We start from the raw sequence: 144,179 nt of genomic DNA, 5'->3' as shown, positions 1-144,179 counted from the left end.
AGTTTCATGCTCTGTATGTAAGTAAACACCAACTTTATTTGGGGCACGAGGAGAATATTGTGCAAACTGTTCATTGTTCTGAAACAACAGTCTGATACAGCAGCTATGTTTGTTACATACATCTGGAGCCACCACTTGAGAACTAATCTCAGTTTCATGCTCCGTATATAGGTAAACACAGACTTTATTTGGGGCACAGTAGAATATTATGCAAGAAGCTGTATCAGACTGTTGTTTCAGAACAATGAACAGTTCTGTTTGTTTAATACATCTGGAGCCACCACTTGAGATCTGATCTCAGTTTCATGCTCTGTATTTAAATAATCACCAACTTTATTTGGGGCACAATAGAATTTTGTGCCAACAGCTGCTGTATCAGACTGTTGTTTCAGAACAATGAACAGTGCTGTTTGTTACATACATCTGGAGCCACCACTTGAGAACTAATCTCAGTTTCATGCTCCGTATGTAGGTAAACACCGACTTTATTTGGGGCACAGTAGAATATTATGCAAGAAGCTGTATCAGACTGTTGTTTCAGAACAATGAACAGTTCTGTTTGTTTCATACATCTGGAGCCACCACTTGAGAACTGATCTCAGTTTCATGCTCTGTATTTAATTAATCACCAACTTTATTTGGGGTGAAGTAGAATTTTGTGCAAGAAACTGTATCAGACTGTTGTTTCAGAGCAATGAACAGTGCTGTTTGGTACATACATCCGGAGCCACCACTTGAGAACTGATCTCAGTTTCATGCTCTGTGTGTAAGTAAACACCGACTTTATTTGAGGTGCAGAAGAATTTTGTGCAAACAGCTGCTGTAGCAGACTGTTGTTTCAGAACAATGAACATTGCTGACATGATACAAATTTTGGAACATACTGGCACTCTGTCTCAACCACACATATTAAGTTATTTATTTATGCTAGTTGAGGCGATGTTCCATCAATGTGGCCAGGACACATTGTGTGCTCACACTATTAGGAATCTGGTCACCAGTGGCCCAGACATTGTCCAAATGTGGTCTGAGTGATCAAATTTAAAATCTGTGTCTGGGGTGTGTTCACATGTGTGCTTTAAGCCGGCCGGATCACTCAGGATGCATAATAATACCAGGTCTAAACAGAGCTGTACACTCACATGGGCTCGTTCCAGGCTGCTGTGCTGATGTCTCGATGGTCAGACGTTCCCTTTTCAGCACATAAAATCTTTTCATTCATCTCTGTGCTCACTCAAATGATCTCATTCGGGTCAAATTGAGCAACTGTGCACCGCACAGAGCTCTAAATTGCCTGAAAGTAAATGTACCAAGGATATTTAATTGCAGTAGAGTGACCTGGAACACGCCCTCCGACTCTAACCTTGAAAGCCATCTGGACTGTGTGTGTTTTTTTTGTTGTTTTTTTTCTAAAAATTGCCTGCTGCACCTTGACTCTGCACAACAGAGATGTGCAATGGAAATGCCAAAACAGTATTCATTATTTTTGATTATTCAAGTAATTTTTGTCATTCCGTTTAAGTATTAATATTCAACAGTATTTCACTTTGTGTATTTTGAAAATGTAATAATTAAATGACTAATGTCACTTTATATATTCTGGGCTCATTATTTATGGTTTTTATTTAATTAAAGACAAATTTTGGAAAAATATTTAAAAATGGTGGGTTTAAAAAATATATCAAAATAATTTTCAGTATTATTTTTATTATTATTATTTTTGTCTGTATTTCACCCACATTAGGAAAACTCCCACACATTTGGTTTTTGGTTCCTTTATGTCCAGACTAAAGTTTATCTTTTTGTTTTCCTAGACTCAGTGAAAACAGCATTCACTTTGTTCTTTTTTATTATTTTATTTTATTTTTTTTTTGCAATTTGTGATTTTTTTTGTTTTCGGTATTCTGATAATCTTGGTTTTATTCTGTTTATATTGTAAAACCTTCAATGCCTCCAGTACTTTCCATGTAATTCTCAGCACTCTGTATTATCTTCTTTCCATCTTCCATTTTGCCACCGCCCCCCCTCCCCTCTCCAAAACACCCCTCTCATTCATCTCCCTGAAATTCATTTCCTCTGTCTCGTTCACTTCAGTTTGTTCAGTCTGTTTCAAGTTTCCAATGCTGCACCCTCTGATTGGCTGATTCCCGCCGGGCGAGGAAGGTGACAATTGGCCGGTTTGGTCACAAAGCGCTTGTCGTGTCGCTTTTGCATTCGCTGACGTCTCATCGCTCCCTCCCCCCCGTCTTCCACGTTAACTAGCCTCGCGTACGCCATGCTATACCCGTAAAGGTGTTATGTGTAGTGCTCCTTGGTTCAGTAAATAATTAGCATCATGCTAACAACTCAATGCTCCTTTAAAGGCTGAAGCATGAAGCTGTTGCTGTTCTACAATTTTGTTCATGAAAAGACCAAAACCAACAATGTTTTCATTTTACTACTCGGCACCGTCTGACTGAAGATGCTAATCGTTTTAGCCAAGAAAGGACAAAAACATTGTTCATTGGCTCGACATTAACACTGAGTTTTTAGTAGAACATCTTGGATTATTTGCTTTAAAGTTTGATTATGTGATTAGAATTTTTAAATTTCGTTTACCATCAGTCTCAGCTGTACCTCAAGAGTACAAACTCTTGGCCAGACGTCTTTGCTAATCCAAGCTGTGATGATGGAAGTGCATATACCGTCTTGCTGGACCACATGTTTACATGGACGCTAGTAGTCCTCATGAACCAATTACCTCAATCCATAGACTGTAGAAAGAAAATGTACGACGTGTCTCCACTTCCTCCCATTGGCCAAACTGACCCTAGTATCCCGGGGTTACAGGCAGCTCCATCTTCCTCTAGAGTCACTGAGTGGAGGCGGAGCTTAGGACCTATTCTGCAGCCAACCACCAGGGGGAGCTCCACATGCATTGGCTTCACTTTTGAGAAGCTTGTCACAGCGTGCATGTTTTTATACAGTCTATGCCTCCATCAGAACAGAGTGATGGGTGGAGGAATAACCTGCCGTCTTACATGCTCGTAAAGCAGAATTAAAATCGTTGTTGGTTTTTGGTCTTTTCATGAGATTTGTTGACACTCAGTCTTATCATAATGGTCGCTCGATGCTCACATATCACCTTTTGGTTGGTTTGAACCGTAACTCTAACACTCACGTTGTGCTGTGCTTGTCCCTAACCTCCTTAACACCAAGCATCCATCCATCCATCCAGCCGCCGCCTCCTCCTCCTCCTCCTCCTCCTCCTTCTCCTTCTCATTGAACGATAACATGTGTCCACGTGTCTGTGGTCTGTCTGTGGTTCCCTCTGTTCCAGGAGGAGGCCTCCCCCTCTCCACGTCCCTCTCATGCGCCTCCTAGCCTCTTGCTGAGGAGATCAGCCTCCACAGTTAAAGCAGCTTTTTTATGTTTTAGCACACTGCCCCCCCTCCCCATCTCTTTCTCTTACTGTGTCCATAATAACGTCAGCCTTTCATTTGTTTTTGACAATCACCTGTAAAACTGCTTAATTTATGATATTTATAAGCTTGTAAATATATACATATATATAGAAATAAATCAGTTTGATCACATAAAGTATTTTGCGTCGTCGTTTGTTGCCCGTCAGCCGAGTCACGCCGCTAATTCCGAGGAAAGTGATCGATAATTAAATCATTCTAGTGGTTAAACTTCCTCCTTTAACAAACGGATTTCTTTTTTTTCTCTCTCTTTCTGACCTCACACACAGATCGTCACGGCTTTTGTTAACAATTACCGCGTGCTTCGTACCATCTGATGAGAAGCAGCCATTAATCCCACGATTGCACCACTTTAAAATCTCTAATTAAACGTAGCGACGCAACCAAGGAACAAGGAGCTTTATTATATGTGTGACTACAAATAAAAGATCTGAGGCTTCAGTCAACCTGAACAGAATTGAAGTGAATCTCCTGTCGGCTTCCTACTTCGTGGGTCTTCTCTGTCCTTCTCTCTGGGTTTAACCATCTCTGGAGTCAAGTTTTTATGCTTTTTTTTGTTTTATTTTTTACTCTTCAACATCATGTGAGTGTCTGTACCAAGATTTAAATTTTTTTATATTTTTTTTTGGCAAGTGGAATCACCTTTGGAAAGATTCTGTACATTGTTGACCACGTTGACCTCTGTGAGTACTCATGAAATGTGCTTGTGTTGTATTGTGCCGATGCAGAAAGGAGTAAAGCAAGCGGGGGTGTCAAACGTACGGCCCAGGGTCCAGTGTGGCCCGCGGCATGAATTTAGAGGACATTAACTGCAGTTTCTCAATAAAAAATAGCTGCTATTGCTAATTGGTCCTCTGTTTTAGTGAAAGTCGTGGACATAACTCAACACCGAGGCCCAGAATTAAACAGCAGATGGTAGCAGTGCGCCCAAATTTCAGCTTGTTCATAAAATGTTTAGTAAAAGGATAGTTCAGTAAGTGCAAACATTTTCATGATGTACTTCTTTGCACTAAAACAAAGGGCAAAATGTGAAGTTGTCTTTATTTATAGGTTATTATGCTGTTATGTTACTGGTCCCGTCCGCTTGAGATCAATTTGGGCCTGCATGTGTCCCCTGAGCTAAAATTAGTTTGACACCCCTGGAGTAAAGTTTAATTCTGTAATATCAAATAAATGTGGAATGCATCTAAAGTTGTTTTAAGAGCATGTGCGACTCCCAGAAGCAGAAACTCTGTTCTCTTTCTTTTGCTAGAAAATCTTTATTGTGTAAAATGTGTAGGTTGCGGTACTGTGCCGTAGCTTTCAGCTGAGATAGCGTGCATGCTTGTTAATATTTCTGCAGCACAGATGAGCATTAGTAAGTTAAACTTTTTTTTTCAAAATATGTTGTAGGTGAGGCGTCCAGCTTGCACTCGGAGGAGCTCGATAAAGCGCCTGAGGATGCAGAGATGGCCGTGGACGCCCTCCATGCTCCCAGCGTCGCCAGCCAAGATGGCGGCGTGCCCCCGGGTCAAAGCCAGGGCGGCGTTAAAGGTCGGTTCTCTCGCCTCCACTGGACGAAGTTCCACTCTCTGGTTTTTCTCAACGCCAGATTTAATGAGTTTTCAGTCTCGGTTATTGCTTGAAAACATAATATTCCCAGAGGGAGAATCTTCAAGTGGATGAACTGGAACTGGCGCTCAGATTGTTTGTGTTGGGAGGTTCTCGGCCGGTTTATGAGCGGGAGACGAGGGTGGGGACGGCGTATTATGGTCCAGCATTTGTTATTTTATCTGTGCAGCAGAGCTTTTCTGGACTGAACAGTCTGTCCCCGCTCGTTTCTGCACAGGAGCAAAGCAAACTCGGCCGTGTTGGCTCTTAAAACGTCTGCAGAGCCAGTGACCCCGGTCGCTTCCTGTAGTGGGAGCAGCAGAGCGGCTCCTCCCGTCTGCAAACAGAGCAGCTGTACTGTCTGATGATAGTGAGCTATCTGCAAGACTAATGAGACTCCCTGCAGCTTCAAGATGTCCTTGTGATAATTAGCAGATGTCAATGTACAGTTTATGTATAAAGCAGGTTTAAAAGCAGCCGAAATTGGCCAAATCATTGCTGCAAAGTCTTAAAAATAATAAGTAGACACGGTTAAAATGATTTTAAAGACTAGATTTGGTTGAGATTTTGGAAGCATTGGTAGGAGAGGATGGTGGATCTCCATAAGAGTTTATTATATTGGAGATGTAGACAGGATCCTTAAAAGCTTCTGTATATTCTGCCTGCTGGCCCCAGAGTAGTCTGGAAGGGATGATAAAAGCATGTTTGACCTTTTCTAAGTCTGCGGAGGAGAGCAATGATCTGGTTTTAATTTCCTGTTTCAGTCGGACAAAGCAAGACTTTATCGCGTTGGTCACCTGAGCATCAAAACGTTCTGGGAATGATTAGGGAATCCACATTAGAAGAAATCCAGACCGCAAAATAAAAGATGCATTTAGTCCATGCTCTGCTTTGTGTAGCTCCCAGAAAAAGTTCCCAAGAGCTCATCCTGTCTTCCATTTTGCCTTTCAGTCTACAGAGCACAGCTTCATAAGATGCCGTCTCCACCACTGCATCCAAACGCTCCCTCAGATTAGGAGATGCAGCCGTTTTCCACCGTCTTAAAATCACTCTGGAAGCTGTAATCAGGCCCACCATGATAACAGAAAATGCTCTTTTAGATGCATTTGGTAACGGAGACCTGTCCCCTAGAAGACGCATAACAGGAGTCAGGGGGACTGTTGAGCCAGAGCATTAATTCAGGGAGTCTTGAGGTTTTAATTTCATCGAACTCTGTTTTTTTGAGTCCTCTTTACAGACATACACCTGACTTTATCGTATAATATTCAACATGTAAAGTCATCAAGTCATTTTTATTGTTAATCTAATGAGGATTCTACTCTCTCTGCAGATCACTGCAACAACAAACACAACAATCGCTGGAAACGGAAGATCAGAGGCAGTGAGTACTTCAGGCATCAATGTTTGACTGAAACGTCCAGTTACTACCTTTGTTTGAGCTTTTTTTTGGATAGTTAGTGAACTAGCTTGCTGTACTTTCGAGCTTGTTGATGACTCATTTGAAGAATCTAAATACCTAGCAGGTGAGGTTGACTTTGTTTTAGATATCTGCAACATGTCCCACTTCTGTCCAGTATCTAGAATTTAATAGTTTAACCTGTGGTCAGCGCCGACAGGAAGTAAACTGTGTTGTTGTTCTAGTCTTTCAACACTAGAGGTCAGTGCAGCTCAACGCTCTCAGCTGTGATTAGGAGATGAAACTGTTCAGTCTGCTCTTCTTCTCTGTGTCACATTGACTATATCACCTGATAATAATAAGGAAATGAATGAATAGAAATGTTGGTGACGTGTAGACATCTTGGTCATCTTCTTCTACTCTGTCAATTTAGTGTTGTCTATAAAGTTGGGGAAAAACTCCTCCTTCTTCTTCTTCTTCTCATCATTCTTCTTCTCCTTATACTCCTCGTTCTTCTTCTTCTCCTCCTCCACTTACCTGTTCTTCTTTTTCCTCTTATAGTCCTTGATGTTGTTCCCCTTTCTTTTCCTCCTCCTGTTCTTTGAGCTTCTTCACCTCTTCTTCTTCTCCTTCCCCCTCACCCTTTCTTCCTCCTCTTTGTTGTTGTTCTCTTCTCCTCATCTTTCTTCTTCTCCCCCTCTTACTTGTTGTTATTCTACTTCTCACCTTTCTTCTTTTCCTCCCCGTATTCCTTGTTCTTATTCTTCACATCATCTTCTCCCGTTAGTCTTCCTTCCTCCTCTCATCTTTCTTCTTCTTCTTCTACTCCTCGTAATTCGTTTTCCTCACCTTATTCCTCATTCCTTCTTATTCTTTACCTCCTCTCCTCCTTGTCGTCCTTCAAGTTTTCTATCCCCCTTTTCTTTGTTTTTTATTTCCTCTACTCCTCCACCTCTTGCCCCCTTTTTCCCTCGTACTTGTTCTTCTTCTTTTCATCGTCGTTCTTCTGCTTCTACTCCTCTTATTCTTTACCTCTTAAAATTTTTACTGTATCTTATCTGATCATTTTTATTCAACGTCCATTTAGACCATTAAGTTGGATCAAGTTGTCCATGTAAATGTAGCCAGCTTCATGTTCTTTAGCAAAACAAATCTGAAACTCAAGTCATGTTTTAATCGTTTCATGTATTCATGCTCTTATAATGATCAGTTAAACAAACAAAGAAAACCGTGATCGATCGATAAGACCCATAACTTTGTAACTGAATGTCCTGTTTCCTGTCGTCTTCGTCCGCAGCCTTCCCTCTCATCTTCATCAAACACTTTCAGAGAAGCTTGCCGCTGGACAAAGAAGGACCAGAGACCGTCCCCGAGGCCGACTCTGACTTCGAGGAGATCACTTCCTCTGAAAAAACAACCGTAAGCGTGCACCTACGCCAGAGCCGTCCGGTTACTGGAGAATTGTCCAACCATGAAACCGGGTAGATATTTATTAATATGACTCGTTCGTTCCCATTTTGTCAGAACTCCGAGTGCAGCTCCAAGACATCAGCAGATACCTCGAATCCTCTAGAGGGAGACGAGAGCTTGGCTGAAGTGAAGACTGTCTGCAGCTCGTCCACCCCAAAGAAGCGCTTGGGGTTATCCATCACTCAGAAAGAGAAGCTTCTGAACTGGGACGTGGGGGTCAAACCAGAGGAACCTCCCATTAACGCAGTCACCAACAACACTCACAAAGACCAGGTGGAGAACTTATTTAAAACCTGGCTATGAAAGACTTCTCTCTTCTTTTATACAAAGTGCAATGCTCCAAAGATAGATGTGTGAGAGATGAAGGGAATTAATTCCACATTGTGTTGACCACATTTTTTTTCCCGTCCTCTGATGTTTTATCAGGTACAAGCAGAGGCAGATGAAGATAAGCCTCAGACAAACGGAGAGGCCTCCGAGAGCCAAACCTCCGCCTCAGCCTTCCAGGTCATAGCCAACGCCTTCAGGAGGACCTTCAGCGTGACCAATCACTCCAGCAGCTCCAACACTGCAGTCGTAATGTTCGTGTGATATGCCTTCCTTTCATTTAATGCTGGTGTAGGCAGTAGGAGGGTTGAACGAGTTCACAGACTACTGTGTCGACTTTAAAAGACTAATGTCTCTGATATTAAAAACCCAGTAGAAAGTGATGCTTTGCAACAATGACATACATACGCTGAGAACAGACTGAACATACTGTGAGCTGCAGATATGTATAGCCTGTATAAAAACAGGCATCACCTCAGCACCATGAATAGCATTTAATAGTACTCCACAGTGTGTATTTCTCTGAAGCCTTCTCTGCGTACTGCAGCTAAAGGTCTAATAACTTTGATAAACTGAATTGATGTGCATCCTCCTTCTCTCTGTTACCACAGTTGTTAGTTGCAGCAATACATTTGTTGGATTTCAGGACTGACATGTCCCGGTAGTATGGGCTTCATCTTTAGTGAAGTATTTCCACACACTTGATGAACCTCTGCTAGTTTGCTGCAACAACCCACTGGGCTCCTCACCTGTCTTCTAGGAGGCGTCCATGCTATTGCGATTGTCACGTGATCAGTGGCTAGTCGACATGATGTTTAAAGCGTCATGGTGATCTAACTAATCAACTAGTCTGTACAACCTCTTGTAGGGAGCATCATTTTCTGTAAAAACAATCAACTTAAATGTGAATGTATACTGTGATTTGCTTCACCAGGAGACCCAAACGAGACGGCCTCCGCAAACAGAGGCCCATGTCCGAGGGAGCGTTCAGCTTCAGCTCGCTCTTCAGCTCCACTAATCAGGAGTCAACCATAGAGGAGAAGGACGAGGAGGAGGAGAAGAAGAAGAAGAAGAAGAAGGCTGGCGTGCATTCGTCTCACTGGGCCTCGGTAGGGTCGGATCCGTGGGGCTCGGGGCGGGACCTGCCCTCCCTGCTACAGCAGGTGTCCCTGAAGGGCCGCAGAGACTCTGGAGGGGTGTTCTCCGACGACATGGGCTCACGACCTCGCCGAAGGCTCGACTTGTTCTCCTCCCTGAGGCTGAGGAAGAGGCAGCTGTCGGAGAGCGAGGGGAAGGACCAGGACCAGGAGGTTCAAAAGGAAATCAGGACCATCCTCTCCAACCTCAGAAACAAAGGTCAGTGTAGTGACTCCTAAACTTTTTGTCTTGTGGTTCTTTAAAGCTGCTTTATTTGGGGGCATTGGAAAAACTCATACGATGCCAAAGATTCTTGTATGTTTTTTTGGTCTGATGTCCAGTTGCCATCATGTGTTATATTATTTGTCTAACACAGAAACCTCAAATGTTGTTTTTGGTCTCCACCAGCTCCTAAATTCAAAAGTTACACATTACAGTATATTTTATGACTAACACAGTCCTCTAGTTCCTCTAGAAATGAAAGAAGGATTAGAAGAATTCACTTCCTTTGGAGCCTCCATACCAATGTCATCTCGTACATTACTTATACTTTTTGGAAGTTGAATAAGATTTTTATGAAACAGAATTTAGTCGTTCCTTCAAAGCCTTGAAGAAGTACATCTGTAAATTCTTCCAATAATTTATATTCTATGGACACGGCCAAAAAGTATGGATGCCAGTTTGTCTTAAACACGATACTGATGCAATGTTGCTTTCATATTGGCAAAGAAATACTTAATTGCACAGTTACTACAGAATGACTGTCGTAAGCATTGGGCTAATAACTCTGTGTTTGGTCTCCACCAGCTCTTAAGGGAAAACATTTGTCTCCATAGCTGCTAAATCAGAAGTTTTCCCCAGCTAGCTGCTAACTTTGTTTTCTATTACATGCTAATGTTGCTTGTTGACATCAATAGATTACTAGCTATGCTAATAAGTGTCGTAAGGACTGAACCAAAATCATTAACTTGTAGTCTTTAAAAGAAGGACGAGAGCGCGGAAAGTCTGCCTTCAAGCTCGTGACGGGCCACATTCGTGTATGGATTTTGAGTTCAGCTGAAGAGCAAAGTTTTCTTTTCAAATTGTTCCCTTTCAAAATGTTTTATCCAATATTTCACAATGAAAAGCAAAGAAATTCCTCCAATCTCTAGGTTAAGAACGACATTTAAGAAATGTGTTGTTTTGACTTTAAAACTGTCAAACAATCTCAAGAGTGAAGCTGTAAAATTTCTTCTGTAATGCTTTTTAATGTGCCATGGATCAAATCTGATAATTCTCAGACTCTTTAAATAGACTCTTAAAATGTTTCTGTTTCTTAAATTTTTTTTTTTAGCCTCCAGTCAACAGAATGTGGACTCTTCAAGTGACGATGAAAATGAAAACTCAGCATCCAATCAGAAGGTTTGTACAGAGCGTCTCTATGCACTGAGAACGTTGCTGTATTCAGTTTTTTTGCATGTTTACATAATCTGAAATGTTTCGTGTTTCCTGTCCCAGCTGTGTTCAGAGAAACTGAGGAAGAAGCAGGAAAAGACGGTGGCCCAGCAGGCCAAACGAGAGCAGCTCAAGAGGCTTCACAGAGCTCAGGTATTATTCTTTCCTTCTGGATTTTTGTAGAAATTGGACCAAAACAAAAGATGAAAACACCTAAAATCCATCTGACTGAAGTGCTTTCTGCTACCTTCATTTTACATTTTTAACATTTACCTGAGTGCAAAGGATAGCTGTTCCAACAGACTGAAAAGATCTCACATTAAAGGAATAGTTAAAAATATTTTGGGATGTATGGTAATCTTTTTAATTCATAAAACTTCATTAGAATCTCCCATTTCCTCCGGGAAGCAACTGCACACAACCAAGAAATTGTTCGACACAAAACCTTCTAATAAACCCCCCCCCCCCCTTTTTTTTTTTAACAATATGTTTTGGATTTGTATATGGATTACACACCTAAAATGTATTATGTGAAATGTAGTAATTGGCTTTAGAGGTGCTCTTCTTAGTTTCCTAGCCTCCCTGCTAATAGTAGCTCCTCCTAGCTTCGAACTCTCCCAGCAAATAGTAGTCTTTCTAGCTTCCTAGCCTCCCAGCTAATAGTAGCTCTTCCTAGCTTCCCAGCCTTCCAGCTAATAGTAGCTCTTCCTATCGTCCTAGCCTCCCATCCAATAGTGGCTCCTCCTAGCTTCCAACCCTCCCAGCTAATACTAGCTGCACCTAGCTTCCTAGCCTCCCAGCTAATAGTAGCTCTACCTAGCTTCCCAGTCTCCCAGCTAATAGCAGCACCGCCTAGCTTCCTAGCCTCCCAGCTAATAGCAGTTCTACCTGTTTCCACTTTTGAAAGACCAATACTTCTACCACCTACTGGTATGGAGAACGCTTGTACCAGCTGTACCTGTTGGCTGTAGTCCTTGAGGTGTATTCAAGTGCGACTATTAGGCCTAGAAACAGGCAACGTCACGGCCTTCACTGCTGGTAGCTCTTTGATGTCGGTTTAGTGTGTCTGTACCTTAGAGGTTTCAGTCCATTGAAACACCATTAGGTTTATACTTATTAAAGAAAGGGAGTTTGAAATAAAGCCTTCTGCAGTTGAGGTCAATAAGGGCTCTGGTCATTATTAAATGTATGAATATACTTCATGATTTATATTTCAGAGAATGTCCTACCTCTCCTTCAACTGCAGAAAGTTCCTCTTAATGATTATCTCCCATTACAGTGACGGTAAATGAAATTTCAAATTACATTTCAAAATCTTGACTCATGATTCATGCAACCGCCAAAGAAATGGAGCCTTTCAGTTACCCAGAATGCCAAGGACACTGTGTACGACTTTATTGTTTCATTTCACCACTACTGAACTCGGCTCCGTTGCGTCGAGGTGAAAGCAGACATTTCCGAGAACGACTTTTAATTAATCTCCTTTGATTACCTGTATCGTGTAATGATATAATGTTTGCTTTTTATTTTTTTTGCAGGTGATCCAGAGACAACTGGAGGAAGTTGGAGAGAAGCAGAGGGATTTGGAGGAGAGAGGAGTGGCGATAGAAAAGATCATAAGAGGAGAAGCAGGTATTGAACAGTGTGTCCACATGCTCGTCCCAGTGCTTTTCAGAGGCCCGTGAGCCGCAGCGCTTAAATGGCGAGAGGCTGAACCGTAACACCTTGATTCAACTCGGTGGAATTCCACAGTGAAAGCCTCATTCATTTTGTTTCCCTGCTTGTTCTGTTTAATTGCAGTGCCCATACTTCTCAGACCATTTAGAGGAAAGCTTTGCCTTGTAATCCCAGCATGGTTAAAAGCCTGCACACACAGTTAATGGCTGTACTCACAATAGACACCTATACTCCATTGGCGCTCCGTCTTTTTTTTTTTTTTTTTTTTGTTACAGTACGGTGCTTTGTTTGTCTTGGAATGAATAGTGAGGTGAATGGTGAGGTCTCGTCATGTTGAAAAGCAAAACCACATGACCCGTGTGTGTGATTGACGTTTGGTTCCACTGTTATTTACTCTTGAATTGGTTTTTGCATAATTGATATTTTTTTTTTCTTTCTTCTCCATCCTGTCCACCTCCATCCCCTTCAACCTTGCCACATGTATTCATCTCCACCTTCCTCTGTCGTTCCTACCTACCTTCCTTTGTTCCGTCTTCCTCCCAGATTCGGACGACAGCGACGAGGCCCAGCTCTACCAGTCCTGGTTTAAACTCGTTCTGGAGAAGAACCGATTGGCGCGATACGAGTCCGAACTCATGATCTTGTCAGTGACTGCATCTTAAAACGCACACATATTTAAAAAAAGCTACAAGGACAAATTGTTTTAATATTTCTGCAATTCCTATTTTTCTCCAGTAGAGGTCAAACTATTTTTTTCTTCCTCTGTTTCAGTGCCCAGGAGCTTGAACTGGAGGACACACAGAGTCGGCTGCAGCAAGATCTACGACGCAGAATGGCAGAGGAGGGTAAGGCCTTTAACACGCAACGACACGGTCCGACACAGTGGGCGTGCATTCATCACTTTCTTTTTTTTTTTTTTGGTTTTACGTCATTCTAGATACAGAGAAGAGTGCCTCCGAGTTGCAGGAGGAGCAGGAAATCCTGTCTGAGATCATGAGGACGGTTGAGAAGCGAGACATGCTGGTGTCTGTGCTGGAAGAGCAGAGGCTGAAGGAGAGGGCCGAGGACAAGGACCTGGAGAGCCTGGTGTTGTCCAAAGGCTACGAGTTTCACTGGGCCCACGCGGATGATAGCTGGGGGCAGACCAAGCTGGACTGAGTGCAGGATGGACAGAAAAAAGGAAGACTTTTTACCGTAGTTGTTTGGTTTGGCAAATCTAGAAAACATGGAAAGGATGGACATGTCTTTTAACCACCGAAGACGACAAGGCTTTATATAGACTCACTTTGAGCTCGTATGTTGAGCTTGGAGTTAGAGGAATGGAAATGGAGCCCGAGCTAATGACTTCCTCTACAAGGCTAATAACATCGCTGCCATAAAAGTCATTTAACCTCCACGCTCAGAGGTGTAATCTGTCACGGCCGCGGCTGAAACGGTCCTGCAACTGGATGTAAGATATACTTAACCACTTCTAATAATGTGACGTTTTTGCACATCTCATAAACGAAAGTGACTGCCTACTGATTTCTTTGACTTGTTGTGTCAGATTGGTTTGTAATAACACTGACTAACTTCACTGGATAGCACATGGAGGTTTTGCACAGCGTGAAATGTTTTAAATTTGTGTCATTTCATCCAGATATGTGCTTTGTGTAATGCACTGTTAGCCACTTTGTGTGCAGCTATGTATGTGTGTGACTGCTCGTTCGTATTTTGTGCTGTTTCATTTCGAGCTGGAACCCTTTTTCAAAATAAAATTCAGCTGTATGTACACCCAGACACTAAAAGAGTCCCCCGACAAGGGGCTGGGAATCTCAGGCTGCACATGTTGCACATGTTGCACATGTTGCACAGGAGGCCATGTCCCAATTAGTGAGGTATAACCACCTGCTGTAATGTATCATTTGTTTTGGGGATGTGGCCAGGTAAGTGGAAGTTTAAGTACCCTTTGGCAAACAACTGCCAGTTTTGATTGATCAGTTTTGATCATTTTAAACCCACTGTAAGGGGCTGTGAGTCACAATACCAGCCATATCTTCCTTCTGAGATGACGAATAATGTGTTTACATGGGTTTTAATCCCAGGACAAAGTCACTACACTATCATTTGTTCACTCCCTGAGCTTTATATGTTATGTTCGTGCATTGTGTGTGAATTAACAAACATTAAGTTATGTTTCCATGGTTAAAAAAAACAAACAAACTGTAACCTGTTTCTGTATGTTTTGGTTTTATGCTGCTTTGAGTGTTTAAAATGGAAAAGAATCTTAAATAAAAATGAATTTGAGTTTTTGCATAGACATTATATCGACCAAGTCTTCTTCTGTTGAGATTTTATGTTTTATGTGTAGCCTTTAGTTAGCCATCCAGAAAGCTTTACACTTCATAGATGTTTATCTTATTATAGCAGTCAGAGAGGATAATTCATTTGTTTGTAATAGTTATAATATGAGCTAAAATGCAGATAAAATTAAGTAAAATTCGAGAAGCTCATGTTGTGGTCTCCCAAACTGGTAAACATTTCACTAGCTATACAAAACGCTTTAGTCTTTTTTCAGTGTTATTCTTCAGTCAAAACTGATTTATTTTGTTTAATGTTTTAATGCATCATAAAATTCAGATAAAGCTTAGTCAAAATTTGAGAAACACGCATTTTGTTAAGAATTCAAGTAGTGAAGCATTTAGCTAGCTATCCAGAAAACTTCAGACTTTATACATGTTATATACAAATAGTTAGATGGATAATTCATTTTTAATATTTTATCAACGGTTATGATATGGGCCAGCATGCAGATAAACCATTTCAAAATGGCGTTAAACATTTAGCTTTAGCTATCCAGATGGCTTTAGTCTTTATAGATGTTAATCTTGTTATATAAGTCAGGATGGATATTTTATTTGCTTATTTTTATTAATAGTAATGACACTGTGCAAATAAAATTGAGCTAAAATCTGTAAAGTTAATTTATCAGTCCTCCATAGTGTAGTGTTTAGCTAGCTATCCAGAAAGTTCAAAGATTAGTCTTATTATCTTATTATATATTATTATTATTTATTTATTTATTAGTTTTTTTAATTAATAGTCATGATTTGGACCATTGTGCAGATAAAACTAAGCTAACTTGTCGTGTGTTAGTCATTTATGCTGGTAACCGTTAGTTTAAAATGGCGTCGCTGTAAAGTTTAAACGGTAACTAGCTACCTATAACCGTTATAAAACGCTTCACGCGCCCACTCGTGTCCTCCTGGTTCCCCTCATAGACTCCCGGTCCAGGGGGGGCTCTCTGTGCTTGAACCTCCCCACCACCCTGGAGCTCCCTGCTCTTCCCGCGGTCAGCCACCTCCTCCTCCCGCCTGCTGCCGCCGGACCTCCTCCACAGAGGAGGGGCCACTCACTCCTGCCAACCTCGGGAGAAAATGTCTGGAATTCCGTTTCCGCTTTAGGGAGTGGAATCGTTTTTTTTTTTTCCTTCTTTACCATTTTACTAAACTTTCTAAACCAAACTTTAATTTCCACGTCTAACTCGGACCATTTGTTGTTTTTGTGTCAACTGGATTAAAGTCTCCTCTCGACGATGGCCTCCTCGCCTCAGAAGTCTCCGTCCTCCCCGAAATCTCCGACGCCCAAATCTCCGTCGTCCCGAAAGAAAGATGACTCTTTCCTGGGGAAACTCGGTGGAACTTTGGCCAGACGGAAAAAGGCTAAAGAAGGTAAACGGCCAGCGCTAAAAACAAGCTAGGAGGTGTTCGGCTGCTTTTACTGCACTGTTTTCACAACATAAAACCGAATATAAACTTATTTTTTTACACTTTAACTGTCAGTTTAGGAAGTGTACAAACAGTCCACTTAGTTTTACTCTTGTCACACAACCAAATAACAGACATGTAAGACATTTTTCTGCTTTTAATTCAGCTTAGAGGATGCACCATAAACTCCAGCGGGTGTGTTTTCGTGGCCGCAGGCTGCGTCTGTCTCCATGTAAGGAATTGAATCCACTGCTACAGTAATAAGTGAGGAATGAGGCAGGAGTTAACACAGGCCCGCATCCCACTGCACCACCACCACAGCCTCCACCCTGCCTTCACCCACTGACAACAAACACAGGCTGGTTTAAAGTTTAAAGGTAGTGTCACAATTCAAAACTGCAAAACAGTGTTTGAAAGTCATTTAAGTCTAATAAAAAAAAAGTTTTGCAAGTCGGAAATACAGTTGCAACAGCTGGACCCCGTTCAGACCTTGTGTTAACATCTGTCCTGGTCAACTTTACATACAGGTGTGAACACACCTGCGTCGCGGGCGCATTTGAGTGATCTGATCTCAGACCTGGAGGTGGCCTGGGATGCATTTCGTCCTCATTGTTTTGCTTTGGTAGCGGGAACACACACTGTGCGTCCTAGGTTGCGTTAAAAGGCCACCTGCTCGACAGGTGTTTGCCCCATTCATTCAGCAAAAAAAACCACACAATTGTTATTATAAATGATCTCAACCAAAAGGGAAAAAAGGCCGAAGTCTGATGTTAATCAAAATTAAATTCTGGCTTTATCGTCCGTTCTGCCGTATATGCAGCACAGTGGTTAGCACTGGTGCCTAACAGCAAGGAGGTTCTTGGTTCGAATCTCCGTGTCTACGTGGCTTTTCTCGTGGGTTTACCATCATCAAAAAACATGGGTGCTAGGCCGGGTCAGGTTGGCCCACAGTGGCGGGGCGCTCGGTCGCAGCGGCTCAGGACTAAACCCTCCATCCTACCGTGCAATTTCGTTGTATGATGTATAGTGTATACGTTGTATAATGACAAGTAAAGCACTTTACCTTTACCTTAGAAGATTGAAACTGTCTTGCTCAAAAACCCACGGTGCAACAAGTTAAACGCTAAACTCGAAATATATAAACATCTTAGATGAAAGTCAGTAAATATAACAAAAAACTAAGGCGCATAACAGATTGAAGTGAGTCCAATGTTGCATAAAGTGGCCGGTGCAGCCCCCGAGTTTGACAGGTGCAAAAATAAGATATTAAAAGAACTCAATAAATAAATAACATACAATATAAATGTCACAGATGAAGTGTTAAAAGGTCTAAAGGCACATTTCCAGCATAAATCCTCCTTTGCAGTTCTAAAACTAAGTTCCAGTGGTAGCGGCAGCACGGCGCAACTCGCTTTGTTGACATATTTATTTGCTGCAGTTAGCCTGAGCCAAAACTAGCAAAATGTCCGCCCTTTGGGAACATCCCCACCGAAAAAAAACTGTCCAAACATCTTTGTTGAAGACCTGGATGATTTGATTGGCCGATCCTGCTTTCTTTACAGCGATTTACTGTCAAGCTCATGGACACTCTTCTTCACCTTGCCTCGTTATGCTTCGTAAAGCTTGCCATGTTGGACTTTAACGACCAGGAATATGCTGTAAATGAGAATACGCGCTCCTCTCTGAAAGCAGCGTTGCTCTGGAAATACAACGGGCTTCGGGTGACATTCACCGTCGAAGGCCGGGTTTTATCATGGAATCAGAAAGGTCTCTCTCGACTGGATGATTACTTAGCGTCAGTCAGGGTACTGTCGCACAGCTGAGCCCTGTTTTATGTCGCCTTTGTCCAAAGGACATGCATGCAATCACATTAAATGTTCTCGTCTCACACACACACACACACGTTGTACATGTATATACACAGGGCAGCGTGTAGGACGGGATGTCTGCGGTGTGTTCTGTGATTTGATGGAAAACGTGGGCTGGTCGCCCCTGTGCTGATCAGAGAATAAATTTAAGTACATGTGACGTTTATGGCAGTCGGTGCATGTGCCGGGGAGAGAGAGAGGGATAGAGAGAGAGAGAGGGTGGGGGGGGTGCCAGGAGTAATGACTGGATGGAAGGGAAGAAGGGGGTAGGAGGGGAGGTAAAGGATGGAGGAGGACGGGATGGAGATGTTATGAAAAGAGAGAAGGTCAGGAGGTTTTTAGAGCATTAGCCAGGGCTGTGCATTGGACACCAACTGTGTGCAAATAAACCTGGAGAGGAAATATAATATCCTGTATCCTCTTTGAGAATTTTAAAATTTATCTTGGAAAGTCAGGTGTTAGAGAGCTCAGCCTGTGGAGGAGGAGGAGGATGAGCTGCAGGGGACGTGGCTCGTCCTGCTAGCCCAGGAGACGATGCTTGAGACTGGGGCACGGAGACAGACAGACATGGGCTGTGGAGCGCTCTGCCCTCCAGGTAGGACATCAGCATGAAGTCTTTCCTCCTACGTAGCACTGAAGAAAGAGGCATGTGCCTTTTTATTGTTATTTAACCAAGAGGATGGTATCCTCATTTTATGACTGCTGGACCCGAAGGGGGAGGAGTGACGCGTGGTTAGGACACTCGGGACGCCTCAGTCTGCTTGTATTGACGGGAAGGGTTAGGGTTTTAATTATTTATTTATTTTTTAACTCGGGAAGTGATGTTGGGGGGGGGGGGGGGCTTGAAGATGCCAGCATGGAAGCACAGCTGGTGACTAAGTAAATTCCTCGCTCATCTCACATTCAAACGGCGCATGAATCTACTCGCCGTACTTCCTCCTGACGCCCAGCTGAGCCCACTACATACTTGCTCAACCTTAAATAGCACCAAGCGATGGTTACAGTGTCAGATTGTGCTAATTGGTATGGTGGTGTTGTACCGCAGATATGCCCCCTGTTAGAGTCTGTGAACTTCTCGCCACTTAGAGTCGCTGTAAAAATCATAATTTCCCTCTTTCGCTGCAGGAGCCTAAAACTACTTGCTTGGCCAAACCTGTAATCTCCCAAACTATAGTATAGTTTTCAAATGTTAGGAATAAATGGAAATGATAAGCGTCCACAGTCCCACACAGTGTCCAACGCTGCTATCTGAGTATGAAGTAGTTTATTTGCATAGCGAGGTGTGCGCCCATGATTTCCTGTAATTTGTAGACGTGTTGTCTCAGATGCAATGAAAGCCCAACGCCCAACAGATTGCAGTGATTTGTGGTTATTTGTGGAATATTTAACTCTTAATTTCACACCTTTCACACGTCTTTGCTTTAGTCTAGCTCCTCTCTGTCGTCATACTTTTTAAATCCAGTCAGCTTTCCAGGTGTGGCGATGTTGTCAAAGGTGCAGCTTCTGTCGCGTTTTGCATCTTCCTCACGCGTGGGCTAATATTGTTGCACGGTCTAACGAGATTTATCGAGCAAAATTAGTCTCGTGAGACACTTGAGACAAATAAAGATTGTTTTGAATCAGCTTTTTATCTTAAGCACAGCCCTACCTAAGAGCCCTAATAGAAATGTAAGTGTGCGCTGTGGTTTGGACTTGTTCTGAAACCGATCTGTGGAAATTTAACCCAAGGCCTATTGGCAATAAAAGAATAGCCCAATGTGATGGTGACCCGAGTCCAACCAGACTGAACAGACAGAAGGACAATTAGTGCAGATACAAAAATATCATTGACCTGAACAGACTGGAACAGTGAGAGAAGTCCAGCAGCAGTATGATGCACTAATCAGTCAATCTGATCAATTAACAAGCACTAGAGAACTAATATGCTAATGCTAATATAATTATTATTATATAATATAATTTAATTACTTAAAAAAACATTATTTAAAGGTTTATTTCCACCCCTTGTGCCAACAGTAAAAGCTATTACGAACATTCAGATATTGTAAAACAACCCCTGATTAGACTGAGTAGCTTTCTGAACCTTGTTGGTCACAACCGAGTGGACCAAAGAAAACACAAGGAAGGACTTTTTTTTTTTATTATTTATCTTACTGCTGCAGCCTCATAACACCTTCAGCTGGAGTTTGGATTAAATCTTCTAGTTATCAGCATGAACAGGAGGATTCATAACAGAGAACAGAAGCTGTATAAGTCTGTCTAAGTCTAAGTATAGATGTACAGAGTGGTCCCATAATAAACTTTTGTTCCTCCACCTTTGAGGATAATTTCTTCTTATTCTGATAAGTTTCTGCTTTATATATAAACACAATCCAGACAAATCAGAGTGTTATAGACAACAGTGTAGTTTCGGTGTCTGATAGTACAGATTATGCGAACCTGCCTCATGTACACCTGCAGCAAAAAGCCCCAACAACGACTTCTTATTACATTACTTCAGGTCAGCGAACTCTCAGAACACATTTAGTATATTATTCATCGCTATTTTTACTTCTTTCTTTTCTCAATTGTGTATTTTACATCTTTGCAATGCTGGCTTACTTTACTAAAGCCCTATTTGCACAGGATTGCATCATGTGCAAATTTTAAGTGAAATAGTTTTGAAACTGAAATATCTCCAAATGAATTGGAATCAGATATTTTCAAAAAATCAGAAGGAATACACAGCCCCTATTTATAAGGTTCTTCCTGAGACAACTTAATATGATTTAAAGGTCCAAAGTGTGTACATGTGTAGTGTGAGGTTGTTATTTAGTGGACTTCTACACGTACTAGTCTTTTCATTGATTTCTGTAGTGAAATAAGTGGGCCTCGTATTGAGCCTTGTGGGACACCCCGACGACGGGACTTGAGCGACAGGAGTTTGAAATCTTTTAGAAAGTTCCTCTGCAGACGTGTTAATAACGTTTTAAAGGTCCAAACTGTGTAAACGTGTACATTTGGGGTAGTTATTTAGTGGATCTCTAGTGCATGCTAGTGTTGTTATTGATTTCCGTCGTGAAATAAGTGGAGAGTAATGGCGCTTGCGTTATTGACCGTACACGCTGTTCTTCTTATTGATGTTTTTCGTGATACATTCATTTTGTGAAAATAGCCCCCAGAGTCATGCACAAAAAAGCCACTCACAAACAACAAGAGCACACAACAAGCACAATTATTGTGTTTTAGATTTGTGTAAGAGAACGCGGAGAGAGTTGTATCGTGCTTGAGCAGAGACATGGATGTTGTACGTGGTTGAGCGGAGTAAAGCAGGAGGTAATTTACAGAACGAAGAAAGGGCGAAGTATGTGTCACTCTGCAGGAATATTCTCATACACCTCCGTGTGATGTGATGTGTGCTCATGCAGACATACTGCTGGTGTTGATTAAGAGGATGCTGCTCCAGCGAAGGCAGAGAAATGCACAGGATGTTCACTCCATGCCCCCCGGCACACACATGTATCCTCGGATCAGCGGTGATCAAGCCTCCTCAGGTATCTCGACGTGCTGCGAAGAATGGCATGCTGGGCGTCTATGAAGCCCGCCGAGAAGCAGGAAGCGGCACCGCTCTGTGTTTGTCTGACGTCAAGTGGCTCTCAGCGGAGGGCTGCTAATGGTTGTTTGTGGAATCAAGGGAACGTTTAGGAAGCTGTCCAAACTAACCTCAAGTGACTATAACTCTAGCCTTTGTCTCTGATCTGCCCTGTGTGTAGAGGTTATGAAACGGATTGGCTTCAAACGGAGACATGTTGTCCAGCCTTTTTTTTTTTTACCGGTTACCTTTTGGTTAGTGGTTTGTGGTCAATAAACACGTGTTTTTGGCGGAGCTCTGGCGCTACAGACAATACAATCCTTGTTTCAGATGTTTGTCAACAAAACATGCACTTGTTCCAGCTTTTGAAACATAATCTCCGTCTTATTTTTGTTATATCACTAAGTATTTCTGCGTCTGTGGATCCGGACTGAACAAAACAAGCAATCTGAAGATATTAGGAATGTCCTGATTTTGTAGTTATTTATTTTAGGTCTGTCATAAACCAAAACTACGCCCCTGTAGCGTAAAATCATCTTCTTCCTCTTCTGTTTTAATGGCGGCGGGCTAACGTCAAAGCTGCCAAAAAGGATACAAAGAAGAAGAGGAACCAAATTCACGACTAAGTGCTGTTTGGAAGAACTTTATTCTGGAAGTCAGTCAGACAGAAATTTGTAAATTATACAACGGGGATGTTTGTCAAGATTGTAGTAGGAGATCGTCATTCAGTACTACCAAGTCGAATCAACACATACAAGAAAAACAATGAACAAGAAGAGAAAAGTTTCTTGGAGAAAAATATTCCGGAGAGGGTTAGGGAGTTTATGGCGTTAGATAACCAGAACATTTCTGGAGTTGAGAACATGTTTTCTGGAACCAAGGTACGAGTTCTGTCCATTAACTTTGACAGAAATATTTGTTGGATCCAGTCGCATCTAGGAGCATACAAGGAAGACAGGAAAAGACTTTAGGAATCTACAAGGGAGGAAAATTTAGTTTATTTAAGATCGGATTGGGACCCAGATTGGTCGGTATCCGATGTGGGGGGCAAATAACTTGATTAGGACAACCCTAGGAGATGTCACTTCCGGATGTGGAAAATTGTGATTGGTATTTTTGTGTCTTGTAGTGTCTGAGCTTCAGGAGGAGGGGATAAACGCCATCAACCTTCCTCTCAGCCCTTCACACTATGAGCTGGACCCTGAGGACACCATGCTAGGTAACTCATAAGTTCAGATGAGATATCCAAGATGCTTATGAACGTCCAGTTGTTTGTGAGGTTTGTAACGTTAATTTCTGCTCACCAATCAGAGGAGAACGAGGTGCGCACCATGGTGGACCCCAACTCCAAGAACGACCGCAAACTGCAGGAGCTCATGAAGGTTTGTACAGTACCAACAGGGCTTCCAAAGTTAAAATCTGGGTTTTAGGTTTTATGAGCGGTCAACAGCCCGACTTTTTAGATGGCAGCAGGATGCTGTGCAGAAAGGCATCAGCTGCAGGAGCAAGCACACAGGTGATGATTGGTCAGCAATCACTGGAGTCAAACTGTCTCAGGGACAACTTTTATCAGAGGTCTTCGATTGAAGCCATGATTTATGTCCCAGCAGGACAGTCGTCCCCAGCCTATACCCCAATCAAAAACAAGTTTGGCTTCAACATCCTTGAGTGACCCAGCTAAAGCTCAGATGCCAGCTCCAATTAAATGTGTGGAATTACTCGCTTGCCAGCTGTTCAGACATGCAACTGGACTTAACTATCAGTAGGATCAGTAGAAACACTGTCAACCCAGATGTTCCTTTACGACCTTTATTCAATCCGGAAATTGGATTACTCGCCATGTTTTTGTGAATATGGGATACACTTCATGACTAAAAAAAAGAATCTTGTAAATGAATACTGAATCTTGAGTTTCTTATTCTGCTCATGTAGGTGCTGATCGACTGGATAAATGACGTCCTGGTCGGGGAAAGGATCATTGTGAAGGATCTGGCTGAAGATCTGTATGATGGACAAGTTCTGCAGAAACTATTCGGTAAGCAATTTAACCTACATGCATAGGGTTGTCCTTCACCGTTAAGACAATAAACAATAAAGGAGTTTTCTTGGTTATGATCCCCCAGATCCCTTACTGAGGTGTCCCACAAGGCTCAGTATAAGGCACACTTTTATTTTACTTATTCATAAATATGTATTTTCCAACTATAATGAAACATTTATGCTGATGATACACAGCAAATTCGGCATACCCAAATCAACACCATCAGAGTTAATCTCAACACTTTTAAAGTGTCTATATGGGTCCACACCACAGAGTGTTAATTTGACTCTTTTTGAAGTGTTGGTATGTTAACACTCTCAAAGTGTCATTATTGACTCTTTTTAGAGTTAAAATTGAACACTTCTCAACACTAACCAGTGTTAGTTTCTCTCAACACTAGTGTATAGTGTTAGATATCAACTATCTCATAGCGTCAGTTGTTAACTACTACAGGTGTTCCACCTCCATATTTACACTGCATGGTGTAAATATTGTTTTCAGTTACATATTACGTGTAAAATTAACTATGATGAAATAAAGAGGCCATGTTAAGCTTAAAACATTTATTTTAAAATGCTTGTAACAACACATTAAATGCCACATCAAACTTTCCAGATACTTTGTTCCCAGACATCAGGGTGAAGGAGAGAATTAGTCCTGTAGCTCCTACAGCAGGTGTTGTACTGTCTCAGGGTCATAGTAGAGTTGCTGGTTAAAGAAACGCATACAAACACAAACAAACACACAAAAAAAGTTGAACTAAAAGAGAAATATAGTCAAATGACTAATACAGAGTTTTTGGACTTCATGTGAAACGCTTGCTCTTCGTTAGCGTCGACACAGACAGTGATGGGCCCGCTCACCTAACATGGTTTAGCTAGGGTCAAACTTAATGCTAACCAACAAGCATGTTAACACCACCGCAGTTATACGGTCTTTGTCTACTTAGTCAGCTGTAACAACTGAAATAGTCTACTTATGTTAACCTTGTAACTGAACATGAATTAGCATTTACTGACTGTAGCATACGTGTAAACTCGAATGTTAGCGTTAGCGTTAGCTTGTTCGGACACAGCGCTGTACGGGGCATGATGCCGCATGCGAGAGAGTCAATATTTACGTCAAACATAACATTATAGACAAAGTGAAGCACATTTACTCACCAAACAACGTTTTCTCATCAGTGATAATCAGTCGGTAGTTGTCGGGATGACTGTCCAGGTGCGGGTATAATAAATGGGCGGAGTTCATAAATTAACACCTTAGGTGTTATATCCAGGTTCAGAGCTCGTCGTAGAAATAAAGAGAGTTAAATGTGTTGCACTTACACTTACAGAGTTAAATCACAAACACTCCATTCTGACACTCTATTTTAACACCAACTATTTGTCCTCAGAGAGTTATATATAATACATTTAACTCTACAAAGAGTAGAATTAACTCTACACTTGCTAAAATTTCGCCAACACCAGAATTTTAACTCCGCAGCATTTGCTGTGTACTGTATTTTATGGCATCAGCCCCACTCTGGACTAGGTCTTCTCTCTTCTTCTTTTGACAATGCTGTTTAATTTTAAACGTGTTCTACACTACGAAAATACAAAATGACAACTGAGAAGAAGATGCCCTTAGGCTTTGCTGCCACGGGACCATTAGATGCTGTTTACCACAGTACTATTTGATAGCTTTCTGCAGCAGTAAATCACATTCACTACTATGAGTTATAAGAAAAGGTTCAGAACTAATAACCACAACAACGGATTACAGACAGATTGGCTTTGAAACTGAACTGCACAAGACTGGATCAGGATCACAGCATCAAGTTGGAGACACTCCTTTTTCTGGGAGACTTTAATGATTCACCAGCTAAAAAAAGATGTTTTGAAAGATCCTATACTGATTAATAAAACCCTTGGATTGAATTTTGTTTTAAGTGCACACTGTTTCCAGCATCCTGCTTGGTAGAAATCTCGCTGCTCGGTTTTGTACAACAAATCTCGCAACGAGATTAAATCCACAACATGACAGAAGCTCCAACCCTGAGAGCACCAACAAGCCTGACAGCTGATTTAAAAAGTATAACAACAGAAAAGAGATGGACAAAAACAAAAGCCGTATGTAATGAGATGTGTCAACTAGAGGAAACATATTGTGAAAATACCAAAAATCTCTAGAGCCAATGACAACATTAGTTGTAGCTTTTAGTAAAATAGTTGAAATAGCTGAAATCTCTCTAAATGAATTGATATCAAATCAAATTAATTAAATCTGTAGTGATATCCTGACCTCATTTCTAATAATAATGGCAGGCTATGTGATAGTTGATGTACTTTGTTCTCAGGTTTCTCTTGATCCCAGTGAGTTTTCTTGAATAAATATAAGTTAACTTAATACCTTGCATGCTAATTAAGTTTACTTATTTTAATTTATAGAAAATTCATCGTTTGTTTGTGTTCATTTGTGTTTTAGAAAAGCTGGAGGGTGAGAAACTGAACGTGGCAGAGGTGACCCAGTCGGAGATCGCCCAGAAACAGAAGCTGCAGACCGTTCTGGAGCGCATCAACGACTCCCTCAAGCTCTCCACCAGGAACATTCGCTGGAACGTCGACTGTAAGGAACACTTCATTTGTGTGATTCACTAACCCATTCTTTCTAATTGATTTATTTTTTTTTCTTCTACAATAATCCAGTCTCTCAGATTTGGTCCTGTCACCGCGTACTATGTGAAGATGATTAGCTTTGAGAATACTGTGAGGGGGTAATGCACTGTGCAGTGTGTGAAGTCCATGAAAGAGAACGCTGCTATCTCTATCCATTAGTTAAATTTAATGAAATTGAAATTTGGATCTCTTTAAGACGGTGAACCATCTGCCCCCGAGTCATTTGAAAGACTGTTGTGAAACACAATATGTTGTTGAGTAACATTTCTAAAGATAAGATGAGGCCTGACTAATCCCTGTGGGGAAAATGGATGTAATGTGACACGGAAAGGAAAAAACAGCATAAAAGCATGTGGAAAAAAAAGGTGAACAAAAGCGAGAAGGAAAGAACGTATTACTGAGGCTCAGGGCTTTTGTGTTGCACATGCAAATTATAGCATTTGTAGCAGCAGGTTGTAACAGATCCTTATTGAAGGTGGTCAAGAAGGTAGATATTTTTTCTAAACCAGAGAAACACTCAACCAGAGGCTTGAGCACTGATACCAGTCCTTGATGCTGAGCCACTATACATCACGATAAAGACCTCTCACTCCTACACGTCAACCAACTACAATCAGCTCTGATCAGAGCTCAGGGTTACATACTTTTTATTAAAAATGCACGCTGTTCTAGTGCCTGGCTAGTTTGACTGCACCTAAGTAGCGTTATTATGGTGAGGATGGTCTCTGAGTCAGGTCAAGGTCTAACATAGCTAAGGGAGGTAACTGTCACGGTACCAACTGTGAAATGGTTTGGGTGAGTGCCTCTCAAGAAAGCTGCAAGCTGCAACCGACTGGTTGTGAACAGGTACTGGTTCAGACAGCTACGTCCTGCTGACGATGTCTCATTCATGAATCGGCCCGTTGTGGCTTTAGTTGAGGAAATATTGTAATTGCGGAGAGTTGTGAAGCCACTGTTGGCACGCCTTGATGCCAAAGGTCCAAAAATATGCAGTTGTGTAACAACAAAAACAACTTTTAGCCAAAGTATGACTGCCACTCATTCAAACGACTTCAGACTCCACGCTGCTCTTACTTGTCAGGTGTATTACTGAGGAAATAAAGTAAAGCAAAGAATACACATGTACAGATCAACTTATCTTTATTAGTGAGACTGAATATACAGTAGGGAAAAGAGATGTTTTAGACTTTAAAATATAGACAAAATGAATTTACTTATATTTCATTTCATCAAGCGACATTAATCAATACGAGTCTGGTAAACCTCCATAGGGATGTCATTATGGCGCGTGGTTCATCCGGTAAAATACCTCTAGATGCAATTTGAATAGTCCTCCAACTAATCAGAGCCATTTTGTTGTAAACAAATTCAACTCCACGGAGCTCACGTGACATGTATGACTACTGACATAGTCATCCATCTACATCACCACACAAATTTGATTAATCATGACGATATGCTCAACTGGAGCGTAGTCAGTTCCATGACAGACTGACTTCCAAACTTGTGGACGATTGTCAGGCTTTCAGGATCACGGAAAGCTGTAACCAAGGCAAATTAGACAAGCCAATATTACCTCCTATATGCTAGTAGTGGTACACTGTATGCGTCAGTCCAGTAACTAACAGGAAATGGCAGTATATAAGACATTATTTATTTTGTCCATCTAAGAGCACCAACTAGATATTTTTTCAACAAATATTACAATAAATCTATTATCAGTAAATTATTCAAAATTATCCAACATTGCTTGAGTTGTACAATCATTCGCCCCAAATACAAAGATATTCAATTTAATGTCACATAAAACAGAAAACGGCAGCAATCTGGAGAATATTTATCACTTTCGGATGAAACAATAAACTATTAAATTAGTTCTTTATCCATTGTCCATTAACACAACTCTGCTTTTCCGGCGAAGGGAATTCAATAGCTGGTATTTTGAGAATTTTGGTAGTTGAAAATGGGAATAGTGTTCAGGCAGTATCTCCATCTAGACTTCTTCAGCAAAGAAAAGAAGGTTTATTCTATTCATTGAGCTAATGATGTTTTTTTTTCTATATAGAAAAAAAAAATCATTGAAATAACATGTCTCATAGAAGGTTTTAGCAGGATCTGTCCTCAGTATGTCATTCAAGAAGGAAGAAACCAGCTCTTAGCATGATCTTTATTGTTTCTTCCCTGCATGGAGAGGCTGTTTAAAGCATTTATCCTTGAATATACTCGTCTTGCCATTGGATTAATATGCTTCTTATTGAGCTGCAAGCTTTCAGATTGAGAACAACAGCGAATGTAGCTGTGCATGTCAATAGAGCTCTCCAGCTCTCCTTTGATGGCCCTCTTTTATCTGACACAGGGAGTAGCGATAATTACTGTCCAGCTCTCAGCACACTGCCTCTTACTAGGGTCATTAGCTCCACCGGTACTGCGCAAAAGTCTTAGGCACTCACAGTAAACTGAGATTGCTTTCAAAAGAATAATGTCATTAATAGGCTTATCAATTACAAGTGCAATAAAGAATTTAAAAAAAATAACGGCACCTGTTCTCCTTGGTGCGCTTGCACATAGTTTTAAGAGTACTTGGTGAATGGTTCCATGCATCTTGGAGAACTTTTCACAGTTCTTATGTTGATATATACTGCATGGGTGATTATCTTTCAGCTGGTAACGAGTTATTTAACCCCACCTGATGCAATGAGTAGCTTCTCATTTCTTCAACAACCATGTCTAAAGACACATCCTGTGGTCGTGGGAAAGATGTTAGTCTGTTTGAGAAGGGTCAAATCATTGGCATGCATCAAGCAGAGAAAACATCTAAGGAGATTGTAGAAACTACTAAAACTGGCTTAAGAACTGTCCAACGCATTATTAAAAACTGGAAGGATAGTGGAGAACCATCAGGGTAAGAAGAGAGGCAGATGAAGTGATGCACCCATCATGCCTAGTGTCTACTGTACAAGCCTGTGGGGGCAGTGCTATGATCTGGGGTTGCTGCAGTTGCTCAGGTCTAGGTTCAGCAACATTATGTGTCCAAAGAATGAGGTCAGCTGACTACCTGAATATACTGAATGACCAGGTTATTCCATCAATGGATCATATTCCAAGATGACAATGCCAGGATTCATGGGGCTCAGATTGTGAAAGAGTGGTTCAGGGAGCATGAGACATCATTTTCACACATGGATTGGCCACCACAGAGTCCAGACCTTAACCCCATTGAGAGTCTTTGGGATGTGCTGGAGAAGGCTTTGTGCAGTGGTCAGACTCTCCCATCATCAATACAAGATCTTGGTGAAAAATGAATGAAACACTGGATGGAAATAAATCTGGTGACATTGTAGAAGCTTATCGAAACAATGCCACAGTGAATTAAATTAATTTTTTGTTTTTTTGGCCAGGCAGTGTAGTTTGTCTCACTGTTTCATGTCTCTTTATAGAGACAGCAATCTTTGTTGGCACTTTTGCACTAAAGGGTTTAGCTATAATAGCAGCCAGGCGTTGATACAGCTTCGTTTAGCCCTGGACTTCACTATTGGTTCGTTCCCTTTTGTTTTGTTCAGATTTATTTTCAAGGCTAACGTTAAACGCTGTTGTTTGCACCTCTGATCAGTTTACCAGTTCACCCATCCATTGATCCATCTATCCGTCCATTTTCCTTCACTTATCCAAAGTTGGGACATGATGGCAATGGGTGTTCCATCCATCTCCACAGCAAGGCTTTCCAGTCCTCCAGACTGTAGAAAAGTGGACGCCATGACGGCTCCTCTTGAGTAAAACCAAATCAAGTAGAGCTCCCTCTGGTGGCTGGCTGCAGTATAGGTCATAAGCGCCACCTCCTCCATGTCAGTGGATGTGCCAAAGGCCTTTCTCCACCAGCTGTAGGAACCATGAAAAAGTTCTTGCTCTCTGAAATTGCCTCATGATGTTTAGATGTATCTGTTGCAGAGCTCTTCTTGTGGTTAAAGACGTCTTAAAGACTCTGGCTGCGTGTTCAGAGTCTTTGTCGCGATGCTTACAATTTAGTGTTGTTTGTTGGACAAGAATCTAAACATCCCTGGTGCCTACAACGTCTGCACAGTCGTATATATGAGCTAGAAGAGAGAGGAGAGAAATCAAGAGCAGGTTTTTAGTCAATGAGTGAGGTGTACAAATAGAGAAAAGCGTTAAGATAATTGATTTACTGAGAGCGGTGCGCGACAGAAAGGCCGTATCAAATGAGTTTTCTTTGCAGCCAAATAATCTGACATTCTTAAACGGGGGGGCCTCAGGTAGAAGCCGCCAGCGTCCTTGAAGCTCTATTGGTGCGAGGCGTCTTCAGAAATGCTAAAGAGCACAGCAGTGAATAACGTGGAATGTAATTGATTTTGCTGTCCTTTTAATCAGTTCACGTTTGTTTGTCTGCACTTTCATCCCCCACTCAGAGGCTGCTAAAAGAGAAAGGGAAGAGGACCTTGTTCTCACAGATCTGAGGTTTTATGACGGCTTTTAGCTTTTCTCTCTATGATTCGCCGTTGCCACGCGGTACAATCAAAGGTTTGCTTTAGACACTTAATTGATCCTGATTGTCCTGGGTGTCCAAAGGTAAATCCTATCCAGCATGTCTGACTGAACAGGCTCCTTATGGTCGACTCTACACTGAACACACACCATGCAACACAACTTTGAGTTTTTTCCTTCTTTCCTCTTTATTTTTCTTATTATTTTTTTTTTAATCTCACTTCAAGGCAACTTTTAGTGCCTTGTGTTTGTATTTACCATTGAGGGCTTATGACCTTGCCACAAAAAAAAAAACCTTAATTCTAAATTCCTTCAAAGATACAAATAATAATAAAAATAATAGAAAATATGTGGCTTGTTATTTGGCATCCTAGAGCCTAGTCTGAGGTATTCACGTCGAGTTAATTAAAAAAATACAAAGGAAACACATTAAAGGCAAATGATGACATGTGTAGTTTTATTTGGGTAAAAAAAAAAAAGACATTTTTGTCTGTAGACCTGAATGCAAATACCGTGCAAACATAATATACGTACAGAAGTTTGTCTAAATGAATTAATATCACAATACAACCACTTATATTTGTGCAGTAACTCATGTTTTTCTGTTATTATGCTGTGCTTGTCTTTCTCTCACATTAGCGGTTCATGCTAAGAGCATAGTCGCCATCCTACACCTGCTGGTGGCGCTGTCGCAGCACTTCAGAGCACCAATCAGATTGCCCGACCACGTTTCCATTCAAGTGGTGGTCGTCCAGGTGGGTGTAGCTTGCTTATTTATTTATTAATTAATTAATTTAAGTTGATGAAAGCTGTCACTGGATGCGTTTTGGTTTTGGGTTCTTTACACGTTCACCTGGCTTATTCTCAGAAACAACATGGAAGAAATTCCCTCAAATACAGCACAAGCATTTCACTTAAGCCCTATTTGCACGGGACTAGTTTTAGCTGAGGACTTCAGGTAGTTTGCAATAATTGCAAAGGTCGTCTCTGATCGTAATTCAGTGCAAACAGGCCATGTCTGTAATTGGTAAAGTAAAACAATCACACCACAAATAACCTACCCTGTTTCTCCTAACACAAAGGTCCTGTGATAAACCTAATCCAGTGTGAATCCACCGTATTTTTTTTTTTTGCCTATTTTCACTGAACAATTATGAAGGCTGTGTTATGAATCCCAAGTTTGGACAGATGTTTTGGTGCAGAGTCCAGATGTTACAAAGGATGATGAGCTGGATGACATGCGTGGCAGCATATTTAGATGTGTTGGATTTTATTTAGTGATGCATTAATGTGTTTAAATACTTATATGTAGTGAGGTGAGCCCTGCGATAGACTGGAGACCTGTCCAGGCTGTACTCCTCCTCTCACCTAATGACAGCTGGGATAGGCTCCAGTAATTACAGAGAATGAATGAGTGTCGTGGAGTGGAAGCAGGAAGTAGCAGAAACATAACTGAGCAAAACAGTTTATTTAATGTGGAACACAAAACACAGATGTAGGGGGGTGGAGTTGCTAAACAACCCGACGCCCACAGGTAAAACTGATCCCGTGCGAATTGGGCTTTAGACTCAAGGATTTCAACTTGGCTATAACTCCAAAACCAAATATCTAAAAGGGAGTACACACAGGCAGAAACTATCAAACCATAAAATATTGTTACGAGTCTCAACTTTGAGGCAACGACCACCGAGAGCAACATATCAGCTGATTGACATATGACGCAAGTTCCCAAAGGTTTATGGCAAGGAAACACCGTCCACGCTGACAGCAGGCCTGCAGCGTTGGCGGTAATTTCTTTTTGAAAGAGTGGCAAACGTCAAGAAGAGCAATGTTCTTATGTTCTGCTCGTTTCATTTGGAAACATCTGAAATGGGAAATGTATACAAAAGAGTTACCCAGGCAACCAGAGTCTGGAACATCCACTATCGACCAACTGTCGGCTACAAAGAGATAAGCCGAATCGCTTTATTAATTCCTTCAGTCCCCACCGGTTATTCAGTGTTTATATTAAATATGTGTGTGTATTCTAACTCTCATTACAGTTTCCACTCACTTCTTCTGGTGCAAATTCAACTTTGAATTTTCCCTCTGTACACGTGTGATTCATTGTTCTGCTAAAATACATACAAACCGGTTTCTCTTCTTCTTGTCTTTCAGAAAAAAGAGGGCATCCTTCATTCCAGACAGATTCAAGAGGAAATCACCGGCAACACGGAGTAAGTTACACCTCAGAACGGATGGGCTGCGTTTAGAGACGCGGCCGACGAGTATTAAAGGCCAGGGCCACGATGAAACCTGTGACAAACAGCAGCACCATTGTCCCATTGAAGCATGCTGTAACAGCCGAGCCGGGTTGGGACTGACGAGTATGCTGTGTATAGTTTCAATGAGTTTTGTCTGATTGTTGGTTGGTGGTCAGTGCCTCAACTAAGACTCTCTAGAGTTCAGTCATCCAGGTCATAGTATGTCCAAAAACAAAACAAAACAAAAAACAAGCTTTACACCACTGCATCCAACGCTTTGCATTGCACTTGTCTGGCTTGGATGCAGCTGCTCGGCCATGGAAACCCATTCCATGAAGCTCTCTACTGTTCTTGAGCTAATCTGAAGGCCACATGAAGTTTGGAGGTCTGTAGAGACTGACTCTGCAGAAACTAGGTCACCTCTGAGAACTATGAGCGTCAGCATCCACTGACCCCGCTCTGTCATTTTAAGTAGCTGAGTTGCTGTCGTTCCCAATCGCTTCCACTTTGTTATAATACCACTGACAGTTGACTGGAATATTTAGTAGAGAGGGAATTTCACGACAGGACTTGTTGCACAGGTGTCATCCTATCCACGCTGGAATTCACTGAGCTCCTGAGAGCGACCCATTCTTTCACAAATGTTTGTAGAAGCAGTCTGAATGACTAGGTGCTTGATTTTATACACCTGTGGTCATGGAAGAGATTGGAACACCTGAATTCAATTATTTTGATGAGTGAGTGAATCATTTTGGCGATATAGTGCATATACAGGGGTGGGTTAAAAACACAAACATCTGAAGCGGGTGTGTGGAAGCAATTTGGATTTAAAAAGCACTTTGGCAGAGAAGAGCTGGACAAAATACAGGACAAAGCTGATATGTGAGATGTGAGACAAGAGGTAAAATAATGTGGAAATACAACACATTTCCAAGTAAAATTGTTTTGAAGTTGAAAAATCTCTAAATTAATCAATATCGAACTGAATCCAATCAGGACCTTGTGGATCAGAATTGAATCCAGTCCTACAATAACACTTATATTAAACTCAATAATAGCTTTGGTAATTAATAACAGATAAAGGAAAAGCTCTCCTAACATTAGGTCCACACTTAATGACACCTTTGCAATGAACTATATGATCAAGTTTGAAAAGTTTTCTTCATGCATTGATTTCACGTTGTGTCGTAACAAGAAAATACTTAAACATGGACGTTCTCATATGTAAGAATTAATCGATAGATGAGTAATTTGTAGCTGTCCTAAAGAATAGATGACCATTGTTCTGATGTGATGGCACCCTTAGTTGAAGAATTAGACCATTTAAATCACACACACACACACACACACACACTTTTTTGTTTGTCTCCCTGTGAGGCTGTCCTGCAGCCTGACAGCAGCAACCAGGGAGATAACAGCCGGCCAACAGACGCGAGCGCACACATTCATTTTGTCACGGTAGATGGATAGACTGCTAATAACACACACACACTCACACGGTCACAGTGGAAACACGGTTATTACCACACCACCAGGACCGTTGCCCAGACCTGCCCGCGTTTGCCATCACAGATTACACCGTGAACATGTGTGAGTCTCTGTGTGTGTGTGTGTGTGTGTGTGTGTGTGTGTGCGCCTGCCATCTCCTGCTGGCCTGCCCGACGTGATATCTCTTCCTCGGGGACACTCGCGCCGCAGCGTTCCCTACTCTCCAAAACAAAAAAAACAAAACAAAAAAAAAAACACCTGACCCTCTCCAACGACAACATCCTCCAAAGTGCTAACATTGTCATAACAAACAAGAGGCCATCCATTCCCATAGAAAGAGGCTGCGTCTTCATTCATTGTATTAATACCCAGCAGCGCCGTTGTCCTGCTGAGATTACTGCATTGTGCTGCAGTATGTGCGCCGTCCCACCGACGATACCCGGGTTATTTCAATACTCGAGGTAGTGTCCATTGTTAATCAAATTATGAAACCCTCTCTGCGTTATTGTATTGTCATTTTCAGTGACATAATCCCTTCCGTTCTCGACATTCCTCTGCGATTAAACTGGACGCCTTTATTTCCTTGTTTATTATGAATATATAAGTGTGAAATTGTCAATAAGCAGAAGCTGCCTCTCATGGATTTTTTTCTCTCTTTCTGTCTTTTTTTCTCTCAGGGCTTTCTCTGGCAGACATGGTAGGTGTTCATAAAGAAGTAAAATATACATTTCCTTCATTTCCTTGCATGCATGTGCTGAACAGTTGCATGCTGGGGCAGCAGGACGCTAACAAACTGATCCTCAAGGCCAGTGATGTTGAGGAGGAGGAGGAGGATGTTAGCAGACATTTCAGACTGTATCACCACGTGCAATAATCTCCTTGTGCAATTATTAGTTTTCATGCATCTTATATATTTTTAGATTGTTATTTTATTCCATTTCCTTGAAGGATTAATAAAATATTCTGATTCTGATTCAGATTTTGTGCCTGTTCCTTTAATTTCTTCTGTTTCTTGTCCACAGAGCGCGATGCTTTTGACACACTGTTTGACCACGCTCCAGATAAGCTGAATGTCGTCAAGAAGGTACCAAAACACAGCCCATTATACCTTGAGTTACACCGATCACCCACAAGATTATGACCACTGACCATCTTGTGACATTTCAATGTTCTGCTGGGAAACTTCTGGACCTGGCATTCATTGGTGTGGATGTTACTTAGACATGTAGCACCCACCTAGACCAGACCAGGCACCCCCACCCCATAGCAATGACACTCCTTGATGGCAGCAGCCATCCCCAGCAGGATGCAGCCTGACACAGACACACACACAAAAACACTTTAGGAACAACTAAAAAAAAAAACCTGAAGAACAGCACAAGGTGTTGACCTGGCCTCCAAATTCACTAGATCCCAAACTGATCAAGTATCTGTGGGATGATCCACAGAGAGATTTTTAACTGTGCATTTATTTCTGCATTTATGAGGACTATATTTCTTCAACCTGATTAAAATCATTCTGATTAGATTCCAATTTAACTGTTTACATGGACGCTGAATACAGCTGGGATATCTGCTGTAAATACAACAGAAGAAGACGACTTTTTCCCCCAGCTTTATATCCATACCTGAGTTGCTAGAGTAGAAGAAGAAGACGTCTCCAACGTGGATTCTAGCTTGGTTCATCTTTTCAAACATGTTTACGTCACATGGAGCAGACATGCTCAGAGAGAATGGATTTATTCCAACCAGAGAGAAACCAGCTCATCAGATTATTAAAGGTTTACACCACCTCCTCTACATCTGATTGAAAACTCCTTCTTGTTGGTCCAGTCTGTTCTGACTGAAGTGGTTACATGAGGCATTTATATTATGACTGTTAGGGGAACACTTGTGTCCTTGTAAGCGTAGTCTTTTTCTGTTTCTAATCCACTATAAATCTTTCTCTCAACATCTGTTTGAGTAATGCGACGTGCTTGTGTGTGTTTGTAGACGTTTGTGTTGTTATTTCTAACATTTTCCTTCATGTTTTCTCAGACGTTGATCACATTCGTGAACAAACACCTGAACAAGCTCAACCTGGAGGTGTCTGAATTGGACACACAGGTAGGTCACCCACCGACACAAGTTCTACTATATACCGATGTTTAAATAAAGTGTAAAATAGTCTTTGACTGGTGATTTCTTAGTCTTTTTTTATACTTTTACTCAAACCAGTACACACATAATTTACCTCCCCTGGTGTCCGTACTCATAGACGGACACACTGATAGATGTGGTCACCATAAAACCTGTTTTTTCGCCGCTGACTCTGAATTGCGGCGTCATATTTTTGCTTTCAGTTTGCAGACGGTGTTTATCTGGTGCTGCTGATGGGGCTGTTGGAGGGATACTTTGTGCCACTCTACAACTTCTTTCTCACACCGGAGAATTTTGACCAGAAGGTAAAGTGTGATTGTTTTTCCACGTCCATCAGGGAGCTGGGCAGCACGAACAGCTCACCAATAAAAATGACCACGCTTCTACAAAAAGTACAGAAACGTGTCTTTTTTCCACAGATTCTTTTACCAAATATTTCAGAATAGGGTTTAATGTGAAGCTTCAGGTTGTCAATTAGTTTAGTTTATAGAAATCAGACAATGGCCATGACATTAAAGGGCTTCAATTAGATGTTTAAATTAGAGTTATTTACCGGTATGTGTAGGAATATACTCTCTCTGTGTTCAGTTATTAGTTTAGTTGATGAAAATGATTGATTAACTATTAGAATTAAAATTGCACTAAACCTTTACTAACTACCAATTAGTATCTGAAGGCTGCAGCCATCTTTGTTGTGTACAGTTACCACGGTTACAGTTCTCAACGCTTGCAGCCACTTCTTGATTAATATTCATTGGATTGTGGATTCATTTAATTTAATTTAATGAATATTTTCTTTCAAAAACATGATTAAAAACTGCAGCAGATCCAACAGCTGCAACCACATTATGTATAGAAATCATGTAGTTTTAGCTACAGTCAGTGATTACATAAGTTTTTGCTTTCACTGGTTATTTTTTATTAAACTTCAAATGAGAAAAGATGTCGGTGAAAGTTTTATATTTATCCTTTTGACATCCGTCGTTATTTGCGCTGAATTAAAGACGAAGCTACGGTGGCTTCTGATAAATGTTTTACCTTTAACAAAAAAAAAAAAACACGCTGTATTTCACATCAGCAGACATTGTTGTTGTTGTTGTTGTTGAGCCGCGTGGCCGTGACCCATCTTTTGGTCCCGACGTACAGTTTAAGGAACACTCCCGAATCAATACTCCATTTCTGAGGAGCCTCGCACACTCGGAGCCAAGCCTCTCCTCTCAATAGCTTGATAAATGCCATCCGTCCTCCCCCCGAAGCCCATTCAGTGCGGAGCCATCTCTCCTCTCCGTTGGCCTCTGTAGTACTACGGCATTCTGAACAGGCAATCTGCGGAGACACCACAGTAGCCTTTTTGTCTGGGTTTTGGCCAGCGGCCTCTGCCAAGCTGCGAGGCGAAAATGGGCATCGGTCCTCCGAATGTACACAACCGCTCACACACAGATACTCCTGGCTTGGAAGAGCAGGCACCGGCCCCACAGCATCTGTAATCTCCTATTGCACAGGGAAATGGCTCAAGGGGCTCGGCTCCGTGGCCGTGTGTGTGTTCGAGGGCCTCGGGGCCTATCGTCGATGCATTAGGGGCGGGCGAGGGGAAAGTAGGCATCGAGAAAGCGCTCCTGCTCCTGCTCCTGCTCAGTGGATCTCTACTTCAGGCTCTTCCTCTTTTTTTTTCTATTAGACGGGCTGAGGTCGCGCTTTTCACACAATGAGCCCTTGTTGGGCAAAGCTTTTAGTACTTCACAGCCGGGGCCGAGCACGCACACACGGATACAGCGGGCAGAGAATGGAAAAACATCTTTCAACTATGTCTTCTCTCTGATTGGTTTCCCCTCTTCTCGTACTGTCTTATTTTTATCGCTCGCACGTCAGAGTGGGCCCGAGAAGTCTGGTTGCATCTCTGCTCGTCTGAAAGCACTACAACCAGGAAGTGGAGTCGCCTTTAAACAGAAAACAATATTCATGTCCGTCATAGTTTCAGATTCAGAGAACTTTATTTATCCCGACAGGGCAATTCATTTGCAGCTTTTCCACATGCATTCCACAGACAGTCAATCAACCAATAAACAAACAATCAGTGCTCATTAAGATCAATAAAGTCAGTAGTAGAAATCCAATAAATAAATAAATCGCATGGATAAATAAATCAATAAATAGATAAAACCTTAAAAAGTTCATCTAAAATGAGTAGTTGTCAGATTTCATTCTACGCTCTACTCGTTCACTTGACAGAACCCGTCTTTCAGAGACAGTATCACCTTCTCTGTGTTAGGAGAGGTTGTTTTTTTTTTATCCGTTGATAAATGAGGCAGCCGAGTGTTTGTGCAGCTGCTGACAGCTCACGGGCCTCGCAGAGCTGTGTTTGCCGACACACGGAGCTGCGAATGAATCCACCCGGAGTGCATGTTCTCTTATCAGCGAGGAGCTGTGTGTGGTGTTGTGTGATTTGCACATGTGCAACGTATGTGACGGCCGGGACTGATTGTCTCTGGTGTTCCATTGTATCCATCAACATCCTCATCGCTCTCTCTCTCTCTCTCTCTCTGCAGGTTCACAATGTGTCGTTCTCCTTTGAACTGATGCAGGACGGAGGTCTGGAGAGACCAAAGCCCCGACCTGAGGGTAGGACCTCCATTTAACACTTCAATGCTTTTTAATCTTTACCTCTTTAAACAAACTGATTGCAACAAGTTAGTCAGATTCTTCTGTTTGTGGGGAAAGAAAGTGTTTTAAAGCTGCTGAACCATGTTTTTAAATAAGCAGACTTGCAGCTACTGAACGTTTTAGTGTCTTTCAGCTTAATCTTTTACTGTCACCAGCCTTCTTTCTATCGTCAACAAGTAGCTGTTTTCATTTAAAAAAGTTCCCACTGTTACTCTACCTGCTTGGCACCAAATAGAAACAGACAAAGTGACAAACACCTGAAACTTTTAGCTGCAAAAGAGTCGGATACGTGTCTCGGGAATTGGTGGGAACCAAAAAGGAACTACAGCATAGTGGCCTCCACCAGCTGACGGCCAGCTTCTTCCATCAGTTAAATATGGAACAATAGAAACCATGTGACTCAACGAATTGCGTAAATATAAACAACCTTTGTTTGACACTACAATGCCTCAGACTGTAGAGCTCGACTGATACTGATAATCATGCTGTATGAACATCAGTCCAGAGGGATCTGATCACAAGTAGCCAGCCCGAAGTACATTTGTTCATACCCAGTATGACAGCAGAAATACAATAAAATCCATTCCACAGTTTTGCTGTATGCAAATAAAGACAATAAAGACATCAGCTGTTGTTTCAGAACTATGAACAGTGCAGTTGGTTGTGTGTACGCCCAGAGATGATACACACTTTGGAACATTATGAGCCGTTACTCTTACAGAAAGAACAGACCTAAAGGTTATCATTTATTTATTTATCTCTGGCCTGAAGTTAGTTATGTTTGAGAACCACACAAATAAATACATAAAGTAAATATAGTTAGAGAGGAAAGCAAAACAGAGCTAAAAGAACAGTATAAAGTGAGTGGCCTCCTCCAGCTGAAGCATAATTTTGTATAGTTTTAGCTTGTTCCATCGGGGGGACTCATACTGGATGTTTGAGATCTTAACTTGATGCTCCAGGTGATTTCTGTGAGATGAGCATCTTAAAAATCAATCCTGGAAAATCCTGGCACAAAATGCTTGGCAGTGCTGTCTATCACCATCTGTCCTCTACAACAATCTGACAGCTTGCAGAAATTTGTGCATGAAAGGAACTCTTCTATTGTCACATGACAGTCCAGTAACAAGGGAAGTTAGGAAGAGCTACTATTAGCTGGGAGGCTAGGAAGCTAGGAAGAGCTACTGTTAGCCAGAAGGCTAGGAAGCTAGGAAGAGCTACTATTAGCTGGGAGGCTGGGAAGCTAGAAAGAGCTACTGTTAGCTAGGAGGCTAGGAAGCTAGGAAGAGCTACTATTAGCTGGGAGGCTAGGAAGCTAGAAAGAGCTACTGTTAGCTAGGAGGCTAGGAAGCTAGGAGGAGCTGCTATTAGCTGGGAGGCTAGGAAGAAGGAAGAGCTACTGTTAGCTAGGAGGCTAAGAAGCTAGGGAGAGCTACTGTTAGCTGGGAGGCTAGAAAGCTAAGAAGAGCTACTGTTAGCTAGGAGGCTAGGAAGCTAGGAAGAGCTACTATTAGCTGGGAGGCTAGGAAGCTAGAAAGAGCTACTGTTAGCTAGGAGGCTAGGAAGCTAGGAGGAGCTGCTATTAGCTGGGAGGCTAGGAAGAAGGAAGAGCTACTGTTAGCTGGGAGGCTAAGAAGCTAGGGAGAGCTACTATTAGCTGGGGGGCTAAGAAGATAGGAAGAGCTACTATTAGCTGGGAGGCTAGGAAGAGCTACTGTTAGCTGAGAGGATATGAAGCTAAGAAGAGCTACTGTTTTGCTAGGAGGCTAGGAAACTAGGAAGAGCTACTATTAGCTAGGAGGCTAAGAAGATAGGAAGAGCTACTATTAGCTGGGAGGCTAAGAAGATAGGAAGAGCTACCAATAGCTGGGAGGCTATGAAGCTAAGAAGACCTACTGTTAGCTGGGGGACTAGGAAGCTAGGGAGAGCTACTGTTAGCTGGGAGACTAGGAAGCTAGGGAGAGCTACTGTTAGCTGGGAGGCTAGGAAGCTAGGGAGAGCTACTGTTAGCTGGGAGACTAGCCTTTAAAGCCTCAGACGTGTGTGTTGAGCCTTGATCATTAAAAAGAAAGATTTGTTTAATGATTTAACAAACATTAAATGTAAACCTTACCTGTAACTCTCTTTTGTTCTGCAGACATCGTGAACTGTGACCTTAAATCGACACTGCGCGTCCTCTACAACCTCTTCTCCAGGTACAGGAACGTAGACTGAGCAACCAGAGGGAACACTTTATAACAAGGACCACCTACTAAAGCTTAACAATATATTTTTCCTTCTGTGTTTTTGAAGAAGAATATTTTTAACTGAATGCATGCATCACATTTTGCCTGCTGGTAAATCACACACACACATCTGTATTTTATTTTGTATTACTGCAAACTTTTTTTTTTTTTATTGTAAACTGGGCATAAAGTTAATTATTAACTAAAATAACAGCGAATATTATTGTTGTTATTGATAAGATGCTTTTTACTCTAACTAGATCTCATGAGAGGAAGACTTTTGAACAACCCTTGTATCTTTCTAACTCAGAAGAAAAACTGTATTTATTGTAGATTTTTGATACACTTGCTCCTACTTTATTTTTCCCAGCTGTTTTAGTTTTCATACTTCTCTTGTTTTTCTTTCGTAAGTGCCTTAATTTAAACTTTTGAACACTGTCGTCTCCCGGTATTTGACACCGGGGCCCAGTTCGGACCCGGTATGAACGCGAGTCCTGAGTGATCCGATCACAAGTGGCCAGATTTAAGTGCCATTTGTTCACACCTGGAGGTAAAATGCGTCTCCACTTTTCCCGTAAATAAAGACAAAAAATATGGGGCGCCGTAGAATATTGTGGAAGCAGCGGTTCTATGAAACCAATAGATCGCCATGTACTGTTGTTTCAGAACCATGAACAGTGCGGTTTCTTGTTTGTACGTTATTCATCATTTGTACATTTATTCATCTCCATCCTGACATTAGTTACTTTAGAGATATTTTCCAATTTAAATCGATCTTGATTTGACAGATCTGGACATCAATTTATAACATTTTATTTATTTATTTGTTTTTTTTGTTTTAAACCTTTAAACTTCCGGATGTTCACATTAGAAATCTTGCAAGACTGGTTTCGCCTGACAAGTCCACGTAAGAGGAGGAGGTCCGTAACACGACAGGGGCTACAAATCTGAAAGACGATTGTATTTTAAAATATATTGAGGCACAAATCACAAATCTCTGGAACCAAACAGAAGATTAGTTTTAAGTAAAATCGTTTCAAAAAGGAAATAAATGAATTGATCTACTACTGGTCAGGCCCTATTAGATACCTGCACATACAAAGAAAATGCTTAACATGAACGCATCAGTAATTAACCAACCAATTTCACAAAGGGTTTATATGTAGCCTTCTCATATTTAATAATTTCATTCGGCTTTGTACATTGGTTGGGTAGTCCGATCTGTCGATGTGGCCAGGACTTGACTGTGTTCCCACCACTGAAGGAATGTGGTCACAGGTGGACCTCCTCCAAATGTGGTCCCTGGTGATCGAATCTCAAAAGCGTCTTGAGTGTGTTTACGTCCGTACTTAAACGTGTGATCAGATCACTCAGGACTTCTTAGCTCCGGGTCTGAACGGGGCCTGGGATGCACGTGTCGTCTTAACGCTACAGATTTCTTTTCCACGCGCAAAGGAACACTTAAACTTTTGACCAAAGCTCTGTTGCACTCACACTAGTAAACATATAGAGGTTTTACTCAAATGTAATTTTATTAAACACGTTAGATTTCACATCTTTCTGCAATTAAAAAAATATTGAATAAATTAAACGTATGTCGTGTTCTGCTTTCAAGGCAATGCCAACGCGTTCACTTCAATACATCTGTTTATGTTTTTAATGCATCAAATTCAATAAATAGTTCAGGCTTTGAATGCGGCCGCAGCATTTTTTTATTTATATACATACATATTTTTTTGTTACCCCCCCCCCCCCCCGCGCGAACGGCAGCAGAGAGGAATGCTTTCCCAACAAAACTAAAATTGGGGTCAGATTGGTCCCAATTTCGTGCACCCAGAAAGACAAGTGACCCTCCACAACAATTTTCCTTTCACTAAACGGAGATAGACCGTTAGGAAAGCTGCGTAAAAAGCTTTTTCTAAATTGGAGCCGACCCCAGCGTAGACTGAAATAGATAGGACGGTAACTGAATGGATGAAAAGGTTAGGTTTCTTTTTTTTCCCCCCCTCACACATTCCACAATAGCCTTTAAAAAGAAAGAAAGAGCGTGTTGATGCGTTGCTGATAATGCTGTTGTATTGCCATGTTTTCTGTTGTTGATAACTCAAAGGGAATCTCTGGGATTCACATGTTTTCACATTTAAGTGTGAGCAATCCACTAGCTATGATTTAATCTTTAATTTACCAATAAATAGTTGGGGTGTACAGCCGGATTTAATGAAGTGTCAATTCACATTTAAAATCTCCACATTTTGGCATTTGACGACAGAGAAGGAGGGGGGAGAAAAAAACACCACTGGCTCGTGTATAGTAATTGTTTGGCATCTATACGCCTCCGCCTCCGGCTCAGCGTAGCATTTGCTTCAAGTAACAGTATCCGGTGATGGCGTCCCTCTCAGATGCTCTCATGTCAGTTGCAACAGATCCTGAGGGATCTGAAAGCATGTTATGATCATTTCCTCTCCGCTCCCTCGTCCAGGGAGCAATTCAGCTGCTCTTGTTATTACCCAGTTACATTATTGTTATTGCATTATTGTTACATGGTGGGGTAGGGGTGGGGGGCTGGGGGGCTGGGGGGGGTTACATGGGGACAACATTCCTTTGATTGAAGAGACTGAGATTGAAGAAATGGACGAGTGCTGCTGCTTTGATGGGAATAAAAAGTTTCATCTGTCGTCGCGCAGTTTGATCAAGAGACCTCATCGGTGACTCATCGCAGAATGGACATGGGCCTTCTGAGGGTGTCCTGTGGTGTCTGGCAACAGGATGTTGTTAGTGGGGGGGGGGCTCTGTGGATCATCCCACAGATACTAGATCAGTTTGGGATCTAGTGAATTCGGAGGCCAGGTCAACACCTTGTGCTGTTCTTCATGTTTTGTTGAGTTGTTCCGAAAGCGATTTTGTTGCTGCCATCAAGGAGTGTCATTGCTATGGGGTGGGGGTGCCTGGCCTGGTCTAGGTGGGTGCTACATGTCTAAGTAACATCCACACCAATGAATGCCAGGTCCAGAAGTTTCCCAGCAGAACATTGGTTTGTCACAAGATGGTCAATGTTACTCACTTCTCCTGTCGGTGGTCATAATGTTGTGGCGGTGTAAGTTGATGGAGACCAAACCAGAGCTAAAATAGAAAAACAAGACTCAAATTAACGCCAACATTGCTCTTGGTCTCGTTGTCTGTTGGTCTCATCCCTTTATGACATAAGAAATTAAGGTTTTATCGTATCAACATTTAACAAGATGTTCAGAGAAGTCCCTGCGACTCATCTGTAACCACTAACATGATCTATTGGATTAGCCCACCTCCTGTAATGTAATAATTAAACCTGGATTAGGCCACAATAAAAATAACTACCTCATGTGAATCTGGATCAGCTGGCGTCGCTAACATTCGGCCTTCGGCACCAACTCCAGCCAAGTCTGCGGTTGATCCCCAGCAGCTGCCCTGACCTCTGACCTCTTCATGAACAAGGATAAGGAAGAGAAAAGACGTTTTTTTTTTGTCTTCCTATGGCGGGGATCAATAAAGTATCACATTATTATATTACGTGGCATTAGACGAAAGGCTCGGCCCGTGCAGCCCAATAACGTTTTGCTGGCACTCCACTCAGGTAATGTTACGAACGAAGCAGAGCGGGATTGCTTTATCAGTCATAAGTGTATCGATGTTGCGTGTTCAAGCGCTGACTTGTCTTCCTTCCCGGTTATTTCTCGGAGGCCCTTCGTCGTCTTCCCCTCCGGACAAACGTCTCGGCTGCAGCCGCTTGACAATATCACGTTGCCGCTTTGAGAAGAGACAGAGGCAGAAGCAGAGACGCGAGGAGGAAGTATTATCCGATGAGACCCCTGCAGTATATTCTATTATGTGTTCGTGTGCGTATGTCCTCGCGCTACTACCAACGTGAAGTACTCTCACTGAGACATAGAGAGAGCTCTTGGATATTATGATAAAGGGCCAGCACATACAAAAGCCTTTTATTATAAATAAAAAAAATTATGAAATGTAAGTGGGTCACTCTAAATGATCTATATTGAAACACAGAGTAGCTGTGAAAGGGCAGCTTTACACACGGTGAGTATGCTCAGGTTTTATCCAGGTTTTCATGTTGAGGATCTGACATTTAAAAGGCCTGGCTGTTCATCAGCATGTGTCACATTTCTGCATTATTCTGAACAGCATTCACGCTGTGTGGTTATTTCAGAGCAGGTTCCAACATCTCTTTCCTGTTGGACTCCATTTGCCAGCATGCTAGTTCTGACTAGCATCACCTCTGCAGGCAGGGATCAACAAGTCTACAGTCAAGCTAGCAGCTCAGTTTGGCTGCACTCATGTTACATTCACATAATAGCTGAGCTATGATATAAGTTGTTTTCATGCTAATATCCAAGTTTTAGATATTCCTGAGAAAAGTTAACATGTCTGAAAGCTCTGACGTAGCTGACATGAAGCTAAAATTAACCTTAAAGTTCATGCAAGTGTTAGCATTTTCCATATGGGTTATTAAAAGTAATGAAAACTGTTAACATACTAAGTTAGCATGATGTTCTTTGACAAAATGTTTGTATCTTAAGTTGTCCAATGATATAAATACTTGCAAGCCATTTGTAATTTTCCCATTGTAACTCTCTACTGTATCTCACATTAGACGCAGTGCTAATGAAAGCGTGTAGCATTACTTAATGTAGCATGTATGTTGCTCGTGAAAGGAAATATCTCTTTGTCAGTCAAAAGGGGAAACCAGGAAAGCTACTATTAGCTGGGAGGCTAGGAAGCTAGGACAAGCTACTACTAGCTGAGAAGCTAGGAGGCTAGGACGAGTTGCTATTAGACTGTGAGGCTAGGAAGCTAAAAGGAGTTACTGGGAGTTAGCTGGGATCCTGGGAAGCTAGATAGAGCTTCTATTAGCTGGGAGGCTAGGAAGCCTGGGTGAGCTACTATTAGCTAGAAGGCTAGGAAGCTAGAAAGAGCTACTATTAGCTGTGAGGCTGGGAAGCTAAAAGGAGTTACTATTAGCTGGGACTCTAGGAAGCCTGAAAGAGCTACTATTAGCTGAGGCTAGGAAGCTAGGAAACGTTACCATTAGCTGGGAGGCTCGGAAGTGAGGGAATGCTACTGCTAGCTGAGAAGCTAGGAAACTTGAAAGCTCTACTATTAGCTAGGAAGCTAGGAGGCGCTTCAAACCGCTGTACAGAGCTGGCCTCGCTTAAATCATGAGAGAAATCCGACTAATGCCAGGACACAACGCAAAAACTAGGATCAGAGACTCTTATCAACTGCTCGACAAGCTAACCTCACGATGATGCTAAAAGGGAAATACAGGGTTTCCAAAGAGTCACAAGGATTTATCCTCAAAGGGACCAGGAGCGTCTGTACAAAACTTCAGTGTATTTCAGCAAACAGTGAGACATAATGCAGGCAGAGAGCTGCAGTGATACCAAAGCCAACAACCCAGATAAGGTGTTTACATGCCACAGTGCCCAGGTTTTATATCACCTGGGTATCGGTAGGTGCCTCCAGCCAGGATCAGGCCTTATCTGAGTTCCATAAACAATGATGTGACATTTACATGCGCAAATACACGACATTATAACTGGGATAAGAGTGCCGTTTAATCTCCCCACCATCTGGTTCAGTGGCTCGGCCAAGGTTGGAGATCAAACCGACAACGCTGCGATCAGGGGACGACCTGTCGCCTGTAGATACTGTGTTTATACACGAGTTCCACCTCGTCCACATTTTATTAGACATAGGTTGGCATTAATCCTGTCGTTGAACCTTGAGGAGTAAATCAGAAAGACAGGACTATACACTGATCAGCCACAACATTAAAACCACCGACAGGAAGAAGTAAATATCATTAACCATCTTGTGACAGTTCAGTGTTCTGCTAGGAAACTTCTGGACCTGGCATTCATTGGTGTGGATGTTACTTAGACATGTAGCACCCACCTAGACCAGACCAGGCACCCCCACCCCATAGCAATGACACTCCTTGATGGCAGCAGCCATCCCCAGCAGGATGCAGCCTGACACAGACACACACACAAAAACACTTTAGGAACAACTAAAAAAAAAAAACATGAAGAACAGCACAAGGTGTTGACCTGGCCTCCAAATTCACTAGATCCCAAACTGATCAAGTATCTGTGGGATGATCCACAGAGGCCCCTCCCCTCAAAGGCCCCCCACTAACAACATCCTGTTACCAGACACCACAGGACACCCTCAGAAGGCCCATGTCCATTCTCTGATGAGTCACCACAAGGGAGGCCTGCACAATATTAGGTCATAATGTTATGGCTGATCGGTGTATACAGCTAATAGCCAGTCTGTGTTCATGTGCTATGACTAACCTTAGATCTTGTTAATGATGTGTTTTTTTCGTCCCTGCAAAGTCTCATCTATAGTCGAACCCTTTGCACAGTTTGGTCCCTGTTTCAAATATTGTCCCCGTCCACTTATCAAAGACATAAGGACACAAATGCTAAAAGTGATTAGCTCAGCACGTCTTACTCCAGAGGAAAAGTAAAGGCTTCTGTGACCTCTACGCCATCCATCCATCCATCCATCCATCCATCCATCCATCCTCCGTCCGTTTCTCAGCGGCCTCACCAACGATGATTGTGGTACTTTAGCCCCCCTTTTAAACCTCCGTCCTCTAGCTGCTATCTGTCATGTCTACATGGACCTCTCTGTCCGTGTGCCCAATAAATGTCAAAAATTCAAAAGGGAGCCTGGTCCGCTCCATCTTCGTATAAAAAGCGTGCGTTTAAAAGCACAAAAGGAGACGAGGCTCGGTGTACCCGAAGCCCCGTGTTCCGCTGGCACACACTCTATCTGCCCTCTATTTTTAGCTGCAGAACACATTGTTAAGGGTTCATTGTTAACGTATTGTGTTCAAGTAACAGAAAGTGGAGCGAGCGAGCGAGCGGCGTGCCAGGCGGGCTCCCACAAGGCAGAGTCACCTTGGCCCCCTTCACAGAGTAGCTGTGATTAAAACTGAACCCTGCTGAGAAAACAGAACCAATCAGCTCATGTGATTACGGAGTTAGCACCGAGGCCGCGGAGCAGCATTCATCTACTGAATATGCACACATTTTATAATCTAATATTCACAAATACAAAGGGATTACAGCAATAACTAGTTATTATCCGTGAAGCTGTCCGTATTCTGACCACTACTAGAGCTATGGAGCGACGCTTGTACATGGTGGAGTCTGTTTTATTTGTTTGTCTGGGTTTGTTGGCGCTCAGGGGTACAAGCAAGGCATTTTGGTGAGTAATAGTGCGTTCACACTAAAGTACGGTTACTGCCTCTGCAGGACGTAGACGGCAAAAGCCATGCACGTAGCCTGCGTTGGTTCGAGCCATTTATACTTGTGCACTCGCTCTGCAACAACGCCAAACAGCAGTTGGGTTCATTTTTGTTTCTACTTCCTGCTTCACTTTCAACAATGGCTGGTTCTAACTACCTCCTCAGTTAACCTTTCCTCGATGTGTTCCACCTTTATTGAGCCAAAACAATCAAATTGAGAATTGCGGAGATGGAGAAACAGCCGGAAATACTAAAGCGGAAATACGCTACTACCAAGTGGACCAATCACAGCTCTTGCAGTCTGCAGTTAACATAACATAACATAACATAATTTATAGCTTATTATGCTATTATGCTGCTACTATTAGCTATGAGGCTAGGAAGCTAAAAGGAGTTACTATATGCTGGGAGCCAAGGAAGCTAGGAAGAGCTACTAGTAGCTAGGAAGCTAGGAGGAGCTTCAAACCGTTGTACAGAGCTGGCCTCTTGTGAATCATGAGAGAAATCTGACTAATAACAGGACACAACGCAAAAACTAGGATCAGAGACACTTATCAACTGCTCGACAAGCTAACCTCACGATGATGCTAAAATACAGGGTTTCCAAAGAGTCACAAGGATTTATCCTCAAAGGGACCAGGAGCGTCTGTACAAAACTTCAATCCAGACGACGGTTGATTAAATATAATCCAAACCATAATTTATAGCTTATTATGCTATTATGTTAAAAGGAGTTAGGCGCCCCTGGTCCACAGGAAGCTCATATATGAAAATGAAGACTGCCAGATTGCAAATGCAAATAAAAACTGAAAGTGAAAACCCCACGTGAAGCTAAAAACCTTTCACTGAGTTTCCAGAGAATAAAACTAAGCTGTGAGCTGCAGCCTTGTAGGACTGCACTGTCCATGTACTGTATATCTGATGCAGCTTATACCTGGTATGCAAAGCAAAGAGAGCTCAAGGAGGCAATCAGCAGTAACAGTTTGTCATTTCAAACGTCTTCATCGTATCGTTACTGCTGGTCTGATTAGGCTGATTCTCCTTGAAATGATGTGTAGCTGTAGCAGCTCAGCAGGGATAATGTTTGGCAAATGTTTTACCGATATAAACCACCAACCAAAGGCCAAAGCTGGTATAACCGGAGTTATAATACTATTAGGATTGAAACTGATCAGTTAAAATGGATAAATTGTGATCTATAACGAGGGAGCAGAGCTTATTGTGAAGCATTGAACGTCGTCATATTGCAGACTTGGTAAAGACGCTTAAAAGACGAAAACAGTTCAGCCGGCGCCTCGAAGCATCAGGCAGTTTCAAGGCTATCGCTGATGGAATAACTAATTTAAAAAGCGATAAATAGACAAGCAACAAAAAAAAAAAGAATAAAATGGCTCAAATGAACTGCCTTTCAGACATTCACGGGATTGTTTTGCTTCCTGGAAGTACATTCAAAGACTGATAGTATTCCATAGAGAAATAAACATCATATGAAGCCTTGGAGGCCCAGCGCTGTGCATGCATTCACCCTGGTCTTTGTGTGAGGACTTTTGCTTAAACAGAACGTACGCGACACGCGAACATATGCGCACATTACACTGAAGGTTAAAACCTACACAGCCATAGAGCTCAAGGCTGCAGAATGCGTCACTGCAAAGCCGCTGAATTCTGCTGTTCTTCGCGATTTTTTATTTTTTTTTCATCCTCATCTTGTGAATAGAATAAATTCCATCAGGTGAATGTTTGATTAATTCTCTTAAGTGTTCCTTTACATGCTTTAATTTCTCTGTGGATTAGCCATTCAGAGCGGCGCGCTGCAGCAACATCAGGGCAAAGGTTCAGCTCATCGTTGATTCCTTTTTTTCTTCTTTTGAATCTACTTACTCGTGTTAATGACACTTCATGTTCTCTCCATGAACAGCCACAAACAGCAGAGGAGGCGCTGCGGTGGTCTCCGGCTTCTTTCAAACAGCTTAATTTAGATCAGGGTGGACGGAGAACGAAAACGTCCAACAAACCGGGAAAGTATACATCTGCAAATTACAAGGAGAGAGGGTTTATCAGCCTCCCCTAAAGGGTTATTATGGGTCTTAAGGGTCACATTATGACCACCTTCCTAATATTGTGTAGGTCTCCCTTGTGCCCCCAGAACAGTCCTGACTCATCAGAGAATGGACATGGGCCTTCTGAGGGTGTCCTGTGGTGTCTGGCAACACAATGTTGTTAGTGGGGGGGCCTTTGAGGGGAGGGGCCTCTGTGGATCATCCCACAGATACTTGATCAGTTTGGGATCTAGTGAATTTGGAGGCCAGGTCAACACCTTGGGCTGTTCTTCATCCAGCAGAACATTGAATTGTCACAAGATGGTCCGGGTTGTTTACGTCTCCTGTCAGTGGTCTTAATGTTGTGGTTGATTGGTGTGTAAATCTCCAGTCATCTCTTACAGGCTCCTGTTCTCTTAAGAAAGCTGAAATGCGCCTCCGACTATAGAGCCGGTCTGTAAAAACACAGGCGTTAACTGTGCCGTCTGATTTTTATTTGAGACTGGACCGTGACCGTCACCTCTTTTCTGTTTGGAGTGTTTCCTGGATAGACAAAGCAGATCTTGTTGGTTTTCCTTTTTAAAACCCGAGCCGCACATCTTGAATGCTTTTTACATTGTAGGAACGTAGAAAGGTGAGGACTCCAGCAGCACTTGTAGTTTCTGCCTTTCATCAGCGTCATCCACACTCTTGTTACAAGTGGAGTCTCCAGCTTCTCTTTTCATTTTCCTCCTTCATGCAGCTTAGCAGGTACCATAGCAGGTGAAGTCGCGCCAGAAATACAGTTTTCTCAACATTGTAGAAATGTTCATGGCGTGTGTAGACTGTCCTTCTTACTGCTGTGTTTTATGACTGCTCCTATAGCCTCTGGCTGGAAGAGTAAGCGGACTCTCCCCTGTTCTTAAACTTCTTTTCATGCCTTTACTAGACAGTAGCAGTGAATAGAGACGAGGGGTGATGGGGTCAGAGAGAGGTAACGACGTTAATATAAAAGCTGCTCCAATCAAAGTTTTTATATTAATAATTAGCTGAAAAACAATCAAGGCTAAAAAATGATGGCAAAGTTGAAATTCCCCAAATAAACTGCAGTTCTTCAAATGTCCACTAGAGGCTGGCTCCAAAACAGCCGTCCATGTTAAAATGTCCAACTTTACAGCAGAAATAAACACGTTTAATGTCTGGTTCATTAAACAATTTTGATATCTTCAGCTAATTTCTTCATTCGTGACGATTGTGTGGGGGTGAATTCTCATATAACTCACCTGTTAAAACTATATCAAGGTTTGAATTTAGCTAGCTGTCGGCCTTAGCATCCAAAAAAAAAATCCACCATTTTTGAGGAGGAGCCAGGAGATAGGCGGAGTCAGGCCCTGGCAAGATGGCGACGGTCAGGGACACCACGCTGAGCTTCAAAACCTATTTTCAGGAAACATATGTGAGGCTTCACGGACGGATTGTCCATCTTATATAAAGTCAGTGATAACAGTGTGTCACCAAGTTCATGATGATGACCCCACTGATCTTTGTGGACCATTTTAGAACCTTTCAGCTCATTGTTTTGGCATTTTTCAGTCTGTTTTGGTTCAGATTTACTAAAAAAAGATTTAAAGAACCACTTTACACTACTTTTTTCAGCATCTGTTTGGCTAGCTTCACTCACGCTCTACTTCTTTAACCGTTATTTTATTAAAAATTTGTCAGGATTTAGGCGGAGTCAGGGACTGGCAAGATGGCGACGGTCAGGGACACCACAACTGAGCTTCAAAACCACCCTTTAGGAAACATATAGGGGGATTCATGAAGGGTTTGTCCATTTCTATACAAAATCAGTGGTAACAGTGTGTCGCAAAGTTCATGATAATGACCCCACGGATCTTTGTGGACCATTTTAGCATCTTTCAGCTCATTGTTTTGGCATTTTCAGTCCATTTTGGTTCAGTTTTACTAAAAAAGGTTTTAATAAACCCATTGTACGCTACTTTTTTTTAGCATTAGCGTCGCTAGCTGTCAACCTCAGCTTCACTCACTCTCCGTCTCTTTAACCATTTTTTTAAGTTAGTGAGGAGATAAGTGGAGTCAGGCCAAGATGGTGACGGCCAGAGACACCACAACTGAGCTTCATGTTCCTACAGGTTCCCTTAATACTTGCTCATTCATCCTGTTTTGTGGTGGTTTTTAAGACTGGTTCACATTTATTTTCTCTTTTGTGTTAATTCACCCTGAACGGCTGCAACTTTTAGAAAATGTTTTGGACACGTCGGCCTGTGTCAAGAAATTTCTCTGATTGAGTCGGCGGTGTGGTTCGCTGACCAGTTTAACAGGACGATGTTGGGACTGAACGCACGATTGTCATCCCAAAACCGAACTCCCATGAATCTGGTCTCCACGCCCTCTTTATTTACTGTCCATAGATCACGAGGTGGGGGTGGAGGAGCGGGCGGGGGGAGGGAGTCCTCTTCCTGACATTTTGCGTCCGTCATCGGCGACACGCTGCGCTCGATCTTTATTTTCTCCCTGTCATTTGGAGCTCAGTGGAGACCAAAATATGAAATTATAGACAGATTGAGATGGATGTGCAGATTAGAAGGTCCCAGTTGAAGCTGCGCCGCCTAAAGTGCAACACAGAAAGATTATTTTTGGCGCCTCAAAGAGCTTTTAGGGAGTGACAGTGAGATCTCTTTGGATTTCTCTGCTTCTGCTGCTCTGACTAGATCTGAGGGACAAATTCAGTCTTATTATGTTCATATTTAAATCTTAGCAGACCAAATGTGACTTGATCTATTTCTTTTTATTTTATTTTGTCAAAGAGCAAATACAATCTGACCATGTTTCAATGGATGAGAGACAACAGGTAAGAATAGGGAATGATTATTTTCTTGTACATAGGTCCTTGTTATTAGTCCTTGCCAGTTAATACCAGTGGGTAGACGCTCCATCTACAGTGTTCCAGGTTTATATTTTTATCTATTTCTAAACCGTAAATGTAGAGGAGAGACACACGGTTTTAATAAAACATGAGTAAGCCAGGTGAGGTCAGATTTGGGGTCAGGCCGTTGACCTAAAGGTCGTCGAGGTTGAATGTTTTTATTGGCCGCTTCTCAGTTTGCTTTGCTCCGAGTCTGGGAACGAAACGCGCCGAGCCTCCGCTGTAACACCCTCCTCTCGGCACACATGTGAGTCAGCTGTGTGCCGGTATGTTTGCACGAGTCTGGGAGAATTTTTTTTGTTTTTTTTTTTCCCTGTGCGCACACACACAAACACGGCCACGCTGCCGTGAGGAATGCTAGTCAGCCGGCCGGCCTGGCTCGGCTCGGCTCGCGGTGTCAGGTTGCACTAGGTGTTCCGGGCTGTGACCCTGGCATATCTGTGTTTGTTTTATGTCACAGCCCCTCCCTCCGGGGAGATGACAGTCCGGCCGGCAGAGCCTGAGGGGATGAAACCTGAGACAGGCAGAGCTTAGTAGTAAACAACAACTCCTTTATGAGGCCGAGGCGGCTGCCTGCTGCATTCAGAGATCAGAGAGAGAGACAAAGATTTTTTTTTTCTTTTTTTAAAGTTAGAGCAGCGGGTGCTAAAAGTGGGGTCCCCGGCGGCCCTGCAGGGCCTTCAGGGAAATGTGAAGGCCCTAAAGTGTAAATGTAGCGCAGACATCCATCGCCTCTGTCAGTTTAGACGTCAGGCCTGTGCCGGCCTGTCTGCTCAGTGGTTCGTTCCAGCTGTCGTGTTTCCGTGAATGAAAGGTGTTCATAAATCTGTCAGTCAACAGAAACACGACGTTTCTGAGGCACGAACGTCAGCTCGGTGGAAAAGGTCGAGCGTCACGGAAGAAAGCTCATAAAAGTTCACTCACGCTGCTTAAAAAACATCGATGTTAAAAATGCTAGGCGTCTCCTGACACAACCAACGACGGAAAGGAAAATAGTAAAAACATACTAAATATCCTTCTTCTACAGTTTGCAAATTTGTCTTTGTCTCGTAAAACTTCTTTTATCTTCTTTTGCATAGAGAGATTACAAAAGAAATCACATATTAGTTATTAAAGTGATATTAGGCTCCACAACAAGACGCACATTTACGTTCTTCTGTATTTGACCCTGAACCGTTTGCTACGTCAGATCTGATTTGGAAAAATGCTTTTATATCTTAAGCGAGCGTAAAACTGAAGAGGATTTATTCAGACAGTTTTCCATTTGGGTATTTTTACAGAGATACGACTAGGAGTTGATATTATACAATGAAAAATGTGACCACTCTTATAAAACAATTGCTGTTTTGTCTTGTTTTGGATTTATTTTCTTTGAATGATTTATTATCTCTCTCCTGAACTTTTAGTTCAATCCCTAAACACTTTATAGAGAGAAAACACCTGTAGCTAAATATTATTATTATTATATAGAAAGTATTTATGTGCAATGGAATAAAAGGACCAATATGCTTCAGTTGAACAGCATTTTGTAGGAGATAACGTCCGTAAAGAATAGGCAGATGGGTCCCTCCATATGAGCTGGGTTCTGCTCAAGGTTTCTTCCTGTTAAAAGGGAGTTTTTCCTTGCCACCGTTGCCTTCAGGCTTGCTCTGGGGGTTTCAGGCCGGGTTTTTGTAAAGCGTCTTGAGACGATTTGTATTGTTATTGACGCTATATAAATAAAATTGAATTGAATTGAATTGAATAAAAAAAAAAACTCAAACATGTTATTTACACTGAAGCATTATTTAAAATTGAACTGCAGACACTGTCGCTGCAATAAAGCGACGCAAACACAATAAGGAGCGATGATAAACACTTAATTTGGACCTGTGAAGGGCCATGGGAGGGCTGGAGCATATCGAGAGGTGGGGTCCACCCTGGACAGGTGTCCAGTCTATCACAGGGCTAACACAGAGAGACACTCACACCTACGGCCAATTTAGAATCACCAGTGAACCTAACCAGCATGTCTTTGGACGGTGGGAGGAAGCTGGAGTACCTGGACAGGCATCAGTGCTAACCACCACGCCACTGTGCCGCCCCTTAATCTGGACACGTTGGCTTTAATTAGCCGCCGCGAGCTAAAACCGAGCAGTCGTTGCTCGTATTAATTTAACTTTTGGTTTGTAAAATAAAAAAGTGGCATCGTTTTGCTGGAGTTTTGTTTTTGAGGTGGTGTCTTTTAAAAGGGACTTGCACCAGCTGTCATCAAGACTATTTTGTTTAAAGCTTTTTTTTTTTTTTTTGAACCAAGGACTTTTATCCAAAAGGTCAGCCTCAAATATGCTGAGTAGCGTTTATAGTTGCTTCTTTTTTTAATTTGTTGTTTTGTTTTTGGGCGTAGAAACTTTAATTCGCTCCTGTTGACTACTCATTAATATGTCTCAGGACTATTGATCTCAGATATGTCACCATTATCCTCCATATGCTGAGACCCAACAGTATTTTTTATATGAATTTAAGTTTTTATTTGACTGTTTAGTCATAAAACGTCAGGTAGTTTTGGGGGTTTTCATGAATATTTGGGCCCAAACTTTAAAACTTTTTTTAAATGAACTCACACAGCTGTTGTCAGGACTGTTTTTTTTTTTTTTTTTTTTTTTTTACTACACCTTATCTGATTCGTTGTCAGCCAAACACAGCAGACCGTGTTTTATCTCGACCCTCCTCCACTGAATAGAGTTTGGGCGCTCCACTCTTTTCTTTTGTTGTTGAACGCAGCCCATACTGTCCGGCCCCTTCCCCCTCTCCCTCCCTCCCTCCCTCTCTTTCTCTTTTTTTTTCTCTCCACCCTTCCTCCCATCTCTCACTCACTCACTCAGTTTCATCCATCGAGGGTGACGCCAGTCCCTCTCACCCCGCCCCGTTCAACTCAGTCCACCGCGTTCATTTCATTCCTGCTCCCATTCCGCGCATATTTCGCATCCTTGGAGAGACGCTGCGCATTTTACGCACTCAGCGCGCCCGATTCCCGTCATCAAACCAAAACCGAGAGCGGACCCAGGAGTTGGCGGAGGGCTTCCCGGTGCCGTGGCGACCCGGATCCGCGGAAAAGTGTGGGAATTAATCCATGAAGAGGCGTATGAATCGAGGTAAGTTCCCTAGGAGGAGTCCCCCCCTCCACCACCTCCACCAGCACCACCACCAGCGCCACCGCTCAGCCTGTAGCCTGCGCGTCTGAAAGCCCCCGGACGCTTCGCTTGTTTCTGAAAGAAAAAAAGCCCGAAGTGATCTCTGGAGCTGAAATTTACCCCGGTCCCGGCGACATCGCGTCTTAATCTGCACGAATACTGGCATCATAGATGTGAAACAAGTCTAACAAGCTTATTAATCCCTCCCCGTGTTCAGCTTCAGAGGGAAGGATGTCGCTTTCACCACAGTTTTATTCCTTTCTCCCGACACCAGAACCCAAAAAATCTGTCACTTCTTTCCAGAGAACACAAAATATACGCGTTGCACGACCGTCCAGTGGAGTTGGGGAGGGTCACGCGTTGACCCGTGTCTCAGGCGAAAACGATAAAAATACAAAATAAAGAGAAACGCGCTCGCTGCGGCGCCGGGAGGCAGCTTAACAAAGCTGGGAGTGAATGGGGGGACTTGTTGCATCGGCGGGGTTTTTTTCTCCCACAACAGCCAGGCTCCAGTCAGAGGAGCAGGCCACGGGGCTGAGGACGTGCACAGAGCCGGTGTTTACCCCCGGGAAAGAGCGCATTATGTGGCCCGGTGAGAACCAGAACACGCAGCAGACCCGCGGGTGGGTCCGTGAACGCAGCTTCACACACTCAAAGGGTTAAAACTCATTTGATTTATTTATTTATTTTAATTTCAATTCATCATCCTAATTGGAGCTTTTCCAACACATGTTTCACTGAATGTCTTATATCACATTTAGTTTTTAAAATAAATAAATAAATAAAATCTTTTCCCCTGGAGCCTTTTAAACCTTCCTCCCCTATCAGCGGCTTCACACCAGCTCAGAGTTGGCACTTCCTTTTTAAATATTGATTAAAGGCCTGCTCTTGTCCCCTTTTATAGCTTAGAGATGTGTGGCAACGCAGGGCCCCCCCGAACCACAATGTAATTATTGGAGGAAAATTACAGGCTGTAGGATGAAAACATAGTGGATGCATTAATTCTGTAACAGGGATCCGTCTGTCAAATGCTGGGAGGGGTGTGTGTTGGATGAAAGGAGCTGGATTCAGGCAATAACAGTTTGGTCCTCCTCTCCGTTAAGAGTTGGTGGCTGCTGAGTGAGATTTTCACAGATATAAATACTTCAGGACTTCGTAATCCGTGTTCTTGTGGTGGAACGTGCCGAATGCCTCGTTTTGTTCGTCTAAAATCATTTTCAGATTGTGTGTGCATCTGTTTATGGGTTCCAGCGTTACTGGAGTTATTGTGGAAACAGATGAGCGTGTTTGAATTTCAGGAAAAGTAGAGCTGACCTCCTGGATGTTTAGTTTCTGGCACTTGTGGCGGCGATATCTGTGAAAATTTGTTTTTTATTTTATAAAAATGCAATTTGCTGAGAGAAAAAAAAAATCAGACTTCCTGTTCATCCTGGTTGTTTGTTCTTTATTTAAAGAGTCTTAAAACAGTCGGTCTGGAGGGAGTAAGGGGAGGAAGGAGAGGCATATGTGTGTCATTGTCTTCGCTGTGTCTAGGCCTGCGAGTGTACAAAGCTTTGTCAGTCACTCTGGGCAAACAGGCTCCACTTTCCTCTCCCCTTCTCCCCCCTCCCACCCCCCTTCACTCACTCACTCACCCGTGCCTCTCCCTCTCCAGTCCGTTGACATCTGTTTTGAGTGCTCCGTGCACCTGTAGAGACCAGGGAAGTGTGTGTTGGAGAGGGGGGGAGAGAGAAGGGAGGGAGGGAGGGAGGTGCAGAATGCAAATCCAGGCGTTTGTTCTGGGCCTAAGCAACGCAGACTGACTGACTAACGACCATTTGGTGTGTGTGTGTGTGCACATTTGTGTGTGTGTTTGCCTCTTGCCGTCCAGGCCGGGGCCTATTGTTGCTGTTGCAGCAGCAGCGGCAGCAGCAACAGCAACAGGCGTCGGTGGATGAGGACGCACCATATGGCCTCTGTGTGCTTTAGTCACAACCGCTGTGTGTGTGCATATGTTCATGTGTGTGTCCGTCTGCTCCACCGACCAATGCTGCTGCAATATGGTTGGAGTTGGAGCGCCGGGCCGCACGCTTGCCGTCCTCCTCGCCTTATTTCCAGATGGGAGGGCAAAAAATAAAATAAAATAATCCAGCACGCAGATTTTTAGGAGCTTTAATCTCCAGCCACTTTGTTCATTTTCAGCCAACAACATGTGTGTGTTTTAATCTGGAGGACGTCCGGATGAATCAACAGGTGATACCGTGGAATAAAGTGGTGTCGGTTATATTTTCACTTTTCTCTAATTCCCATTTTTTAAGAAAATGATTTTCACCTAAAGCAATTTCAGGAATAAATTCAGCCAAGGGGATTAAAAACTGTAAAAGAAGAAGGAGGAGGAGGAGGGTGGGAGGTGGGAGGTGGGGGTCCGAGTATGTAATGAAATTTAGGGAGCCGGTTTATTAGAGCAACAATGCCGAGAGTGTGTTGGGGAGGTGGGGGCGAAAGGGTGGAGAAAGGGCGGGTGGGTTTTGCAAGGGATGGTGGTGGTGGTGGTGGGGGCAGGCTTTGTTTAGGAGATGGGGGGGAACAATAGGCGTCCTCCTGGGTGGGGTGGGGTGTGGTGGGACCGTGGGTGTTGCAGGGGAGCAGGCGAGGAGGGAAGGGGGGGTGGAGGTGGTTTCTGGCTGCAGGAGGCCGCTGGAGCCTGTGCTGGCTTGTCTTGACTGGCCGGGCTCCACATCCATCTCCTCTCTTTCTCTTTCCACCGTGTTTCACATTCAAACGTAATCTTCAGTAATATTAATATCTGAGATAAGAAACCACGACCGCACACGTGATCCTGCAACATGTTGTGAGACGCTGAGTGGTTTGTGTGATGCTGCGTTCACTGCAACGTCACTCCATCATCATCGTCTTACTGTACACGGTGTATTTAGTGGAATTTACTTGACTTATTTTCATCTTTCTGCTTTTCTTTATGCAGTAGTCATGTACACATGTATCTACAGAGGCTGCTACAGAGCTAGCGTCACTTTTAACCTTCAGCAGTCGACTTTGCTTTGCTGTTCTCTGTGAAGAAAATCTTTTTTAAAAAGGCTGTTTTATTCTTTTGGGGTTTTTTTTTTGGTTACAAAGCCTTTACTACAGTTGTCAGTTGATGACGCCATTGAGCTGGAGTGAATGTTGGATTGGATATTGACTGTATATATACATTTATGTATGTAAAACATGAGAACAGGTGTAACTGGTTGGTTGACGTGTCACTGTATCAGTGGAAAAATATTATATGTCGCTTCATATTGTCACTGGCTTCCTTTTAGAATGTGTCGTAGCTTGTCGCTCCTTCGCAGCTAATGTGAATGTATCACAAAGCCTTTTTCTGTGGTGTTATGCCGTCGGTGAGAGTCTGCGGTCCTTGTTCTGGTGTTGCTTGTCCTTCACCTCTGGCTTTAGTCGGACCTTTGGTTGGTGGTGGAATTTGTCGGCCACAGAGATCTCTCAGATTGGCTGTTCAGCTTATAGAATCGGAGAGAAACAGGAAGTGATGAAAGCAGACAGGAGGCTCTTCTTGTTTTGCATCTTTATCGTCTAGAAGGAATAAAGTGTAGAACAACTGATCAGCACGATTCAGGAGAGGCCTCTGTCTGGCTTAAAAGCCTAACAGTAGCTCCTCCTAGCATCCTAGCCTCCCAGCTAATAGTAGATCCTCCTAGCTTCCGAGCCTCTCAGCTACTACCAGCTCTTTTAATGGCTAATGGTAAATCTCCCTAGCTTCCCAGCAAATAGTAGCTCTTCCTGGCTTCCTAGCCTCCCGGCTAATAGTAGCTCTTCCTAGCTTCCTAGCCTCCCAGCTAATAGTAGCTCTTCCTAGCTTCCTAGCCTCCCAGCTAATAGTACCGCTTCCTAGCTTCCTAGCCTCCCAGCTAATAGTAGCTCGTCCTAGCTTCCTAGCCTCCCAGATAATAGCTCTTCCTGTTTCCTGTTTTGAATGTTGAGTACCACTGCATACTCATTACATATGTACCAGCTGGATGCCGGCTCTATTCTTTGAGGTGCATCCAGAGTTTTGGTCCATGAGTTGACGTCACAGCCGGCCTTCGTTGCCGGTAGTCGTTTGGTGTCCTTCTGTCTTTTCGCTGCAGAGATTTTGTTCAATAAAAGCAAAGCATAGAGGAAGCAATGAGTCGTTTAGCTCACACGTGGCTGCATGAAGTGTCACAAAGCCACGCTAATCTACACAGAACATAAAGGACATGACAGGTGGACTTTTATTAAAAACTCTCATGAGTTTATTTGATTTATTTGTAAAACACGTATACAGAAACATGTTGCCAGTGACGGACGCAGTGTGATATGTCTTAAAATAGATATTACTGCCACAGCTGCAGTTGTTATAAACGAGGAGGGAATCTGCAGGTAGCGAATCCCAGAGGGACGTCTGATTCTGCACATTCCTTCTCATATGTTTAAGCTGATAATGACATAATGTGGAAGTCTAGTTATGAAAGTATTTAAAAATGGGTCATGCTAAATGGTGTAAGGTTGGAGAGTTTAATAGAACTGATAATAATTTATGCTCTGCACACTTTTTATTTCATCACATTCCTCTGTCAGGTGACTTAAAGTGAAGCGCTTTGTAATTTTTAACTTTATTTGACTTCCAAATATCTGCGGCCAATGTTGGTAAAAGTGCATATTTTATTTTAAAATGTAAAAACAGAAAGAAGTGAGAAGCATGTTTTGTTTTGTTAAGTCTTCTACTAACAGAAGGACATGGACTATGAACACTACAGTTAAAATGAGGTTTACTTTTCTATTTGACCCCAGACTTATACTTTTATAAAATCAGAAGTAAGCGAGGCATACATTCTTTTATTTGGTCTTTTTACTGAAAGAAAGGAGTTTAAAACATAGTTTCATCCCAGGCGGGTCATGCTAAGCTTAGATCACTGCAGTTAAAATGAAGTCGTAATCTGAATCCAGGAAATAAAAAAAAGAGAAAGACGGCAAGAAATCACTGTGGGATAAATAATAAATAATAATCTCTTTATAAACTGCTTTTTAAACCTTAAAAAAAAAGATTTTACTTATTTTTTTGCAATACTTAAAACAAATCTCTGCGTTTGTGCACATGTTTTCTTGTATTAGGTGTTCTTAAAATATTTCACATCCTTTTTTCAGTTATTCCAAATCAGTGCCGGTAAATATACAAACAGAAATAAACAAGGTTCTTTTATTTGGTCCTCTACTAATAGAAGTAGTTAAAAACACGATATTAGAGACAGTAAAGATCGTCACATCCTTGTCTGCTGTCAGTTTTTTTCAGTGTTAATTAGTCGTTTTAGCCATTTTCCGGTAAAAATAAGAGATTTCAGTATTTAAATGTCGGGAGAATTGATCTGAGTCTTTCAGGGTTTTTAGCAGCAGGCTGTTAAATGGATGAGAGCGACTAACCCTCCACGGGAAGCCTGAATCAACCCCTCGTGTTTCCTGACCTCAGCAGGAAGCAGGAAGTCTACATTACAACTACTTCTTGTGTACTTTCCCGGCTGGAGGAATTGACATGATAAACACGCTGCAGAGAGGAGAACACCTCTCTCTCTCTCTCTTTTCTCTTTCTGGGAAAACCTTTCCCTGTTGTCGTGTTCAGTTTTCGTCTTTTGTCTGTGCCGATTACTTTCTGCTGTTTGTTCTGGAGTGATTGGAGCGTGATAAATTATTAAAAAGCAGATTAATCATTGCTTAATTGAAAGCGAGGCGTCTTCTCGTCTTAGAGCTTTGACATTTTATGGTGATTCAGACGACTTTCTGTCATTAACGGCAGCAGGAAGTTTTACAAAGAATCCAAATCGTCCATTAGAGTCGGCGCGGCTGTTCTGAGATGTTCTCCTCTTGCATATTAAACTTTGAATACTTCACAATTAACCAAATGTAGCTTTGCTCGGTTTGATGTGCTCATTTCTTGGCCTGCTGCAGCCTTGGGTGACCCTCGGCTCCTGGATGATTCACTTGACGCTAGACTTTGATCTTTAGTGGAGGTTTCATGACTTATACTTGAATCTTTCGTCTCTTCTCTGGTAATAATAACATGGACTACTATTTAGCAAAAGTTACTTTTAAGCTTAGTTGTACACTTAGCCTTGCTTTGTGGTTGCTTTTAATGGACCTGAGGACTGATTTTATCTGCAACCTTTCCTTACATTGTTCACCATTTTTTTTTTTTTTTTGAAGGAGTCTTGGGATTTTCTCTTTTCCGAATGTGTTTTAGTTTTTTTTTTTCAAAGCCTTAAGTCCGCGTCAAACGTTGCACCCTCACTACAATGGACAAAAGTTATAAAACGGACAAGAGTGGCCAGCTGCCTCCCTCTGCAAGATGCTCAACCACTCGTCATTTAAAAATTAACTCCTTAAACGTGTAACTGGCTGACGTGTCATCGTGTCTTTGGGCCGTTGAAAAGGGTTGAAGTCGACTCAACTCTGATATGTAGATCGTCACATAGCAACAAGTGTTGGGCAACAGTTTGTTGCTTCATACCATTGAAAATGAGTTAAGCTTGTTACCCACTCCGCGAGAAGTGAGAAATTTGTTCTCGTTTTTGAGGAGAGTGAGAACAAGACCAAAGTTCGTTCTGGTCAGGTCATTTATGTGTCATGAAGAACTCAAGCGCCGAACTCCAGGGACGTCCTCATAGGCCCCTCCCACTGCAGCATATGTCACACACGCTATGCATTGTGGGAGATGCGGGAAACGGATGACGAGAGACACTTTTCTTATTATTTTCAGCCAGTCCTTTTGATGGCCGTGTCCGTCGGATCATGGCGCTCTTTCAGCGTTAACAGTAGCATCTGGGAGCTAACAGAGTGGCCTCTAGCATTACTGCTTTTCCGCATTAACCACGCCCACTTCCAGTTTCTGACCAATCACAGAATAGTTGTAGGACACCACACGAGACAAAAGTTCTGCCCGGTTGACGTGTCGAGAACAAGCTGCCCGAGGAGTGAAGTAGTGAAGTAACAGCCTATTCCTCTCTACTACAGACAACATTGCTCTTGGAAAGCTGCAAAATTCCTGTTTGCAGCTTTCTCTATCTTTACAACTCTTCATGTAAAGGCATGGCTAAGAGTTTAGCAAGCTAACGACTGGGGAACTTAATGTTTGCAAAGGAAACTCTATCATTGATTTCCTGGATTGATTCAGTTCTGATTCTCAACGTCCCGATTTGATTTTATCATCACTTCATTTGGAGATATTCTGGTTTTGAAAAATTTTTTGTGAAAATCATTGTTCGTAACTAATGATGTCGTTGGGTCCGGAGATTTGCAGGATCTGGTTTCACATCTTTCACGTGTTTCACTTGGGGTTTTGTGCATCTTCCGGTGCTGACGACGCTCTCAGAGTTTGAGCTTCTATGAATTGGCATCGGATCTTTCTTTAAATACTATCTGTCCGTCGACCTACACCTGTTACCAAAACGTCAGCAAACGCGTCACAACTCGAGCATTGTTCATAGATGCTTATGACTTTTTTATGGTGTTATCACTAAGTTTGAAGTTGAGAGATAACAAGTTAGGTACAAAAAAAAATGTTGAGGCTCAGGGAGGTCACCTTGACTCTTTGGTCATCAGATGATTTTATGAGTTTATGTCCGATCTTTCAAAAAAATGATTGATTTGATTCGGATATTTCTTCTTTTTTAAACCCAGCACTAAGTTTGATAAAGCTAGGCAAGGCTGCAAGGACGAGGAACTGTCAGATGAAACAGTGATAATCAGTTTTGCCACCAAAATCTAGAATGTGCTTGTTAGAATCTGAAATTAAAGAAAAGCACGTAGCACCGTTTTTATATCTGTAACTGCTCCTCTGTGGTTTTATCTGCTCGCTCTCAGTGTTTGATCTGCTCCGTTCTCATCCGTGAAGCTCAGTTAGAGGCTGAAAGCAGAAGAACAAAAAAAAACAAAACTGCAAGACTCTTCTTAAAAAGCAGCTTCACGCCGGTGGTGTTTACGGCGTTAACACAGCCGCCGCCGCCGCCGTCATCGCCGCGCTCTCTGCCTTCTAACCTGCATCTGTCTAAATAAAGCTCAGCTGAAAGTTTTAATGGACCGCAGAAGGAGAGGGGGAAAGAAAGTTCAGGGGGCTAATTCATTTTGTTTTCAGGAGTGGAGATGAGAGTGAAAGAGAGAGGTAGAGGATGTTATTGTAGCACTGAGGTGGATGCATGGATGGATGGATGGATGGAGGTCACTGTACTCCTTTCACATTCATGCAGCCGTGCAGTGTTCCTCTGCAAGGTGTGGGATAAGACTCGACACACACAAACACACACACACACACACACACACACACACACACACACACACACACACACACACACACACACACACACAAACACATGATTCCTCTCTCTGGGCACAATGCTCCTGTATTCACACTTATTAAATGGTGTTGGTATTGCTGTAACCTCCCCAGGCCTCTCCTTCCACCGGTGCAGGATATTTTCTTGTGTGCGAGTGTGTGACATGTGACATGGGACATCGCCCAAACCACCCCCCACCCAAACCCTCACCCCTCCCCACCCTCTCAGGAAGAGACTGGATAATAACTCGGGACTGACTCAGCACAAACTGGCGCAAGAGGACTAACGGCGAGCGGCGGGGAGATGAGCTGCTAAGCTAAACCTTTTTACCATCACATTTTCCAGGAGGAAATAAGCACTTCACTGTATCAGTGTGCAATCTGCGACCAATTACTGTGTGTGTGCATAAATGGTAATGCTTCTGTTGAGAAGCGATGGTGAAATAATGAGGAGCGCATGCTGTGAATCACAGCCTCTTCACCACTCATAAAGCAAGTCTCTCTCTCTCTCTCACTTTCTGTCTTTCTCAAGTGTGTATTAGCGCCCGAGGAAGAATAAAAGAAGCTTTTGCTGGTTTCTTTTCACAGACGCTGCTGTTTTTTATTCGGCCCGATGAATATCTGTCTTTGTTTTTTGTTTTTTTTGGAAAACATGAAATCAGGTCAGAACTAATCAAACCAACTCCAGACTTTGATAAGGTGATATTTTTTTCTTTCTTTCTTCCCCCAGTATTGTGCAAACTGAACTAATCAGTAACTGAACTAATGCATTAATTGAAATCGTGACCACCTGAACTATAAAATGTGAATATGGAGACAAAGATCATGAGGGATGGAGCAGAATGGAACGGGTGGGACACGACGCTCAGAAACAAAAACTCATCTCCAGCTTCAGAACCCGAGAAACACGGTTCAGTGTTTACGCCATCATAAATACAAGCTCTGATTGCAGCTTTTCCTCAATATTATCTTACCATCCACCTCCACCTTTACCCAAAGCTCGTGACTGAGCTTTATTCATAGTGGGTTCGGGTTGGAGCCTATCCTAGCCGGAGGAAGCCGGAGTACCCAGAGAGAACCCCCGCAGACACAGGGAGAACATGCAAACTCCACACAGAAAGGCCCCAGTCGGCCGATGGGTTAGAACCCAAAACCTCACCACTGCGCCACTGTGCCATTTAACTTTTTAATATTTAAAGTGAATTCCCACAAAGTTTGCTACGACTAGAGCCGGGCATCGCTTCTGATTTCCTGATTTGCTTCAGTCTAAACTATAAAATGTGAATGAAGAGACAAAGATCATGAGGAACGGAGCAGAGAACCGGCCTGCATGGGAACGCTCAGTATTTGCGGCATAATAAACACGAGCGGCGCGATGCTCTTTGCCGGCTAATATTCCGTGCACGGTATCTGATGGCAGCTTTTCCCCGAAACACTTTATCTGAAGTCCTGCATCCCACATTGAGCTTCACGCTCCGTCGAGATTAAAGCTGCACTCAGCCACAGCTGGTGGAAATTGTTTCTGAGAAAGCGTTTCTTCTTCTTCTTCTTCTTCTTCTCCTCCTTCTCCTGCTTGTTGACCTCTATTTACATTTGGCCCTGCGCTTCACAGCAGCAGCACTGTCTCGTGAGTGGATACCACTACACTGAGGCGTGAGTGCGTTGAGGATGCAAGGACACGTGTCCTCGTGAGACCTCATTGTGTGGAGCTCTTCCTTTCTTGAAGACTCTTGATGTGTGTGGAGCGCAGCGAATCTTCCCAAAACACGGCCTGTGTCTGTCCCACAAAGTTGAAACGAATGGTAAAATCCTCCTCTATAGACGCGTACAGTCGTCTGTTGATGCGAGGGCGTTTGCAGTACATGTGTTTAGCAGACCGCATCGAAAGGGAGAGTCACAAGTACCCAGTTTGAGATGCTTCGTGTTGGCTGCAGTCTGGATGTGACCTCTGAATGCACTTCTGGATTACACGTCTCAGAGAACCATTTTTTTGTGTTTAAAACCCTTGGAAGAAAGTAATTTCTCCTGGTGCACTGTATGGTTTTGTACACAAAAGCCAAAGCTGCTGTGGTCCTGGTTTTTATGGTGTCAGAGGCTTTTTAGCTGATTGTTGTGTTGCCGACGCAGAGAGATCTCTGTGGTTGGTTGTTCAGCTTAGAGAACCAGTGACTGGAGGAGAGGACAGGTTTTAGCTAATCCTAGCCTCCCAGCTAATAGTAGCTCTTCCTGTTTCCCCCTTTAAATGATGAATACAGACTACTGCCACCTGCTGGTATGAAGAATTATTTCCTCAAACACTGGCGCCAACGGTACGTGCCAACTGGTTGTTGTCTGTAGTCTTTGCAGCGTGTTTAAATGCAACAGCAACGTCACGATTGCCTTAATTGCAGCTAGTTTGCTAGCAGTGCTGTTTGTACAGAGTCTGACCACTATTAGAGATATTCTGCAAATGAGTGTTCAGGTTAGGGATGTCTTGATCAGTATCGGGGGATCAGTATCGGAGGCCGATCTGTGCATTTCTAAAATTATTGGATCACAACGGCTAGGGCTTCAGCCAAGCCTGATCTGTTTGTTTTTAGGTCTGCAGTTAACCAAAACCACGTCCCTGTAGAGTCAAAAGTTCTTGATTCGGTCCTTGCAAAAGAAAGCACAAAACGAAATCCATGGAGTCCACTCTGTGAAAAGGCTGCACCCAAACAACAACAAACACTGACCGTTTAAAAGAAGAGAAAAGTTTCCTGGAGACAGCGTCAAGGAGGAAAATCTTCCAGAGAGGGTTAGGGAGTTTATGGCAGCGTTGGATGACCAGAACATTTCTGGAGTAGAGAACACAATCGACTCTAGGAGAAGACAAGGAAGACACAGGGGAGGAAAATTAAATTTAAGATTGAATTGGCCAATACTGAATATTAATCATAGACTGTATATAAATATGAACAACGCATCTCCACTTCCTTGCATTGGTCAAACTGATGCTATTTTCCCCGGTACATGGGCAGTGCCAACTTTTGACTTTGGAGCCAGAGTCTGATCGGTACGGTCCGAGGGTGGAGCCACGCGGAGCCGCGATATCGATGCCCCGCCCACACTTCCTCCAGACTCACTCGCGTTTTCTTTTAATTAATACTACGCTCTGCTCTACCTCCACCAGTTACAAGGAAATGTTGGATTATAGACTTTATTTTTCCCTGTGTCTATCTATGTGCACGTTATTGTCCCACGAGACTGCTTTATGGAGCGGTTGGCATGGCAACTGGTGGTCGCCACTATGTCACATCCTGTTTCTGTAGCGTCAAATATAAAACGAAACGTATGAACATGCATCAACATTGTATTAACTACCTAAAATGACAGAAACCATCCTTGGAAAGAAAAACATATTTGACATGTATTTTAGTGTTTTAGTTTGGCCCAAGTCCCGCCCACTAACATGGAGGAGGCGGAGCTTATGACCTATACTGCAGCCAGACACCAGGGGGAGCTCTACTTGCTTTGGCTTCACTTTAGAGGAGCTGTTCTGCCGTCCATCTTTATACAGTCTATGGTATTAAAGAATATCGGATCTGGGGGCAAACAAACTTGATCAGGACATAGTTCATGTTACAATAAACAAAAATATCCTTCGAGGCTGATATTTACATAGATATTTAGGATTTAAAATCGTTCCCATTGCTTGATTGCGAATTTTGAGCACAGTATCAGATCATATGTTGAATGTTTGACACAAAACTGATGCAAAAATGGCGACACATATAATCAGCGTTAAATTCAGCATTAAAACGATCATATAAATTCTAACAAATCATTATAAATAGCTTTTAATATGGCAGACATGAATCCTCCGCTTCATCCAACACTGTTCCAACCTCTCCTGTTGAAAAGTTTAAATCACTGCAGCCGCCGCACACGTTAGTGTATTAAAAGAGAAACGAGACCTCTGCGTTTAATATTTATTAGACTTTAAAGGCTTCAGTGTGGAGCTGGAGCTCAGGGCCCGGCTGTACGTCAACCCTGGCTGTAATCATATACTTTAATACATTCTGGACTCTTTGAATAACATGAGGTGTTCTTGAACGATCCAACCTTGTAAACGTTGCCTGCCGTGGAGGCCGCTAAGATAAATGACGAGCCTGCTCCGCTGCATTTACGCACTAATAAATATAATATAAAGAATCCTGTACGTGGTCCTCGATGAAAGATAGAAAGCAAGAATAATTCTCTTTGGGCAGCGACATTAAAAACATGGCAAGACGCTGTAAAGTGGAACAATGTTTGCTTTGAGGATTAGGAGAAAATCCTGTTGTGTAAAAAAATCCTGTGTGTGTGTGTTTGAGTGTGTGTGTAGATGTGTGTTGGAAGCAGTTGAAACAGATGCCGTCGAGTGATCCAGTAGAAGAATGAAAGGAACTGACAGGCCAGCGATAGCACAGCAACTCCAACGGCAACACATGACAAACGACACATACACCCGTTTGGAAGGAGGGGGTGGTGGTGGAGGTTGGGGAGGTGGAGGGGTGGGGGGGTATGCGTGCTCGCCAACACATACATGTAGCTGGCTCCTGGTGGAAGCCAGGCAGAGCTGAAGGACAGAAGTGAAAAGAGGAGGGACGGGGGGGCGACGCAGAGGGAGGACATGAGGGTCCAAGGCAGCTGCAGGATTGTGGCTGGATGCCCCGTGTGTGTGTTCTCCCGAGGGCTGGCACTGACACCATGAAGCCGGCTGTCCTGGCTGGAGTGGCCTCGGCCCGCCTGGTGACAGAGGGACACACAGAGGAGGGGTACCCGGGGCGCAGAGGAGTCGCCCGGTAGTCAGAGTTGATTGTTGTGTGACTAATGTCTCTCTCCAGCGTCCATCTGCTGCCGGGCCCCTCTAACGCTCTCCTCTCTGAGCCTCTTCTCTCCTACTCTTGACTTACCAAATATTAAATTGACCGAGTTCTGGTTATAAAAATAGTTTGTGACGCTCAGAAAACATTATTTACAATTTTACATCTGCTTGTTTTTTGGAGACGTTGTGTGATGAAGGATAGAGCTGCACTGACAGTTTGGGAATGCATTTGTCGTAGTTTTTAAGAAGCTTTACAGCAAGTTTTTTTTACTGTTTTGGTTGTTATAATCTTTTGGCTGCAGCAGCAACACAGATGTTGTAGCTAGCAGGAGGAATTAGCATTTAATTGCTAAAATCCGATATTTTATCTCATGAGTCGCAGCTAAAAGTAGAGATGCCCAGATCTGCATCTGGGCTGATTCCGATGATTTTAAACCTTTTCGTCTTCAGCCAAGCCTGATCTATTGTAGTTTTTTTTGTTTAAGATCGGCCATAAACCAAAACAACGTCCCTGTAGCGTCAAAACGTCTTCTTCTTCTTCCCTTTTAATGCCGTTTGGCTCGCGTCAAAGCTAACAAAAATGGAACCAATATTACATGACTAAACATATCTGCTGTGTGGAAGAATGAAGTCAAGTCAGACAGAAATTTGTAAATTATACACTGTAGACTTTTGGCTACAAGATGGTAGTAGGAGTAGGCGGTAGAAGATCAACGTTCAGTGAAACCAACTTGATTCAAGACCAACTAACATTGCACGCTGAGTTTGAAAGAAGAGAAAAGTTTCCCGGAGACAGCGAAAGTATGAAAGTAAAAAATATTCCAGAGAACACAGGTTTTCTCCATCTGTTCTAATTTCTGGAGCTTCCAAACAAATGAGGTGTTTTATAACTGCTGGAAGTTTCCTAAAATGGCTTTTTTACGCGTATAAAAAGGCATTAATAAGTAAATCTTAAGAGCTTGTTTCTGTCGCCCCCTAATGGCCCGAAGCAGCTAATGCAGACTCAAAAACTTCTCAGTTTTGACAAATTGACAACCACTTTTCACCTCTTTTACTCTACGACCTAAAGACTTAATTTATTAAGAAGTTGTGGTTAGCTTTGTTGTTCCAACTGGACGTTTACATCCTTAAATGCATTAACCTCTGTTAATTCTTCATCCTTTGTGTCTATATGTTTTACAGCAGCTTTAATAGTCGACTCTAAGCAGCTCGCTTCTCTGACGGCCGCTTTGTTTTAAACAAAATCAACTCCAGTGTGCTCAGGTCTGCATAAAGCCATTGATTGGACTGGCTAATCATTGCAGGAGTATAATCAGTTCCCAACGTAGCGGTTCCAAACCAACTTTCCCCACAAAAGATTTGTAAGCGGGGAAGTAGCTCTGACTTCCAGGCTATCTCTATTATAAAAACCTGTTAAATGTAGTGCCATGTAAAATTTCCACCTGCTAAACACTGCTTTGAACCTTTGAACCTGGAAACGGTCGGTGCAACTTGTTCCAGTTTATGTAAATGTGATCTCGCCTCTCTGCTTCTTCGACTCTGCACAACAAAGCAATTTATTACAACATTTGCATGTTTTATATGTTTACAGGTACGAGTTGTGTTTATTTTCTACTGCATGTTTATGGAATATATTGCCAGAACAGAGGGCCAGTCTTCCTGTGAGGTTACTGATAATTTTACTTTCCTGTGAAGGACACGTATTGATGTTTTCACGGCGCATACATAGAGATTAGAGGTGTTAAGAGTTTTGGATACAATAGAGATGTATAAAATGTAGCTGCGGGAATTTAAAAGCTATGAAATCTCCACATAGTTCATCCATTTATTTTAAAGGTCCACTGTGTAAAAAAAGTAGTGACATCTAGTGGTGAAGTTGCAGACTACACCTTCTCTCTCGTGGCCGTGTTTGGTTTGTCTCTTCTGCGCTTCCTCTGTAGATATGGAGGGCGCATGCTAAGCTAACAGAAACGCAATGATTCGTAGGTACGTGTGAATTTAGACAAAAATATAAATGTCGTTTTTCTTTCTTGCAAACGGGTCCTTTTTAAACATGTCAAAAGTTTTGTGACTGTTTCAGATTCAGAAATCTTCAGATGAACAAAGTCCTAACATTTTATTCTCCCTTTTTTTGTGTGTGTATGAGAAGATCCTTAAAAGAGGACTTGAGTGCAGGAATGCTTTTATTCTGAAACTGATTATTATCTAAATGTCGTTTCTTGGTGAAGGTCTTGAAAGAAAAAAAGAGACCCTCGACTACTTAGACATCAACAGGCTCTTTTCTACATTTCAACTGGTGTTTTTTTAAACGGTCCAAAACAGTGAGAGGACAAAAAAAAAAATGTGTTTACTGCTTTAACTTTTAATTTAAGTGAAGCATTGTGTATCAGGTACAGTTACAGATTTTATTTCCATCTTTTCAAATAGAATTACAGTACGGCAAGTGGCAGCTCCAACCGGTCCACTTCAGGAGTGCCTCAGGTCTCTGTCATTGGCCCACTATTATTCTCTATTTATGCACAAAGTCAAATTTTTAAAAAGCACCATATGAATTTCCTTTTCTGTGACTACGATGGCTCTGTTTCTCATCTTAACCATGTCATATCTGTTCAATCTTGCTTCCCGTTGCCATATTTCAATTATAAACATATACTGTATGTAGTTATGTCCGCCAAACAACGTCCCCCATGCTTTTAGTACATCTGGCTTGGATTACTGTGGCCCTGCTTGTATTCTTGTCTTAGTCTAAACACATCCAGCCTTTTAACTGGTCTGGGATGCCGCAGCTATCCATTAAAAGAATCCACACATCTTAGCAAGGCTCAGTTTAAATGATCAGAATCAGCAAAGCTCCATTAACCTGGACAGGGAAGTATCTTTGTAACAGTTGATTGTGGAAGTTGTAAAATTATACAACTTCAGGTGGAATGAGATGGAACTCGATGGCCACAGGAAGGAAACAACTTTTGTGACGTTGAGTGGAGTCATTCGTAGTGTCTGTTTTTTTTTCTTCCGGTGAGCCAGAACACACGATGGAGACAAGGTTTGACAACACCTTTGATACATCAGCTTGCTATGAGAACCCAATGGGAAGAGGTTACAGTCCCTCTGTGGGACTGCGTGCAGGTCTTTCAGCTCCACGCCCAAACCAAACTTTTGGTCTTTTGTTGTTGCCCACCCTCAGGGTTTTGCCCCAGCAGATCAATGGCACGCTACACGGAACCCAGCTTCTGTTACGTTTTTGATCACAAGGGTTTGAGCTAAAAACCTGAACATCACCTGTAAAGTTGTGAATTAAGGATGCCCCGATCAAGTATTTTTGTCCTTTGCCTCCGTCACTGATCTTTGCTCTATTGCGTATCGGCCGATCCGAGTCCTGAGCCGATCTTAACTGAGCTAAAGTTTCTCCCCCATAGCTTCCTAAAGTCTTTCCTTGTCTTCTCCTAGAGTCGACTGGATTCAGTCCAATAAATCTTTCTGTAAAAGTTAATGTAGTGTGGAGAGGGTAGCTGGTACCTTGTGTTCTCTACTCCAGAAATGTTCTGGTCATCCAACGCTGCCATAACCCTCTCCTTGACGCTGTCTCCAGGAAACTCTTCTTTTAAATGCAGCGTTCAGTGTTTGTTGTTTCTTGCCTGAGTGGACTCCATGGATTCTGTTTAGTTATTTATTTTTTAGTAGGTGTTGAATCAAGTTGGTAGTACTGAATGACAGTCTCCTACTACCATCTCACCAAACATCCACATTGCACAATTTACAGATGTCTGTCTGACTTGACTTCATCGTCCAGAGTAAAGTTCTTCCAAACAGCAGACATGATTTTAGTGGTTCTTCTTCTTCTTCTTCTCTTAGATTTTTCGCAGCTTTGATGCTAGCCAACCACCACTAAAACAGAAGAAGAAGAAGAAGTTAGGACGCAACAAATAACTACGGAAGCCTGATCTGATCATTAAAAAAATTACACTGATTGGGACATCCCAACATTTACTGTGATTTTCTTTTTATCTCCATTTTGGTCTCCACCATTATGTTGATTGACTGACTGATTGGTGCTCTCTGGTGCGGCTCTAAACAGGATTAATGCGTTTGAGTCTACACAAACTCACTCAAACTCAAAAAACAAAGAAAAAAGATCTTGTTCCCGGTGTTCCAACCATGCAGCAAACATACTGGACGCATTAATCCTCGCCGGGGAAAAAAAAAAGGCAGGCTGGAGGAAAGAGGGCAAGAAAGCACGGGTGGGAAGTTGGAGAGGAAACGGAAATGAGTGTGAAGAGAGAACCAGAGGACCAACTCTAGTAAAACCCAGCAGATCCCATTCATTACACACGCCTGCGAGTCTGAGCCAACGGATGTTTTTCTTTGCAGGCTCGCAGTGTGTTTTCCCTCAGGTGTAAAAGAAAAAAGAAAAAAGAAAAAACGAAGCCCTGAGCCGAGCTCGAGTGCACCGCCGGGGTTAAAACGTGTCCAAAACGCTGCCTGCCGCTTTAACGTGCTTCAGTTGCATGTGTGTGTGGGTACTGTCAAGTGTAATTGTGTTAAAATTAGCCAGGCCGACACACACACATACACGCACTCACTCTGACATATACTTCACACTGCAGGCTAGTTCAGGCTGTGGCCAGGGACAGTGCATGGGAAGTGTGAACAGTAGAAGACCAGACAAAATGACATGTGTTCGCCCAAGGGGCTGGCACTGTAATTGTGTGTGTGTGTGTTGATGCATGTGTGTGCATATGTCGGTGTGTGTGTGTGTGTACTGCGCCAACCCTGCTGTTTACCGTGGGGGATTTTTAGAAGAATTGTAGGCAGCTGGCAAGCCCCTTCGCTTTTGGATTTTCTTCTTTCTCCCCCCCTTTCCTTCCTAAATCTGCTCGTCTCCGTGTGTAGTAGTAGTCCGAACGTCTGTCCCTCATTCACTTGCTCCTCTTCTGTGTGTGTGGATTTGATGTAGCACAACGGTTTTTAACAAAATAGGCAATTTCCCTCATGAAAAGAAGCAATAATTTTCCTCTCGCAGCTGGGCTACGGGCTTAAGACTTGTTGATCGGAACTTAAAGTGTTCTAAAAAAAATATATTTTCTTGGTGAAAATACAGACTCAATATCGGGCGTGAATCAGTGAATAGGCCGCAGAGAGAGAAGAATGCCCCCCCATCACCACCATCCCCCCCCTCTATTTTTTCCATTATATTTGCCCCATTTTCCTGAAATGAAATTCTGGATTACGCCTGAAAAATGCAGGCTGAAAATCAAAATTTTTTTAAAAGTGATATTCAAATGATGTCCTGGACGGCAGCGAGCAGCAGGGTGGTCACTCAGTTCACCCATTACTCAGGGTTTTTGGATTTAATCACCTTTAAAACACTTTATTTTACCCAACAGACGTTTATCTGTTTACGCAACTTAAACTTACAAATCAAAACTAAAACTGCCGTTTACCTCCATCAAAAAAAATTAAAACTTTCCCCCCTAAAAACCCATCCGCCTTGTGTGTGTGAATTGATTGGAAATACGCTTTGTTCCCCACCTTTTTAGAGTTAATTCAGTGAAAAAGACACTACAAACCTATAGAAGTGTTGCACTGTCACTGTTTACCAATAGCTGAGTTGTACGCCAGAGAATATGGCCGACTATATGAAAATAAAAACACAATCTTTTGTATTTTCCTGCTTAAAATGTTGCTTCTCTTAAATATAAATGTCTGGTAAACGTTCGAAGCCTTTGTCGTTTCCCGCTTGTCATCGTGTATGGCTTGGAAAAGCCTTCTCACATATTAGATAAATCTACAACTGAAGTGCAAGACCTTTGCGCAGTAGTCAATTATTTAATAAAGGCCCATCTAGACATAAAGTTCAACAACCTCCATCTTTTACTTCCTTATTTCCACATCACTAAATACAACTCTTCTCTTTTTGTGTTGTCTCTTTCACTTTAGGGTTCCTGCTGTCTGACGTTGGATCGTGGACCATCTCGCTGAGTTGACACCAGCCACTTCCACCGTTCATCCTTCGCAGCCACCACTGTTTAAGCAGCAGCAGCTAGCATTAGCCTACTAGTTGTCTGCAGCTGCCCGTCCCTACTGGGAGTAAATTATTAACCTCATTCATTTAAGTCTACCATTAGTTTTTTTATTTATCACCTCCTTGGGATCAAACCATTAGCATTAGCGCTAGTTAGCTGCAGGTATGGACCGCAGTAGCTGGAGCGGGAGCGAGAGTGCAGGGGAGGACATGGACAGACTGAGTGATTCGGGAGGGGACAAGACCATGGATGGGGACCCCGAGGGGGTATGGAGCCCCGACATAGAGCAGAGCTTCCAGGAGGCCCTGGCCATATATCCGCCCTGTGGAAGGAGGAAGATCATTCTGTCGGATGAAGGAAAGATGTACGGTGAGTGGACCTAGAGAACAGATGCAAATGATTATGTCTGCAGAGGGAAGAAGGAGTATTTTCACGTTTCTCTTGGTGCTAACTTTTCATATAGAAGGACAAAGTCGCTGCATAGCGGAGGTCACACGTTTTTATATAACCACGCACGCTATTTAATGAGTGTGAATAAGTTTTGATTGTTCATCAAAAACGATTCACACAACAGATCACGCCGTGATCTAGAGTCACCCCCGAAGAACAGCGACATAAACACAGCCGGCGACCGGCCCGATCTGTCGAAACGGTCGCCGCGGTGTCAGACGGCGAGAATAACGGCGCGTGTTGTCTCACGGTGCATCAAGTGTCGCAGGAAAGAAAAATAAGCTGTAAAAAGGGAGGAAATAGAAGCTGGCTATAGGTGCATTGTGAGTGTGTGAGCGTGACACTAAGAGGGAGACTATATGTATTTGTGAGTGTGTGTGTGTGTGTGTGTGTGTGTGTGAACTAATAGAGTGATGAACAGATGGTCCTCTGGCTGCCACCAGCTGCGCCTCCCTCCCTCTCTCTTTCACGCTGTCTCCCCCCCCCCCCACCACCTTTCTTTCTGTGTGCTGAGTCCACTCTGGTGATTTCTTTATGATACTCCGTGAGTTTTAAACATCTGTCATGATCAGATATTTATTGATAAAACCTCAGGATATTGATGCATTTCAGAATGAGGACAGCGACAGATTGCAGACGTCTTTGTTTGGTGTGTTTGCTTGAGGTTGGGCGCTGTTCGTGGGTGGCTTTAAATTCCCTGCCCACTAATTTTTAGAAAAATGATCTGGAGGCTCTCCACTGGGAACTGATTATGCCCTTTATGTGGTGATGTTAGTCATACACATTATCTGAGTTGCGTGCAGAGCTTTTTATTCCCCTCTGTATCAGTTGAAACGCCTCATAATGAAATCTAGACGGAGTGATACCAGACTCATATTCTGATAAGAGTTCGTAAGTGTATCCTAATGGGTGTTTGCAGAAAAGCCATCTTCTTAAAGCAGCACTAACAAATAAGTTACATATATTACCAATGGGAAATACACCAATCAGCCACAACATTAAAACCACTGAAAGGAGAAGTGAATAACATATTGTGACAGTTCAGTGTTCCGCTGGGAAACTTTAGGACCTGGCATTTTATTGGTGTGGATGTTACTTAGACATGTAGCACCCACCTAGACCAGACCAGACACCCCCACCCCATAGCAATGACACTCCTTGATGGCAGCAGCCATCCCCAGCAGGATGCAGCCTGACACAGACACAACAACTAAAAAAACAAAACATGAAGAACAGCACAAGGTGTTGACCTGGCCTCCAAATTCACTAGATCCCAAACTGATCAAGTATCTGTGGGATGATCCACAGAGGACCCTCCCCTCAAAGGCCGCCCCACTAGACACCACAGGACACCCTCAGAAGGCCCATGTCCATTCTCTGATGAGTCACCAAAAGGGAGACCTGCACAATATTAGGAAGGTGGTCATAATGTTATGCCTGATTGTTGTATAACCCTTTCAAATATGTTGTGTCTTCGCCTTCGCTGCTCTCTCTTTGAACCTGGAAGCTGTTCTTTCCAGCATCAAACGGTGTAGCTGGACACAGGAACAAAGCTTAAATCAAAGAAATAAGAAAGAAAACAATCAATGAATGCAGCTTTAATGATCTTTCCTGATGCACGGTGGCACTGTCGTGTTTAAGATATATTAGTATTTGTCGTGGTATTAAAATTTCTTACTGTAATCCAGGAATAACGCCCCCCCCCCCCCAGATCGTCGCCTAATCCTCCCGTTCGAGCTCCTTTCGTGTCATCGACCGGCCGCCCGGATCAATCGGCCTCATTCTGTTCTCTGCCTCGGCGGCATGCTCGGCACCGTTTGTTTACCTCGTTGACTCCGTGTGCGGGTTGTTGACACGTTTACCGCGGTGACCTGATCGAGTTAAGACAGTGTCTGTTTGTCAGGGGCAGAGCAGGAAAGGCGTAAAATGGCAAGAAGGGATGAGCGGCGTTTGGCCCAGACACCGGTCTGTGTGTTTGTGTTAATCGTTGCCTAGAGCATCTGTGCAAACCATCCACTGAAACACTATCTAGTCTGTCTCACAGACTTCAATAGTTGTAGTTTTAATCCAGATACGATGCTGTTTCGTTTGAATCTTGGAGGCCTTGTCGATTTCTTCTTAAAATTACTTTTCCATGCTTGCACAAAGCAACGTAGCGTATGCAGCTCATTTTCTTTGCTATTCAGATCCAGCCTATCAGTATCATTAAGAGCAGTTTTGTGGTTTTCTTGAACATTACATTAAGAGAAAATTAGAAAGAAGAAGTAGGGACGTAACATATGTGAGGCTAGCAGGGAAATGGACTGAAATAAAAAAGATAAAAGAAAAGGGTACTAACGGCGCTGGGATGAACCTGGAGTGTAGAAAAATCATAATGCATATAATAGGGGACGAGAATGAAAAGGTGAATAATGGCGCTATTACCTTTGGCAAAAGGTACAGCAGAGGTACGGTGTAATAGCCACGCGGCTTTGTCCCCTACAGACACATCATATAGATCTATTGGACACGTCAGAAAATTGGTATCGAGCCGCCTCCGCCTCCGAAGCTGTGGATCAGCAGCATGTTTAAAACGGACATGTTGCGGGAGGCTGCAGCGTTCTGATGTAATTGTCTCTAACCGGAGGTGTTGGATCACCTCCTTCATCGAGACTGAACGGACCTGTTTGTTTCCAGTCCGACCACGTTTACAAAATCAAGACTAATGACTCGACTCAAAGTGTGACTCATTTTGAAAGAATGCCCTTTTCGTGTTCACCTGCCTCGCTGTTGTCTGAGCTCCCGTCATAAGACCAGGAAACATAATGATCCTGTGCTAAACGAGTGCAGCACATTAGTGGGGTTTCTTGTCTGGTCTCTTCACACTCAACGGCTACTTGTGTTCCCTCTTTCTGTTAAGATGAAATGCAGCTACCAAAAATAAAGAGACCTGGATGCTAACTGTCCTTAGGAGTTGTGGTGTAGTGGTTAGAGAAGCAGTGTGGCTGCTACTACCTACTGGTGGGATAAATACAGTGTAAGTTATTGAATTATTATGGACTGATAACTACTTTAGCAAGCTAATGACCGGTTGATTTTATGCAGGAAATGCAAAGTTTTAAAACCGTATATGTTATTAGACCGACACACTTGCTGAAGCCTTTATCCAAAAAGCGTTTAAAAAAGACAACTGGAGTTTTTGAGAAGTTCTAGGGGACTGGTGGGAAGTCTGAGGTTTAAATAGGAGACTCTGTGGGTAACCCATCAGAAACTTGCTTGTTAGTGTTAAAAAAACAGAAACTGGTGCAGCTAATTTCCATTAACGGTTAGATACCTGTCGTTGAGGGGGGACTGTTTGTCCCTGTCCTCTTTCTCTGTGAATGGTCTGACGACCTTTAGTCAGTCAGAGTCTCCAGTCTCAAGGTGTGAACGGAGATGAATCTTCCAAAGTTAAAACTGTATTGTAAATTGATGGCAGATTAAATCTCAGTCCACCTCCTCTGTTAAGAGAAGGTTTTTCCAGTCTGACATAGATGTCTTCCTTTGCTCCTCTTTCAAACCATCGGTCTTCTCTGGATAAGATTTGGACATTGTTGTCTTCAAAGAATTGTCCTTTGTCTGTACAATCCTCACTGCACTGACTCTACTCTTCCTCTCTTACTCTGTTTCTGCCTGGGTGTTTTGTCGGTAGGGTGGACCAGTTCTTGCCTAAGAGGACAGGGACAAACAGTCCCCCCTCAACGTTCTAACCGTTAATGGAAATTAGCTGCATCAGTTTCTGGTTGTTTACACTAACGAGCAAGTTTCTGATGGGTTACCCACAGAGTTTCCTATTTAAACCTCAATGTTCCCACCAGTCCTTTAGAACTAAAGAAGCTACTTGGATGAAACATCTTCTCAAAAAAACTCCACAAGTCCAGTTGCCTTTTTTAAACACTTATTGGACTTACCATGACCTGGATGACATTCACAGACGTATTGCTGAAGCCTTGGCCACTTCATATTTATTTTTCCTCCTCCGTGCATCTTGGAACGAGGCGAAGTTGTGGCAGAAAAAAAAAAACATTATAAAACATTATAAAACTTCATAGACTACCCTGAAAACCCCAGCGAACACCTTATGGCCTCAAGCACGAGGTTGTGACTACTACATGAGGGCGTCATTCACGTGAACTTCTCACGTTAACATGGTAACACAATGAGCTAGCAAGAGTCTGTGAAAACTAGTTTTTTTTTTAAAGAGTACTGCCCAAAATGTTGTGTTAAACGTGACCTAGAATCAGTTCTTTTGAAATTCCAGGAAAAGTTAAGTATTCTCCTAAACCGACATTAGTTTGAACCTTAACATTCACTTTCCTTTATGCTCTGTTTTGGTCTGTGCAACCTTTTTAATAAATGCTTTAGCTCTTACGCCATTCAGGAAGAAACAAGGTCGTCAAGAACAGTGAGGATGAAAAAGATGAAAATGCAAAGAAAAGGAGAAAATTCTCTCTGTGTCTGTTTGATCTGCTGATAGGAAATAAATACAGAAATAAATAAAGTCAGGAATTAAAGTGTTCTGTGCAGTAAATTTGGAAAATGTTTTGTTAGTGAAACATTATTTCTTTCAAATGTGCTCTGCTGGTGTATATCTCTGCAGGCAGTCCACGCAGAGCCTGCGCCATTGTGCGTTTGTGTGTCGCCGTCGTTATGTAGTCACGCTGCAAAAATCCTGTGTTGAGTTTCTGTGGAACTGAACTAGAGCAACAGTTGCTTTCACTGAAATCACTGCAACGGAAAAGAGGGAAGACGCCTGAGTAGATGGCGTGTAGGAGGAAGAAGGAAGGAGAATTTTCTTGCGTGCGTGCCTGTCCAAACACTGAGATACATGGATGAGGAAATGTGTTTCAGAGCTTTCTGGGGAGGTGGAGGTCAGGCTGCGGCGTAGACCTGCTGCAGAAGCAAAAATCTAGTTATAGTAAAATAAAACAAGGAGATAAATCATAGTAAAGAACTTATTTTAGAGTTGGAGACAGCTCAACAGTGGAAAACGCTTTAAAATAACCAGAAAAAATTCAGATAAATCAAAATATTAACATAATACGTGCATGTTGTCTTAACAAAAAGGGGCTTCATGCACATGGCCGTTGTCCAGCAGGTGCAGCAAGGTGTCGTTCTCTGCAGGTGACATAACCTGGTGGCGAACGATTAACAGAGGTCAGTTACTCTTTAAAGGAACCAGGCGACGTGTTTGCAGTAAATGACAGATTAACTTCCAACGGGGAGCGGCGACAAAAGGAAGAGATGTCGTAACGAGCTCAGATTCCTCCCAGAGGCGCTGGCGAGTCCAGGCTCCCGGCCAGAGTTTGGGCCCTGCGGTCTCCTGAGGTCTCCCGAGGTCTTCCCAGGCCGCTCAACAATACTCGCCACTCAACTGCGGCCTTGTTAGCGAGCGCGGTCGGAGAGGCTTTGACCTTACTCTGAAAGGGTTTTCGAACTGTTCCATAAAGCGGCCGAAGCTCTTAATCACTCTGCTAACTGAGCACGGGGAGCGACGGTAAACCACTGCAGCGATGGAAGAGGCATGTCAGGATTGATTACTCCCAAATATTTTCCACGTTCTCTCAGTGACAAGTGGCAAATTTGCTGAATTGCTCTACAGTTTATATTGATTGCTACCTTGAACGAAGTATTGCCCACCCTCCCCTCCCCCATATTGATCTTACACCTACTGTAAGCCTAGCCACAATTTGATTTTAGCATAGCATCACCTGTCTGGCGTTTCCTGCTACTCAGATCTTCAAACTCACGCAACCAACAAGTAATTTCTCTTTGTTTTGTGTCGCCTCCGTTCGCACACGGAGCGCCTCCGGCCTAGAGATGAGGAGAAGCGGAGGAGGAGGAGGGCTGGAGGATGGTGGTGGAGGGGGGGGTTTGCTTCTGTTCGTCACGGTTAATGACCATCTGACTTTGGCCTTGAAGTCTTTCACTGGGCAAGTAGAGAGGGAGGAAGCGGGAGGGAGCAGAAGGGAAGCCCATTCACCACAAGAGGGACGGAGGAGGAGGAGGGAGGACGGAGGGGGGAAAGGGGAACAGAGGATGGATGGAAGGATGGATGGATGGACGAAGGGGAGGGAAGTGTGTGTGTGTGTGTGTGCTGGAGAGTTTTTTTTATAGAAAGAGGGAGGGCGAGAGCGAGGGATGTGTGCCGCAGGGTTAGTGAAGGATGATAATTCACCGTTAAGCCTCCTAGAAAGACCAGCTGGCCCCTCTGGAGTCAGATGTCAGCCTCCGCAGCCAGGACTCACTCTGGGTTTTTTTTTTTGTGTGTGTGTGTTTGTGTGTGTGTGTGTGTGTGTTGGCACCCGTGCACGTACATACATCTACGTGTGTGCGTTTGCATGTGCACGTTCGTCAGTTACAGCTTTTGACTGCTCGAAGGAAAACACCTGCATGGAGAGCTGTAGATTTTATCAGTCTAAGCTGCCTATCGCTGTGAGAGTGGGACTGGACACACACACATAGAGACACACACACACACACACACACACACACACACCATCTGCTAGTTAGTTAGGGCTATTGTTGCGAGCCATTTGGGTGGTGTGTAGAGGTTTGGCTTTGTGCTGATCTTGACCATCAGTTGGCCAGCTGGCCCGACTTTGCTTTTCCACTTGGTTGCAGCAGAGAACAGGCGAGGAGAGAAGCCAAACCAAACCGAACTGAGCCGAATCTGCTTGTTAGCAAATAAAATAACAAGTCCGATTACATAATTTAACGGAAAAAAAAATGCAATTTTCCGTTTTTAAATTTTTAAATGGCCCTGTAATGTTGTGAACGTGTCGAACTAACGCGCGCTCTCTCCTCTCTGACGGCGTTTCTGCGTTTAAAGTTGTGGGTTTTTCTGCTTCTTTTCTCTCTCACTAATCTATACTGGCCAGGTCATGCTGAGTCTGCTGTGCTCCCCTTTGAATGGGTTGAATTATTTAGCATTGTAAGTGTGTGTGTGCACGTGCACGCCTGCACACACACACACACACACACATATGAGCATGGGTACAGCTGGCCTGCTGGTTCCTTTAATCAGGGGACGGCCGGTCCGCATGAATGCCTGCATTGTTGGGTCATGTGTATTCAGGACCGTGGCGTGTGTGTGATTTTCTGTGTGTGTGTGTGTGTGTGTGTGTGCAGGGCTCAACAGGGGTATTGGTGATTACAGCGTTTCTATGTGAAACTGCACGTCACAGGGTCGCTGGGTCAACAGCTCTAAATCAGCCTCTACGTGGTTTGTCGTGGTCATGTGATTTCTGCTTGTGATTGTCTTTTGAGACAGAAAGATGTGTGTGTAGATATATATATATATATATACGTTTGTGTGTGTGTGTGTTATGGAGGAAAATAAAAGGGCATGGCTAATGCTTCATCTGCATGTTCTCTGTCTTTTCCCTCCAGGTCGTAATGAGCTGATAGCCAGATACATCAAGCTCCGAACAGGGAAGACGCGGACAAGGAAACAGGTAATGATGCTTCAAAGCCCAGTCACACTGTCTACAGTATGTATCACAGCATGTTATGCAGAGGCAATGATGGAAATGTCTGACCTGTTAGGAGGAAGGAACAATATCTGATGGTATATTAAACAGTTACTTCTTGCTTCTTAGCTAGATTCATGCTTCTGTGTTCAATCTACGCCGTGGCCTGGCATGCAACGTTTGCACCTACGTTGCTGTTCCAAGACCAGGAACGTTTATCTCTCTGGTCAGTTTGTTTGGTTCTGGTGTGAACACAGCAACTGCATTCGGTCCGGTTTACCTGATGCATCTTTAGAAGAGTAGAGGGGCCCTGCAGTGCTCCTTCTCATCATTCATACCACACTTAAAGCCTAAATGCTTGTTCAGACCATAGACTGTAGAACTGTATTATTCCAAGGATACGGGCGGCGCCATCTTGTTAGTTTGGAGCCAGTACTGTCTGAGAGTGGAGCCACGTTATCAATGACCCGCCCACACTTCCTCTAGACTCACTGGCGTTTAATTAACGCTGCGCTCTGCGTTACCGCCACCAGCTGCAAAGAAATGTTAGATTATACACTGGGCTTGTTGTTTTACTTTTGCCTTCTCTCATGGTTCTACGGGACAGCTTCTCAGAGCGGTTGTCGATGGCAGCTGTCAGTCATCATGATGTCACAACTTGTTTCTATACTGTAAAATATAGCTATGCCTAACTTTCTAGCCTCCCAGGTAATAGTAGCTCCTCCTAGCTTCCTAGGCTCCTAGCTAATAGTAGCTACTCCTAGCTTCCTAGCCTCCTAGCTAATAGTAGCTACTCTTAGTTTCCTAGCCTCCCAGCTAATAGTAACTCCTCTTAGGTCACTAGCCTTCCAGATAATAGTAGCTCTTCCTATCTCCCTAGGCTCCCAGCTAATAGTAGTTATTCTTAGTTTCCTAGCCTCCCAGCTAATAGTAGCTCCTCCGAGCATCCTAGGCTCCTAGCTAATAGTAGGTACTCCTAGCTTCCTAGGCTTCTAAGTAATAGTAGCTCTTCCTAGCTTCCTAGCCTCCCAGCTAATGGCAGCTACTCCTAGCTTCCTAGACTCCTAGCTAATAGTAGCTCTTCCTAGCCTCCCAGCTAATAGTAGCTCCTCCTAGCTCCCTAGCCTCCCAGCTAATAGTAGCTGCTCCTAGCTTCCTAGCCTCCCAGCTAATAGTAGCTCTTCAAGTTTCCCCTTTTTGAATGTCGAATACAGACTACAGCCACCCGTTGGCATGAAGAGTTATTTCTTTTCGCGTAGGTGCAGAACAAACATGCTAGTTGACTGTCGGCTGTAGTCTTTGCGTTGTGTTCAAGTGCAACCTTTTGGCCCAGACGCAGGAAGTGTCAGAGTCGGCCTTCGTTGCCAGTAATTCTTTGATGGTGGTTAAGTGTGTCAGGACTACTAAGTTAGTATTCAGGGATGTTGGACCACTAGTAGAGCTAGGGTGACATGTTTTTATGCTTAAAACTACAAGATCTCTTCTCTTGTTATCGTAACCCTCAAATGTCAGTTTTTTGGGAGATATCTTTGCCTTTTTTTTGCTGCAAATCTTTTAAAGAAGGACATGTGGGTTGCTCAGATAAATTCCACACTGAGAACATTGTATTTTTAACGTGACAACAATGTTTTTTTGTGCAACTAGACAGGTTTGAGGTAAAAAAAAAAATAAAAAAATGGAGCTTTTATTCTTATTAAATCCGTAAGTTGAGCAACCACAGGTAGAAACACTAAGTGACTGTTTAGATTTTCTGACGGTACATGAGGGGACGGTAAAGTGTGTGTTCCCAGGTGTGTTTTTGCTCTCTGAATAGATGTGTATAGATGGGTCTATTCGCTGTTGTCAGGGGAGCAGTGTGTGTGTGTGTGTGTGTGTGTGTGTGCGCAACCAGTGTGGCAACAGTCCTTTCATAACCATGGCAACGCACTGTTTGGCCCTTCCTCCTCGTCTCTTTTCCAACCCCCCTTTTCATTTTGCCGTCTCCTCTCCTCTCCAGGTATCCAGTCACATCCAGGTCTTGGCAAGAAGGAAATCCAGGGAGTTTCAGTCCAAACTAAAGGTAAGGAATCCATAATGTGTGACACTCATGGTCCCTGTGCAAAAAACAAAACAAATAAAAAAAAAAAAACCTCTGGTGCACAGGAAGTGGATGTGATTCCAGTTTGTTTGGAATAAACAGCTGATTAGAGAGGATTAGCTGGACTGAAAGAGCGCCACCTGCAGAAACATATCCCAATATCACAAATTAGCCACGTATGACACTTCTGTCCTCAGACCTTTGACGTGTGTGCAGATTCTCAGATATCCAGGTCGTGGTAAATCTAAAATCGCATCTAAACCAAACTCGGACTTTCTTGATGGATAAATGTCCTCAGGTTAAATCTAAAAGCATGCGTAGTTACCTCTGTTTCAGGTTTGTTGTGAGTCAGACCTTTGACCCGGTCGGTATGTTCAGCTACAGGACACGGAGCTGTCCTGGATCTCACAGGGATCGTTTCGGCTACACGTGATGAAACGGGAACAATCTAAATTCAGTGTTTGTCCTTGGGCTCGTTAACATTTCTCTGAGGCTGGGAAGGATGCCTGTCACAGTGACTCCTGTATCCTAGGTGTCTAATTAGGCCTGTTTAGGTTTTCACTCCCCTCCCCTCCCCTCCCGTCTCTCCCTCCTCCTCCTCTTCCTGTCATTCTCTCATATCCATCCATACATTCATTCATTTGTTCCCTCCTCTCTCCTTCTTACCCTGTCTCTCCGCCCCCTCCTTCTTTCAGTCTATTAATCTCTTACCCTCCTCGTCCTCCCTCTCCTCTCCCTCTCCTCTCTCTCTCTCTCTCTTCCTCCCTCGCTGTTGGCTGTAATTAACTTCATGTAAAGCAACAAAGGGGCGCTTGTTTTCTGCGCCTAGCGGCCCTGAATGGCAACAAAGTGAGGATTGAATTGATGTTTGCCGTCATAAAGTGAGTGACGGACGGTTCATTAAAGCCGCTAGCGAAGGTTATTTGAGTCAATATGGGTCCAAACACGTCGGGACTCGTTGGATGTTATTTCTCGTACAGTTTATGTGCATAAAATAGTAAAGATTTACTCTTTTACTACACATACCATAGGCAATTTAAACTCAGAAAGGTAGCTTAAGAAAGGCACAAGGTTATATCATTAATTTACTTTTACGTTTGACCCTCCAGGTATTAAAAAGGGGGAAAAGAAGCAAATCATCGCATTTGAGAAGCTTTTTTTTTCTATTAGCTGTAGCATGTGACAGTACTGTAAGGAAATTCCACAAGAATACTTCAATAACTGGTCAAACAGACAAAGTGTAGATAGGCCAGGTGTCCTTCCTGTGCGTCAAAGAGCTAAATTGCTTCCTATAAAACTATTTAATTACACCGGCTGCGTCTACTCTGGAGACTCTTCTGATCAGAGATTCCAACTTAGCCGTTTACATGGACATGCGTCAGATCTGCTGCAAATATGACAGAAGAAGAAGAAGAAGAAGAAGAAGAAGGTTTTCCCTACAACGTTATCGCCAACACTGAATGCATTTAACAGTAGAAGAAGATGACCAAGATATCTCAGTTTCTTTTTTTTTATTTCAACATGGTATGACATGAAGGCGTTCACACTTCACTGAAACCGGAGTGAAACCAGATCAAACAGATCGTTTCCCCCGTGCATGATTAAAACAACGTTATTAAAATTCACCGTGCTTTTCAATGGACTGAAAACAGTACGATTATAATCCTTCAGATCCTTCTGTTCATCTGACTTCTCTATTTATTGGTCTTATTTTTCAAATTAAAAGCACGGATAAATCACAGAACGGCTTTTATTGTGAAGAACTCACACGGTCGACACTGGCATGTTTCTTCAAGACGAGATTCAACTGATAATAAAACTAACTGACAAGGTGTATGCATTAATGTATCTGCCAGAAATAGAACAGAAGAAGAAGAGTTTTCCCCAAACTTTATCTCCAAAGCTGAATTAGAAGATTAGAAGACGACCAAGATGTCTCCACATCTCCATCTTCTCTGTCCACATGGATTCCATCTTGGTTCATCTTTGTTTTTCTACCTCCATGTTTCTGTCCCTCCTGGAAACCCCTCACCTGATGTTTACCACACGTGGAGCAGATCAAGAGTTTACAACTTTGAAGAATATAAATGTAAATCTGTGACCTGGTTTCTGAAAATCTCCACTTAACAATCTACAATCCCTCCTTTCACTTGAACACGATATCAGAGTTTAATCCAGAACACATGGGCCGGTTGTTTTGAAGAAGGGATGTTATCAAACCCATATGGTTCCTGGTATTTACCATGAAAATCCAGCACGATTGCCATCTCAGTACCTCCTATAATGTTATTACCTCCCCCAGGAGGAGAGGATTCTCTCTGTGCCAATTAGCTTGAGTGAAGCTGCCAATTAGTGATCCTCCAGCTATTGCAGTTCCTCTAATTCCATTTCATTGGTCTGTTTTCTGCTCCCGGTTTCTCGTTGCCCTCAGTTCAGATTCCATAAACGAGCCGGTGAGTTTAAACTTACTGTAAATCTGAGATGTGATGTTCACCGTGTCGTCTGAAGCTCATTTAAGCTCTGCTGCACACTTTGTGCTGACGTCACATCGGCAAACAGCACCCAAACAGACAGAAATACACTGCCTGGCCAAAAAAAAAAAAAGGTCACACACTTTAATATGTCGTTGGACCGCCTTTGATGGGTGCATCACTTCATCTGCCTCTCTTCTTACCCTGATGCCCCCATCACTCTGGAACACGATAATTCTGGACTCATCAGACCACATGACCTTCTTCCATTGCTCCAGAGTCCAATCTTTATGCTCCCTAGCAGATTGAAGCCTTTTTTTCCAGTTAGCCTCACTGATGAGTGGTTTTCTTAAGGCTACACAGCTGTTCAGTCCCAATCCCTTGAGTTCCCTTCACATTGTACGTGTGGAAATGTTCTTACTTTCACTATTAAACATAGCCCTGAGTTCTACTGTTGTTTTTCTTCCATTTGATTTCACCAAACGTTTAAGTGATCACCGATCACAATCAATCAGGATTTTTTTCTTCCTGGAAGACGATGGTTCCCCACTATCCTTCCAGTTTTTAATAATGCGTTGGACAGTTCTTAACCCAGTTTTAGTAGTTTCTACAATCTCCTTAGATGTTTTCTCTGCTTGATGCATGCCAATGATTTGACCCTTCTCAAACAGACTAACATCTTTTCCACGACCACAGGATGTGTCTTTAGACATGGTTGTTGAAGAAATGAGAAGCTACTCATTGCATCAGTTGGGGTTAAATAACTTGTTGTCAGCTGAAAGATAATCACCCATGCAGTAGTTATCCAATAGGAGGCTCCTACCTATTTGCTTAGTTAAATCGTGGTGTTTTCCGAATTTTGTTTTGTTGAATTCTCTGCAAAGTCACTGTGGGACAGTTTAAGGAAAAACAAGGGATTAAGACATGAACACACACAGGCCCCCACTGATAAGAGCTGGATTTATGATGATGACAGGAACAGTAAAGGAAGGTCACACTCTTTAATCCATAACCAGCCACAAGATTAGCTACTTTCCGCTCATTTCTTCTCTTGGTTTATGAAGAGTTAAACACTGAAAGCGATGGAGCTCCAACACTCATGTAGAGTCCAACACGGAGAAAAACAAAACTTATTTGGATATCATCGTTTGACCAATCGGAGCCATGCTGTTGTAAACAAGTTCAACTCTAGACCAGATTTCTGCTACGAAAAGACTGTGGGCCTTGGGAAGTTGGTCTGGGTTGTAGGATGCTGACAGTGTTCAACATGGGGAGCTGAGATTGTCGAGATCTTTGTCAAACACCTTTAAACTACAGTTAATAGTTCAGTCAGGATGGCTGGAGTCAAAGAAACGTATGTGCAGCATTTGCGGTAAATTTCTTTTGGGAGCGGTATGGCTTGGCATGGAACATCATAGAAGGAGGAGCTGGGGTCGAAGGTTGGGTTGTGAAGCTTATGCAGACTTTAAATTAGGCAACCTGAAGAAGGTTTGCTAGAGGAGCTTATGGATGATTTATTTTTATTTTTATTTTTATTGATGTTTTGTCTTATGTTTTATGATTTTTTTTTAAATACATGTCTTTTTATTTCTTCTGTACAGCACTTTGCTTCTTTTTAAAGTACTTTATAAATAAAATAAATTGGATTGGATGAATTATCAGCTGGTGTAGATGGACTTTTAGAGCTAAAACATGCTTTCTTTCCACAGGGCTATGTTAGATGATGACAGTTTGAGTTTCTCCCTCTCAGGCTTTAATTTCAGTAGGATTTCAGATTCCATCGCTGATTCTTGTTTTTTTAACTTCTTATTAATGACGGCGTTAATGTGTGTGTTGACGTGCAGGACCAGAATGCCAAGGACAAAGCTCTGCAGAGCATCTCCTCCATGTCCTCGGCTCAGATCGTCTCGGCCACGGCCATACACAGCAAACTACTGCCTGGAATAGTACGCGCCAGCTTCCCCGGCAACGCACAGGTATCACATTTATTCAAATAAACACGGGAAAGCAGGGCATGAATAATAATAAAGCAATTTGTATTTTGTATTTTTTTTGCATGTGCACAGTTTGAAGTGCTGCTGCACAAAAGAACACACACATGCTGCATTCATGCTCGGCAGCTTCAGCGTATTAACTCGTGTGTTTACTTCCAGTTGTGGCAGGGGATGATTCCTGGAGGACAGTCCAGCTCCACCACAGAAGAGTGAGTCCCCTCCTTCCTTCTTACCTTTCACTTCGACATGTCACTGCTCTGACGGCGGCCTTTAACGGTTAATGCGCGGTCGATAGTGTAGTTTGCATCAGTCTGTTAGTTACCAGTTGCTTTATGGACTTCTGTAGAGGAAGGATTTAACTCCTCTGCTCTTTTGCAATCTTATTCTGAACTGCAAACGATTCAGCAGACAGCTCGCATGACCATGAGCTAAAAGGACGTCCAGTTAAAGGACAGTTCCGCTTTAAGAAGTATACATTAATACCAAAAACTGCAGTTCCACTAATGTCCACTAGATGCTGGCTTCAGAAGTGAGTCAGTCCTTAGACCTCTAGGTTAAAATGTACAACTATACGGCAGAAATAAAGTGGTAGAAAAACAGTTGTACGGGGAGAATTTTTATTTAACTCACCTGTTTCAATTATTTAAAGGCTTAAAGATAATTAAAGGCGTGGCCGCTTTGAGTGACAGGTTGCTATGAAGGGTTTATCCATACAACATAGAATAGAACAACCTGGAATTCTTCAGGAGAAATAAACAACATTGAGAATCTTGTGACAGTTCAGTGTTCTGCTGGGAAACTTCTGGACCTGGCATTCATTGGTGTGGATGTTACTTAGACATGTAGCACCCACCTAGACCAGACCAGGCACCCCCACCCCATAGCAATGACACTCCTTGATGGCAGCAGCCATCCCCAGCAGGATGCAGCCTGACACAGACACACACACAAAAACACTTTAGGAACAACTAAAAAAAAAAACATGAAAAACAGCACAAGGTGTTGACCTGGCCTCCAAATTCACTAGATCCCAAACTGATCAAGTATCTGTGGGATGATCCACAGAGGCCCCTCCCCTCAAAGGCCCCCCCACTAACAACATTGTGTTACCAGACACCACAGGACTAGCCTGGATACCAGACTCTCTGACTTCGCAGAGAGTCTGGCCTAGCTCCATTGGCAAACGTTTATTTCCTGGTGGGAGGGCACAGTTTGAGGTTTAAAATCATCGGAGTTCCTTTAACCAATCACTAACGTTTGGTAATGACGTATGTTATGCGCCGGAGCCTTCAGGCTCTGCTGCCTCGTACTTCCGCTTTCAAGAATGCAACAAGTAAACAAATCGCTACTCTACCATCCCCCATTGCAATTAAGGACGCGAAATTGGAATAAAAGTGCTGTAATGCCAGGAAGCATATCCACAACGGAGCGAATGGCTTCGAGTATATCCGTCTCCGTTCGTGTAAACATTTCAAACTCGGCGCGCAACTGAAACGTAATCGCTCTCAGACCCGCCCTCTGTTCGCTGATTGGTTCGCCAACCAGTTGGCCGGAGTAAACGTTAGCGGATCAAGCTATTCCAGACGGAGTGCTGTAGGGAATGCAAATGAGCGGAGGTACGTAGGCAGGCGGAGCCAGGCTACCACAGGACACCCTCAGAAGGCCCATGTCCATTCTCTGATGAGAGGGAGACCTAGACTGCAGCCAACATTATTGATTAATCTCCTGATAATCTTTTCAAACTACTGATTCATTACTGTCTACGTAAAATCCCCAATCAATAGAAATAGAGCACAGAGGGTCAGTTAAAGGTTGCAGGTTTGCTTAAATTCACTTAAATATATGAATGCATGAAAGAAACCGTCAGTAACTCATCCATTGAACGTCAACGTGTCCCGTCAGGCTGGATCTGCACGTTTCTGATCAGCTCAGTTCATAACTCAGAGACCATTAACGTGAAGAACAGGATAGATGTCTGGATATCTGTCAGCCTCTTCGCTTCGCCGCCGGCTGCTGTTACGCGCTGATAATGGCAGTAAATGGGGCCGGCGCAGCTTTTTACTGAACTCAGAGCCGCTCTTGACCTCCGCGCTCCGCCGCCGCTGTTCGCACAAGACACCGAGCAGGATTCCTTTCTGTCTAATGCAGGCACAATGACGCCGGCCCCGCCGTGCCTCCTTGTCTCTCAGCCTCTGAATGCTCTCCTGTCTGTCTGTGTCTCTGTTTCTCTCAGCATCAAGCCGTTCTCGCAGCAAGCCTACTCCGTGCAGACAGCGGGGACGACCACGATCTCAGGTGAGAAGGGACCACGGTTCAATTATCTCCTTTCTGCAGCGCGGGCCCGGTGGTCCTACCTCTCCACGGGGTGGTTTTTGACTCTGTCTGGGCGCCCCGGTCTCCTTTTGTCTCGTGAAGAGGTCACAGAGAAGGAGTCGGTGTCAACCTGACTTTTCCTCTGTTGTGTGGCTCGGATTACTTTTTACGTTTTGTGCTGGAAAGCCTGTAACGGCTGCAGCGTTAAATAGTGTGAAATCTATTAAGGTGAAGAATAGAAATGCTGAATATTCATACGTTTCCAGTCAGAGACTAATATATGAATGTGCAGAAGTTCAGAATTACTTGTTGGTTGGTGCAGGAAACCTCCAGAGTCGTCCTCTTTTTTTTTAACATGCACAGATCAGAGTCAGCGCTGAGACTGAAGCTTCTTCTCTTTGGCCAATTTGTTCTATTTATGCAAACACAACCAAAACAATACGAATTCAAACAGCGACTCGTACGTGCAGCGCTGTCAGTTTCATCTAAAGTCCTGCACCACATCTCAAGAAAACATCTCAGGAGCAAAATCCAACCTGAACCTTTTGAATTCTGGCACCAAACCAGTGCTGCTGCCCGCTCGGTCTCATTCATTCTAATCTGATTTGCTTTATACACTCATTTGCCACTTCATTAGGTACACTAGTGAAAACAAATGCATTCTAATTTAACAGTCCTGCACTAAATCATAGCTTCGTGAAGGTTCTGGTATTCAGCATTTGTTTAAAGCTGTTGGTTCAACTGTGCTTTCAGTGTGGATTTGTAGAACTGTTCTTATTATTTTGACATGTTAACAGAAACTCCATCCTCCAAAATGATCATCCAGTTGAATTTCCACCTATCTGACACATAAAGGAGGATTCAGAGCAGGGCTCCTTTATTAGAATGCTTTCGTTTTCACTTGTGTACCTAATGAACTGGCCGGCTAGTTTATAAATTCAACAACTCCACAAATCACAGCCTCCAAAAATTTAAAACCACAGTTGCATCATCAGCTCTCTCAGTTATTTTAAACCAATGCTGAACCTTTATTTAGATAGATTTAGATTTAGTGCAGGGCTGTTCACTAATGTACCTAATGAACCGGCCAGGGAGTGTATAGACATATTTTCCAGAACCTCTTGAATATGCTTCCGATTCCAGTGAGAAAGTCGTCTTCTCCATATATATATATATGTACTATAACGTCACCCGAATTAGCTTCCTCTGTCTTCATCCATATTGTGATAATAGTTTTTTTTCTTGATGATCCTAAATATTTGTCTCTGGAGTTTGCCAGCCATCATTTTCCCAAAGCATTAATACCTCAATCATGAATTCATCTTCAGCTCTTGCAGTCCCGCCGATAAATGGTGATAGAGGGACGTCCTTTGTTACTCTGTGCATTAGTCTCTGATTGGAAACACACCACGACGTTAATGGCTAACTCAAACGACCACTGAAAACAAATATGCAGTGTGTTCATACTTCCACTAAATCGTGGGCGTCAAACATACGGCCCGTGGGCCAAAAAACATCCGCTAGAGCAGGGGTGTCAAACTCATTTTAGCTGAGGGGCCACATACAGCTCAATTGAGTGTTTCACAAGAACAAGTCTCTCATACTGCTAGCACGAGGAGCTAACTAGCAACAGTCCGCAGTGTGGTCACGGTTTAGCATCAATTAAGTAAAACTACCAACGGAAAAGGCTCCAGTTGAGCGTCCAGTCTCTCCAGCAAACAAATACACTAAGTGGCGAAGGCGAGCACGTTACTAAATCACGCTAGCTTAAATAAATATAGCTCATTTAACTAAGGTTTAGCGCTCCGTCTCTTTCCTCTCGGTCCCACCCATCTGGTTACCTGATAGGTTAACCTGAACACCACTAATTTGCTAATCAAACAGATTGACACCTGTCCATACCATTAAGAAAATGGTGCACATAGGACATTCCATATACTTAATGCACCGTCCCAAATTACAGTAATCTTCTGTGTAATTTCCGCATTTTGCGGTTTGCGAATTCACGCCGCGGGCCGGATTAGATCCTCTGGCCGTATGTTTGACACCCCTGCTAGTGGCGAGAGGGACCAATCTGGGCCCGTGGGACGAATTTGCAAAGTAGCTGCTGTTCCTAATTTGTCCACTAGGGGTTGCAATGTTTTAGTAAGAGTTGCAGAACCAGCACTAAACAGCAGATGGCAGCAATGAGCTAAAATTACGCTTATTTTTTAAATTCTAAATTTCAGTTTGTGCATAAAATGTTTTGTAAAAAGGATAGCTCATTAAATATAAACGTCTTGATAATGCACTTCTTCTTTTTTGCAATAAAACAAAGAGAAACCCCCCCTTTCAGATCAAACTGGGTCTGTGTGTGGCCCCTGAACTGAAATGAGTTCGACACCCCTGATCTAAATCGAGCTATTCTGCTAAATAAAGTCAGAAGTCAAGTGTTGGGAGGAGTAGAACATTTTACCCTCGCGGCTCATGGTCAGGTCAACCTCCCCGTGTCATTAACCGTAATATGAGTCAACAAAAGCTGCTCTCCAGGAATTTAAGAACTCAAGTTGTCGCTCGACCCGACCCCGCGCCGTTCCTCGATTCATTTTTAACAACCCCGCCGAGGTCCCTGCAGGTTTTGCACATTTCACTCAAAGTGGATGATGACAGCCTCTAGTTACAATAGCAGGTAGCTAAATTGCCACAGAGCTGAGAGGCTTTTGTAAATGGAGCGTGCACGAGTTTGGAGTCAGCACCCGTGGGATTTCCCCCGCATCATTGTCACATCTACTCGTGTTAACTGCCTTTCAGTGCTTCACAGAAATGTTTGTGCACGGTGTCAGCGGTGACGGGAGGTTAAACAGGAGTTGTGTGTGTTTGTGTGTGTGTGTGTGTCGTCTTGCAGCCTACGAGCCTCCCGCTGCAGCCCAGACGCACAGAGAGCCGGCGTGGCACGGCCGCTCCATCGGCACCACCAAACTACGACTGGTGGAGTTCTCCTCCTTCCTGGAGACGCAGAGGGACCAGGAGGCAGTGAGTATACACGCCGACTCGAGTCGACAATAAGCGCTCCCCATTGTCCCATAAACAGAGATGACAGATAACCTCACAGCAGAGAACAGCGCCGCCGCCGCCGCCTCTTTGTGTGTCTCCGAGTATGAATAACCTTTGTAAAGCTCTATCTCTCTGAGCGCCGTGCCCATCCGTCATCCTGACACGCCGCAGACTCATTGTCGTTTTTCTACCTTGGGCTCGCAGGCAGCTGGCATTCGTCTTTCTGCTTGGACAGTAAAAAAAAAACTGACTATGAAATGACGTTTCCTGCAGAATTAACATTACTGTAAATAAAGAAATCCTTAAAGGTAGAAATATTCCAATGCAATTGACGTTTGGATTAACTGGCGTATAAAGAAAATGGAAAAAGGAGAATATTACAGTTATTTTCCATAAATTTTAGTTATTGCATTTACACCATTTTTTTTGAATAATCAGCTGGAGATTAAACTTTCACCAAATGAGAAAAACTTCCTGGTTATAGATAAGGACACTGATTTTAGAGTCACATTAAATAAATCTTAAGCTACAAACAAAATTCCACTTTCACGATGAATCATTCAAATCAAACCTGAGTCTGATTCACTCTCACAGTCTCTGTTTCCATGGACGACGTTCTTCAGCCTGATTCTCATCCGAGATTTGGCGTAAAACAGAGAAGAAGAGAAATCATTTTTGGATCAGATAGTAGTAGAAGAAGATGAACCAAGACGTCTCCAATGTTGCTGTCCACATGGATTCAGAATCAGAATCCTTTATTAATCCTTCAAGGAAGTTGTTTTGTTGCTGTTGCAAGGTGTCAGAGTCAAATACAAATATAAGTATTCACCATTTGACGGAGGTAAAATGGTTAACAAATAAGTTAGAAAAGAGTCTGAAGTGTTAATAGTGGCCAACGCTCAGTGGGAGGAGTTATAAAGTCTGATAACCACAGGCAGGAACGAGCGCCTGTGGAGTTCTTCTGTTCTTCTTCTGTGGTGCTGTCAGTTCAGCTTCACCCCTGCAACAACATCACTGGTCTTGAGGATCAGTTTGTCATGTATTTTTTTCTACATGGAGGTAGTTTCTGTCCCTCCTGGAAACTCCTCACCTGATGTTTACCCCACGTGGAGCAGACATGCTGAGAGAAAATGGATTTATTCCAATAAAGAGAGAGAAACAAGATTCAAGATTCAAGATTTCTTTATTGTCAATTTTTCAATACGTTCACAACATACAGAAAAATCGAAACCAGCAGCATCAAGAGTTTACATGGTTGATAAAGGTTAACACCACCACATCTACATCTGTTCTGATTAATACTGGAATACTAGTGTCCACGTAAATTGCTCAGAACATATTTTATGTCCTAACTGAGTGGTTAGAGTTCATACTGCACGTAACCTCGGTTCAACTCTTTTCCAGCAGGACCTTTGCTTCTTTCTTTACCCATGTTTTAGTTTTCTCATTCATTCATTCATCTTCTGTAACTGCTTGTCCTCTGGAGGGTTGCGGGCGGGCTGGAGCCTATCCCAGCTGTCACTGGGTGGGGTCCACCCTGGACAGGTCTCCAGTCTACCACAGGGCTAACACAGAGAGACACTCACACCTACGGCCAATTTAGAATCACCAGTGAACCTAACCAGCATGTCTTTGGACGGTGGGAGGAAGCTGGAGTACCTGGAGAGAACCCACTGTGCCTCCCCTATTTTAGTTTTTGCATGATTAACTCCTTTTTCATGCACATTGCTTCTTTTAATATGTTCTCTCACATAAGATCCACGTTTCAACTCTAATCCAAATCATTTCATCATTTTTTTTTTCTCCCTGAAGTTAAATCTGCTGTTTTTCCATCAGTCAGATCTGATTCCACTTCTTCTCTCCTCTCAGTACAACAAGCACCTGTTTGTGCACATCAGCCAGAGCAACCCGAGCTACAGCGACCCGATGCTGGAGTGCGTGGACATCCGGCAAATCTACGACAAATTCCCAGAGAAGAAGGGCGGCCTGAAGGAGCTGTTCGGCATGGGCCCCCAAAACGCTTTCTACCTGATCAAGTTCTGGGTCAGTAAACACACCACCAGCACCCCGTTGGTTGTTTTTTTTTCTGTCTTTTTGTTTCCTGGTCATCCGTGAGCTCGGTTATGTTGTATTTTTCCACGCGCGCTGTCTTTGTCCACACCTACAGGTGAGTGTGTGTGTTGTGTCTTTCCACCTGGGACGTGGAGGGTGGTGGGCTGATGAAAGCACCGTTGCTTTGTTTGAACACCTGCTCACCTCCTGACTCACAGGTTGCTCTGTTTCCACCTGTTTGTCTCAATATACTGGTCCTCCACGGAATCGCTCGATACCACAGGAAAAAAAAAAAAATCTCACTAATGATTTAATGATTAACTTATTTACGACGGATGTTAAAGTCTCTAGTTTCATTTTTGAAGCCTCGCCTCCCTAATTAAAGGAGCCACATAAATCATACGTTACATTAATGATGGCAGATTTACCATTTGAAATTTGCATTAACTTTTTTAAGCGACTGATGTCTGAAGTAAACAGAAGGAGAATTCTCATTTTAACGTTTTGTCACTTCTGCAAAAGCAAACTGATGAAATAAATGGAAGCTGAGAACAGCTGTTGGTTATTTAAACACCTCAGTAAGTCTTATGAATTGAGCAGAGAGATGGGAGCTGCTCCTCTTTCCTTACTAACAGGACTGATTTCGTACTGTAAGTCAGGGGTGGAAAACATATGGTCCGTGGGCCAAAACAGGCCCTCCAGAAGGTCCAATCTGGCCCCTGGGAGAAATTTGCCAAGTGCAAAAATACATCAGAAGACAGATCTGTTAATAAAAGTAGCTGCTATTCCTGGTTTGTCGCACTGTTTTAGTGAGAGTTGCGAAAGTAACTAATGTACTGAAAGTTGCACATATTTTTTTTAAATTTCAGGTTGTTCCTAAAATGTTTTGTAAAAGGATAGTTCATTAACGGGATCTGATTTCAAACCAACGAGACAGCAGCGTTAGTATTATATATGTTTGTGGTTTGTGGTCAGAGTTTGGGAGTTGTCGTCATCCTGTCCGTAACTAAGAATCTAGAGCAGATGCTAACGGCTAGCATGGGAGCGCAGCTTGTCAGTGCATTTACAAGTTGTACGCAGTTTGTTTCTGAACATATGGACATATAAAACTAAACCAGGTAGATTTACCATTAATGTTATGCTCTAAGCAACCTTTAACAGATGAATCATGCAGATAAATCTCACATTATAAATGAAGTTAAATCAACACCATGCATGCTAATTAATGGCATATATTAACTACCTGAAATGACAGAAACCATCCTTGAAAAACTATTTATTTAATGTGTATTTTAGTGTTTTAGTTTGGCCCAAGTCCCACCCACTAACATGGAGGGGGTGGAGCTTATGACCTATACTTAGCCAGCCACCAGGGGGAGCTCTACTTGCTTTGGCTTCACTTGTCATGAGATGTCATGGCGTCCACTTTTTATACAGACTAAATGCAGTGCCTTAAAAAAACTATTTATGTTAGCAGATCATTTTTTTTTTTTACCGTTACAGTGAAATCATAACCAACATTATTGATGTGACAGAGAATTTTTCCTAAATAATAAATCCGAACTTCCGTGCATCACTGGGTAAAAGCTTCTTCATTCACAGATGAATCAGTTAATCAAAATAAATAATAATTAACAGCAGCCCTCTTGCTTTAACATGGACAAATCCATTCGCTGTGCCTAGTTACCGTTGCTATGCTGTGATTGGTTCCCTCCTCGTGGGCGGGGTTTATCAAAAAACAAACGGCCTGATGTGCTGGCGGCGATGTCGGGGCCCGACAGCAGAAATGATGCAGGAGAGGCCAGAAGCCTGCGGGCGGCTGAAGAGGGCTCAGCGTACGGTAAACGCAGAAGAAGGGACGAGGTTGGACCGCTGCATGAAAACAAACAGAGCCGTGCACAGAGCCTCCCCTCTGAATTTAATTACAAAGCTCTCAGATGCACCACAGCGGAGCATGTTTCTGATAATCTGCTGCACGGTTTGATGTGTGTGTGTGTGTGTGTGTGTGTGTGTGTGATTTAGCATGTGTTGTTTGTGTGTCAGTGCTCCTTAGAGAACTCATTACAAATAGTACAAACCCTTCCTCCTTTGTCCTGGCCTGTAATCCAGGTGCAGCGTGTTCTCACGGCTCTGATTAAAGATCTCAACTTTGATGACACAAAGTCACACAAAGAATTTATTTTTAAGAACATTTGGCTTAAATAAAACAGACATTTTAAAGGTGTACCTAGTGTACAGTAGATATGGACATGCAAATATTACGATTTATTTATTTGTGCAGCTTTAGAGACGTACCTTTCTGTCTGGAGACTTCTGCATTTAGGAGGCTGAATGAAAAATTACTTTTATTTAGTTTTTTTTTTAACAAGCAGCTGCCAGCCGGTCTACAGTACCTGCTGCTCATTACAAACTCCAGCTGTGACGTACCAGCTGTGCAGTTGGTTTTAAATTGTCAGGAGACGCCACATATGTACAGATATATAATAGTTGGGAGGAAACATGTAGGAAACCTGGACGGAAAATAAAAACTAGAGTGTTTCCAGAATCATATACATCAGATATTATATGCATCTTATTAGAAATAACTAAAAACAGACAGTTTGCATATCGCTTTGGGTTGGAAACACAAATCTCACAACAAAATATTTGAAAAAAATTAGATTAAAATCTGCACACCTTCAGTCTAAACAGTGCAGCCTGACAGACCTGCAACTATTTTAGATTATTTCGTTGCTTTATTTGATTTAAAATGAGCAAACATTCCTGCTTTCTTCCCTCGTCTGAATCTTTAGAAGCTCCTGACGTGTTGCTTTTAGTGTAATAATGAGGATGCATTCAGGCAGTCGGAGCCCCCTGTGGTGCAGTGACTGAGTGACCAGCAGAGGGCACTGTTGGTCAACCTCAGCCTCCTCCTCACGTCCTCATTGACTCCGTTTGCTTTTGCTCCTTCTCCAGGCGGACCTGAATTACAACGTGCAGGACGACCCGGCGGCCTTCTACGGCGTCAGCAGCCAGTACGAGAGCTCGGAGAACATGACCATCACCTGCTCCACCAAGGTCTGCTCCTTCGGCAAGCAGGTGGTCGAGAAGGTGGAGGTGAGCACGGATGCACGAGTGACTAAAGCAAAGCAGAGGAAGGAAGTTTTTACAGTTTGCTGGCGTCATTCAGAGCTTTAGCTGTGGGAATAAATTCATGCAATAATTTGTAACTACAAGATAAAAGTCTACAGATTTGCATAATGTTTATTTTTTCACAGGCTGAAAATAAATCTTCAAATATTATTTTACATTTGAGTGATCCAAAAACCGTCTGAATACAACATGTGACTGGATAAGACTTCAGGAAATAGTGGGACTCCTGTATCGCTCCGTTGGTTGAGTGGGCGCATCATGAACTGAGGCTACAGTCTTCAGTTTTCAGATCACTCGTAGAGACTCAAAATATAAAACCATTATACAAAACCTTCAGAGCTTATTTTAAGTCTTGGAAATTTTTTTTTTTTTAATTTTTTTTTTATAATATTTCAAGCTCTGAACACACAGATTTCAACTTTCATACCAGTCTTCACGGTGTTGATTCCCGGCATGATATTTATCTCATATTTAACTAGATATTAAATTAAATTATTGATGTTGAATATAACATAAATGATTTAAGGTCAGTATTAAGGGTTCACTTCACACAGCAGGTCACGCAAGTATGTAACAGGATGCAGGAGCTAATAAACTAAACCACTGCAGGACAGGAAAGAGACGGGACGTCTGAGGTGACGACATGGACCGACCGAGGCAGCAGGATGTTAACATCGTCTCCTTTCTCTCTCCTGCAGACGGAGTACGCGAGGTTCGAGAATGGGCGCTTCGTCTACAGAATCAGTCGCTCTCCGATGTGTGAATACATGATCAACTTCATCCACAAACTCAAACACCTGCCTGAGAAATACATGATGAACAGTGTGCTGGAGAACTTCACTATTCTGCTGGTGAGGACGTCGCTCGCTTCTGTACACAGTCTAGTTCAGTGTATGGCTATTTAATTACACACCAATCAGGCATATCATTATGACCACCTTTCTAATATTGTGTAGGTCTCCCTTGTGGTGACTCATCAGAGAATGGACATGGGCCTTTGTAGTGTAGTAAAAGGCATCACAAGCTGCAGTGTAGTGCGTATTTTTGAATAGCTGACTAAAACCTGCAACATCAATAATTTACCTGGTCTAAGCTGATGCATCACAACAGTTTCGTTCAAATCCAAACGTGGGATTTCTTTTCAAACAACATCTCAACAGCGAAGATATGCACGCTCTCTGGCATCAAAACAACGAGACAGCAGAGTCAGTATTTGGACTTTTTGACCATTTTTATTTCTGAGATTTGTCTGATCGTTGGTTGGTGTTCAGAGTTTGGGAGTCGTCGTTCCTGTGTCTCCAACAAAGAACCTGGAGCAGATGCTAATGGCTAGCATATAGACCTATAAAACTAAACCAGGTAGCTCTACCGTTAACGTTGCGCTCTAAATGGGTGGAAGCAACCTTTAGCAGATCAACAATAGAGCTCTATTTTACACTATTATTGAAGTTAAATGAAGACTGTTCATTCTAATTAAAGGAACGTATTAGCCACGTAAAATGACAGAAACAGTCCTTGAAAAAAAATATATTTGACATATGTACTTTTAGTGTTTTACTTTGGCCCATCCACTAACATGGAGGAGGTGGGGCTTATATGACCTATACTGCAGCCAACCACCAGGGGGAGCTCCACTTGCTTTGGCTTCACTTTTTAAAGGGGCTGTCGTGGCTTCCACTTTTTATACAGTCTAAATGCAACACTATGCATGCAACACTTGTGCTAATTAGGTTTACAATTGAGTAAAACAGAACTTTTGTGTTGAATAGGATGATAAGGTAAAAGTTTGAAAGGCTTTTTTTTCTAGATTGATCTTCCCTTTCCTGCAGCCATAAGCTATCAGCACTTCATGCTTTTGGATAGTATACAGTATAAATCTCAGTTCAGGAATCGTTTTATTGAAGAGTGTTTAATTTTGACCCGCTTGTCTCCGTCTTGTCTCCGTCTTGTCCAGGTGGTGAGCAAGAGAGACACTCAGGAGACGTTGCTGTGCATGGCGTGCGTGTTCGAGGTTTCCAACAACGAGCACGGAGCGCAGCACCACATCTACCGCCTCATCAAGGAATAACACAAACACACTTATTTAGTCCAACAACAACAACAACAACAACAACAACAACACGTATATGGCCTTCGCTTGGTGATTAATGGCGACGCTGGAGGTAAAAACAAAAAAAGAAGCAGTTAGTGAAGACAGAAGGTGGCTGCATTTTCACTGCTACTCATAGAAGACAAATAATAATAATAATTATTATTATTATTATTATGGGGGGATTTTTTTAATTAACACCAGATATGGCACAGTACGAGTCCTCCTCAACGGGGGCGTTTTCAACACACAAAAAATAACGTGACGGACTAGAGCTCGTTAGCTGTGTAAAAAGCTCAGTGGCAGTGCAGCCATAGAAACACACCAGAATCCACCTGGGTGGTTTTCCCAAGAACATCTCGACTCCGATATCACCAGGAGATTTCATGCCTCCTTGCTAATTGGTTTCTCTCCCAACTCAAATTTGTATTTTTTTATTTATATATTTTTTTTTCCCTTTGCTGTTCTGATTACGGAAAGTGTTTTCTGTCCGTGAGCTTTTTGCTAAAAGTCAACACGGGCAGAAAAAGATTTCCCCTTCCCCTCTAAAGAAGTGACTAAAGTGAGCGTTACCTGCCAAGATGCTGACAGACACCAAAGGTCAGACCCTGTGTTTCATCAATAACCCGAGAAATAACACCGCTGCATTATCATAGAGCAGAATATACGAGGTGGATGTGTACAGAAGAGACGCTGCGAAAAACTGTGTCTTGCACAAAACAAGAGGTTTGTCCCAAAGAAAAGAAATCAAATTTTTACCTTTTTGTATGTTTTCTCTATTAAAAACTAAAATAATAAGAATCTAATCTTTGGGAAATTGTTTATTGATAGTAGCATATAGACTATATTTTAATTCCACGATCTAAAAAAAAAAAAAAAAAAAGTATGTTAATAACAAACTATAAGTGAAATTTAACAGTTCAGGTACCTTTTTTTTTTTTTTTTTATCGTGCAACAGGTGACTCTTCATCTAGATTTAAAATAAATAAGTGAAGACGAGGGAAATTATAATCCTTAAGATTTTAGTTTTATCTGGAAGCTGCTGCTACGTTTACATGGACGCTAATAATAATAATCAGAATACAAATATGTGAGAATAAGAATAAAAATAATAGGCGATCAATGTTTGAAAAGATGAACCAAGCTGGAATCAATGTGGACAGCAACGTTGGAGACGTCTTGGTCGTCTTCTTCTACTCTTAATTTGGTGTTGGAGATAAAATTGGGGACAAATTCTTCTTCGTCTGTTCTATTTCTGGTAGATTCCCTGTAAGCACGTATATCTTGTCAGATTATTTCATTTAGCGTCCATGTAAACAGTTAATCAGAATGAATTCAATCAGGTTAAAGAGTTTTTCCAGAATAAGAGCCGCTCTGAGTTTTAATCAGTGCTTTTAATTTGAAACAGCAGCAGGAAATTTAAAACTAAGGATTATAATTTTTCTGTTTTCTATCTATTTAAAAGCACTGTGAATAAAAAAAAAAAAAAAAAAAAAAAAAAAAAAACGAGAAAAAAACAGTCAGTTTGATCTGGTTTCACTCCGGTTTTCGGCCCAGTGTGAACGCCTCCACGTCACGCCGCTCCGAAGCATTCACAGCTCAGCCCGCCTGGGCCGCTTTAACTCTAGATGACAGAAGATCACCTCCGATCAGTCCCGAGGCTGGTTTCCTTTCCGCTTATGTAACATTACGTCAGAATTAAAATCGTTTTTACGAGATCAAAAACCAAAAACCGTGGATGGAGTGTAACTGTAGCAGGTGTCGTCTGGTGGTTCGTCTGTGTCATGCTCAGCAGCATGAAGTGCCTTTGGCTGGAGACAGCAGTAGACGTTTCTATTCTGTTTCACAGTAGTCCTGATTATTTGGTGTTGTAAGTCGGTGTGTGTATAAAGAAAAGGCATCTTTGTGTGTAATAAACAAAAAAACAAACCACTTCATGTTGGTCTCCGGTTTCCAGCGGAGCCACCTGGTCCAGAATCCACATCCTAAAGGTTGTTCCTTCTTGTAATTTGTGGACAGATGGAACTATATATATATATATACACACATATATTTTATTTCTAACAAGATGTCAGGTTTTGTTCACTTGGTGTCTAATGGCAGCGTCTGCGTGAAGACAGCGTCCTCGTTCACGACCGTTTACTCTTCACCAACCTAGAAGATCAGTTCTAGATTTTTAAAACGACTCACTTCATTACCGATCATTAAAGGAAGTCACAGAGAAAAGGAGGACGACCTCATCGTTGATTCAGTTTATGACGAAGAGAAGATTGATACCACTCTCGTATCTACAGCCAGCAGCCGGTTAGCTTAGCTTAGCATTAGGGCTGTAAATGTCTACAGCTAATGATTTGTTAAAACTGTACGAAGACAGAGTGTACACACAGTTTCCGTTCATCTTTTTTTATTTGTACATGTAACAAACCGCAGCAAAATTACGTTTCTGACTGGACTTGTTGAGTTTTCATAAAGACGTTTCAGTGCTTGTCCAAGTGGCTCCTTCAGCCATCCGTCTCCTTTGAGTTCTAAAGAAGTAAAGTAAAAAGAAAACACCACTTCGTAACATACAGCCCAATTTGATCTAAACGGGTCCGGACAACTAACATAACAGCATAATAATCTATAAAAACTTTAACTTGTTTTCTTTTAGTATTAGTGCAAAGAAGAACATTATGAAAATGTTTACATTTAACAAAACAAGCTGAATTTTCTTTAGAAAAATAAGTGCAATGTCAGCTCATTGCTGCCACCTGCTGCTCGGTTCGTGTTACGTCTGCAGCGTCTACTAAAACGATGCCGCCCCCATGTGGACAAATTAATAACATCAGTTGATCTTAGAAATATTGCCGTTAAAGTAATTTAAGCGCTTTGCAAATTCACCCCAGGGGCCAGACTGGACCCTTTGCCGGGGGCCGGTCTAGAGTTTCTGATCATTGATGGTTCATTAGCCACTAATTAATCAGTCTTAACAAATTCCTCCAGTTGTAGATTGAGCACATGAGTTCGTCTTGTGAGTTTCAGGCGGGCATCAGCCACAGATGTTCTCAATAAGAACCCAAACTCCACCACCAGACATTTAGAACTTCAGTGAAACGTCTTCAAGGAAACTCAACTAGTCCGGCTGCTTTTGTTTTAGCTTTGTTTTTGGAGGATTCTCTTCGCAGACGTTCACAAAGAGGCCGAGGACAGCAGCAGATAGAAATATCAGATTTGTGTTTGAGCGACTGGAAGCTGCAGAATCAGTGCCGTCTAAACGCACAGCCGTTTTGTGCATTTTGTTTGCAGATTGCTCTAAAAAGAAATGTGCCTGATTGAGAAGCAGCTTCATTTTTACCGCATCGTAAGAGTGGTATCAAGTTTCTCTCGATATTCATCTAGTGACAGACAACTCATGTGGAATTATTCCTTAAAAACTGGATTTAAAATGCAGCTAAAGATGATCTATCTCTGAGCTTTTCCCAGAAATAACTTGTACTGAGTCGTCTGGATAGCTGACAGGCTGCTAACTCGGCGTCTGTTCAGGCATTTCTGGAAATGATTTAAAACTCAGAAAGTTAATAAACTACATGCACAAAAAAAAAGAAGTTGATCAGAAAAGCGTGACTCACAGGTTGTTTTTCCAGAAAGAGAAAGAAACGTCATCATCTTTTAGTCAAAACTGTTCTGACTCATGTTTTAAAAAAAAAAAGACCTTTGTTGTTTCTCAGGTCCAAGCAAATCCCTTCATCGTGCTGGTGAATCATCCAAAACCAACCCTTTAAAAGTCTCCCGCTTTGGACTTTCCCAGAGCTCGGCAGTAATTTGTCGTTTGTAGACGTCGACGTGTGACACGCAGGCGTTAAACTCAGCCACCAGAGCCTCTGTCTGGACATCACCCGCCACCTGATTACCAAAGACAGTCATCACGTGACACAAAACACTGAGCAAGAGTTCACAAGCTACAACAAGCTTCTGCCAAAAATAAGAAAACGACACCCACAGACGCTCGAGGAAGAATAGTAACAGATATATTAAAATAAATAAATCAAATATGGACGCCTCTTATGATGTTGGTGTGAGGGCCGCTCTAAACTGTGACTTATTAAAAATGCCCTGAACGTCTGTTAACCATTCCCTGGAGCTCTTTTGTGGAGCTTCTCTGTTTTTAAAGCAAACTTTTTAAAAAGCAGCCTCTGAGGAGTTGGCTTCAGAGTTGGCTGACTTTTCTCAGATCACCGTCGTCCGTGTTCGTCAGTGTCGTCTTGTGTGTGTGCAACGTTTGGGTATTTATCTTCTATTCCGGACCACATGTGGCACAGAAACCCCCCTGTCTGTAATCAAAACCCAAAATGGCCTTGAAATCTTTTCTCTCGCTCCGGTGCGGCACGAACGTGTTCACCGAGGTCTCTTTTTTTTTTTGTTTTGGTTCTTTTTTTATAAGGTGCTTTGTATAAAAGTGACAATAACGTTTATTACAGATGTTGTGTATATCTTTGATATTCTAATGTTTATCCTATTTTGCGAATAAGAGAATACATTTAGGAAAAAAAATAAAAAAAATCCGAAAGCTAGTAAATGTGTGTATTGGTACTGCACAGGGTCTGATCTTTGCTTTGTAACTTTAATTATTTTTTTCTTTCCCCCCTCATGGCTAAAAGTATGTTAGATATTTTCTAGCTTTGTAGAGACTTTGTACGCATATGCTATTCAGTTTAAATAAATGGTCAGTTCTAAACTGTGCTCCTGGGTTCTGTCTTTACTCGTTGGTCTCTCTTACACAGTGATGCATCCTGGAGTCAAGGTAGGAGCCTCCTATTGGATAATTACTGCATGGGTGATTATCTTTCAGCTGGAAACAAGTTATTTAACCCCAACTGATGCAATGAGTAGCTTCTCATTTCTTAAACAACCATGTCTAAAGACACATCCTGTGGTCGTGGGAAAGATGTTTGTCTGTTTGAGAAGGGTCAAATCATTGGCATGCATCAAGCAGAGAAAACATCTAAGAAGATTGTAGAAACTACTAAAACTGGGTTAAGAACTGTCCAACGCATTATTAAAAACTGGAAGGATGGTGGAGAACCATCGTCTTCCAGGAAGTGGTCGGAAAACAACAGTAGAACTCAGGGCTATGTTTAATAGTGAAAGTAAGAGCATTTCCACACGTACAATGTGAAGGGAACTCAAGTGATTGGGCCTGAACAGCTGTGTAGCCTTAAGAAAACCACTAATCAGTGAGGCTAACTGGAAAAAAAAGGCTTCAGTCTGTTAGGGAGCATAAAGATTGGACTCTGGAGCAATGGAAGAAGGTCATGTGGTCTGATGAGTCCAGATTTACCCTGTTCCAGAGTGATGGGGGCATCAGGGTAAGAAGAGAGGCAGATGAAGTGATGCACCCATCATGCCTAGTGTCTACTGTACAAGGCTGTGGGGGCAGTGCTATGATCTGGGGTTGCTGCAGTTGCTCAGGTCTAGTTTCAGCAACATTATGTGTCCAAAGAATGAGGTCAGCTGACTACCTGAATATACTGAATGACCAGGTTATTCCATCAATGGATCATATTCCAAGATGACAATGCCAGGATTCATGGGGCTCAGATTGTGAAAGAGTGGTTCAGGGAGCATGAGACATCATTTTCACACATGGATTGGCCACCACAGAGTCCAGACCTTAACCCCATTGAGAATCTTTGGGATGTGCTGGAGAAGGCTTTGTGCAGTGGTCAGACTCTCCCATCATCAATACAAGATCTTGGTGAAAAACGAATGCAACACTGGATGGAAATAAATCTGGCGACATTGGAGAAGATTATTGAAACAATGATACAGAGAATGTGTGCTGTAGGGATGATGCTGGGATGCAGTGTCGTTTCTCTCACTTAGTTCAAACAAGTGTGTGAGAAGATGCCTGTAGTTTAACTGATAAACACCAGAGGGAGCCATACTCAAAGAATTTCATCCAAAGCTCAACCACAACTAAGAACATTCTTTCCCACCATTATAAATCAAATAATATAACTTTATTTTCTTGCATTTATTTGCTTTAACAGCTCCATTAGTTTGTATTAATTTGATATTAAGGTAGTTGCATTTTTGCAGCACATACACATGACAATCAGTGTTGTTGTTTTTAACCAAATAGATAACTGGACATTATCTCAGCTCACCTGTAAGAATTTCATCTTCCATCTTCCATCTCTGAAGGCCACTAATGAGTCCGCAGGTCAAACAGACACAGTGACCTAACGGGAAATTAGTTCAAAGATAAGACTCGCATCCCAGACGTAGCTCCGGCAATCCTCTTAATCCAAATCTACCGTTGGCAACGCACGCCAAGAGTGTGCATGTGAGTGACACACACTCTGCCCGTCATCTAAGTGTGTGTTCACGTTCCCAGATGGTTTTCTAAGCAGTTATTTTACCAACAAAGCTGGCCTGATGCATTACTCCGAGCAGAGGTCACAGTACACAAACACACTAATGGTGCCTGCTGGGGATGAGCACTCGCCATTAATGTAACATGCACCACACACCAAAAATAAATCCTTTTATGAGTTTCGTCGACCATATTTTGTCCTGAAATAGTGGACAGAGCGGATTAATGGGGTCAGACACTATAAGAGACGGATTTCCTTCTGCTTTATGCTCAATCCAGCTGAGCCCTGAAACATTCAGCTGTGTGCAGATTATGACGATGGAACCGTGCATCAGAGCATGCCGTGGTGGGAACTCCGCTGAGTAAGAGCTTCATCAGTGTTTTAGCCTCGGCCTGAGTTCTTCTCGGCCTGTGACGTGGACTCATTAGTTCTGGTTTGTGGAGACGTTTGTAAGGTTATTGAGAACTTCTCATTTCACAAATATAGCCACTTTAAAAACATCACGACTCCGAAACTGTGCAAAAGCGCGCAACTCCTGCAAAGATCTCACAATGGTGAGCAACCAGCTGCAGCAAGAATACAAAAATGTCTTTCAATCTTGAACGAGGATAATAATTCTTAAAATAAAAACAAGCTTAAACAAGGGAAACTGGACATGTCAGGTTTCTTGAAGATGTTTTATCCAAGTAGCTCCTTCAGTGAAGAAACCCTACAAGTCCAGTTGCCGTCGTTGAAGCTTTACCGTGAATAACCTTCAATGACTTACACATTACATTACATTTGCTGCTTTTAAATGGTGTTTACGAGAAGAGTACACATGAATGGCGCCCTCTTGTGGTGTTCACAATCTCGTAGGTGAAAATTTTCACAACTTGTTTGCAGAAATTTTGGAGGTAAGTTCGAAGCTAAGCTAATATTTTGTAATTTAGTCGTATGGAGTTTTAGATCATTTATATTCCTGTTCATTACACCTTTACATTTTCTACACAAGATAAGATAAGATAAGCTAGGACTTTATTTATCCCCGTTGGGAAATTAGGGAGTTACAGCTGCAAGGAACAACGGCGCAAAACTTGAGGCAAGACAACTGAAACTATATAAAAAAGAAAATACGTTATGGTACAAAAAATAGTTACATATTGCCTCAGGTTTAAGAAGCTAACCAAAACCCAGCCTATCTCAGCTGTCATTGGTCGAGAGGCGGCGTACACCCTGGACAGGTCTCCAGTCTATCTCGGGGCTAACACAGAGAGACACTCACACCTACAGCCAATTTAGAATCACCAATGAACCTAACCAGCATGTCTTTGGACGGTGGGAGGAAGCTGGAGTACCTGGAGAGAACCCACGCAGACACAGGGAGAACATGCAAACCGTGGTAACCGTGAAAACAGCAGAAATGAATAAGGTGTTAGTGTGGTCATGTGACTTTTTAGGCTTCAGAATATCTCTTCAGTAAGTTTTAGTGATGTTTCCTCCTCCTGTGCGTCTCTCTTCAGGATGTTCCTGACACCGAGTTCTACCGCTATGCAGATGACACCCTGTTGTATGTTGTGTTAAAACCTAACCTATGATGTTTCTAATATTTTGTCCTTGCAGAAATTTAAAGCCGGACATCCAATCATTTCCTGCAGCTAAAAAACAAAAGTTATTATAATTACCCCCCTTCTGGGTCCCTCCATATGAGCTGGGTTCCACTCAAGGTTTCTTCCTGTTAAAAGGGAGTTTTTCCTGCCGCCATCGCCTTCAGACAATTTGTATTGTTAATGACGCTATATAAATAAAAGTGAATTGAATTCTGTCCAACCACCGGCAGCATTAACTCCAGTCTCTCCTCCAGTCTGGGTACCTTTCCAAGTAATGAAACCTAGTTGTTATTTTTGACTCTGGTGGTGCAGACTTGTCTTGAGACCTGAGACAGATAACTAAAATCAGGCCATACCTCCTCTCCTCTGCAGACTCAGGAAAGGTCATGCAGTTTTTTATTTTTTTATTTATTTATTTAATGCTTAGGGTTAGACCGGCAATGCACAGCGTCAAGGATGGAAGGAAGTGAGGTGCAGATCCAGCCACCGACCACAGGAGACTCTGTTTTAGAATTGATTTTAAGAAGTTCCTAAGAGTCTGAACGCTGCCTCAGATCATCCTGCAGGGCCCTACTAACAATTTAACCATCTCAACTGATCACTAAAGGTGACAGAGGGCCTTCGCTGTTCAGGCCCCTTCCTGTCTGATATCCTCAGACACTGACCTATTTTTAAATCTCCTCTAAAGACTCACTTTTATCATGTGGTTTATTCTTAACGGGTGGCATTTGTTGTAGTCTGTTGTCGCTTTTGTGTCTTCGGTTCTGTTTTGTCTGCGTGTTTTCATCCTAGAAGAAAAAAGGTGCCACATAAATAAAGGTATTATTTCTATTTTCATGAAGTCAAGCATGAGGCATCAACCTTCCACCTTCCACTTGACAAAAGCCACTTTCATTATCTCGGTGTAGATTTCCTTGAGCAGAGGCGAGAGAGAGAGAGAGAGAGAGAGAGAGAGAGAGAGAGAGAGAGAGAGAGAGAGAGAGAGAGAGAGAGAGAGAGAGAGAGAGAGAAGGGGGAGGGAGGGGGTGGTGGGCGTGTCCCAGTCGTTACAGCGCTACCTCTCGTTTCGTCCCACACACCAGTGCAGCTCGTCCTGACGCAAGGACGCACGTCTCCTCCTCTCCTCTCCTCTCCGGAGCAGAGGATCAATCTGCCGGGGAGAGAGAGACATGAGGTCCCGGCAGGCAGCCCGCGGACAGACCTCTGAGGGGACATGAGTGGATGTAATATTTCTCTCGAGACAAGTCGGACAGTTTGATATTTGAAAGCGTAACGAGGTCAGGCTCAGTGTCCTGTCTTCGTGCGTATTTAAGAGCGACGGGAGCGCAGAGAATTTTAGTTTTTGGATGTTTTGCATCAATTTCTCCTTGACAAATGGAGTTAGAATTATAAAAGATACTTTTATAATTTATAGTTTCCTCAAACAAAGAGGATTCACTGAGCAACTTTTTTTTTTTCCTGTCTTGGAGTTAATCCGGAGATGGAGCCGGAGGAAGGGAAGATCTCGGTATGGGTCTGCCGGGAGGAGAAGCTCGTCTCCGGGCTGACGAAGCGAACCACCTGCGCCGACGTGGTCAAGGTGCTGCTGGAGGACCAGAACCTGCAGCAGGGCGCCTCGGCGGCGATGCTGTCCGGCTCCCCTCAGTCCTACTGCGTGGTGGAGAAGTGGAGAGGCTTCGAGAGGATTTTGCCCAACAAGACCAAAATCCTCCGGCTGTGGAGCGCCTGGGGAGACGAGCAGGAGAACGTCCGCTTCGTCCTGGTGAAGAACGAAGCGTCGCTGCCCAACAACGGGCCCCGCAGCGCCGAGGCCCGGGTAGTCCAGAGCAGGGAGAGCGGCGGCCCGGGCGGGCTGCTCAAGGGCACCGCCAGGACCTGCTGGACCGCCGCGGCCGCTGCTGCCAACCTGTCCCAGGAGAAGCAGAGGCGCATCGTCAGGAAGGCTTTCAGGAAGTTGGATAAAATGAACAAAAAGAAAGAGCAGACCGTTTCTAAGGATAAGGGCTCCGTGGAGAAGATGGAGACGTTGGTTCACCTGGTGATTTCTCAGGACCACACTATCCGGCAGCAGATCCAGAGGATCAAGGAGCTGGACCGGGAGATCGAGCGCTACGAGGCCAAAGTGCACTTCGACCGCATCAAGAGACACGGGGTGAACTATGTGCAGGACACATACATGGTGGACGCGTCGGATTCTCCTTCGGACTGTAAGCGCAAAGCGGAGCGTCAGGACGCGCGGTGCACGGCGGAGGCGCTTGCGCAGTTCGAGGAATACGCGCGCCGGTGCGAGGAGGTGGTGAGGCTGCAGGAGGAGCTGACGGAGCGGGAGGCGCTGGTGGAGAGCATCACCGGCGAGATCCAGGAGGAGCTCAACCGGAGGTGGATGAAGCGGAGGCGGGAGGAGAGAGGGACGGAGGCGGCGCAGGACGCAGACAGCGTGGCGGAGGAGATGTGCCTCGCCGCGTCCGCCGCGTCTGCCGCTCCAGCTGTGGAACCAGATGTCGAGAGTCTGTCCGAGAACGAGGTCGCGCTGGAAGAGGAGAGGATCAAAACCCAGCTGGACACCAGTCTGTACATCGGCCTGAGGCTGAAGACAGACCTGGACGCCATCAGGGGGGACTTGGACCTGAGTCTGGCACTCTGGGAAACCAAAGAGAGCGAACTGTTGGACCTGCTGGCCAAAGTAGAAACCATGGAGCTAGAGCAAGTGAACAAAGACGATGATGGGAAAGGAGAGGTGGGTGCAGGTGGGGGCGGCGCCGAGGCCGAGCCGGCGGCGTCCGCGGAGAAGAGCGGCGGCGGCTGCTGGGTGGAGCAGGCCCGAGGTCTGTCCAAGGCCTGTAACACAAACGACGAGGACTCGGACACGGGCCTGAGCTCCATGCACAGCCAGGACTCTGACAACCCGCCTGTGTGCGAGTCACTGGTGTAGACACTGCTGGACCTTTATGCAAATTGAAAGCCACAAACTCAGGGGCAGAGAAATCAGTGTTGGCAATATACCTGGGGGCGGGAGGGGGGGCGTCCTCCCCCTCCCAAATTCCACCTCTGCATGGACACTGTAATTCTATAGCAATAATTCCTGTAAGTAGTCATTGCACAATAAGCTAGAGGGGACAGCATGCTTAGATAGAGGACTGTGCTGCTCTATAGCTGACCTTTGACCTCCGTGAGGAAAGTCAACAAAGCACCACTTATTAGGAGGAGAACTAGCCTAGAAGAGTATTATAACAAGTCACTAACAATCTGTAGTCCTCCGATGTTAAGGTGTTGATCACAGGTTTACAGAAAGCTTGTCTGACGAAGCGACTGAAAGGCTGAGTGTTGTTTCAAAAGAACGTCTGAGAGGTTTCCTTCTAAAGGTCAACGTCAGGTGACGCTCGGCACAACGCCGTCTGCTCTCCATCAGTGTACAACATGCTCCAGTCAAACACAGTAAAAAGAAAAACTTACAGAGGTCATAAAGCTGTTTCAATATCCTGAGTGTTTGTGGGAAAATAAATCAGGACGAGCAGAGCTGGTAGATCACTTGATGTTGTCCCGTCCTGTAGCGTCTGTCTCTGAAGCACAAAAACTCATGTTCGTTTAAACGGAGCGGAGGCAAAGCTAACACTGGGCTGTTTTCTTGAGGTTTCTGACGTCCCAGATCATTTAAGGGGATGTTTCTTGGTATCGGATCCCAAATTTCAAAACCTGCGACCCTTTAAAACAACACAAAACCCAACATTTGTTTCGTTTGATTCAGGGATTCAACTCCATTCATCAATACAGATGAATGATAAATTGATTCCAGCATGGATTCACAGGGTCCCGGTTTAATTCTGATTGAAGTTTCGAGACTAAATTACTTAAAAATAAAACTGATTTCACTTCTAGTTTCTCATCTTTCATGTGTCTCCTTTAAATCCAGTCAGCTGTCAGGCCCCGTGGGCTGATCTCGTTGCCGGGTCTCGCGAGATTTCTGACGAGAGGCTGCAGTAAACGGCGTGCAATTAAGAAATCGACACGCGGATTTTATAAATCGATGTCGAATTGGAAAATAGATTTTTGTTTTTAAACCCCAGCTCTAATTACAAGGCCGACGAAGCTTAAAAACGTACGGCGCGTGTTAGTCCAAGTCCAGAGGAGCCAAGAAAAATAAAAGAAATAAACGTCTCTAAAAAAGTAGATTTATTTATTTGAGTTGGGTTCACAGGAGGAAAATTAAGTGGGACCACTTCTTATTAAAAATAATTTGGATTTCTTTTAGAAGTACGCTCAGAGAAAAGATAAGTTTTTCTGATTCTGCATTTCCCACAATGCAGCTGGATGTGATCTTAAATTTTAGCTGCTTTCCAATCAGACCTCACAGCTTTAACAGAGTTAAACATTGATCTGTGTCTAAGTCAAGGTTTAAGAAGAGGAAACAGAAAGTAATAGAGTCTGCACAGGACATATCTGCAGCGTAGTGGACGTCATGTCAACAAATTCATGCAAATATTTTGTGGAACGCATTTTCTGCCTCTTTGGTTTTCCATAAGTCCTTTTCCTGCAGTTATTTTTAGTTGCTGTGTAAAGAAACCAAAAACACATCCACAGGAACACATAGTTTTTTTTATATCTTGCAGACTTTCAGACGTGCACCTTTGAACCGCCCGTGAGTGCAAACACCTGTAAGATTTTAAGATGCTTCTGGGAGACACAGCCCCGTTTAGTAATCCCTGAACGCTGTGACATGAAGAGGGAACTATTTTGAGACTCGCTTTTTATCCTGGAAACAGTGGCAGTGTTAGCTCTGCCTCCCTGGTTGGTCCGCTCCGGCTCAGACCTGCAACCCTGCGTTATTTACAGACTCAACCATTTACTGTGTACTCTGTCAGGATGTTTGTGACGTTGGTTCCTAACACGTTTGTCTTAACTGTGTAACACCTAGAAGAAAACTGATGATGCTGTGTTTAAATGACGTCTCCTGATCAGACGTCGGGCCCTGCTTCGCGTGGACGGACGGCTCCAGACGCTACGACTGCACCGTGGCCGCACCGTAACGCCAGTCAGCACATTATTATCACACGTGACTGTTAGCGTTGAAATAAACGGCTAAAATCTGAGTCAGTGTGTGTGGATTCATTTAGTGGTTGTTGATTTTTAGACCTCTAACAATGAACGGTGTCTACAGCAATGTTCTGTATCTGGGTGAAAGGGAATAATAATCAGTATTCATCATTCTGAAAGGGGAAAAAGGAAGAGCTGCTATTAGCCAGGAGGATCTGTGTAGTGTTTGGTCTTTAAAGTTTAGTTTTAGACGCTAAAATGATAAATAAATGTTCAATTAAGAAGCAAAAACAAGAAAATGCTAAACAAGTTAATATATCTTTTGTCCTTAAATATATCAATCAGGAAAACAGAAAGAGAAGTAAAAGAGAAAACAGCTGATTCATATAAAACCAGATGTTTCCATCAGTCTGTGATTTCAAATCTTTTCTGTTGGTGTAAACGGAGCAAACGGACACAACTCTGGAGCAATATTCAGATGTAATTTTAGACTTTCTGACTCAAGGTATCTGGTCATCTGAATGTCTCTCTGAGTCTTTGTCTTGTGAATTTGGAGAAGAACCAGGTTTATTTAGAGCTGAACACAATGATCCAGGCCTGAGATGTTGAAGACTAATTCCTGTTTCATTGTAAGAAAATACGGCTGATTATTTATTTTTTTTTACTTGTTGCGCTTTAAGTATTTTTATTGTTTTTTTTAAATCACGTTAGTAGAAAGAAAATTATGTCTAATATTAACTTTCACGGCACAGTGGCGAGGTGGTTAGTACTGATGCCTCACAGCGAGAAGGTCCCGGGTTCTAATCCATGGGCCTTACTGTGTGGAGTTTGCATGTTCTCCCTGTGTCTGCGTGGGTTCTTGTCTGGACGGGAATCTGTAGGTGTGAGTGTGAGTGGTTGTCTGTCTCTCTGTTTAGCCCTGTGATAGACTGGAGACCTGTCCAGGATGTACCCCTGCCTCTCGCCCAATGACAGCTGGGATAGGCTCCAGCAGACCCCGCGACCCTTAACAGGAATAAGCAGTTACAGAAGATGAATGAATGAATGAATGAATTAACTTCCACTTATTCGTTTTAGACTACAGAATAAGAGAAAGGTTACTTTTTTCTGTTTTTACAGTTTTTGGGTTCATTCATTCATTCATCTTCTGTAACCGCCTGTCCTGTGGAGGGTCAAGGAGGGCCTGGAGCCTATCCCAGCTGTCAGTGGGTTAACACAGAGAGACAGACAACCGTTCACACTCACACCTACAGCCAATTTAGAATCACCAATGAACCTAACCAGCATGTCTTTGGACGGTGGGAGGAAACTGGAGAACCTGGAGAGAACCCACGCAGACACAGGGAGAACATGCAAACTCCACACAGAAAGGAACCAGTCGGCCTGGATTCGAACCCAGAACCTTCTTGCTGTGAAGCATCAGTGCTAACCACCACGCCACACCAGTTTTTGTGTTTTAAAAGCAAACTTGAAAGACCAAAAACGGACCTCAGGAAGCTACGACGGGCCACAGAGCTGGCTTCTCCTGAATCATGCTGATCAGTTGATGTACAGTTTATTCAGGGGTGTCAAACATGCGGCTGAAAACCAGCCCACCAGAGGGTCCAATCTGGACTTTTATAGCAATCTTTCAATAAAAGTAGCTGCTATTCCTAATTTGTTCACTGTTTTAGTGAAAGCTGTGGGACGTAACACAACACTGAGACCCAGGACTAAACAGCAGACAGCAATGTGCTGAAATTGCACGTATTTGTCTTAAAGGTCTCTTATAAGTTATTATTCTGTCATGTTACTACTCCGGCCCCTTTGAGATCAACCTGGACTGTATGTGGCCCCTGAACTAAAATGAGTTTGACACCCCTGAACTAAATGATCACGTTGTTGTGGAAACCATTTGTGTATTTGAATGTTCAGATGAGATGAAGATTAAAAATGAGAAGAGTCTCCGTCACTTCTGTTTCTCCTCTGATTCATTTGTTATGTCTGACCGACTTGATTCAACACGTGAATAAAAACCGGCCCTCATCGGTCCAGCTAGTGGCAACGGTGCAGGACACAACGCCCAAAACCAGACTCACCCACAGCAGCTAACGTGCGTCACGGCCGTTCAGAGGCGACTTCTCATCTCGACTAAATGCGCCGTCCACATGCAACTTTTAGGTTTTTCATTGAAGCATAGTTTGCATACCTGCAGGTCGCAGAGCTCCACAGTGAAAGGTGTGTGTGCGTGCTTTTTTTAGTTCTGTGGCTTTGTTTAATGTGCGTCTCGTCCCTCCCCGTTCTCCCGTCATGGTCGTCATGGATAGTTGTGTTTAATCGCTGCTTCCCGGTCACTCTTGCGTGAACTGCTGCATTAATTATGACTGGATGAAACAGAGGCCGCTGCGGCTCGGGTTACCGTTCGGCTACACATCCCTTCACATGTTCTTCAGGGGCTGTCTCAGAGGGTCAGCTCGCCCTCTTCACAAAAAGAAGCTTTAGTTTCAAGTTTTACACATCCACAAGAAATAATGGAAGTCAATGGAACCTACATTTATTTGTGGAGCCTGAAATATTCAACAAGACGTCTACTGTACTGCGAGGTCTTAGTTTTAGGAATAAGATGAGAATATTAAGCTCATCCATAGGTTTGTGCCTTATAACATGTATTTAAATCTATTCTTTCGCACGCCGCCATCGCCGCCGTCGCCGCCGTCGCCGCCGTCGTCGAGATCTCACAGAGAAGTGAATCACCTCGTCGGCTCAACCAAAGGAATTCCAGACATTTCTCCAAACAAAGGTTTTATATTGGTGCCAGTTCTCCTTGTTCGTGCGACGCATCTCTGTGATGATCGTGCCACGCCCTGCTGTTCAGAGAATTATCTGCTGAGCCTCTGTCTAATTTACTGAGCCTGCTACATGCAGACCAAAATAATCAAACTGCAGAAAGAGCTCAACAAAAAGAAAACACACCAGAGGGGTGATTCATGAAGAGCGGGTTTGTGCGCAATAAAAAAGACAATAACGAGAATATGAAAGATGCTGCAGGAATTACAAATGGCTAATGGCTGTGTGTGGCTACAGAGAATTTGCTGCTGAAACGTTTGAAACTACTTAAGTCGGTGATAGCATGAAGTTGAAGTGTTAATTTAGCCTGAAGTTCAAGAACTGAAAGGGTCGAGAAATTCAGTTGAAGTGTTTATAAAAGAGGATATCACCTAAAGTGTCAGCACTGAAAGCAGCGGAAATGTACAGTATGTGAAGAGGGGAGTGGGTGGAATACGAAAGGATTTGAAGTGTGGAAAGCTGAGGAGTCTGTTTAAGCCGTAAGAACATATAACTTTGTGCTTCCACGTAAGCACTGAATTCAAGGGAAGTGAGGCACTGAAAGCAGTTGAAGTGAAAAGTGCGAGGAACTAAGTGGAATTTGTGGAATTTAAAAGAGCTGGAGAAGCATTTCTCCTCCGAGATGTGACGATTCTGTACGGAACAAGAAATCCGAAGTGTCACCTTCTTCGAATTGAAAGGAGTTGAGGTGTCAAATGAAGCACAACTATTTATACAAATGAACTCTCTGTTGAAAAATGAGAGATGTAACCAATGAAAGCAGTTGAAGCAAGTAGGAAGGAAGTGGAATTCGTGATACAGCAGCAATAGAGCAGAAGAAGTGATGGGAAAATACATTATGGGGGTATGAAAGGATCTCAACTGTCAGTTTGAAAGTGTAAACAATGAAAGGAGATGAAGAGTTAAAAGAAGTAAGTTAAATTAAGTTACAAATAAGATAGATGTAAGCAATGAAACTGGCAGATCACATGAGCATAACAAGCTTTTGTAGAAACATGGAAAGATCTGAAGTGTCAGCTGACAAGTGTAAACACCGAAAGCAGTTGAAGAGAATGTATGTATGAAGACAGAAGTAGAATTTGTGAAATCTGAAAGAGTTGAAGAAGCATTTATCCCCTCCAAATGTGAAGATACAATAATGCACATGAAAGAATGTGAAGTGTTATCTTCTTCAAACTGAAAGGAGTTGAAGAGTCAAATGAAGCACAATTATCTATAGTAAATGAACTCTTGGTTAAAGAATGTAAATTTCAAGAATCTGTAGAATTATCAGTTGAAAATCAAACAATGAAAGGAGTTGAAGTGACCATGCAAGACGATACATTTTTAGTTTTTATGCATAAAATTAGTCGTGAGCGCTGACGGTAGTTGTAGCTACTTGTACATAAATTGCAGAAGTGGTGGGAGACTTGAAAGGGTTGGAAGTGTAAATACTGAAAGGAGATGATGTGGCAGCTGAAGTGCAATAACTTTTGTTTTAAACAAAAAAATTTAAAACAAAAGCTGTACAACTGTTTCTGCGTGTGTAAAAACTGAAAGGAGTTAAAAATGTAAATTGAAAGAAAGAACTGAAAGCAGTTGAAGAGTCTAGACATTAACAGGATCTTAAAAGTGCATCTGTAAGAGAGGATAAGTACGCTCCTGGAAGACATGCAGTGAGACGTATGATTCGTCTGACTTTAAATAATTCCTACACATTTTATTAATATAACGTCAACATGGAGTAAGACATTTTTCCCCCTGAGGGACTGTGTCACAGCTCAGTCGAGTGTCAGTCAGCTGATCCCCGTGTCACTCAGTATGTCAGCTGTCATCTGATACCGTTCTCTTTATTTTCCCTCCTCTGACTGGTTGTCAAATCGACATGAATTCTCACACACAAAGCCCTCCATAACCAGGCCCCTTCCTATCTCACTGACCTGCTCCATCGCCACAATCCATCCCGCAGCCTCCGTTCATGTGACGCAAACCTCCTTACTCCACCACTCAAGACCAAGCATCGAACCTGGGGCGACAGAGCCTTCTCTGCAGCTGCCCCCTCCCTCTGGAACTCTCTCCCCAAACACATCCGCGACTGTACCGACCTTCCTACCTTCAAATCTCTGACAAAAACACACCTTTTTAAAATTGCTTTTAATGTTTAGCTAAGTTTATTGTGTTTTTAATGTTATATTTCACATTGTTTTGCTAATTTGATGTCCTTTTTATGTAAAGTGTCTTTGAGTATCTTGAAAAGCGCTTTTAAATAAAATGTATTATTATTATCAGCGGTTCTACCGACCTGTGAGTCTAGTCGTTGATGCATGGATGTGGGAAGGACCCGAGCCGACAAACGACACCCACTTTCTCCAGTGTCTTTGGCGGCAGGCTGCGGTTTGGTTACGCCGTTGATATCAACTGACTCCTCATTCTACCTCTTTGCTTTCCGCTTTCCTGATGACTCTTTTCTCTTTTCACCTCGTCCTCCTCCCCCTGAGTCGGGTTCTCACATTTAGAGGAACCTGTAACGTCAATAAGACAAGAAAAGAGCTGTCAATACAATGAAATATTTAATTGAGATTAACTATTCATTAATTTATTTTCTGTAACCGCTTGTCCTCTTGGGGGTCTGCTGGAGACTATCCCAGCTGTCATTGGGGCTAGAGGCGGGGTCCACCCTGGACAGGTCTCCAGTCTATCACAAGGCTAACACAGAGAGACAGACAACCATTCACACCTACGTCCAATTTAGAATCACCAATGAATCTAACCAGCATGTCTTTGGACGGTGGGAGGAAGCTGGAGAACCTGGAGAGAACCCACGCAGACACAGGGAGAGCATCTTATGTCAAGATTTAGAGTTAGGGGCGGGGTCTCTTTGAGTGACAGGTGGGTGCCATGGCAGAACTCTCTCACCTGAACTCCACCTCCACTCCATTTTGGATTCTGCAACATTTGAGCGTTTTCTGTGCCCACCATCCACCCCAAGCACCTCCTCATGCATGCAGTCCAGTAGCTCTTCATTCATTGGCTAAAAGCTCAGTTTCAAACTGTTTTTCCACTCACCGTTGAATTACACACATTTATTAACGTGTGTCCAAGTCCCAGCAGCAGCTACCACCTTTGAATAAACTTTCCAACAAAGCGAATGAGTGCACAAACAGTCAAACACAACATGATGTAATATGAAAGGGATAATTACTCTTAAATAGCCGCTGACAGTGTGTGTGTGTGTGTGTGTGTGTGTGTCTGACCTCCTGGTGCTGTGTTTGGCCTCCGCACTGAGACCATTCACTTCACCCAAAACACTGCAAATTATGTAACATGGCATTTTAAGCAGCAGGGGATACGTGCAGAGATAAATAGACAAACGGAGATGAGGAGACCGAAGCGGCCAAGTTATGCAATCTCGTTAGTGGAGTATTTTGTTTGTGTGTTGGACCCCCTGGTGGAAACAGCGTGGGGATGGTATGAGGCCAGTTAGCAGCAGCTGCTCACATCTTTATACCCAAAAAGTTTATATAACCTAGAAACACATGCTGCAGGGAGAACATGCTCTGTGTGTGTGTGCATCAGATAATTTGACTCTTATGCATTCACTTTATACACCGACCAGGCATAACATTATGACCGCCTTCCTAATATTGTGCAGGTCTCCCTTGTGGTGACTCATCAGAGAATGGACATGGGTCTTCTGAGGGTGTCCTGTGGTGTCTGATCAACAGGATGTTGTTAGTGGGGGGGCCTTTGAGGGGAGGGGCCTCTGTGGATCATCCCACAGATACTTGATCAGTTTGGGATCTAGTGAATTTGGAGGCCAGGTCAACACCTTGTGCTGTTCTTCATGTTTTTTTTTTTTAGTTGTTCCTAAAGTGTTTTTGTGTGTGTGTCTGTGTCAGGCTGCATCCTGCTGGGGATGGCTGCTGCCATCAAGGAGTGTCATTGCTGTGGGGTGGGGGTGCCTGGTCTGGTCTAGGTGGGTGCTACATGTCTAAGTAACATCCACACCAATGATTGCCAGGTCCAGAACTTTCCCAGCAGAACGTTGAACTGTCACAAGATGGTCAATGTTATTTATTTCCCCTGTCAGTGGTTTTGATGTTGTGGCTGATCGGTGCATCTGTATATAGAAATACGAGTGCATTAACGCAAAAGCACAGGGGTGTTTTGTGGTGCTTTTAAATCTTGAGATATCAACTTAAACTTGCAGCTGAAATTCTCGAAGTTCTTGGGATTTGCGTTTATTTTTAGGAAGCAGTGACGTCACCTCGTTACGCAGAGCGAACCTCGTAATGAAAAAAAAAAAAAAAACCTGCCACAAAGAAGAACAGCCCAAGCACAACAAACAAAGGCTTACAACAACACAGCAAAGCAAATAAATGAGTTTCCCTGAGTCCTTCAGGCCGAGGACGCAGACACACAAACATCTGTCCAGCTCGGACAAAAGAGGACAGTATTTGAAAGTGTGTGTGTGTGTGTGTGTGTGGAGTTAATCCTTGATGACAGCTTGCAGACAGACAGACAGACAGACAGACGGACAGACAGACAGGACTGTGTGTGTGTTTAGTATTAGTGATCTAAGACACTGAGATTTGTGTGTCTTGTGGATCATATTCGCTGGATGGAAGGAAATCTGGTCTAAAGGCCGTCGGGACGTTTCACATGTAGCTGAGATCTAGAAGATAAATTAAACTCAACGTTCATCTGATCATCAAGACTTCAACAAGAAGGAAGTGATCAGAAGATGGCTTTAAGTGTTTTAGTAGGGGCCAGTTTTTCCATTGAATCCTAACTCTGTGAGGCCTTTGAGTCTTTGACTGGGACAAGACTTGGTTTAAGGGTAAAGGTTACAGCTAGGCTATGGTTAGTGGATGCATCATGTCAATGAACAGTCAAAAACAGAAGCACGTGTGTTTGGAGTGTGTCAGGACACACAGCCGGGGACAGATGCAGCTTAATATTTTGCAGCCGGATGTTTAAAACAGCTGATCAGACCTCCTGATACCGTGTTGGTTCAGCGTGTGGCCCCGATGAAACTGTGAAACATCGTGCGTTTCAGCAGCAGCAGCAGCAGCTTTTGTCGGGGCAGCGATCGGCCACCGCGATAAGAGAGGAGAACACAGCAGCTCACCTTTCTGCTCTGTCCTCACACGGCCTTGCTCGTCTTAAAGAGGCACACCGAGGCTTCCAGAGACGCAGAGACACCAGAGTCATCTGTTCTGAGCAATAATACAAAAAGAATGAGCTCTTTACTTGATGAGCTTATATCATGCTTTACAGATGATAATAATGAGATAATAATAATCATTAAATCTATGGAAGCCCTGGAAATGATTTGAAGGCATGAGTGCATTAACTGTATAAGTTAAAATTAAAATAAATAAATAAAAAAGTTATTATCTTTATTGTCTTATTATCTTTTATTATAAATTAAATGTACATTTTAATATATTTGGGTTTTTGGGCTTTTTTTATGTAATATTTTTTTATTATAAATTAAATATATTTTTTAATATATTTAGTTTGTAGTGTTTTTTTGTTAATTTTTTTTATTTTAAATTATTATCTTTATTATCTTACAATATTTTATTATAAATTAAATACATATTTTAATATATTTTGCTTGTTTTTTTATTTTTTCCTATAATTACTTTTGTCTCCTGGGTATTAAATACGCTAATTTTCGTCATATGATAGTTTTTCGATTTATTTATTATAATTTATTTTTGCAAAGCATTTTGTTTTGAAAGATGCTTCTTAAATACCCATTTTTGTCCTTATAATAGGTAATATAATTGCATACTATTCAAACTGGCTGACAAGGTCTAAACTTCCAAATAAAGACTCTATTAAAGTGTTAATCAACTACAAATTCATTGTAAACTGCATTTTACATTTTATTTGAATGAGATAATAAGATGCTAACACGCTTCCTGCTTAATAAAAACCAGCATGCGCTGACTAATACAAAAGCAGCGCCCACGTATAGCTGACAGTTAGTAGCTAGTGGACGTTCCAGGCTCTGGTTGCCTAGGTAACCATCTTATATATCACTATTTGAAAATAAATTACCGTTAGCATGATAGCAGGCTAACGTTCGCTAACTGGCTTGAAACATACGGTGCAACTAAAGCTAAAGACTACAGTATATGTTGGCTATGCATTTTACCGAAACGTACTGACCACAAAAGACTAATTTACTTTTAAGCAGTGGTGCTAAATGAAAAATCGAGAAAGTCACTAAGAGACATCCTCTGGTGACCACGAACCTCTGCATGAAATTGCAAAACAATCCTTCTAGTAGTTGTAATAGGAGTCTAGCAACACGCAATTTGGATTTCTTTATGGTTCAAAAAGACCTCTGCACTTAATCAGAGATGTTTTTTTTGTAAACTAATTCAACTCAGATGACTACCGTTACTCTTCTGTCCATCGCCACATAAAGCCCCGCCCCCAGACAATCTTTGCAGGAGCAGGATCAGTTCCCAACGGAGAGACTCCAGACCAACTTTCTGCCACAAACAAATATGTGGGCGGCGAATGTCCGTCTAACTTCTAGGATTGAACTGTAAAAAAGCAGCATCCTGACAACGAACCATAACACGCTGCTTTAACATCGTGCGGTGACCCCCGGCACATTACACCCCCTCCACCATTAACCTTTTCACCAGAGCTTACCCAGAGCACCGACCCGTGAGTAACAAGTAGTGCTTAGCTCATGATTTATCGAGCTTGTCAGCAATATTATTTATTTAGACAGGTTTTTCCTCCGGGGCAGAACGCGTCTGGATCCTCATCCTCTATGAAAACACTGACAACCGAGTAAGAGACTCGGATCATAAATAATGAAGCAGAAGCAGCTTGAAGGGCCTGAGCTGCCGTTCTGCCATGTCAACCTGCATCAAGACCGGGACAGATGAGGCCAGCAGGGACGCACTATAAACATACATTTAAGGATCTCAACGTGGGGGCAACAGTTATGACTCAGCCAGCTTGTATTAGCAGGGCTGTACTGTACGAGACCGGCAAACAAATCGAAAGTTAAAGATTATTTAACAGCATGGATTTTATCAGTGTATTTTACAAGCTTGCTGATGATGTGTTTCTTCTCTTTAACCGTTGAATCCATAAGTTTGTAAGCAAACATGGCACCAAAATACAATAATTAAACCCTCTTGCTAAACATTAACTACCGACTAATCATGCGTCGATACTGTACGTCATTTATTGCATTTATAAGGACGATATTTCTTCATCTTGATTCATATCGTCCTGATTAGATTCCAACTAAACTGTCAAGAGGGACGCTATGTAAAATGAGAGGTTTCAAGATAGATGTGTTGACATGCACCGAAACATAAATCTCTACTGACCTTCATCGGCGAGGTGGTTCTGCTGCAGTGGAGCGTCAAATCTGCAGGAAATATAATAGAAGAAGAATTTAATTTCCTCCCAAGGTTTATTGATAACACTGAATTGATCCAAACAGAAGAAGAGGGCGACCAAGATGTCTCCACGTCTGGTTGTTTTTCTGCCTCCATGTTTCTGTCCCTCCTTTAAACTCTTCACCTGATGTTTACCCCATGTGGAGCAAAACATGCTCAGAGAGAATGGATTTATTCCAATAACCAGGGAGAAACCAGCAGCATCAAGAGTTTATATGGTTATCAGGAGATCAGGTTTTCCTATTGAACAGATTAGAAAATAATTCAGTTGTATTCAGTTCAATTTTATTTATATAGCGTCAATAACAACACAAATTGTCTCAAGGCGCTTTACAAAATCTGGTCTGAGACCCCGGCCTGAAACAGGGGAGGGGGAGAGAGGGACACACAGCGGTTAACATGCTATACAGTAGTAGCACAGAATTGCACGAGTAGTAATAGATAAGAAATTAGATAAGAAATTAGAGGATAGGAGCTCAGTGATAGAGAAAAGAAATTAGAGGACAGGATCTCGGTGCGAGAGAAAAGAAATTAGAGGAGAGGAGCTCGGTGCGAGAGAAAAGAAATTAGAGGACAGGAGCTCAGTGACAGAGAAAAGAAATTAGAGGACAGGAGCTCGGTGCGAGAGAAAAGAAATTAGAGGACAGGAGCTCAGTGCGAGAGAAAAGAAATTAGAGGACAGGAGCTCGGTGCAAGAGAAAATAAATTAGAGAATTAGAGGACAGGTGCTCAGTGCATCGTCCCCCAGCAGCTTAGGCCTATAGCAGCATAACTAAGGGATGGTTCAGTCCAGCTCTAACTATAAGCTTGATCAAAAAGGAAAGTCTTAAGCCTGACCTTAAAAGTAAAGAGGGTGTCTGGTTCCTGAACCCAAACTGGGAGCTGGTTCCACAGGAGAGGAGCCTGATAGCTGAAGGCTCTACCTCCCATTTTACTTTTTGAAACCTCAAGTAGGCCTGAACTTTGAGATGGAAGTGATCTGTTGGGATGATCTGGTACAATGAGGTCTTTCAGATACAATGGAGCTAGGTCTTTAAGGGTCTTGTATGTAAGGTAGGAGGATTTTAAATTCTATTCTAGATTTTAAAGAGAGCCAGTGAAGAGAAGCTAAAACTGAAGTAAGATGATCTCTCTGGTTAATTCCTGTCAATGCTCTTGCTGAGGCATTTTTGAATCACTTGGAGGCTTTTTAAAGAGCTATTTGGAGCCAGACAGTAATGAATTACAGTAATCCAGCCTGGAAGACACTAGACATTTTTTATTGTCATTTCAACCATATGTAGCGGCTGCAGCACATAGTGAGACAAGAGGATGTTCCTCCAGGACCATGGAGCCACATGAAGACGTAGGACTGAGCATAAAGTGTGTAGGTGCAAGCTTATGCAGACAGTGCAAACGGTGCAAAGACAAAACACTTGCACTTGCAGAAGAAGACACTACACAACAACAGAGAGCAGCGTCTACTAACAGAGTAGGAGTTGGGGTGATTAATGCAGGTGGAGCAACAAGGCAACAGAAGTAAACTAGTCCGTCCATGTCAGGAAAAGGCAAAATTTAACCAATAGACTTACGATCAATAGTTTTTCGCCTGCTTTCCAACAGAGGAGATGATTCCCAATCAATCAATCCTTCTTATCCACATTCGTGTCCCTAGTACACGTTCTCGAGGCGACTGTAAACATGGAAACCGTCTTTCTGTGCAGAGCTCCCTCCCCGTGTGACTGTCTTTACGGCGCTCTTTGATTTTCAGGGACTGACACCGTTCTCTGTTCTTAAACTCCTTTGCAGATGCTGCGGAAATACATGGATGTGACATATTGTCATACAACTAGACATGTGTTCTCGACTTATTCCACAATCTGCGGTTTCTCTTTTGAGGCCTGCCGACGCTCAGACATTTGCCGGTGTCAGGTTGCAGCGTGTGCCGCACAGAGAGATAAAAACAAAATCAATAATGAATCGATCCGCTGTGTATCCAGAGCCTGATTTACAGGTCTCTGGAAAGTCTCTAAAACCTTTGCACAGTCTCTCCCAGGGCCGGGACACACAAAGTTTTCGGTGTCGGACCTTCAGTGAGTGTAAGCAGCCCTGGCTTTTCCGCTGTCTTCTATTAAAAAGGTCTGAATACATCACCAAGTAGAGACTGGAGAACGTGGCATAATAAGTTGGGAACATTTTCAGCTGCAACCACAGCCGTAAAGTTCACCCCAGGAAAAGACAATAAATGTTTTTATTGAAAACACTCTTCTCTTCACTGACGCCCAATAAAAGCTCATTGTCACAGCTGCTGCAATAAACACAATACTTTCTGTTTAACCACTTAGAAAATTCACCATAATCAAAAGATAATTACCTTTATATAGCCGGGCCCATAAACTCTGCACTGTTTCTGAAATCTCTGCAAGAATTCCCATCGTATTTAACCGTCTGTAACCGTCTCTCACATTCATTTTCTTAGTATTACCTTCATATAACTTATAGAACTACAATTTTCTATTATAGATTAGTATTGGTTATGTGAGAATTGAGAGACGGCCTAGAGAGTTGGGGGATGATGCACTGAGCACATGTCCTCTACTCTCTTCTCTCTTGCGCCAGGCGCCTGTCCTCTAATTTCTTATCTAACGTCTTCTCTAATACTAGTCATGCAATTCTCTGGGTTTCTTTGGGTTTTTCAGGCTGGGTTCAGACTGGATTTTGTAAAGCGCCTTGAGACAATTTGTATTGTTATTGACGCTATATACATAAAACGGAATTGAATTGAACAGAGGATAATCAAACTGAAGCCAGCGAATCACAATCAGACCCTTGACATTGGCTGTTCAGCTTAACGAACCACAGCATGAGAACAGAAAGAGATGGAAGTAAGCAAGTCTTGTTTGACATCTTCATCTCTTTAAATACAGAAATATTTGCCCCCAGCTCCAACTCCTGCTCCACCTCTTTGACCCTTTTTTTGAATTAGATGGGAGTCAGGTGTTGTTGACTTCAGCCTATCCCAGCTGTCACTGGGACAGGTCTCCAGTCTATCACAGGGCTAACACAGAGAGACACTCACACCTACTGCCAATTTAGAATCACCAATGAACCTAACCAGCATGTCTTTAGACGGTGGGAGGAAGCTGGATTACCTGGAGAGAACCCACGCAGACACAGGGAGAACATGCAAACTCCACACTCTACACAGTTCGATGGATTAGAATCCAGAACCTTCTTGCTGCGAGGTATGAGTGCTAACCACCATGTGGGCGGTTATACATCCAGTTCATGGATGTGTCTGTGATTTGGCTCATGATAAGCCTCTTTCGCTGTCTGATGTGATTCAGAAACATTTTTCTCTATAAGTGACTACATCTTCTTTGGTTTCCCAACATCACCCCCTTCAAATGATCACATCCTTGTACAAGCTGGACAAACAGCAGAGACCGATCGAAGCTCACAACATACTGAACTTCTAATGTCAACCTAAAGTTGGTTCAGCTCCAACACTGGAGTACAGTAATGGCCTCGACAACTTTCATCCAGCTCGAGGTTATAAATGAGATCAGGGCCCGGCAGCTGGAGTCTAATAAATCCAGCCCCGCTGCTGATCTTCAGCCCCTATCGTTCTCAGTTGCACTGATTGATGGAGCTCACATGCGAGAGTCTGTTGAGCTTCTTGACTGTGTTTCTCTCTGACGTCACATCCCCCCCACCACCCCTCCGACCCGCCGTCTCGTCTGGCCGAGCCGCTTCCATGAAATATTGATCGCGTCCCCGCCCGCCCGCCCCCGCCGGCGTTGGCTTTGACTGACTGGCAGAGAAGAACAGGAAAAGAGCCGAGCCGCGGAGCAGAAGGAAGAACAGAAACCGGCTCATCAAGTTCATAAACGTCAAGGCCCGACTCCCTCCTCCTAATAAATCACAGCGTCGCCTTCCTCTTGTTTGTCATCTGCTCTCTGGTTCTCGGTCTCTCTCCATCCATCCCTGCCTTTCATGGGTAGTGGAAGACCAAATCCGACAGGACACTTCCAGGGAAACAATCCAGTGCAGAGGCAGTTGTGCTGAATTATACTATCTGAAATGGGGCTGCAAATTTAAAGGTGCACTTGGCAGATTGTTTACGTAAAAAAGTTTGACCGGGCTGAATTACAGTCCTGTGATAAAAGTGTCCCCTCCACACTGTTTACCCAGATGAGGTTTTCTTCTCGTGAGAAGGAGATAAATCAAAACTCAAAGGAGTGGATCAACATTTCTGCTTTCTTGGGTCTTGAGTGTTATTCAGTGCCAGCTTAATTCTGTCACTGTGATCCTTTTTTGTGATTATGGGACGATGATGATGAAATATATGCAAATTTATATTGATTTTTCTGGTTTGTAAGTAACAACAAACTTCTTCTGTGTATGATAAAATACTGAAAAAGCCTGTGTCTGGACCAAAAGGTTGCGCTTGAACACACCACAAAGACTACACCCGAACAGCCAGCTGACAGGAAGTAGTAGTAGGAAGCTCCTGAATCATGCTAATGCTAACACGCAATCTGGATTTCATTAAGAGGCGTGTTTTAACTTATACAGACAAAAGAATACATCTGCATCAATTGCATATTTCTTCACCCAATCAAGAGACATTTTGTTGTAAACACATTCAACTCCACAGCACTCAGATAACATGTATGACTGCTGTTACTCTTCTGTCCATCACCACATAAAGCCCCGCCCATTTGATTGGTCCAGCTAATCTTTGCAGGAGCATAATGAGTTCCCGACGGAGAGACTCCAAACCAACTTTCCCCAACAAATATTATTGCATTTATTTACTCTTCCCATGTAGTCCCCCGTGTAGAAATGCAGCCAGATGTGTGGTATCAGATGTCACCATCCCTGCTTTTTCCAGGTCGGACTTTTTTTCATCATTGTTTGGTATCGATGTATCGATGTGGCAACAAACTCAAGCAACAAAGGTCTCTGTGTGCAGTAAACACCACAGATCACACGAAAGACGTGACTGAGTGGAGCTTTACTGAGCAGTGAAGCGTATCTGTGGCTGGTTTATGTTTGTATACAATAAATCTGTGTGTGTATATTCACCACCACTCCTCTTTGTCAAAAGAAATCCCCATAAACTTTTCTAATTTGATTCTAGTGGTCTCCAGGAAGGACGGTAAACTTTTCTCTGGGCAGTTTTTTTTTTTGTGAAACTACTTTCTACAGAACATACCTGTATAGTACCAACATAAGACGGACAACCTCAAAATGGCTGAATAGCTGTAGAAGTACCCTTTTAAAGATGCTGTTGTAATGATACACCGATCAGCCACAACATTATGACCACTGACAGGAGAAGTAAATCACATCAACCATCTTGTGACAATTCAGTGTTCTGCTGGGAAACTTCTGGACCTGGCATTCATTCATGTGGATGTTACTTAGACACGGCGATGCATTTTGTTCCACTCTGCTTGACCCGACCCTGCTGGAAAACGGACGACTGAAATAAACGAGTCCTTCCTTCCTGTGATCCCAGAGGGGGGACGTCAGGACCGAACGCCAGACAAACCGTTCTCAGTTGTGATGCCAGTTTTCCAATTTGCGTCCCTGTCTTTTTATCTCCCGTTTGTCCAACAGATGATGCACCGGCGCTCCATCCGATCGTGTTCCCTCTGCCTCGGATACATGACCCGGACATTTTGGACAGCGAGTCCTCAGCTGACACCATCACCTCAAAGTCCTTTTCTGCAGCATCAAGTGGAGGAAGAAGATTAAAATCAGTGATAAATTTAACCTGTGTGTGTATCCAGAACCTCATATACAACTCTGTGGACAGATTGTAGGAACTTTAAATGTTCAAATGAACTAATAAGTAAAAACTATTCATTTTATTTATAGTCTCTAAAACTTTTGAACAGTATTGCAAACAAACCAAACCCACGGTCGGCTGTTTTCGGGGAACATCTGCACCCCTAGCTTTTTCCCGTGTGTGTCCAGCTCCGTTTCCACTAGTCGGACCCCTGTTGGAGGCTTTTCAGCCAATTCAACACATGAAAATCAACATCAACAATTTTGTTGTTGGTTTTAAATCAATCAACAACAAAATTGCTGGGGAAAGTTGGTCTGGAGTCTCCTGCAAACAGCTGGATCAATCAAATGGGCGAGGCTTTATGTGGTGATGGGCAGAAGAGTAACAGTATGGAGTTGAATGTGTCTACAAAAAAATGTCTCTTGATTGGTTGAAGGACTATGCAGTTGATGCAGATGTATTTTTTTTTGTCTGTATAAAGTGAAACACGCCCTTTAATGAAATCCAGATTGTGTATATCCAAAAAGCATTTAAAAAAGGCAAATGGACTTGTAGAGTTTTTTTGAGAAGACGTTTCACCACTCAGAAGCTACTCTGAACTGAAGAAGCTACTCGGATGAGTGGTAAAACGTCTTCTCAAAAAAACTCTACAAGTCCATTTACCTTTTTTTAAACACTTTTTGGATATATCATGACCTGAAAGTAGTAGTTCCTCCTAGCTTCTTAGCCTCCCAGCTAGTAGTAGCTATTCTTAGCTTCTTAGCCTCCCAGCTAATAGTAGCTATTCCTAGCTTTCTAGCCTCCCAGCTAATAGTAGCTATTCCTAGCTTCCTAGCCTCCCAGCTAATAGTAGCTATTCCTAGCTTTCTAGCCTCCCAGCTAATAGTAGCTATTCCTAGCTTCTTAGCCTCCCAGCTAATAGTATCTATTCCTAGCTTCTTAGCCTCCCAGCTAATAGTAGCTCTTCTTAGCTTTCTAGCCTCCCAGCTAATAGTAGCTACTCCTAGATTTCTAGCCTCCCAGCTAATAGTAGCTCTTCTTAGCTTCCTAGCCTCCCAGCTAATATTAGCTCCTCCTAGCTTCCCAGCCTCCCAGCTAATAGTAGCTCCTCCTAGCTTCCTAGCCTTCCAGCTAATAGTAGCTCATTCTTGCTTCCTAGGCACCTAGCTTATAGTAGCTCTTCCTAGCGTCCCAGCTAATAGTAGCTATTCCCAGCTTCCTAGCCATTTCCTCTTTCAAATGATACAGACTACTGCCAGCTGCTGGTTTGAAGAGTTATTTCCTTTCATGCAGGTGCATAACGTATATAGGAGTACACCATTGGCTGTAATTAAAGAGAAACTTTTTTTTGCTCCAGATACAAGCGGCGTAACGTGTCGTCACAGTTTCTGGTCGTTCTTTAATGTGGGCTTGGTGGGTTTTCCTTCTCTTGTCGCTCCACAACTAAATCTATATTCACACAGCTACAGATATGAAAGGGAAGTTATCACTCTACGATCTACTGCTGCGAGCAAGAAGGAAGATAAATCTCTAAAAGGAGATGATGCAACAGATGTAACAGTAGATAACAATAATAAGATAGGAAATCTACCCCGTGTGTGCAGTAATAAATCTTGTAAAGCGAGGATCATATTCCACGTAATTCTTCTAACAAAGCATCTTTAATTTACAGTGAGTTTAACACAAGATGACAGATTTCTTCTTATGTGTTTTCTGTCAGAAATCAGTTTAAATGGTCAAAAATCTGCTTAATGTAATCCGAGATAACATTTGTGACTTTGTTCAGCGATTTGTCGGGGCTGTTCCTCAGAGTTCGGGGACGGTGCTCCACCCAGCACAGCAATGTAAACTCTAGGTTAAACATCAGCCACGAGTCAACACAACCGCTGCCTGGAGCTGCCTTGACCTCACGTTTCTTATTCCTGTCAACAGCAAATAGACCCGCTGGCTTTAGGACAGTAAAGGACATGATATTTACCAGACATATGTGTATGTGTGTGAGTGTGTGTGAAACATCCTTTTTCTCACCAGACTTTTAGGGGAAAAAAAGTTGTGTGAACGTGTGTGAACTCCAAAACCAGTTCCCACAGGTGGGTGGTATCAGAGATGAGCGCCAACAACTTATCAATCATCCTGCACTGGAATTAGAGACAGGTAATGATGGCTTACACACACACACACTCACATTTAAGTCTGCATTTCCTTTTCATTCATTCATAATGTCCTCCGGGATAAATGCTGTAATATTTGTTTGTCTATAAGTAAAGACTGTAATTCAAATTAAGTGAATGTTAAGAAACAAACACACACCTTATGTGTCTCCTCTCTGCTTATACACTGCCAAAAAAAAAAGGTCACACACTCTAATATTTCGTTGGACCGCCTTTAGCTTTGATTACAGCACATATTCTCTGTGGCATTGTGCAATGTCACCAGATTTACTTCCATCCAGTGTTGCATTAATTTTCCACCAAGATCTTGTATTGATGATGGGAGAGTCTGACCACTGCACAAAGCCTTCTCCAGCACATCCCAAAGATTCTCAGTGGGGTTAAGGTCTGGACTCTGGTGGCCAATCCATGTGTGGAAATGATGTCTCATGCTCCCTGAACCACTCTTTCACAATCTGAGCCCCATGAATCCTGACATTGTCATCTTGGAATATGATCCATTGATGGAATAACCTGGTCATTCAGTATATTCAGGTAGTCAGCTGACCTCAGTAATGAGAAGCTACTCATTGCATCAGTTGGGGTTAAATAACTTGATAATCACCCATGCAGTAATTATCCAATAGGAGGCTCCTACTTATTTGCTTAGTTAAATCCAGGTGGAGACTTTCTTTTTGGCCAGGCAGTGTATTTCCGTCATGCCGCGGCGTAACGGGGCGCAAATTGAGGAAGCTGGCTGAAGTGCCTTCTGTGTTTACAGAGGGACGGAAACTCCTGATCTCAGGTGTTATTAGCAGGCTGCCCCTGCACAACGAAACAAGTCCACCCATTCATTATCACGCTGGCAGGGTGGGTCCCTGTTACTCAGCGGGGTCAGGGTTGGGCGGGCCTCGGACTTAGCCACTAATTGCACAGTGACGCCATTTGTGATGTTTAGAGAAGCAAGGGATGGACTGTCTGGTTTACAATGAGATTAGTGACAGAGGATCAGATTTACATGTACAACAAAATGATTTAAAAATGATAATATGAGCTGAGTCATTCAGACCTCTTTGTAAACAGTGACAGTACTGGCTCCTTCTCAAGACGTAAATCTTCATGGTTCTAGTTCCATTTTCAGGAAAACATACCCACATATCTTTAACATAAGTGAAATATCATGACTGGTTTATTTATACATGATCTTGTGAATATTTCAGATGGTGTATGAGGGATTAGATTCAGCCAGGTATTGTCTGGTGACTTTCTTTGCCAATCACTGACGACGTTTACATGGAAAATATTTCTTCAACCTGGCTTGAAATCAATCCGATGCCAGTTAACGGTATTAATGGCTAACGCTAAATAAAATGATCTGATAAGATTGGTTTTGAAATTGGTTTTCTTTCTGCCAGAAAGCCGGTCTGAAGTCCAACCAAGAGGCAACCTGCAGGGCTAAAAAAAAAAAAAAAGTGAAGCCGACACATAGGTGCCAAAAACTTCCTTGAATTGCCTCTTTAACTAACGCCCCAAAGGCTTCCCTCTTAAAATGTTCAAATTTCACCATAGAACAAGGTGCTCCGGCTGCTGTGGAGGAACCGAAATAGAGAGAAACCAGCAGCATCAAGAGTTTACATGGTTAGTAAAGGTTTACACCACCACATCTACATCTGATTGGGCCGGGCTGTTCTGACTGAGGTGATTATCAGATCCATTCATTGCTGGTGTTGGTCTCTCTAAAGGTCGTGCTGGCTCTAATTTACTGAGCCGTGGCCTGAGGAATTGTCGTCCTGTGAGTTCATTACACGGAGAGACTGAATCCAAGCGAGACTGACAGGGTGCAAGTCTTCCAAGCCCGGCGGGGATGACAGCGAGGGATGACTCGTGTTTAACGCCCAGAGGTTATGTCTTACTTGGACTGTTGTTTGACGTTTTGGCTTCTTGCTGAGAGTTAGATTAGAAAATTGATGCCACACTCAGTCTGTTAGTTTGAGTTGGCACAAATACTTTAAATTTAAGTGTCTGTACAAATCTAACAGTCACAAGACAAAGCATTCATCTTAGTTGAGACTTTGGATGGCTGGCAGTTCAACTCTTATTGTCTTTGGACACATCCAGGCTTGCCTTTTCCAGTTTCCAAATTGTTCTGCGTATTCTCGTTGCCACATTTACTTTAAAGACATGACAGTCAATCTCCCTTTCTCAACTCTCAACTAGAAAGCAGTGAGTGTATTTTAAAAACGCTGAGCTGTTCCTTCGTCCTTTGTCCAAACACAACCAACTGATGAATATCTGAGCTCAAACGCTGAACCAAACACACATCCAGTGTTATTACACGGCGGTTGTCTGCGGAGAAATGACGCACGGCAGCATGAGCGATTTCACAGGCGATGCTGAACTGAGCTTCACATCTGGACGAGGCCGACGCGCGTTTGAGACGGAGGCGGCGCGCCACGCAGGATGTTCGCTCTGTCTCCAGCTTCACCATCATCCCAACCAGGAGATGAATAGAGGGAAACAGATGCTGCTGCTCCAGTTCCTGTCTGCCACTTCCTATTACCTCTGCAGTATATTTGTAGAAAGACACGTGTGCATGTGTGTTAGTGTCCGACACATTTAAACTTTCCTTTTCTGCTCCCGTCAGCACAGTTGGAAGCGGTGGGTGGTGTGTGTGTGTGTGTGTGTGTCTGTGACATGCTAAGCTAGCTACTGCTACCTCTAAAAGCCATACAGGAGGCTGGTTCATTGATAAGCTAAAGCATCTCATTTTCTATTTCTGACTATTTAAACACTGAATATGAGACGTTTGTGAATAGAAAATGCAGAAACTTCCCAGCAACTAGATGAGGGCAGTGATGAAGTAATAAAAATGCAAACAATATCAACATTAGCATCAATAGGATCAATGCCAAAACAAATATCCGTTGCACGTTAGATCACATCCCTGGCACATGATCATTTTAAGCTAGATTTATGCTTCTGCACCAGATCTACGACGTAGCCTGATGTGCATCTTCACAGAAATGTAATTACATGTCGCTGCGATGCCTCCAAGTAACCGTTACTCAGCATTGATTAGCTTCCCACTACATGAGCTTTTAGTACAGCTCCAACTGCCATAGCTTGATGTGCATAGAGAGACTAAACCAAGGTGAATATCCACTGACTAGAGACTGTTGGTGTGTGTACTTGTTTGTATTTCATTTTAAAAAGTCAAACGAAACGAGTAAATTTACATTCCGAAGAAGAAGAAGCTGGAGAAGTAGTAGCGACGTGGTGGTTAGCACTGATGCCTCACAGCAAGAAGGTTCTGGGTTCAAATCCATCTCTTTCTTGTGTGGAGTTTGCTGTGTCTGCGTGGGTTCTCTCCAGGTACTCCAGCTTCCTCCCACCGTCCAAAGACATGCTGGTTAGGTTCATTGGTGATTCTAAATTGGCTGTAGACTGGTGACCTGTCCAGGGTGTACCCCACCTCTTGCCTGAGAACAGCTGGGATAGTTCTCCAGAACCCCCACGACCCTTCACAGGACAAGCGGTTACAGAAGATGAAAGAAGGAATGAATGGACAGAAATGATGAAACAAGAAGTCAGTCAACTCTTGCAGGCCGCTCTCACAGACATGGATCAACATGTTCGGCACAAAGTTTTCAGATGTTTCTCGCAAATAAACCTGGTGCTTCTCCAGATTCAGAAGACAAACGGTCAGAGGAAAATTCAAATAACAAACCTTGTGTCATAAAGTCTAAAATTATCTGAATATTGTTCCAAAGTCAAGACCATAGTCCCCTTTGACCATTCATCCATTCATTCATTCATATTCTGTAACCGCTTGTCCTGTTAAGGGCCGCGGGGGTTCTGGAGCCTATCCCAGCTGTCATTGGGGCGAGAGGCAGGGTCCACCCTGGACAAGTCTCCAGTCTATCATAGGGCTAACACAGAGAGACACTCACACCTACGGCCAATTTAGAATCACCAGTTAACCTAACCAGCATGTCTTTGGACGGTGGGAGGAAGCTGGAGTAGCTGGAGAGAACCCACGCAGACACAGGGAGAACATGCAAACTCCACACAGAAAGGAACCAGACTTTATTAAGTCTAACGTTAGTTTTCTCTTTTTCATTTTAGACTCTTTCTCTTTTGGATTTAAAAATCAAAATCAAATAACATTTTTTTTCCAGTTTTCATTTCAAACTGCACCGACCCACTGTTTACCAACCTCTTACATCTGGAAACAGCATTTAAATAGCCTCCTCTGTGTCTTTCTGCTAACCTTACTGACTCTTAACGAGCATGAACTGACTCACAACCTTGAAAGATTCAGAGCGATCCTCTGGAGTCAGCATTAAGATGTTTTTATTTCATCTTGTCTATCTGATCTTTCCGCTCCATCAGTCAAGCCTTTGTCAGTCTTGTGTAACCGTATTTGCGTGTCGTTCCAGCACTTGAACCAAACATGTAAACACGTCTGGAATGATTATTTGAGCCGTTGTCGCTGGCTATGAAGCTGCAGCTCCTGCTGAGCCGATCGTGACACTCACCCACAGCGCTGCAGAGACACATCGGGTTCACAGGGACTCGCCTCCACTTTCCCCTGGAATGAAAGAATGTGATTGTAGATTAGCTCAACAGGGTGGATGTTAGGAAACAGGTGGCAATCATTAACCTCTGGGTGTCATCCAGCTACAGATTTAGACTTTCTCTGGACAGATTTCTGCTGCTCTGTGCTTCCTCGTGCATGTGTGTTTCATGCCGTTTCCTATTTGACGAACCTAATCACGCACGCCTTTTATAACGTTAAATCAAGTATAAAAATATAACAGTTAAGAGATCAAGTGAAACTACACTGACAGCTCAGAGTCGTCACTACTGGCAAAACCACACGGCCGTAGGTGGAGAGTTGGACTTGAAATGACTTTTCTTTCTGCTATGGAGGACGTCTGAATCCAGAGCAAATGATTCAGCTCCAACCAAGCGGCAGCCTCCAGGGCTGGAAGCTAACAAGGAGGTGCCAAAAACGTCCTTCAATTTGGAGCCAGCCTTCCACTTAAGGCTGGCTCCAAAACAGAGTCAGTCCCCGAAGACGTCCATGTTAAAATGTCCAACTCAACAGCAGAAGTGGCAACATGGCTCACTGGCTGTAGCCTTCGCGGCGTTGTCAAGTCCAACTTATTCCTCTAGACACAAGCGATGTGAGGTGAAGTTACGGTCAGATTGTGTTGCCAGAAGTGTTTTGATGTCAGTTTGGATTCAGTGTAACTTTAATTTTTATCTTGAGGGAATAAGTTCAGTATTTGTCTTTGGGGGTTTTGTCTGAAAAACTGCAGTTCCACTAATGTCCACTAGATGCTGGCTTCAAAAGTGAGTCCCTATAGACCTCCATGTTAAAATGTCCAACTTTACAACAGAAATAAACACGTTTACAGCTTATGGCAAATCAGCCGCAACATTATGACCACTGACTGGAGAAGTGAATAACATCGACTGTCTTGTGACAGTTCAATGTTCTGCTGGGAAACTTTTGGACCTGGCATTCATTGGTGTGGATGTTACTTAGACATGTAGCACCCACCTAGACCAGACCAGGCACCCCCACCCCATAGCAATGACTCTCCTTGATGGCAGCAGCCATCCCCAGCAGGATGCAGCCTGACACAGACACACACACAAAAACACTTTAGGAACAACTAAAAAAAACATGAAGAACAGCACAAGGTGTTGACCTGGCCTCCAAATTCACTAGATCCCAAACTGATCAAGTATCTGTGGGACGATCCACAGAGGCCCCTCCCCTCAAAGACCCCCAACTAACAACACTGTGTTGCCAGACACCACAGGACACCCTCAGAAGGCCCATGTCCATTCTCTGATGAGTCACCACAAGGGAGACCTGCACAATATTAGGAAGGTGATAATGTTATGGCTGACTGGTGTAACTGAACTGTTTAAATTATATTAAGGCTTAAAGGCCTCTGGGTTACATCTCTGAGGGTTCGTGCGTCTCTATAAATGTCTTCTATAAATGTCTTCTTCGTGTGAAACAGGGCGAGACGTTTCTCCTCGGACAAATCCTCCTGAAAAGAGAAAACTAATGCACAACACAAAGATTATAGCCCTGTCATACAGTTACTAATAGGTGTGTTTTGTGAGCTTTTGTGGTGTTCCCAAAATTCACCTCAGACATAACAATAGTTTACAGATTTAGTTTAGAATAGCCACTGTAACACATTTAAATCTCCAAGTAGGAGCTTAATGTTTCCCGTAAACTGATTGTCTCGATGACGTAGTGAAACCGTGCAGGCTAAGTGAACACAGGTATGCTAACCCCTCCGTCCACCCACGCGTTTCTGTCCAGGTTGAATGGTTTGTCTTTGATCCCCAACTACTGGGTCAAAGCGTTACGAGGTCAGAGGGTCCACTCGGAGCATTCCTCAGCTTTTAATAGGTCACCGCTGTAAACAACTTCCCCCTTGAAGAGAAAGACGGGAACATAAAAAAATTATTAATCAGAGAAAGGAAAGCTTTAGCAGGGAGGAAAAAGATACGGAAGCATTCCTGTAATCTTCCCTTTCTTCAGCTCTCACCTGCTCCTTTGTTTAACAGCCTCTGTGTTTCAGCCTACACACTCCCTCCACTACAAATCCAGTTAACTGTGTTTTCTCTCCAGGCGTGACAGATTAATACCTGCACTAAATCAAGCTCTGCAGTCATGACACTGCAGCCGCGCCATTAATGAACCGGGACACACTTGGACTTCCAGCTGAACAAAGGAACACAGGGAGGATGTGACAGAATCAACACGGAGCAATGGAAACGCAGCGCGGCTCGTCTTATATCACTGAGATGACGCATGGGCATACCTTAACGGCACAACAGTGTGACTGGCTCCTAAACACTGTGACTGGCTCCTCTCTGTTAAGACAGAGGATGAGTTAAGTTTCGGCGGATTAAGAAAAAGTATAAAATACCTTAGTGGGTTGATTTGCTATAGACGGAGAGTCTGTTAATATTTGTTCAACGTGTGGATGAAAAATGTGATCCGGAAAGGCACAATAGATTTTCCATAAAGCATCATCAACTAAGATGTGTAATGACTGTTTGGGACGAATAAACAACTAGTTGTCAAACTACTAACTTCCTGAAATCTCCTGAAAGTTGCCTGAAAAACTCCTGTTGACTTCAAGAGGTTACTGCAAGAAAACTTTCACAATCTGAGCCCCATGAATCCTGGCATTGTCATCTTGGAATATGCCCGTGAACATCAGGGAAGAAAACATCCATTGATGGAATAACCTGGTCATTCAGTATATTCAGGTAGTCAGCTGACCTCATTCTTTGGACACATAATGTTGCTGAACCTAGACCTGAGCAACTGCAGCAACCCCAGATCATAGCACTGCCCCCACAGGCTTGTACAGTAGACACTAGGCATGATGGGTGCATCACTTCATCTGCCTCTCTTCTTACCCTGATGCCCCCATCACTCTGGAACAGGGTAAATCTGGACTCATCAGACCACATGACCTTCTTCCATTGCTCCAGAGTCCAATCTTTATGCTCCCTAACAAACTGAAGCCTTTTTTTCCAGTTAGCCTCACTGATTAGTGGTTTTCTTAAGGCTACACAGCTGTTCAGTCCCAATCCCTTGAGTTCCCTTCACATTGTACGTGAGGAAATGCTCTTACTTTCACTATTAAACATAGCCCTGAGTTCTACTGTTGTTTTCTGACCACATTTCTTCCTGGAAGACGATGGTTCTCCACTATCCTTCCAGTTTTTAATAATGCGTTGGACAGTTCTTAACCCAGTTTTAGTAGTTTCTACAATCTCCTTAGATGTTTTCTCTGCTTGATGCATGCCAATGATTTGACCCTTCTCAAACAGACCAACATCTTTTCCACGACCACAGGATGTGTCTTTAGACGTGGTTGTTGAAGAAATGAGAAGCTACTCATTGCATCAGCTGGGGTTAAATAACTTGTTGCCAGCTGAAAGATAATCACCCATGCAGTAATTATCCAATAGGAGGCTTGTACCTGTTTGCTTAGCAATTATCCAGGTGCCGACTTCTTTTTTTGGCCAGGCAGTATGTTACATAATGTAAATGAATGAGCTGTAGAGGTGTTACTAGACTTTTGCTTGTGATGAGACAGAACCAGGCTTGCTGCTGATTCCTAATTATTCCTGGTTTTGGTCCTGAAAGTTTAGTGGTCAATAAAAAAAAGAAAAGAAAAATTCTTACCACAAGATGTGTTTTCTGTAGATGTTCTGGAGCTTTTGGTCTCCATCAGTCAGTGAAGTTTGGCCGGCTGTTTTGACCGACTGTAAATGTTCAGTTTCCACGTTCTTGGCAAAACTGTCATATCAGTTTTTTTTTTAATTTTTTATCTGGCTTCCAAAACCACAGTCACATCAGCAGTTGCTTCAAGTATGGGTTGAAATATCGTACACGGCAAAAAGATCTTGAATGAAAATGAAATTTGAACATCAGAAATTCATGAAGTTGCTCCCCTCGATCATCCCGGCTTTTCAGAGCAATTAAAATAAAATCTGCATTATTCAGTACCACCTACTGCGCATGGCTGTAGGTGAGGAGCCGATCAAAATACTACACTATGGTGACACTTTACTGAGATGTTAAAACGTTTATAGAAGTCTGTTGCAGTCGTGTTGCTGCACAGTTGAGATTCAATTAGTACGTTTCAGATGTCTAAGTGACCTGATAAAGTAAAAGCTAGATTTGAAGACACACAAAAGCAATGCAATCAAAGCAAACAAGAGAAAAGTTTCCTCAAAACATGACTTTTGGAGCTGTTGATGTTTGTTCCTTGTCAATTATCAAAAACATCCTGATAACATGATTCCTCTTAAGGCCGTTTATTAATGTGCAAAAACCACGGAAGCCTGACTTGGTCATATGCTCTGAGGAGGCAAAGAAGATCATCCTGACCGAGCTGGCGGTCCTGTGGGAAGACGGATGCGAGGAGGCCCACGAGAGGAAACCCTCCAAGTATCAGGACCTCGTTGAGCAGGATGGCAGACCTGGTTGTTCCCACTTGAGGTCGGCTGCAGGGGTTTCCTGGCACAGTCTGTGTGGAAGACGCTCACAGCTCTGGGAATTAGCAGGAAGGGAGAGGAAGGCAGCGGCCTGTAGGTTAGGGGAGGCAGCAGAAAGAGCATCTTGTTGCCTCTGGAATAGGAGGGAGGAGTTGAGCTGGGGGCCAGGAGGAGATGGGCGGTGACTGGCCACCACTGTCGACCCGCCAACCTGAGGGCGTTGTGGTTTAAGGTTGAAACGCAACACAATAGTTGGACACCACCTGACGACATCTTCTCCTGGCTGACAGCTACAGTCACGCAGATGTGACTGAAATAACTAGCATCAATGTAGATGTAGTCAATAGCTTGCCAATTCAAATAGCCTCAGAAAATAAACCACTGATTTGGCATTATGGATAATTAAAATTTTATTCTGGCCTATTTCATCACTTCCCCTGGAAACCTCCTGATTGTTGTTTCCATTCCTGTGTTGTATTTTCACAAATTGTCAAATTATGAATTTGCTCATTTTGTCCAGTTGTTTTCTTCAGCTGCAATGGGTTAAACTTTGCTGGAAACTTTACTGTGAAAACTAGTAAAAGCACACATCTCAGCAGAGC

The 144,179-nt window shown here is 42.9% G+C and overlaps 4 protein-coding genes across 5 annotated transcripts in view; all 4 read left to right on the top strand.

The window, feature by feature from the left end:
- Positions 1–14,956, top strand: part of mical2b (microtubule associated monooxygenase, calponin and LIM domain containing 2b) — a 60,280-nt gene extending 45,324 nt beyond the window's left edge. For both annotated transcript variants that reach the window (XM_084554724.1, XM_084554725.1), the window contains 12 exons: positions 4,854–4,994; positions 6,382–6,432; positions 7,745–7,866; positions 7,972–8,190; positions 8,344–8,498; positions 9,179–9,600; positions 10,715–10,782; positions 10,879–10,968; positions 12,354–12,447; positions 13,036–13,135; positions 13,264–13,337; positions 13,430–14,956. In XM_084554724.1, coding sequence (XP_084410850.1) covers positions 4,854–4,994; positions 6,382–6,432; positions 7,745–7,866; positions 7,972–8,190; positions 8,344–8,498; positions 9,179–9,600; positions 10,715–10,782; positions 10,879–10,968; positions 12,354–12,447; positions 13,036–13,135; positions 13,264–13,337; positions 13,430–13,650 — 1,757 coding nt within the window. In that variant the 3' untranslated portion in view covers positions 13,651–14,956. The remainder of the gene's footprint in view (positions 1–4,853; positions 4,995–6,381; positions 6,433–7,744; positions 7,867–7,971; positions 8,191–8,343; positions 8,499–9,178; positions 9,601–10,714; positions 10,783–10,878; positions 10,969–12,353; positions 12,448–13,035; positions 13,136–13,263; positions 13,338–13,429) is intronic.
- A 996-nt stretch (positions 14,957–15,952) lies between these two features.
- On the top strand, positions 15,953–43,222 carry parvaa (parvin, alpha a). Its single transcript, XM_084555412.1, has 13 exons — positions 15,953–16,202; positions 22,807–22,896; positions 22,989–23,059; positions 23,610–23,712; positions 26,188–26,328; positions 31,515–31,630; positions 33,033–33,091; positions 35,284–35,303; positions 35,629–35,690; positions 36,644–36,712; positions 36,949–37,050; positions 39,292–39,364; positions 41,544–43,222. Exons 1-13 carry the CDS (start codon positions 16,067–16,069, stop codon positions 41,618–41,620), a joined length of 1,119 nt encoding a protein of 372 aa, XP_084411538.1. The 5' UTR covers positions 15,953–16,066; the 3' UTR covers positions 41,621–43,222.
- A 13,730-nt stretch (positions 43,223–56,952) lies between these two features.
- Positions 56,953–108,090, top strand: tead1a (TEA domain family member 1a). Its single transcript, XM_084555619.1, has 12 exons — positions 56,953–57,045; positions 76,185–76,639; positions 84,131–84,195; positions 86,207–86,269; positions 90,603–90,734; positions 90,912–90,961; positions 92,986–93,047; positions 95,950–96,077; positions 97,968–98,141; positions 101,106–101,246; positions 101,981–102,133; positions 103,237–108,090. The coding sequence occupies exons 2-12, from the start codon at positions 76,435–76,437 to the stop codon at positions 103,348–103,350; spliced, it is 1,287 nt and encodes a 428-aa protein (XP_084411745.1). The 5' UTR covers positions 56,953–57,045; positions 76,185–76,434; the 3' UTR covers positions 103,351–108,090.
- Positions 108,091–112,405: 4,315 nt separating this feature from the next.
- rassf10a (Ras association domain family member 10a) lies at positions 112,406–116,400 on the top strand. The gene has a single exon (XM_084555774.1). It carries the CDS (start codon positions 112,794–112,796, stop codon positions 114,243–114,245), a length of 1,452 nt encoding a protein of 483 aa, XP_084411900.1. The 5' UTR covers positions 112,406–112,793; the 3' UTR covers positions 114,246–116,400.
- Positions 116,401–144,179: the final 27,779 nt, after the last annotated feature.

This window comes from Chelon labrosus (genome assembly GCF_963514085.1).
Source record: "Chelon labrosus genome assembly, chromosome: 11".
In the NCBI taxonomy this organism is placed as follows: domain Eukaryota; kingdom Metazoa; phylum Chordata; class Actinopteri; order Mugiliformes; family Mugilidae; genus Chelon; species Chelon labrosus.
Note: the sequence above shows the minus strand (reverse complement) of the source record. Positions and strands in the feature narration are given on the sequence as shown.

Excerpts from the sequence above, each read along its gene's own strand:
- rassf10a (XM_084555774.1), top strand. The coding sequence starts at position 112,794 with ATGGAGCCGGAGGAAGGGAAGATCTCGGTATGGGTCTGCCGGGAGGAG.
- tead1a (XM_084555619.1), top strand. The coding sequence starts at position 76,435 with ATGGACCGCAGTAGCTGGAGCGGGAGCGAGAGTGCAGGGGAGGACATG. Across the intron at positions 76,640-84,130 it reads GGATGAAGGAAAGATGTACG|GTCGTAATGAGCTGATAGCC; the intron begins GTGAGTGGACCT and ends TTTTCCCTCCAG. Across the intron at positions 90,962-92,985 it reads TCCAGCTCCACCACAGAAGA|CATCAAGCCGTTCTCGCAGC; the intron begins GTGAGTCCCCTC and ends TGTTTCTCTCAG.
- parvaa (XM_084555412.1), top strand. The coding sequence starts at position 16,067 with ATGGCCTCCTCGCCTCAGAAGTCTCCGTCCTCCCCGAAATCTCCGACG. Across the intron at positions 26,329-31,514 it reads CATTCGCTGGAACGTCGACT|CGGTTCATGCTAAGAGCATA; the intron begins GTAAGGAACACT and ends CTCTCACATTAG. Across the intron at positions 37,051-39,291 it reads CGGAGAATTTTGACCAGAAG|GTTCACAATGTGTCGTTCTC; the intron begins GTAAAGTGTGAT and ends CTCTCTCTGCAG.